General features: G+C 39.0%; 1 protein-coding gene across 3 annotated transcripts; it reads right to left on the bottom strand.

Annotated features, from left to right (window-relative positions):
• Window positions 1-10293: 10293 nt before the first annotated feature.
• SYT9 (synaptotagmin 9) lies at window positions 10294-82288 on the bottom strand. 3 transcript variants are annotated; one of them, XM_075048174.1, is made up of 8 exons: window positions 81626-82288; window positions 48861-49212; window positions 45394-45940; window positions 18709-18829; window positions 17866-18037; window positions 17091-17220; window positions 16364-16520; window positions 10294-15291 (listed from the first exon to the last, which is right to left on the bottom strand). In XM_075048174.1, exons 1-7 carry the CDS (start codon window positions 81771-81773, stop codon window positions 16413-16415), a joined length of 1578 nt encoding a protein of 525 aa, XP_074904275.1. In that variant the 5' UTR covers window positions 81774-82288; the 3' UTR covers window positions 10294-15291; window positions 16364-16412. The 3 variants fall into 3 exon arrangements, 2 of the variants coding, with proteins under 2 accessions (XP_074904275.1, XP_074904276.1); XM_075048175.1 differs by lacking the exon at window positions 16364-16520; XR_012653184.1 differs by lacking the exon at window positions 10294-15291 and having other exon boundaries at window positions 16506-16520; window positions 17091-17215.
• Between the last annotated feature and the right edge of the window lie 61891 nt (window positions 82289-144179).

A 144179-nucleotide genomic window follows, 5' to 3' on the forward strand; every position in this document is an offset into this window, starting at 1 on the left:
ATCCGGATAGAAGCAAAAGCATCTAATGAAATTCCAGCTGAAGTTGTGGACAGAGCTGTGAGGCAGTACTGGGTCTGACCTTAGTATAAATACCTAAGAACTTTTATGGATAGTCTTAAATCTGGAGCTAAACTTAGAGACATATCTAACATCCAGTTTCAGTGATAGGAAATACTAGAAAAAGACTCGCAGCTGTGCGTCTTGGAAATGATCTCTCATTGATCTTCATTTCCATGGTTATGTTTAAGGCTTAGAGCTTCAAACACATTCATATGAACTTGTATGAATGTTCACATTTGTATGAATGAGCCATGCAAAATTCATCCTATAAAGGTGTTATTCTCAGGGACCTTTTCTGATGCAGTAGGCAGGAACAAGGGCAACATTACTTCTTGCTGAGAAGATAAAGAAAACTGGTTGATCCTTTGAAATACATTTTGCTAGAGAAGACATGATTAGTGGGACAGATTTGGGATAAATTCTATGTGTCTGTAGGAGAAATACTCTTCTAATGGAAAATATGCATACCCAGGGAAAACCTAAGTATGTGCAGCCAAAGGAGTTACAGGGAGGCAGAGGAAGGAGGAAATTACTTGTAAAAGTATGAATGGAGTAAGATTATTTCGGAGGTGAGAAACAGACCTACACGGTACTTTTCTTACTACTTCCCAGGATATGTCCTGTGTTTTTTTAATTTTATTGGGTTAAAGGAAATTAATTTAGCTTTTATTTCCAGAATAGAAATCATGGCACAGAAAAGGAATGCCCAGAGTAGGTAGTGTCAGGGACTGAAGGCATAATACTCATATATCAGATTGCATTCATTTGTCTAAAGTCATGCTGGAATTCATTCATCCAGTTCAGCAAACCCCAAATCTTTGTCTTTCGGAGATGTAGTACAAGGCTTTTTCCAGAGACATGGTGAATAACATGAGGATGCATGATGGAAAAAGGTCACCTTCGTTGGTTTGATTTGTTCAGTATCCTCTACATAATCAGTAATGATGTCCATCACTCATGACACCAAGGACTTGAAAATGGATTTATGACTGATGTAATTAAAAAAGATAACATTAAAGAGAATTTGTTTATAGGATTCCCTAGCAAATAAAGGTTGTGATTAATAGTTAAAAATCGACCAAAGGAAGTACTGCAAAGCCCCAAGATGTCTGTATTTCTGGTACTTACTGGAAATGGGGCATTACTTTGTGTCCCTGCTGTTGTTGTGCCTAGTGAATTCTGCCAGAATGCTAGTCCCCTTCAGTGATGCCACATATATATATGTTGTGGGAGCACTCAGATGCTTCAGATTTGAAAGGCCAAAAATGTTACTGCTATTATTACTTTTATCATCAATAGCCAATCCTAGAAGAATTAATCACAGTTTGGAAAAAAAATGAGTGGAGAGGAAACCTGTTGATGTTCTGAGTGCCCAGCTTTGGACTCTTCACAGAGGGTTCCTAGTCAGTGATCTTTGTCTGAATGTGCAGGAGATCCTGAAGTAAACAGAACTGTAACAAGCTGAAACTTTCTATTTGTAGATCTAGAGGAAAAATAAAAGAAAAAGAAAACAAAACACCCATGCACAGCACAAGTGATGGATATAATTAAAAAAAAAAAAACAACCACAAAAAACCACAACCATAATCCCAGCCATTTTATCAGCTTTTGGGTGAGTATCTCAGAGTGACTCAAATTAAAAGGACTAGGCATCTCAGATCCATGGTTCATGAGTATTAATGGCCACTGATGGTGCAGGCCGATATGCAGACATTCTTGTCCCCTGAAAAATGATCCAGAGTTAGGTGGTTCTTGGCCATACCATAGAAGTTAAAATTGCAGTCTAAGTCCTTTCTCTGTGTGCATGTAAGTAGCCAGTGTCTCTTCCTATTTGTGTTATCCAAACCTCACTCTCTCACTCACTTTCCAGTTGTTTGGTGCATTGTTTCTTCAACTAGTGCTCTGAAAAGAAGTTAGGCATTTTTGTAATGCCTAACATGGTAGGCCTCTCAGAATTACCAGAACATAAGCACTGAATAATAATAATGATCATGTGAAGTTAGAAATAGTCCTGAAGCTTTTTGATCTCTTACTAAATGAGGACTCAGCTGTAAATGAAATTGTCAGTTCTTTTTAGCATGGGCCAGGCTACACATAGGAAGTGAGCGTTAGTTTACTGCTGCTTTTAGAAGTAAATCTATGACTGATTTCTGTTCACATTTCTGTTGTTGAGAGGTGTGTTTTTCAAGTATCTAGGCAGATCGCTGGAGAACATTTGATGTAAGTAGTAAAATGGATCAGATTAATATTTCTGCAAAGATAAATATGTAGTCCCTGGTTTCTGTTGATGTAGCTTTGTAACAATAAAGCAGTTTTGCCAGCTGACAGACAACAGAAATTTAGTGACTTCAACAATGCGATCTTTTATAATTATTCTTCTCCCTTAGTGGTACAATATAGGTTAGGTAGCTGAAAATCCAGACCAGTTGGCCGGCTGACTTTCCAGGCTCTCTTTCTCATGCTGTTAAAAAGTAAAGAAAGTAGCTAGATTTATCTTAAGTGAATTAATAAAATGTTGGCATAGTTGAAATTTTTTGACAGGTTTCTTGCTACAATCTAATTGCAGGAAAATTAGTCAGTAGAATGACACTATGGGAATTGGGATAATAGTTACCTTTCTAGATACCTTCCTTGGCCATCAGTAACGGGGTGAAGAATTCTTTACATTGGAGAGAAAGAAGTCTTTGTGTCAGAGATGATCTGTATTTAAGACATTGTGGCATAAGGGAAAAAATTGGGAAAAAAAGGTCTCACAGCTTTCCCAGCAGCTTCAAGGCAGTGAAAGTGGTGTGGAGGCTTTAAAGGCCCATCAGAGAACCATAAATGCCTCCTCCACCTGCTCTAGTCTTATGGTTCTTTCCACAAGTTCCCCAAAAGGGAACACTGAGTTCTCCGCTGACTCCCTGCAGAGCATTCCTGGCATTATGCTGGTTTTGAGCTCTCACATTTGGCATAGAAATTGTGGAAGTACGTGGAAGAAGATCAGCAAAAGACCAAGCATATTTTTTAGATTCTTCAGATATATACCAGTCCTTTGCATTTGTCTGACACACAGCCCTGGGCACCACAAAGATGATGTATGTTTCTGCTACAGTTCTGCTGTCCTGTTACTTTTGTAAGCATATCAGAATGAAGAAGTGGGCTCAAATATTTTATTGAGTGTCAGATGTGTGTGGCTAGTTGCAGGAAAAAAAGATTGACATTAGTGAAAGTAGAAACTGGGAAATCTGCACAAAATTCTGGAGTAAAAAAGCTATGCTGCCAGACAGATGCAGCTGGGATTTGTGTGGTACCCTACAAAACTCAGCACTGCCCATGAGTTTGAGCTGAATTGGCCTTTATCCCACCTAACTGCAGTGGATAAACAATACTTGATTTTACTCCTCAGTTAGCAACTTGGCAATTGTGTGTCCTTGCATTGAGAAAAGAGATAAAAGGCTCTGCTTACAGCCCTGATCTCCATAGAAGAAGTATGTTTTTCTTTAGTCACTCAATAAATGTGGTAATTTTTCACTTGGAAACAAATTTTTGTAGGTTCAGGAATTTGGGAATCTGTGAAATTTTATTTATGAGCAGGATTAGATGGTAATGATTTAATTGATGGTTGAGCATGCAGACTAACTATGCATACAAGATCTTTTTGATAATTATATCTTTTCACGGAGCTACAGGTTTTTGTAATTTAGGTCTCAGATAGTAATTACAAACCAGATGCTATTTTAGGCACAGTCTGCAGCACACCCATGGTACTTATTTTGAAATTCAAAATGAACACAAAACCACTGTTGGAGCACTTAAGGCAGAAAGATGAATTAAAGTCACTTAAGGTAATGTGGCATCATGCATAGATACATGAATTGGTATGAGAGTACTATATATATGATTATAATAATCTCTACCCGGGTTCACTGTCATGGAGCATGCAGTGGTTTTGGTGGAATTATTTCTTTTAAGTTTTGTGTTGAATCTTCTGGGTCAAACCCCTCAGGTTTCATTTGCAGACTGTGTTGCATAAAAATCACTGTGTGTCAGTATTTGGGGGCTTGGAAGAGTCAGGGTGAATTGTTTCCCGATAAAAATTGAGGCTTGTTAACACACTGTGAAAGCCATTCCTGTAATACTATGTTAGGAGAGTCTGTGTAAGAGACATAATGCAGTTTAGAAACAAGATAATGTCATACTCTACCTCTGCTCCCCATGCTCCTGCCATATTCAAAGCAGACTGCATTCCCTGGAATAACGAAGGGTAATCAGTTGTCTATTAGACTGTTTCCTCATTTGTTGAGGCAGCAGGAAGGCTATGGTATATCAGGCTGAAAATTCTCCAAAGAGAAAGGAGGGTTTCCTGGCTGAAGGCAGTAACTTGGGTGCTCTGTGCCTGCTTTTCCCAAAGAGTTCCTATACAATGCTAAGCAAGTCATTGATGTTGCAAATTTCATGATTTATCATGTCTTGTATTGTGTCTGTGTCCAGAGCGCTTTCCTTAGAGGGAGCATACGGAATTCTTAGCATAGTGTCTGGGCCTGTTCAGAACTCTATTTTGAGGAAATATCCTGCTCCAAGATGCTTATTATTACAAACCCGCACCCTTAAATTTTGAATTGGCACCTGAATGAATATGTTAATATTATTTTCTCTGTGCTCCTGCACTCTGTATATAAAATGGAGATGATATACCAAGGTACTTTCATCCTTCCTTTCTAGCAGCTTATTTATACCTAGTGCTTTGAGTGCAGGACAAGAAAAGTGAAATCTGTGTTCTGGAGAGCCATGTAGGAGAATTCTCTCAGAATGTGCTATAGAAAATTGTTATGAACTTAAAAGACAGGTAGTTTTTATGCTGTTGAGGCTGATCATAGAGTCAGCTCATGCGGGATTGGCTTTAAATTTCTTCCCTTCTATTGGCTTATTCTACATGGGAAAGAATTGAGGAGAAGCTAATCCAACATGCCAGCCACTAAGGAGATGATAGGAAGATTTTCTTCCACTCCTATATCCCGCTTGATTGTCATCTGCTGCTCTGAATGATGTAGAAAGAAACTACCAAGATGCATTTTTTCTTTATAGCAATATGTTTCTATCCGTAAAACAAAGGACTAAATGACAGGACATGTAAGCAAAGGTCTGAAACTATATTTATATTCCAACAGGAAACCTATTTAGGAGAGAAGGGCAATGGTGGTTGTAAGCTGGTTTGCTGTTTCTCATTAAATACAGGAGGTATAGTTTTGTCAGTCTTCCTGACTTGGGGCTCCCTGTTTCTGTTTTCCATGGCTTGCTATGTACCCGAATATTTCTCTGATGTACATATGGGGCGTTCTTTTTGTATGGCATATGGGCATGCATATTGCTGTTTCCATGCATGTTTTCAAGAAGTTATTCAGGATATACCTAAAATGATGTGTATTGCAGTCTTGACAGCAGAACAGAAAATGAGCTAATTCTTTTACTTCTATGAGTAACTACCAATCATTAGTACTAAATGCATGATGTTTTGCATTCCTTACACATTGAAGAGCTGCTGACTCATCTTACCCCCTGAAATGGGCTTTTTACTCAAGCATCCCAAACAAATAATGATTTAGAGATTTCAGGCTTTTTTTGCTTTGTCTCATGTTATTACCCTTTTTGAAACAGTTCATAGAAGGTGCAGGATGTGGCAAAGGAGAAAGGAAATTAATATAGAGCAGTAAATCCAAATCTCCTTTCTTTAGAGGTCCTTTCTCTTAAGGACAGTAACATTAGAAGTTTGCTATGCCTTTGGTTTAAATAAAACTTCTAGAAGGTGTTTCTCAATTAATTGTTATTTGGGCAGTTGGATAGCATAAGTATTATGTCAGTTCACCTGAATCCTGTGGTAACACCTTTTCTAAACAAAGCTCTCTCACCTGTCTGTTTGCTTTCTGTGCTCCTGAACATTACTTTGGACAAGTGTCAGAATGCTCTGACATTTCAGGCAATGTTTTGGCCTGAAATATTTTATTAATGTACTTTTTCAGACTTCACATGTATTGACAAATGTTTGATGTCTTTAGGAACAGACACGAGTAGCTATTGATTTTGTGATTTGCTGTCACCTTGGATTTTGCAACATTCATCAGAAGTGGTTCAGGCCTGGCTGTTACTATTAACTCATTACATTTCAATCTAGCAATTTATCCTACCACGTTCTGACATTCTATAGCAGCCCTTATGTCCCTACACTTTTGATCTGTTACCTGAAGACAAAATAGACACCTTTCTAATGAAAATGTTATTGCTGTGGGTAATAGCAGATGAAACATGAGTAAAGGTTGAAACACGTCATTACCAGCTTTGTCTGTTGGACGTGGCCTCACTCGGAAAACTGCGGGAGAAATCAACGTGCTCAGGAAAGTTTTCTTATATATGAAGAATGAGAATGATTGAAGCCATCTGTCTAGTAAAAATCACCAAGGAAAAGATGATGGGGGAAAGGTTTTGAGGAAAGAATAGGAGGAGAAGAAAAGGCAGATATCAGAAGTAAAAAAAAAATAATATTAAAAACAGTAGACAATTAAAATGAAAATCTATTCGGCAGATGCAGCTTAGATGTTATTCCTACTTGCAATGGAATTTCCAAGGCAAAGCATCTTAGATCTTGTCTGAAAAGCTCCAGACATTTTGAAGGTTTTGCTGAAATGTGCTGATCTGCCTGAACAGGGTGAGGCCGGAGAGGGGAGTGGGAGAGAATGGCACTCCAGTTCTCAGACAGATTGGAGGAAACGAAAACACGATTCAGCAGAGCCCCACACACAAACCTAAAGATGCTCCTGATGAAAGGAAGGAATTGTTTTTTTGAGTGAGCTCAACCTATTATTTGGCAGTGTTTGGAACAATGAATTTTCATTTAAAGTGGATTTAAAATAAGAGGAGGAAATAGTTTCCTGTCCTTTCTCACAGGGAGGAGATTCAGCTCCAATATAATACTAAGAATTACTCCTTCTGTTTCAATCCACTTTAACTTTCAAAGTCATTCAAGTAGTACAGAAAGAGAAGAAGTCTTGGGACATTTACAAACAACTGGGTAAAGGTGCAAGAAATTCATTTGGGAAAATACTACAGAAAACCTTAGCTCCTGCTACCAATAACAAGAAAACCATCCAGAGCAGTAAAATGTTTGTTCATGATTACTGCTGCTGGAACTGTGTGGTACTGAACAGCGTATAATCCTCATCCCAGGTGTATGGTAGGTTTCTGCAGTCTTTGATGCATAGTACCCCTTTAGGGAGTCTTTTACCATTTATGATGGCCTAAACTTATTTATTGACCAAAAATGTACTTATGTTTCTAACCGGTGCAGCCATAAGACTTACGGGTGTTTGCAGTTCCTGTAGCTCCCAAATTCCTTTTCCATTAGATTTAAAAGATTTATTTATTTGTAAGATTTTAGTAATGAAATTCAAAATGAAGCAGAATATCTTGAAAAAGTTATTTGAACTTCCCCGTTATGTATGTTGTTGCATGACCTGCCTAAGCTAGAAGCTGGTGAGATTCCTCAAGGGTAACTGAGGTGAGGGGACCAGGGCCAGACTTAGCAAAGACTTTTTGGATACCTCATGTTCTTTTCCTGAAATGTGGTATGTATTAAAACACTTTGAACTGAAAGTAAAATGCCATCATATTTGGACAGCTGCAGTTTTGAAGTGAGGAAATACCAGCAGTATTATCAAAAGATTGTTTTCTGGAAAAAGGAAGAGGTATTTCTACTAGAACAGTAAATATTTGGAATTGAGTTTCACTAAGATACAAGAGATGATTGATGAGTTTGGCAATGTTTTTTAAGCTAATTTATGTGATTATTCATCAAATATTATTTAGTGATTTATTTTTTGATTTTATGTAGTGAACTATCACTTTAAAAAAAAAAAAAAAAAAGCTAAGGTCATTCAAAAGGTCCAAAACTGTTGTGTTTTTAAAATTAGATTTCATTTTTTGGAGTCCTAATGTAGCCGAACGGTATTAATCTATTGTTTTAAGAATGCTTTTCTCTCAGTTACCAAGATATAAATGATATGGTTATAGTAACATTCTAGAAACAGAATTCTGGCTGCTAAACTGGCTTATTGACATTTCTCACACTTCTAAATGATTTTTTAATTTTAAAGCTGCTTTAGTTAGGCTCTTTGGACCAGACTGTCTGTTCAGGCACATCTAATGTTATGGAACATTTACAGATTTTCCTACTTGTGCTTGTATTGGAAATAGATTCACTGAATGTTATTTGCAAGTTATTAAGTGGTTTAAGGCCATGACCTTTTGGATGATGTGGTGGACCAGATTGAAGTGTGTGGTTAATTAACTTGGAAATGATAAATGCATAAGTATAGTCAGCGAATTATTTGATGCTGTTTAAATGGCAATATTAGAGTACTGATCAGGGTGATAAAAACAGTGGCCTGAAATAGACTTTGTTCTTGTCACTACTAAGGGACAATTTTGGCTCTCAATTCTGAGTGTTGGAACCTCCTATTTGCACAACCCATGCAAGGGAAATATTCAACCCCGATCATCTACTGATTTCTGTTTCAAGGCGGAGAGGTATTTTTTTATTTTGCTTAGAATTTACACCACAAGCCTTATAAAAACTTGCATGTTGCTTATATTTGAAATCTCTGTTAGGGCCCACCATGACAAATTTCAGTGACAATATTGTCAGACATGAATGGAATTAGTTTTAGGTACAAGACACTATGTGATTTCCTTCTCTGGAAAGGTTACTTTTGGAGTCACAAAGTTTGCCAACTTGATCATGTCTTTAGATGCAGAGGCTTGTCCCTGTTCTGCGTCTCTGCTACTTTCTGAGTTACTGATTTCTTAGACAGCCCATGTCTTCAGCTCTTCAGGGACATCACTTTGCACTCACGCTCCTGTTCCGTCACTTTAGGCGCTTTTTAGACTTTGTTGCATGTCCTGACCAGGATTCCCCCTGTGGAAAGTCATAGTCAGCTGCTAGTAAAGCTTGTTATTAATAAGGTATCTCCCTTAATTTTCATCTCACTGGATATTAGCTGTGCAGGATCACTAGGCTTTTCAGGTTTAACTTTATGTGGGATGTTTTATTTGCTATTGATTAGGCTTTTTCAGTGAGGATTCTCAACCTTTGGCTTCTCATTTTCAGTTCGTTAACAGGCTGTTGCAATCAGTCTTTCAGCTGTCCCAGTCTTAATGGAGTTTCATTTCAAGTCTGTAGGCTACTTATAAAGACTTAAAGGATGATTCTGCTGGAAAAGTGTCTTGAAAGGAGAGATGTGTGGGCCTGTTTTGACAGAGCAAAAGGCAGAGAGGGATAATTAGCACTACATTCTTTGCCAGGGACAAAATGCCTATACATGTGTCCTTTGTTAATCTTCCATCTCTCTTGTTGACCAGCTGTCTGAAGCACCATTTACAGGTACCTGTATGTAATGCAGAAAAACAGGAGTCTATGCAGGCCTAAAGGTGTTACCATTATTAAGGATAATATCAACTACAGGCCTGTTCTCATTTGTTTTCCATGTGTCCGTGATATCAAATAGTCCCAAGAAGAGAACAGAACTATATTCAATTCTTTCTTAGTTGAATGAAATTATTGTTTTCTGCCACATTTTGTACATCAGCGGCCCTTTATTAATGGAATATGTGCAAGTAGGCTAGATCTTCCAAATGAGAAGAGACTGAGCTTATCCCTAAAGAGACAGAGAAACTCTTACTTAATTAGATGTCATGCACAACCCTTGCTGATGGATATATAATTTCAGTTGATGTGAAAAAAAGACAAGAAAAAAGGACAAGAGTATCGCCTTCTTAGGTGTAGTTTGTGTGGTCATCCCAGATACATCTGTGCTCTTTTCTATTTGTTTCTGGGCTCCGTCAGGGGACCCCTGGGAATCTCCCTGAGCTACATGTCAGGTGTTGACAGGAGGATTGCTAATTTTGCTAGCTTGCCATGCTAAATACTAATTTTGATAATTTAACACATTGTCACTTGGTAGAAGCACTTCTGTAGCTTCTTTATTTTCTTCTTAAGTATAGATGATATTCACGTTTGATATCCCTCAAAATCTTTCTATAATGATGATTGCAGCCATGAGGTGAAACAAGAGGATGTTTCAGTACCCAAACCCCCAAATTATGTTTGAGTACTGTAAAGTAACTGTCATTTTAACAGCTTTGTCTCTCTGGTCTCATTTATTTTATCAAAACACAACATCTGTGGAGAAAAATTGAGTTAAAACATTTCCAAAGTGTTTGCTGGCTTTCTGAATAATGAATTGAACTTTAATGTATTAATACAAAATAGTAATAAATTACAATTGCACAGTTTCTTACAGAGTTTTTATTAAGATCAAAACTTATTTGTTCAGACTAGATTTATATAAATAAATCACAGTACATTTTTACTTGTGTTTAGAAGATTGTAATACGTATTATAAAATTAAGAAATTTTTTGTCCCTCAAACCATCACTGCAAAAGGAATCATGCATTATTTCTACTAAACAAACAAAATGCCCACCTAATTGAGAGAGCCTTGATACAGGTATGGCTCTACTCTCCAAAATTAGACATGAAACATAGAGATACCAGGACTATTTATTGAACAAGAAATAATAAAGTATAGTACAATGTTCATGTGTTATTAAAAACAAAAGAATACCAAAACAACACACCTCTCTTCACGCACCTTTGCAATGGGTATTAAAAATGACAGCTGGCCAGCATGCAACTGAATAAAACATTCCAGTTTTACAATGTCTACATTTGAGCAAAAGAAGGAGGAACTAAAAAACCCAGACAAAACAAACAAAGAAACAAACAGCTCTGATGCTTACACATCCTCATGTCATCTTCACCTCTGTGCCATGTGTGCTCTGTTCGGGCAGCAGTTGAGGTATGTCCTGATGATACCTTTTCCGAATAGTGCCCATCACTGCCATCTGGATTAGTGCTCTTTACGGACCTTCAAGGAGATGGAGGTCCTTTCAGAGAACTGCAGGACCCTGGAGAATTTCCAGCTGTAGTTCCTTGCCCAACCCACTGTATTAGAAATTAACTGTAAACGCAGCTCTTGAAACTACTCAGCCTTGAATGTGCAGTGCCCTTACAAGATAATTCACACCTTGCCTAGCTTGGTTCACATATTCTAAGGCTGTCACTTCAGAACAGAATTATGGTTGCAAGCAAGGCCTTGCACTAATTATAGCAAGATTCAAGGTGATGCTGTTACAAAGTCTGTCCTGCTGCCGTTTTTTCCAGCACAGAGGGCTTCTATTAAATTCTACATTATTGTGGATTACTTTCTCTACATGCTTTTTTCTTTCTAGATAAGAAAGCCATTGTTTTCTCACTTGATACTGAGATGTAATCATTTGACAATGCACTGTTCTAAAGGGAAGAAAGCTTATAATTGAAGACATTTCAGATTGAGTCGCCTAGTCTGTTTTTTTCACTTCTTTCTGTTCAAACAAAATGCATTAACAATAAAGTAATTTCAGATAAATTTCTAACTGGGTCAAACAGATTTTTCAGCTGCATTTCCAGTCCTCTTTCTCCCCTCCCTTGTTTGTTTCTCCTTTGTTTGTTACTTTTAAACTAAAAGAGAGTTTGCAGCTTTTTTTTCCAATGGCAAATAGGTCCCCTCAGTGCTTGAATGTTGCCAGGTGATAAACATGTAAATATGTCTCTTGTACCTCTAACTTTGCATGCTCATGTTAATATAGCCACATGCCGTGTTTGGTCTTTAAAAACACAGAAATGAAACCAAACCAAACAAAAAAACCAAAGAGCAAAACCAACAAACACCCCCCCCCCCAACAACAACTATCCCCTGAAGCCAAGAAGGGTGAACTAAAATAACCTCTTAATTTTTACTCTTTTGCATTGCCTTTTCCTGTTGTCTCACTTTGAATTGAACCAGCAGTTTCCCTACTGGTAGTTAAATTGGACCTCTATATAACAAGTTTCTCATATGTACTTCTTTGATGTTTTATGGATCTGCTGGCATAGAAAGCTGAAGTGTGCATCGACTGGTAGGAACAGTTTGAGCACTGGGGCTTTTATGCTCCATGTTTGCTTTCTGTTCTGATAGTGCCTGCTTCCCCACATTGAGATGCATGTGTGTTTGTCCACTGCCAGGATTATTTACAGGGAAAAAGGAAACAAAAGAGAACAGAAATGCTTTTAATATCTTGTGATTTCAGTGGAAACAGATAAAGAAATATTTGAGCGCTCAACTGCAGAAGGGTTGTGCTGTGAGTATTTTGGCATGGGAATATCACATAACTGCCCATTATACTCTGCCTCAGTGTCAGCAGCTTGGAAGGCTTTCCCATTGACACACTTCTTTTTCATAAAACAACATCTGAAATGGTGGCTTGTTATGGAATACTAAAAGTAACAGTTTAATAGCACATTGTTAATGAGTGAAGTGGGATTAAAATCTTGCTGAGATGCATTTCTAAGGGATTTCCTTTTCTATTTTAGAATTACGATACTTGTCATACAGCGTAATTATGTATTCTCAGGAAATAGAAAACAAATGAGGGTTGCAGCTTTGAAATTATTCCTGTGAGCCTTCTACTAATTTACCTCTGAGAATCATATTTCAGAAAAGAAAGGCTGAACAATATTGGGATCATAGTTTTCTCTGGGTCCTCAGGTGATTTTGTAGCAGGATATCCTCTGTTCCTTCCAATGTGCTGTTCTATTATTGTACTACAGTCCAAAGAGAGCAGCAGTCTACTGGCGCACCAGAACCATAACATGAAAATATTTCAGGTCTAGGGAATAGCATTGGTTAAGTGGAATACAAAGGTGATTCTGTATCCAAATACAGAAAATAGCTATCATTCCGTGTATGCTCTGCAGTGATAAGGCAGGTATTTGTAAAAGTCACATAGTAATGCCACAGCCTGAATAACCATTTGCAAGTCATGAGTCAGCAAGAATTAGGAGAATTTAATTAAAAATTAGCTTTTCTTCCTCATCCCTAAGCCTTTGAGGTGTGCTGGATTCCACTTTAAATGCTCACTGAATAGAGTTTTCTTTTCTTTTTTTTTTTTAATAGAGCCATGTTCAAAATCATACTCTTCATGCCAGACCCTTGAGCAATAAATAAACTGAGTATGGTAATAAAATAAAAAAAAACACCGGCAATTATAATGATACTACTTTTCAGTTGATGCCCCTTTGAGTTGCTAGAGACAAATCTTAGAAAGGCCTCTGCGCTCTTCCATGGACACAAAATGAGCCTTCTGCATAGGTGTTTTCCTGTTTACAGAAGTTACTGTTGCTAACATTGCAGTGGGAAAGCATGCAGCTGCCTGCTCTGCATTCCAGGCAGGGATGCATGTATAATGATTTGTCCAGGAAATCCAAGAACTCCATTCCAAAGGAAGAGGTCCTCCTTCTTTGCTTATGCCCATCTCCCCATGTGACTCATGGGAGATAAGCCTGGGTAAAGAGTGCAGGATTTTGCCTAAAGTGAGGATCATGCATGAACAGGTACGAACGTTGTATCCTATCACTGGTCTGCTGATATAAAATTTCAGTTGAAAGTGTAGTGAAATAGTTTTGACAGGGCAACCTTATATCCGTATTTTTCTTCTGGAAATGCCCAGTTACCCGTCTGGAATTTTGCTTGGGCAAGTTTTGAAGAGTTGTTTATTTTGCCAAGTGTATCCTTGTATGTGGTAGCTGTATTCTCCATAGCATGGCATGAGATTTTTGAAAACCACTGTACTCACAGGACTTCTGCTTTATAGCTGCAGCACACATTTACAACAGATCCAAGATTTCCTGCAAGTGCCAAGCTGTGCTTTACCCACTAACAATTCTGATTTTCTGGAATATCCTCAATTGATAGGTTATAAAACTAATTTTGCAGATTTTGGATCAAAATTTCAAATATTTTCTTCAATATTTGTGTCAGCAAAATTGCAAATCCAAAATGCTTGGTGAGCATTCAACACATACAAGACACGAAGCAATGTGTATGCACATAAACTTATCTGACGTATATATAAAGACCAGGGCTCCCTATCTGTAAGTACGTAGCAGGCAACTAGATTGTATAAAATACTCATACTTTGAATTTGCATTTTTTTAATAAAAATCCCCATGTAAAAGCTTGAATCAAATTATCTCTAGGAAAGTTTGAAGGAAGAGAGAACTCCATGCATGGCTAAGTAAGTGGAAAAAATTTATCCCAGGGGGTCTTTTTTGGGGGGCATAGATATAATGTGAAAGAGTTCAGTGTTTTGATTTTTTTTTTTTAATGGTCAGAATTTGACAGCATTTACAATATACCATGATGTAAAATAGCCCTGTTAATTCTACTACAAATAATAAAGAAAGTCTTCACAGGCACTATATATTTGGAACAGCATTTTAAAATGACATTGTGTGTGTATGTGCACATGCACGCACATGTGTGTGCTTGTTAGTATGATAGAGCATAGCCACCTGTGATATGCTTCCAACTTTTTGCAACAGCATGGACACTACTAAGAAACATTGACTGGAAAATCATCTACAAAGGTTGAGGACTAACAGCCTCCATGTTATACAGATGGTTATCTTCTTTCTAAAAGAACATACTGTCATTATAAATACCATATGTATCTTGTTCTCACCCAACAGAACTTTTTTTCAGTTTTTCAGATTTGAAGGATTTCTGCAAAGAACCATATTAATTTGTTTTCATGTAAGGTGAAAGGAGGCACCAACTGAGATGGAGGATGCAACTTGACATCAAAAAATAAATGTCTGATGACAATAATTCTTGAAAAAAAAAGACTTAGAAAGCTATTGATTCACAATACTGCACCTTTTTTACAAATACAAGTACCATATTTGTTGTTGCTTCCCATATTTGTTGGTTTTCATTGCTATCATGTTGCTTGTAAAACCTGGGTTTTTCTAATGAACAGAAATTATGACTTGAATTTGGGTAATGCTTACGACCATACAAATAATCTATCAGTAGCAATAGTGTCAGCTGGAGAATTAATGCTACAAGTGGATAACATTACACTACTTGAAACCAAAAGCTCTTCACATAGTAGAAGACTGAGGGTCCTATTCAGCAAATATTCAGGTTCCTATGGCTGTGGCCACAGAGGTTCCAGAAGCTCTCGCTGAGTCTAATCCTGATTCAGGAACCAAAATGATATGCTGTGTATATATTTCTCTGCACAGCCTGGATGCGCTGGACACCCTCCCCCACTTGATTCCTGGGAAGGAAAAAAATATGTCTCTGTTTAGCTCAGTGACATGAAAAGCAATCCACAGTAATGAAATCTAAAGAAGTTAGCCAGGCATGTATGAAAAGAACAGGATGCCTGTAGGAAGGGAAGAGCTGTCAAAACCTAATTGTGGGCTCTGGCTGCAATAAAATTTATCAGAGGGAAGACAGGTTGGATATAAGGATGTACACAACTTCTGCTAAGAGACCTTCTCGTATTCTGGGAAATAGTAACAATTACACTACTCCTTACGTGCTTTGTTAAGCCATTCCTATCACTGCTTGGCTCCAGCTGAGAGCTGGGCAATGTGTTTTCTAAACCCAGCTCCCAAATGCCCAGGTAGTCATTTCAAGTGTGGCACTTCAGCCAGTAGCTAGCTTGTCACTGAAGGCACAAAAATATAGGCAGAGCTCCCCTACTTTGCTTAATCTTCTTTCATAACATACTTGCATGTTGGCAGCACCCATGCTCTGAAAAGGCATGGTGCACTCCAACTGCAACAGAGCCTGTGAGCACTCAAAGGTCTCCCTGCTGAAACTTGTGCTGCTGTGGTCCCCACGCACTATTAAATGTAATCACTTATGGACACAGGGCAAGACTGTGGTATTTTTGCCATTCTGTAGCATGTTCCTATTGCCCAACAATTATTTATGGAAATGCCTAGGGTTAGTGCTTACAACCAAGTAGATGAACTCCTCAGTTGCATTCTAGTGACATGGCTGCACTCTGATGCATAAAGTATGCTCAGAGGCTGCGAACTGCCTGCCTCTGTATATTAGGCACTTATGGCATCGTTTGTGGCTTCATATGAATACTATGGTCTTTCCTGTCTTTCAGCATTGCGGGTAACATTGTGGCTGTTCATAAACATAGTAGTTTCTTTTGACTGGGATTACTGCCTGACTTTAGCCAGTGATAGCAATAATAAAAGTAAGTCATGGTAACTCTTAGGAAGCAATTTAGTTAGATCTTTGATGAATTTTTGTGTCTCATGAATCAGGGTTAGTATTCCCTGTATTGGGGAGAGGATTAGACAGAGGGATTAAAAGGACATCTTTACCCCACTGGACTCTGTGGAATAGCCCCTGAGGATATGGCTAAGAAAGAGTTCAACAGGAATGCCAAATTTCTGCTGAATAGGTTAAAAGGGTGAGGAAGCCTCTTCGGCAGCCATCCAAGCGCAGAAGACCTGCATAACATTTCTGCTGAATAGGGCCCTAAAGACAAAAAACAAAACAAAACAAAACAAAAAAACCATAGGAACCTTGAAAAGCTTTTCTGATTGTGTCGCTTCTTATCAGCGCCTCAGATCTCCAGAGACACTTAAACATTTTTTTTTTCAGTGCAGTTAGGCATCCCTTGAGATGTGCCAGTGACATGGATGTTATATTGTTACGAGAGAAGAAGTCAAATTAGGTTGTTATATATAAAAAAAATAGGTCTTGGTTGTTCTGTAAACAAGGTCCATTTCTTCATCTCAATTATCAGTGAAAGCTACCCAAGATCTTATTTAAAAAACAAAACCAAACCCTTAATCCAGTGTATAATGTTTGGTGTTTTCATGTATATATTAAAGACATGAATTACTTTCTGTCTCCTTAAAATTGAAAGGAGCAGACTTGCGTGTTATGCTTGACTTTAATATCAGAGTTTCCAAGCCCTTTGGTAGGATTTAGTGCATGCATGTGGATCTTGGTTTTGTTCATAAAATTTTATCCAACGTCTAATGCCATATGGAAGGATATTCACAGTTACAATAATAGAGAAGCAAGAAATAAAAGTCTTACCTCTGCAAGAGGGTGCCAGTGAGCAATGGGTTTCCGAGGGTATGAGAGCATTTCATTCCAGTGGTCACGACCTAGACTTTCTGCATCGTTGCCTACTTGACATACTCCAATGACCTCATTGTGACCTACACTGTGAAAATGTTCCATAATATTTTTTTCTTAAAATTTTACCTTTAGAACCATAGCATTTACATATTTCATTAGAAACATTAATCATGGATTTTTAGAATTAATTCTTGCCTGAAAAATATAATGAACTATAAAATATGTAGGTTAGCTCTTTGCATTTCCCACTAGTCAGAATAATTTAGTATTTTCCCCATTACAGCATACACTGTGTGTCTGTGTGCATTTGTTTTTTATTTTTGCATGAAGAATGTAAAAAGTTCTTTGCCTGTGTTCTGTAATTAGTTGCAAATACAAGTAAACTCTAAACCACAATTTTAGAAATGGAGGCATGTGTCTAAGGGGTTAGCATACTTGTGCACAAACAGAACATCAGTGTGTGGACTGACTACATGTTCAGTTATTTCAGTTCTGGCAAACATATATGCAGCTTAGTTATGTCAGTTATGGATGCAAATCTATATTTTAAAATTTAGAAAGGAAATTCTGCCTTATGATCCAAGAAATTTTAGTCTTCTACCAAACTCAACATGACATTAATTTCCCATTTATTGGGAAAGAATGACAACTTCGTTTCTGGATGCAAATCTACTGTGCAAGATTTTATAAGCCAATAGATGATGTTATTTTACAGCTACAGGTATCTCACCGGTCATAATCCATAACAGCTATCGACAAGTTAATTTGGTCAATGTTTTCTGGAGGGACGTCAAAGACTATGGCTTCATTGTAAACGGGATTAAGGGTATTCCTCTTGGTGGAAGTTTTTCTTTTCTTTAGTCGCCTTCCTTCACACATTAAAGAAACCTTCACGTAGGGATCTGTGTGAATCATAAGAACAATGTTGGTTTTCTTTTGTTGTTTTTAAGCAAACATAAATGGAAAGTGAAGGGTGCAGTCTTCTTGTATGCCCATACCTGCTTGCAGAATTAGTCACCTGGACCTGACTGGAATTTGAGCTTCTTTTTTTACCATGGAATGCCTGGGAGGCAGTGCAGCTTTGAAAGCTTTACCTGGTTGACTGCTTATAATGAACAGTTTAGGTTCAAGAAGCTCCTTGTTGTGTACCGACTTCTCAAAGGGTATTAAAATATCCACCGAACTGTGTTATACATGACTGTTTTATACAACAGCCTGTGTATCAGCCTATTTATAACAGCCTAATTACTTGTACAGATTTGTAGGATAGATAGAAGATGACAATATTCTACACAGTGGGATTTTCTGATGTATGGTTAAATATAATTCAAAGTGTAACAATTAGTGGCTTATATTTCTCAAGAGAATTATAATTATTTTAAACTCCTGAATGTAGTAAAGCCAGCTATTTCTTTGTAGCTCCTTTCTGGGAGCTCTGCAGCTCCCTGCTAGTATTTAAAGTCATCTATGAACTCTTATTTAAATTAGTTTCTGGGATTTGACAGTGCTGAATTCTGTGTCTTAGGAGGGAAATGGGACAGAAATCCACATTGAGCATTAAATTCATTCCTACCTGATGCTCCTGTGATATCCATTGCCTTTAAATTTCTTGCCTTTATTATTGTAATAGTTAGTCTACCAGCTGTTGGAAGGTAGCAGAGTGAAAACATCAGGTCACCAAGATCCACATTATCCTGTTCCAAGGAAAGAGAGATAATGTGAAGCAATAATAACAATTTTGCCTACCCACAACAGGAGCTAAAGATTAAAATATACCTTTGGGGATCTACAGTTATGTAAACAAAAGCTGAATTCTCATTCTGAAGCATATCTGAAAAAACAGATATCCATCTGCATACAAGGTTCAAGTCACTACATTTGTTGCTAGACCACCAAAGTTCTCAACTGTAAATGTGGTTATAGTTTCTAGCACTCAGTCCTTGGAAATGAAACACATTTAAGTGTTGAGGTACAGTGTGAGGCACTGGAATACCTGTGTTCTAATGCTTTGTAGTGATTTGCCTGTATCGTTGACAACCTGCAACAGATCTCTGTGCCTTTCCTTCTGGTCTGCAGAAGGGTACCCATAGAGAGGTTCACAGAAAAAAAACATTGGTTGCACAGGGCAAAGTTTTATGCAACTCTCAAGCTTGCATAAACTCAGGAGTGATTGACGTGAAGCCACTATGGTAATGGGGCAGTCTCCACCAGAAGTAAAGACATTACTTCCTGTGCCATGTGCAGACAAGCTCCCTCAAGTAAGCTTATCCACCTGTTTCATTGATAGAATGATTTGCAACCCTTTCCTGTGTCAATGGTATCAGGGTTTCAGAAAGGTAGTAGAAAATGAGCAAACCCTGTTTGCAGTTACAAAGCATATCTCTTTTTTTTTTTTAAAAGAAATCCAGCTCTTTTATAAAAGAACATAGCGAATAAAGGATTGTATTAAATGATTTCTGGGATTTGATTTGCATTTTTTGACTGAGCAGTGAACTGGTACTTTCATAGACCTATGTCCTGTAACCTAATATTTAATTCTTGACTGAAAAGTGTTATCCTGTCCAGTAAATTCAAAGCTATGTTCTAGGTTTTATAGGGAAGGGAAATACAGCTGCTGTAGAATATGTGTATTTTGCCCGCTTAGATTTGTGCAATAGCTACTCTCCTTTCCCAGGTTGGCTCCTTCGGTGTCAGTCACAAAAAATGAAGGGTGGTGGATGACTTAGAAGGTGAGTGAAAATACCTCAAAACAGCACCTAACAGGTTAGTGTTTGTCTCTGAACTAGCTGCTGTATAGACCAATGCCCAGAGCCTATGCAGTCACTTTATGTAGCTTCATAAGTTAGCAGGGGAGACATGCAGGACAGAAAGAATTGCTGTCACAGAGTTGTAGAAAAATGTTATGTCGGAAGGGATTTCTAGAGGTCATTTGATCCGAGCCCTTGCCCAAGAGAGGCATCTTCGCTTTAGTTCTCCACTCATGCAAAGAAAAAAAATAATCACGTACATTCATTCAAAAATAGGTCCTTTCCTTGTGCTGTTATTGGAGAGACATGCTGTCAAGAAGGAAAAAGCTGATATTATGGGCCCTTTGTCAGTAATAACTAGCTTTTAACCCTGGCTTGACTTCAACTATCATCGTTTCCATTCTAAAGATCAGTGTTTCATGGTAGCCGTAAAGCTGATAAAGGTGGTGACAATATCAAGATAGCTGATATGACTCACCCTGTTTAGTGTCTCTTGATGGCTCACACTTGGAAGCAGACCTGCTGCAACAAACTCTGGGCCACTGACTCACTTTGACTGTGGGAGGATCAAAGTGCTGTTTGAGAAGGTGATGCTGTAAGAAGTCCTACAGGCTAAAGTGATGTCAGCACATCCAGGAGACATTTCTCTTGGCTAACACCTGCACTTAACATTACAGGAGGAATAATTGATCTCTGAAATTTTCCCAGTGGTCAGCTGGAGCTTGATACCTATAACCTGGGGAACAGGAAGCAAAGATTTCACTTATCCTTCCCATTGTGAGGAAGAACAACTTCCAGCATTTAAGTGTACTTCCCCAGCACTGAGGTGCTGAGATTTGTAGCTGTGGAATTCTCTCCTGTGCTGCAACTCTGAGGGGAGCAGAATTTCATAAGCCATTTAAAGAAATTATTGAGTGAAGCCACCTTTTGGCAATTTGGGGAATTTGTCACTCTGGCAAATTTTGACTGAGAGTTTATTTTTCATGAATTGGTCACAAACTTTTAGGAGAAGATAGCATTGTTGAATCACTCAGGTTTTCCCTGACCATTAAGCAGCCCACCAGGCATCTGCTGTCTTAACTATGTATCTTGGTATTCTTAGATATTGTCAACCATGGCAAAGCCATTTGGTATTCAACTCCAGTGCTCCACATGGTCACTAGGTAATTCATTATGTGAGTACTTAAATGTTTTACTGTTACTACCAAATACAAGAGTTTCAATTCCAGACTTGATCATCCTGAATGATTATTTTAAAACCTTTTATCAATTCTTATCAAGAAGTTCATAGGTAAATTAATTACTATACAATTGTTTTAGATGCAAATTCCAAGAAAAATGTTAACCCTCTGCATAAATGAACTGGTTAGGAAAGAACAGATCACATGTGTTGAATGCAGTATTAGGAATTATGCCATAATATACTTATCCACAAGCTTTGCCTTATGTTTGAAAAATAATCGTCACCTACGCTGTGATGTATTTTTTAGCAAATGCTGCAATGACAATAATACTTTGTTAATGCTTTTTCAAAAATTGCACTGGGCATTATACAGGAAAAACATTGTTAAACTGGAAATAAAGCCTGTAATTTCTTCAGTCTTTTCCAGTTCTAGAGGTTGTAGGTGTTGTAGCAATAGGTCACAGATGATTTTGAGATTCAGTCTGTTCGTAAGCCAGTGCTAGTAATAATCTAACCATGGCAGTCTAAGAATGCAATTGAAAGAAAGCTTGCAGGCAGCAGCAGGCAGAGATGTACTTTTTGGCATGTAAATCCTTCTCTGAGTCTGAAAAAGAAGCCCTGTCTTCTCACATTTTCATTTTGATTTGTAGGGAATTAACTACTACTTCATAATACTTGTTATTTGTAAATGTTTTCTTAATTTTGGAAAGATAGATTTAGGAACAGAGTGAGCCTTTCCCTGTGCCCTGGTTATTCCACCCTGCTTACCTCTATTTTCTGTAACAGAAGGGCAACATTTTTAACTGTTCCAAACATTGTAAATTTTGCTGTTGGAGCTTCAAGGTTCAACTTAATGAGGGAATGTTTTTCAAAGAGTACCACAAACCGTGACTGCACCACAGAATTTGCATGCGTGTGTTCATCTGTCTGGGTAACTGCAGTGGAAAAGGCAACATGCTCTGACTGGAGATCAGTGGTGTCACAAGCATGAGCGTTACATCCAGCAAACACAGGTCCTTACTATAAATTCAGTTTCTTAACAGAACCAAGGTCTATGTAACAGAGCACAGAGAGGCTTTTTGCACATCTTCACTAGTTTAAAATCGCTGAGCCACATGGCTTAAGCTACGGATTGTCACTAAAGGTGTACTGTATTGTCAAGAAAGAGCTTTAGGGAACAGCACTAACAAGCATAGAGGGTAGGATCTTCTGCAAGGATTATGCTTCTGTTTGAATTGAGTATTTATATGTTACTATGTATGCTTGACAAAATGTGGTGATATAAATATTACACTGCCAGAGATATATACAAATTCCTGCTTAGGAAAAGATCTCATAATATTGTAGGTTACCAAGTCATGCATTTTGTACATTCCAAATTTGTGTCTAACTTTTTTTAGTGTGGTAGTAATACCATACTGTGCATGTTACAGTGCAAGCAGGACAGCCCTAATATAAACACACCAAAAGACTGGTTAATAATGTTAATAACTTAAAAGAAAATATTCAGAAGATAATTAATTTACAATAATAATTTCTTTATATGAGTATGGCCTATATTATTTTTCTTTTGGTCCTGATCAGCAGGGAACATATTGTAAGAACTGAATAAATATGCTATAATAAACATACCTAAGGTCCAAGCTCCTCTCCCATTGTCCTCAAAAACTGTCCATGTTCAGAGGGAGAAAGGACTGCCTCCATTTTTAATCTATAACCTGCTCATTCCTGTATTCTAAAAAAGGTAGAACAAGATTGACGTCTGCTTTGCTTTTCCAGTGCCCCAGGCTTCGGCTTCAGGCTTGGGGTGACAGCTGAGTGCCTTGATGTTAGCTGTGAGCCACACTACCTGTCTGTTTCTGATAATCCTGCCTAGATTTGCCCCTGAGCCCTTGTTCTTTTAATGCAGTCCTTTATTCAACAAGGCAAGAGCATGAAGTTTCTTCCTTAAAAAATTGCCCAGCGTTACCTGGGAGAGTTAGATGCATTCAATATTGGGTAAGCAGTCAGCTGGAGAGTTCAATGAGAGGTGTAAATCACAAGGTTTGCCTGAAAACTGTATCTTCACAAAGGGAACAAATCTCGTACTGGAACCTCAAGATAAATAAGACCCTTTCATTGCTGTTAGGAGGACAGAGATACAACCTCACTCACATTATGCTTCCTCCTTGTTCAATTTCTAGTGGAAATACTTGATATATCATAAAAGCCATATTATTTGAATCATTTTCAGTGGCTTCTACTGAAAGGTTTATTGTTCCTGCTTTTCCCAGAAAACATTTCTGGTTCCCCCCCTGTAAAATTAATGCAAAATTAATATATCTTTTAAAATGCTGAATTCCAATAGTAATGTGAATAGCTTGTTAGTCTAGTCACACGGTATTTATAGATTTTAAAATTATTAATTTCATTAGAGATTAGCCTGCAGGATAAATCACTCCCTAGTACTGTGTCAACAGCTCCATGCTGGTGCTTAGGTGAGTATAACTCAGCATATTAAACAGGGAGATGTTTAATCTTAAAGAGGACTGCAACAATGGGCCCTTTAATGGCTTCACCTTTGATTCCTTGGAGGCTGTGTTAAGAAGCTCAGGCTGGGTCAAACCTTCCCAGTGAAACCTGTAAGTTACCTGGTAGTTAGGCAGTTTCTGACAAATGGGGATGACATTTGGGATCAGATTTCTTCTCTCCCTTCTCATAAATACATTTGGGTACAGAGAATGGGTGTGTAAAACCATGCAAAACAGGCAGCAAGGGGTGGAAGGAAACAAGACAAATTATGGGTTACAGCTTTTGCCTCTGGTCTAGAAGAAGATATGCTGTCCTTGAGTTAGGCAATCATAAGTTTTGTGCCCATTTCTTCTGAAACTTGCATTTTTTATTTCTGCAGCAGACAAGCTGTGATAGGCCTGCTATCACACAGTGCCTGTGCCACTCTAATTAAAGCATATGTCTCAATTATACCAGGTTCCTCTGTTCCCCATCTATAAAAAGACAGACACTATTTTTTTACTTTTCTAGTATGTTGCAAAAATAATGCTAATTATGGATCGTGAGGTGCTCAGATGTATTTTTATGCATCTCACCAACTTACCATTAATGGGAGCACGTACAGGCAGTGATGCCCTTGCTTATTTCTTTTAAAGTTGCTAACTTTTGAAAGAGGTTTTCAAGGCACTAGTGATTTTAGAGATCTTATAAATTCTTATTGCTATGTCAGAGCTGTACAGCTCAGGCAATGGTAACTTTGCACACTACCTCCTTTAGCAGTTATACATGTATCTGCAAAGGTCACTGGAAAACAGAAAAATAGCAGAGGTTTCATGAAATGAGGTGATATCATTTGAGCTTTTGAAGCACAGAAAGGATTAATGACCAGTATTTAATTAAATTCTCTCTTTTATTTCCCTCCTAGCTGAGGAGTATTAGTTGTATTTTAAACAAACAAACAAAATCTTCCTACTTATTTCATAATCTTTCCTGGAATTAATGGAATTATACTTCTGTAATGCAAGACAAATGTTACTGTACATCATTCTAATATTTGATAATATGGGGTTTTGAATTTTGCAAGGATTTATTTTAGAGGAGGTTCACTCTGCTAAGATGAGGATCATTTATGTATACTAGGTATATGTGTTAAGTCTAAATTAATTAAAAATACTTTAAGAACTGCTATCTGCTTTTTGGGATATACATTTATTAAATTGTTCATCTGTGTTGAGAAGTCTGGGTTCAGATTTGAGTAAGCTATTAATTCAGTTCAGGTACATGTCCAGGACACAAATATTATGCAAATATCATACTAAACAAATTCGAGACTCTAATCTGTTTGGGAATGATACTAAATCTACAGTATCTAACATGATGAATTCATGAAGTTAGCTCTACAATTTTTATTATTTCATCATAGAATTATTTTGAGTTATATCTATGAGAAAATATATCAAGAAAAACTCCTTAGAAATGTTGGTTTTAATTGAATTTGCATGTGACTAGAAGAGTGCCAGCTGCTTTCTCATTACACATTTTAAGATGAATAGAGAAGATATGACTGGAAAATTCTATTTTCATAACATCTTAAATCAAAGAAATGAACTCTAGTAAAGTAGATATTTATTAATGCCTCAATCAAACTATATCTATAAGACATGATTAAGTAAAGTTTGTGGAAAATGGGAATGGCCTTTCACAATTATCTTTCAATACATCAATGTCAGGCTATATTTCATGTTTTAAGTTAATTTGCAAATTGTATTATTTTCTCAGTGTGATTCCATTTTTTGCATTTCATTGTCTTTATTTCTTTTATTCATGGTTTTCTTAAAAAATGAAAGCAAATAAGTAAAGAAGCTTTTAGAGGTAGGTATGTGAAAATGAGTCTGATTTCACTTACTAGGAAAGAACATTTAAAAACAGTTCTGAAGCTTGATTTCACTACAGTGAAGAAATATAAGAAAGCTGAAATGTTTGCATGTCATTCACTCCGGATTTTATGCTGCTTTGGGTACACAATATAATTTTCATGTCAAGTCACAGACTGGCTATCAGCTTTTATGCCTATACAACTGTACAGAGTGTATATATAGAAGCTAGTCTGATGGGATGCACAAAAAGGCAGGATAAGAAAGGGCACCTTTGAATCCCTAGTACTCTCTCCATGGGCTTGTCTGTGGCACAGCATTTGCTACTTAGCACACATTGATCTAAATGCTGGACCTGAGAGATTCTTGCATGACTAATACAGTAAAAGGTATCATCAGCTAAAGAATCTAAGCAAAAAACCCTTACAAGGGGGAAATAAAGCACTTAGGCCAGCCAGGCCTGAGTGTTGCGTGTTCTAATTTAAACAGAAGGTGTTGCGTGTTCTAATTTAAAAAAAATGTCCTCTGACAGCTAAGTTCAACTTCAGCTTTGCTGCTTAACTAAGTATGTAGCTTGAATTTTCTCTGTTAGGATTTATATCAGTAATGCCACAACAGAGTTACTGTTACCTTTTCTCGGAGGTATTCTGGAGCACCTTATAGTCAGACAGACATCTTGCCCAACAGACCAATTCTGAATACCACAACTTTGTGCTCTACTTTGTAGGGACTGAAAGAAGTAGGAATCCTTCCTGCAGACTGGGTCATAGAGAGCCACTATGATTATCAGCTTAGGGAGTTTATGTTCTTATTTTAACTTACTCATAGTTTTGCCTAGCATCTTGGCAACTTCTATATAAAGACAGTATCAAAAGTAAAGCATCCAGCAGACAGCATATCCTCCGTCTCCAATTCAGAGCCTGAAGATCTTTTGATATGGATTTTGGTGGTTTTTTTCCCCTCCTGTTTCCATCAGCCTTGTGTCATGACTACTTTTCTTTAAGGCAGATCACTGCAGTCCACATAAGAAGGATCCTCCAGACATGATTTTGTGTTATGCCAGTCAGTCAAGATATCTTAGAATATGGGTAGCTGGAGTCAAAGAATAAGCCTTTTGCCTTCATATACGTTTCAGAATAAACCCAGTTAATGCCTTTGAGAAGAACATACACGTAACTTGCTCTTTCCAGAATGTCCTTAGTAAGTCAAGGACAGAGGCCTTTTTCTGTAGGCAGTCAATGTACTTATCTCTCTAAAGACCCAACATCTCCATTGTCATAATTTATATCCTATAAATAGGATGGCAGTGATTTACTGAAACTGCCTTTCCAGTCAGTTAGCTGCATATTGTCCTCAGTTATCTGAATGCATTTACAGAATATGTTTGTTCTTACTGAGTCATTTAAGACTTTATTGGTAAATTATTCTGTAATAAGTTCCTTACTTTAAAAAAGCCTCCATTCAGTAAAGATAAACTTCATACACACACTTATTTTTAAACATACACGTAAATCCTATAGATTTTACTGGCTTTGAATCCCTTACATAGATTTTCAATTCCCAACAGCTAAAGTGCATTGCTGAATCTTGGCCTAGGACTGAATCTAATGAATTATCCTGTAGCTATTTAGGTAGAGATAATGTATTAATTTGTTCAAAACTAAATTGATGAACTGGGGAGATAGTCTGAATTGAGCTAATGAAAATTAGTAGAGACATGATTGGAAAAGCTGGAGTACTTGTCCTCCATGTTGATGTGTGTGTGTGGCCATGTCAGAAACTGATTTCACAGGAAAAACAGAAATGAGGCATTCTGAAGATGAAACTTCTGTAGAAAGTTAATATAAGTAATTTTTAACGTCCTCATCAGTTATTAAGAGGAGGAAAGAGTGTGTACAGAGTTGTTTCTGAAGGCTTGCTAGATGGCATTGCTGGTCAGAGAAAGAAGTTAATTAAAGTTTAAGTTTCTCCTTGCAAGTTAAACTGTTCCTCTGAAAACTGTTTTGTTTTCTTGAACTGTTACTGCTTTTTGCAGTTCTTCTATGACTTGTTGCTTTCTACAAAATACAAAGTTCAGTATAGATTCAATAATACAAAAATGTCTGCCCTGACTCTTCTTTTCCAGGCATTGCAGGCTGCTTTTTAACATTTTGATTGTTGCTGGGAGGCAGGGGGTCCGTGGTGGGGGCGGGAATAGGCAACGCTTGAGAGCTAGAGAAGATAATTGCATCTTCCTGATCTAATATTTAAAAATGAAGATGTCATAACCTGTAAGATGCAAGTTTACAAGTGAGATGCTGTGGACAGATTTGCTCCTGCCTTTCTTCCAGTATATCCCACTTCAGTGTATCCCACCTTGTCAGTGTTAACAGGTTGCCACCTTTGGTATTGTGCTTCAAAAGTCTTTTGAAAGGGAAGCCTCTTGAGGGTGGGTTTGATTTTGCAATGCAAAGCTTTAAAGAAGAGTAGCACAGAGCTGACTCAAACCTTTCCCTCTGCAGAGAAGGCACTGGTGCTTTAGAAATGTTGACAAGCTTGGGAACAGCAATGAAATGTAAATTGTTCTATATAGGAATAGATGTTTGGAGGGAAAGCGTTTTCTTGAAAGGAAATGTAAGCGAGAGCTTCAGCTGGGAAATGTAAGAGTTTTGATGTTATGTGAAGATGGTAAAAATGGAAGGACAGGTAGGTCAGGCAGACAGGGCAAGCATCACAGGGGGAAGTTTCACAAAACAATCTAACAGTGCAATCTGGAAAATGGGCAATAGTTTCCCAAAGTGAGGACCAAAGCTTTTCATGAATGTCCATCAGTATCTGTCATATCAATTCCAATAATTTTTCAACAGGCTGTAATTAATTTGGATTAGACCTCAAATTTTTGTGAAATACCGAGATTGAAAAAACAAAGAAAAACAGAGCTTAATGGCATTCCAGTGTGCAGTATCTTATCATACAAGCTAACCTGGGTGGGCCAACCTTGCTGACTTAAAAGAAAACTCTTGATGAACATCACACAGATGGAAAGAGACGAGAAAATAAACCCTCATGGTTTCAAGGCTAAATGGTAGCTTGTTGTAAGGAGGGGAGGCTAAATTACATGTTAAGTGTTCACTATCTCTAGGCAAACGTGATCTTGAAGAAAATGAAGCAGCAAATCCATTCTAAGGCATAAAATTATTTCTACCATGAATTATTTGCCAGTTACCTCTTGCTTCCATTCTGACATAAGTTGAAAATAATGTTTAATTATCTCTATATCCCAGTAATAATGAAAATCTCAAATACATCCAAGAAATACTGCAAGGGAGGAAGCTGGTTTTAAAAATCAGGTAACTAATCAAAATATTTTAATCCAAAATGTCTTGCCTGTTAATATTTTTTTTCCTGGAGCGTTAAAATGAAAATGTCAATTTAAACTAAATGTGTACGCAAATTAACAGATTGGCCTTTCGCTCCACCTTGAGCTACAATGGCGGCATGTGAACTTACAGCTCCACTGAGATATCAGAAGATGCTCTGCCTTCTAACCCCACTCAGTCATCCGTTCACGTACAGGGACGGAACACAAGCGGGAGGTCAGGGCCCCAAGGGCATCAACAGGCCTCGCTGGCCCTGACCGCCCCCCAAGGGCTTCCCCCCCCTGCCCACGGCCTGGTGCCCACATCGGCCCGGTCCCCACGTCGGCCCTGTCCCCACGTCAGCCCGGTCCCCACATCGGCCCGGTCCCCACGTCGGCCCTGTCCCCACATCAGCCCGGTCCCCACGTCGGCCCGGTCCCCACGTCGGCCCGGTCCCCACGTCGGCCTGGCCCGGGGCTGTCGGTCCCTGCCCCAGCGACGCCCCGGGGCGCTGCTCTCCAGCTCCCCACAGACCTGCCCTGCCCGGGCCCCGCTGACCCGGGCCCACGGCCTGGCCTGGCGTGGCCCATCCCCATGGAGCTGGCTGCTGCCAGGGGCTGCCCCCCAGCCCCCCCGGCCTGCCCTGCTCCCTGGGTGGGGTGGTGGGACGGGACCGGGCCGGCGAGGTCCTGCCCGGCAGCGCCAGCGTCCCCCACTGCCCATGGGGTCTCAGCCCCAGGGAGCAGCCAGCCCATGTGCCCTGCTCACGCAGCCTTAACTAAGGATAAAGTCTCGCGGAGCGGCCATTCTGCATAAAAAAGCTAGTGTAAACATGCTGCTGGAGAGAGATGATATTGAAGCTTTGGCCCTACTAGCAGTCCCTCACCTTCCCTTAGCACTGAAAGCTGCACTCAGTGCAGGCGTTTTGTGTTGCGTGAAGCAGCCGTCTTTCATATCGTGCATTCTGAGCACATCATTCTGAAAAGGAGAGAAACTAAGTACCTGGGTAGTGCTGAAAAAAGGTGGGGAGAGTCACAGTATCAGGAAAATAAAAAAGATGTTCTTTTCAGTCCGTGTAAGCACCCGTAGTGTTTTCTGGACCTATTCATTATCCTCACATTAGGTGTTCTGTGCTGACTTCCTTGCTACTCAGGCTTAGCACAGGTTGTGTGCAAAAAGGGTAATAAAGAAAGGCCATTTTTATAAATCTGAATCTACTTTTAGTCTAAGTAAAAGTTTGATCTACAATTTTGTTTTTGAAGAAGTTGATATGAAAAAGAGAATGGTCCAGATAATACAGTACACTTGAAAAATAGAAAGCTAATGTCAAACTATGTTGCAGTAGCATGTCTTTCTTGCCATTCCAGAGCTTTTCTCTGAGATATGTTTAATTTTTTATTCTTTTTTTAATCAGATATCTTTTGTTGGATTTTGCCATTTGCTGGGTAATTCCATCCCGGGTCCAGTTTCAGTAGAGAAGATATGGTGGCCCACTCTACCCTTTTCTGTGTACGTGCCCTGGAAAGGCCAGGAGAGGATCATTCTGCTCACGACTCTAGTGTAATGAATGCAGAAGCTGGAGAAGCACATGTGCATTGTTCATTGTAAATAGGCAGCGAAGAAGCGCTTTGCCCCTAGATTTCGACCACTTAAATATAATGGACTTCTTTCACAGACCACTAAAATAACTATTAGTGAACAGTGTATTGCCATTAATCCAAACTCTGCCTAATCCTTTAAAAATTCTTGTGATATCTGGAAATCAAATCCAAGCTCAATGAAATCCCTGGTGTGCCCTTCCTCTCTCTCCTTCTGATCCTTTTTGGCTTGTCATCCCACTAAAAAGTACTAAAAGAATTATGACCTCTGTTAATAAGGTATACCTAAGGCAGACTTTTCAAAAATAATATTTTCTATGTGCAGCTCCCCTTAATTTCAGCGCCCATTTAGCAGGTGGGGAAAGAAACATGGTTTTATGAATCGACTTCTCCTATTTTTTTTTCTATGAGTTACGCAGACATTTTCTTCATCATGATTTAGATTAAAGTTACTTTTTCTTTCAAATAGGTACCTTTCCCGGGTTTCCTTCTGATTTTAAAGCTAAGGATCAAGTATCTTTCTGTTGAAGTTTCTTCATGTGTTTTGTTTCTCTAGAGACAATTCTGTCGTGTCATGTCATACACCTCCTCAGTGTCAGGAACCACTGAAAATACTTCATGTTTTTTCTGGTAAAAAGTAGCTTTTTTTCTAGAGCTCCCTGATGTGGAAATCATGTTACCTTTGAAGTTGGCTTGATTACTATTAAGTAGTGCAACTAAATACAAAAAGTTGGCTTGTGATTTGTCACCTGTATAAACAATAACACTGATGCCCTGCAAGACTCAAATGCACCATCCGCAGAAAGTATCACTGTAAGAGAGAGGGTGAAAAGGGATCATTATGGCTTAAAAACATGTCTGAGAGCATTCCATGTAACCTTCCATTAGACTGAAAGCACAACTAAATTTCACAACAGGCATTTTACTAGTAACACTTCTTTATAAAATTACCCACTTTTAACAATAGAAAAGCAATTTCCGTAGAAGTTTCATTTACTTCTTAGTAATTTATTTAAATGGGTCATATAGAAAAGAAAATCACTGCAAATTTCAAAGCGAAGCAGCCAGGATAAAGAGACTACTTCACTGCTACCCATATTCTGTTAATGGATTGGATGAAAAGGTATGCAGTTGTACTGCTCTGATTGTCCTTGCACAGCAATTCCATTTTAATTGCAAGTTAAATGGAAGACTATAATCATGGACGCTAAGGTTAATCCTACAAAACACATGTATTAAATATGTCAAAATAGACAAAACCGCTAAATCTTCAAAATTGTCTCATTTTACACCTTAGAATCTCTCTGGTTTTCAAATACAAAAGGAATTAAAATAATAGAGGGAGGAAGGAAGAATGAGAATGACAATAAAATTAATGATAACAAGACAGTGTCATTCCAGAAGTGTGAAAAAGAGGACTGCTTTCAGCCTTTATTTCTTAAACCATGCTACAAAGAAAACTTCACATTGGAATCAGGAGAGAAGTTGGGATTTTGGTTGGATTTTTTTAAGGTTGGGGGTGAAACATGGGAGAGAAGGTTCTGTATCCCCCCAGAGATGCTACTGACAATTTCATAACAGACTGCTATGTAAAATTTGCTGACTGCCTAACATGCCAGTATGCTGTTGGTATATAACCCTCTAAGGGCAAACCTCCCTCCTGCATCTCCTGAATCAATGTCGTTGAAAATCTGTGGTGATCTAGCAACAAGGGGTTACCTTCCCCACTTCTCTTAGGCAATCCAGGAACATTTCAGTGTTTCTCAGTACCTTAATTGCTGATGCTGCCCCAAAGCTCATGCAAATCCAGCTACCCTCCTTTCTTCAGACACAGTCCTGGACTATTGCCATTAGGACACTTAGGCTATGTGGATGTGGTGAAGGAGAACTTACGCTGTTGCCATGTATCATTCACCTACCTTGCAAATAAATAGAATATTTTAATCTTGAAGCTGCTAGGCAGTTTACCAATCCAGTACTACATCTACTTGGGAGCTCTACAGAAAAACCAGCTTTAAAATAAAACTAAAGACTGTGAGGAAGCTGAAGGAAGGGGAAGGAAGAAGACAGAAATCCATTTTAGAAAATGCAGACTCTGAAATAAAGTGTATCATCCAGGTGTCTACAGTGTGAGCAGGGGAAGATGTGATTGTGTAGAGTGTGATAACAGTTCTTTTTCTGTAATACTTGTTCTCTATCAGATATGCTTCTGCCTCCCTATTATATTTAGATGTGTACTGTAGGCAATTTTAGGACCACTTTAGTGAGCATGTTTTCTCTCTTAAAGAATGCACAGAGGGTACTGTAAGATGTGAGATAAAGAGAGCACTAAATATAGAAGTGCTCTAGTGCTTTAAGTCCATAGAAGTGAGTCAAAAGAACTTCCTCCTCTTAGAAGACTTTTCTTCTAACTTGTTTTACTTTACACGTGCTACATGTGAAATGTACCTAGAGAGGAAAACTATTTTTTTCTGTGGCTTGCTTTACTCTCTTCCTCATGGCATGATATGCATTTGTGTGAGGTGAGTCTGGTGAGCTGCCCAGACTTTTACCTGGTTACGTTTATATTCAGAATAACTAGTGTAATCAAGTACATACCAGCCTATGGGTAGGAAAAAAAGTAGCAAAGTCTGTGAGTGACTTAGTGAACAGTATCTCGCAGTCACTTAGAGGCCTTCTCAGATTTTTGGTTTAGTTTCTTACAATTTAAATAATTTGATAGTTTTGAAATGAAATCAAAGTTGTGAGTTGACTTGTCCTAAGTGGCGAGTTCACTTTAGAACTCTTTGTTGCTTTGAGAATGATCAGTGATGCTGGGTACTCAATTTGACACCTTAAAAGGGTCTAACTTCAATTTTTTGGAAGGAAGTATGATTCTGAAAGAATTTAGTGTAGTTATCTCTGACCATCCTGACTCCTAATTTTGGAGCAAGAGTGATGCTGGGTACTCAATTTGACACCTTAAAAGGGTCTAACTTCAATTTTTTGGAAGGAAGTATGATTCTGAAAGAATTTAGTGTAGTTATCTCTGACCATCCTGACTCCTAATTTTGGAGCAAGACTGTCTGAAAAGAAGGATAGTATCCTTTTTTGTGTGTGCTGCTTTAGCACTGAAAGATTTCCTGAAATAAATGATTTTTGAGACAGACAAGAGAGTAGCTGGATGGGGGTGAGGAGAGTGAGCATCTACTACTATATCTACTGGTTTGTTTTTAAAAAAATATATATATTTTGATGAAAAAATTATTACAGTTATAGATAGGATGAAAAGCTTTTTATATGTTGTTTTACCATAAAGGCTTTGTGTTGAATGAAGTGTTTCTCACTGCTTTCCCAAGAATGCTGGCACACTATACACTGATTAAAGTGAAGAATTTGGAAAAGGAGCTGGCAAATGAGAAACACTGCTGAGCTACTGAAAAGAATGGGTCAGGGGTGCTCACTGCAGAAATCTTGAGAGAAAATAATCTATTCTGTTTTCATTCTATTAGGACTGCCGCAGCCACTCAAAAGTTGAAGATGTGGATGTAGAACTCAGGTCATTCCTGATGGAGAGATTTCTATCTGCTTTCTTCAGGACCAAATTTTATAGCTCACTCATATTTTAGCCATCAAATTTTGGGGGAGGGGGAGGAGGAGAAGATTCAAATCTTTGTTGAGCAGGTCATTGTCACATATTTATTTTGCAGAGAGGAATAAAAGGATGGTAATTTGTTTGTTCTGCTGTTCTAGTGAATTTTCTGATGTACATCTCAAGTCGTTTAGATTATTTCTTGTGGCTTTTTGTACTGTTTACAAGATACTATTCCCAAACTATAGCAAGAGGATATGCATGAAATCTGAGCTTCAGTGGGAATTCTTTCCCTGACTTTGCAGTAGAGTCAAGATCTCATCCTGAGTACTACTCATTTCTACTTGCATAAAATGTTGCGGTCCCAACAGAGTGAAGTTTATTGTTAGATTAGCATTTACTGTAAGATTCTGTGCTCAGTGGAGTATAGACATTGAAAGGTTTTCATTATTTTAAAGTGACTCTTTTCTTCCTGATGATCATAAATAACTCTCTAGGGGGCTTGAAACCAAAGTCTGCTGTTTTCTTCCTATCTTTTTTGTACACACTTTTGTTTCCCTTTACTGCATACATATTTATTTTATTGTTTGGGTTGTTTAGAAGAGTTATCGTAATGTAGATCAGATGGTTGATTAAACCACAGCTGGCTTTTAAAAATAATTATAAAACCCCAGCATGCTTTTAAAAAGAAAACACGTAAAGGGTTCTATGAATTCTGAAAACAAATATACAAAATAGAGTATGGGGAATTGTTCTTTTCCTCTTCTGTTTTAACTTTTATAGTGTTTGAGTAGCAGTTTCTATATGAATAGAAAATATTAAATATTGTGTGATATTGCTAATCTCCTATTCACTACTCCTTTTAAAATAATTTTACTGCAGGAAACGGAAGAGGGAATGCTAGGTAGGAGGAGCGGTGGATTTCAATGACTCGTACTGTGGCTGTTAGTAATTGGTTGCCTGGCAAACAAGGTTATGCTTTCTGATGTTGTGACAAACTGCTATTTTTAAGATGCCAGTTTTGGCCCAAGAATCTGTGTGGGGAATTTTATCCCAATAGTTTGTATAATCAGCTGTGAAAACCTCCATCAGTTGTTTTCTCTTACCTGCCTATCACAAGCAAGATGCCAAAACTAGTTGGAAATCTTCTTCCAGACATTGTATGTAGCTTTAATGTCGAGTTTGTCTCATGAAAGGAGTAGTGAATGATTAAGCACTCAGGAAGGTAAGCTGTAGCTTCTGACTACTGGTTTCTTGAGTAAATAGAGCAAGGTGTTTAATCAAGCAATGAAGTGCCAGAAATGTAGCTATACAAATCTCAAATGTCATGATACCACAGATGTTGCTAATGCAGCCTTGTCATTTGAGCCTGTCACTTCACCAAAGTACATGGTGTGAAATACTCATTCTAATTCTCTGTTAGGAAGCCATGGGAAGGCTCAGACACTGCAAAAGACTATAACCTTAATTTACCCATGTGAATACTTCCAGTGGTTTCAGTTGGACTAACTACAGAAGTTATTATATCTGTAATTCTACAATTTGAGTGTGCATTGCAAATTGCCTTTCAGTGTTTGTGAGGACGAGTGCAGAATTCAGAGGTTTGCATGTGTTTGTCATTTAATCCTACCCAGGCAAGCACAAAGTGATGTTGCAGTGGCCTGTTGTATTTTTTCAGGAAACACTATACTTTATATGTTGTTCCTCATACATGTATATCTTTCTGAATGTTTAGAGAAATGTATATGCATGAGGAGAATAAAATAGTGAGTTAAAATGAAGATCTCTGCTGTAAAAAGATCTCTGCTTGGGACTAATAAATCTTGATATAAAGCTTTTAGTCAGATTATAGGTCCCCCAGTTTTGCCATTGTTTCTTTAGCCCTGCTCTCAGAAAAATAGCTCAATTGCCGTGAAAGAATGACGTCTTTCTGTCCCTCTTCCCTTGGATAGTTTGGCTGCCAAGTAATCTATTTTTTACAAACTGACAGAGCGGAAGAGCATAGCTATGTATCTTTCTGCAATAATCTGGGCAAGGTTCTCTACAGAGCCTCAGAAGTGGCCTTCATGCTCTAAAGGGCTGGGGACTGAAGAGAGAAAAGCTGTCATGTACATCTCTGAGCCCTCCCAGGGACAATTAGGGCCCGCATAATATCTGGTATTGTACTTGTTGACCATATAACCAAATCTTAGCAAAATGTAGTGTGTGTGTGTCTTTTAAAGTTTCTACTCTGATTTATGTCAGTTCAGTAGTTTGATCCTTTATTTCTTTCAAACTACATTATCAGCTGCTAAAAGTCTCTTAGACTTTTAGGAGAAAAGCTAGAAGAGATATATATATATATATGATATATTGTTCCCACAATATGTCCTTCTCCACTAGTCAGCTCAAACCTCAGCTGCAACTCTGAATGCTTTCCCCCCACAAAGACAGTGGGGAGGTCTGAAGAAAGCCCTTGTGTGATTATTTAGCAAATGGTATCATCTTTTCTTAATTTCAGCAAGCTCTATAATTTAGCCTATAAGCATAAAAAACATGCCTCTGAAGCACTACAGTTATGGTCCAGTAATTCCTTCCTTCTGTACAGATGATGTTTTGTCCTCCGAAACAGGACTCTGGAAAGACCCTGGAATCCTGAATGGTTGAAGTGTGAGACGCATTACACATCCTGTAAAGTGAGTTTGAAAGGGGACAGACAAATCTTTTGGTGAGAAGAGCCTGTGTGTAGTGGCACTTTATTTTTCTACCTGTTTACCTGGGACACAGGTGTTCTAGAAAAGATGAAGTCAAGACTGTACTCCAGCAAGCCCACATTTTAGGTAATGTTAGGATGGCAGCCTGTCAGTTATGGTGTGCAGGAGGTGCTTCCCAAGTAGCTAGGCTATCCCCTGCACAAATACCCAGTATGTCTTGGTAAGAGGACAGAGCACAGTTATGGTTAATCCCTAAGTAAATAATACACAACAACAAAATAGTCCACTTACTGCTTAAATATAAGACCACGGGAAAATAACATGAGAACTGGATAAACAGACTATACGCAGAGGAAAACTGCAAAACTCTGAAATACCCTGTTTGGTGGAGAAAGATGCCTGATGGCTGTGGTATCTTGTGGGGATTAAAGACTAAAAATGGCTTGAGGCTTTTCACATAAGTACAGTATGTTCAGAGGGAAGAATACTTTCAAGTTTGGCTCCGAATATTGAAACTAAATTTAAAGAGTAGGACTTTTCAGAAATTTTGACGAGTCCACAAGCTATTGAAATGCTTTCTGTGACCTCTAGTAGAAAAAAAGACAAAGTAAGCACTCCCAAAACTGTTCAATAATTAAATGCATGTTTGAAGTGATTTTTTTCCCTGCCTGGCTAAACACATGTTTAAATTGAAAGTTATACAACCCTGTAGGAAAAAGGCTATGGCACAGTCTAATCTTGAATTACGTGCAGAATGGTTACAGCCAAGATCACCTTAATACAGCTATTTTAGCCTTAACGCTGTGCAGGTGCTCTTTGCTCATCTTGAAGAATTCCTGCCTATGAATTGTAAAATAGTAGAGCAATTTTTTCTGTGTTTGCTGCTCCCACTAACAATTTTGGATGGTATAATTGAAGGACAGGCTTGGCTGACCAGGATCACATTTTTGCTTTATGTGCAGTGTGTATGTTACTGTGAGCTGTTTCACTGAAGGCTATCTCTGAGAGCCTTCTTTAGAGAGAGATTTCTGGAAAAAAACGAATTGGTAGAGGATTGTGAGAAGAAAGGAGAAGGGGGATGTGTAGAACAGGGATAGTTACACACTCTTCCACTAATCTAGAAAAACAGGAATTTAGGATTGGGTCTAACCTTTCTTAGAATGCAGCTAGTGTGTGGAGGAAAATGTTCTTCATACACTATTGCTGTTCTGGGGCTGTTGCACCAGGGAAACATGTATGATATAAAGACAAAAGAGAGAGCTCAAGAATATGCAGCATTGATGGTCAGGGTAAGAACCAGTGTGGAAACCAGGGGTTTAATTTCATAAGGACTTTTGAGTTATTTCACTTTTGAAGCAGAATATCCCTCGCTTGAATTGAAACATTTTGTTTTGATAAAAACCAGGATTTTTTGTTCCTATTTCAACTTTCAAATTATCTGAAAATATTGCAGTAGAAGGGCATTCCAAATAAGAAATCAAAACATCTTATTCTGAAATGTCAGTCTTCTCAAAATATTGACTTTAAATTTTTTTTTTTTTCTTATAAATTCTTTAACTGAAATGGTCCCATTTCTGCTACATGGTTGTTTTGTTTTGGTTTGGTTTGGTTTTTTGTCTGCTTTAGTTTTCACGTTGTTTCTTTTGTTTGTGTGTTTGTTTGTGTGTATGTTTTTTTGTAGAGAAATATCCAGACTGAAAAAGCTCACTTGAAAACTCTGATGGCCATACTCCCGGTTTCTGTAAACTTCAAGTGGTATATACATATATGCACAATTCTCTGAACTATCATTTTCTTAAACTAGTCCCAAAACCCTAATAAATGTTAGCCTAGGCTTCAGTGATATTACAAGATTCATCCTGTTTCTGACCATGCCTGTGGAGCTACAAGGCTGTTAGATAATCACTTGCACTGAATAGTCATCATTACTTTTAGAGCCAAGCTTGGAGTGCTTGTACCACTGACTCGGGACCAGCCTAGCTACATCTCAAACCATTGCTCTTCGAGGCATTTGACTTTTTTTTTACTTCCAACCCTTCCCAAGCTTTATTGAATATTATTCTTACAGTTACCCAGTTGCTCCAAACAGAATTAGACATCTGCTGTCTTTAAGTTTTCTGACATGTCACTATTCTACCTCTACCCCATACAGTTGTATAAAACTGTATCTGTCCTTTGTTTAGCCATGTTGAGTGCTGCCTCCTTATCATTTAAACGTATGTAATTTCTGACAAATCTTCTTCTACCAAGTAATTAGCAAAATCATTAGATTAAAAAAGAAACACAAAAATACAAAAGGAAAAGCTCAGTTTTTAAAATGAACACATTTAAATATATGGTTATTAAAAAATGTAAAAACCATAGGAAAAACACTGGCTGCAGCCGTTCTCCACTGTACAGTGACTGCTATACCTGCTGTGCTGATGCTGAAGGCTAATTAATTTCTTTTTCATCCTTACTATGGGGATCCTTAGAAATCTGAAAGATTAAAGTTCTATGACTTTTCAGCATTTTTTTGCTATGAAATGATTCATTACACATGGACTTTTATTTTTTTCTGTTCATTTGATTACATAAGTAGTCAGAAAAAATCATGAAACAAAGAGTGACCTTTGTGACTTAGGAGAAGATGAACAACCACTGATCTGCCTCTTGAAGGTAATTACGCTTCCTGTATTCTTTTGAGTACCTCTGGGTTTGGATGTTTTTGGGGTTTTTTTAATAAATCTAAACTTTAAGTGAGGTGAATCTTACCTCTTGTGTTTACTGCCTTAATTTGTCTAGCCATTAAATAATTGCTGCTCCTTAAGCTTTTGGCATGCTTGAACATGGGCAAGCTATATAGGTATGTAAATCTCTCTTCTAGATAAACTTGCATTTGCAATTCAGTTAAATGGGTACGTGTCCACATCAACTGATTGCCTCCTGATGCCAAAGCCTATGCATTTTAAAGAAATGGAACATAGGGTTAATACCAGATATGTCTTCTGTACTACAAAAGAAATCAACATTTACTGCTACTGTCCTAAAAAGTAGGCATGGCACTTAACACTGATGGTTTGAATTTTAATTCATATGTAGAGCCAGAGATTTTATTTGTTTCTGTTTCCTTCTCAAACTGTTGAGTCCAAAAATTTTGTTAACCATTGTAAACATTTTAAATGTTTTTCTGAGATCTTGCTCAATGCCATCGCTTTTCTAAACCCAGCAACTTGCCAAAACAGGAATTTTATATACTGGCTAAAACATCTTGACAAGCTAAACATTTTTTAAAAGCGGAGTAGGTGGACTTAGTTGACTTACTGCCAGCTGCAGTATCTCTACACTGCCGAAGAAGATAAGCAGTGCTACATAGAATGGATTAAGGCTGGTGCCAGGAATCTGCAGATTCTGGACCTGGTCTCATTTCAGCTATTAAGTAGTGTCGTGTCTTGAGCAAGTCACATCCTTTTTTGTCTGTGTCTGTTCCCCTGTCCATGAATTAGGGACAGTATTTACCTACTTCTTTCAATGAAGGAATTTTATTTTCCTCAAGTTTTGAGGGTGTAAGCCCTAAGGATTATGACCTGCACCTATGCATGTGCATTTGGCACACACTAAATTGCTCACAGCCTCTTAGCAGGAGTGGTCCAGAGCAATGCAACCTTTGGGGAAGTTTTTTTCAGTTTGAGGACAGAATAGAGTTTTGAATTGCAGAAGATCTGGTAGGTTTGGTCAGTTTTCAAAGTTTTAGACTTTTATTATGCTTTCTATAAGGAACTGACTGAAATGCTTTAGTCTCTTTTTGTGTCTCTCCCACACATGCTGTGGTTGGCATTAACATCTCTGAAACAGGGAACTTGAAACTTCCTTCCGGTGATGTCACGATTCTAGTTGCACCTCAGTTATACAATATAAATGCCTAAAAATACAAATTCTCAAATCTTTCTTTCTTGGTCAAACTTGAGAACAGCAGCAGTGAACAATTAGCATTTCTAAAATACACAATTTCAAATACTGATAACCATCCTACTTTTTAACTCTCTCTTTGTCAAACCACTAGCATGTATACCAACATGCAACTTAGATTCATTAATTTTTTAAAATACAGGTTTGTTTACTGCTTCTGTGCAAAAGGAATTCAGCATTCTCTGACACAGTGTTTTATTCTTGACCACTGCATATAACCTAAAAGAGCTTGATGATTCTTAAAAGCTGATGCAATCATTTTCTTGGCTTTGCAACTTCTAGCATATGCTGGCTCTTTCTGGATGTCAAACAACTTGATATATAGCTCATGTTTCTTTACAGCTTTGAACTCTCCATGATTATCTTTTGGATTCTCAGCAAACCATCCACATTCTCTACAGTCTGTGACATGTTACTTCTCAAATTCTGTATGTATTACCCAGGGTTTTCTTTCTGTAATTTCTTCTCTCCTCTCTTTCTTTTGGAAATATTTTTCTTCTATATTTTCACTCTCCTTTTGTACCCTGATATATGGTTTTTTAAGTTTGGGGGCTGGATGCTACATTCATCAAGGCTTAGCTAGAAACAAAAGCAGAACTAGTTCAAAATAGCTATATTCAGAACAGAGTAACCTTCTGAATCCTTTCTAATACTCTGATTGTTTGCAGATAGAGAATAAACCATGGTTTGAATCTGACCAACTGCTTTCACCTTTATCAGAGTTTCAATTTACTTCACACCTTCACAGGAGGTGGATACAGCAAAGAGCCTCAAAGGAACCACAAGATAAGGACAAATGGTAGCAGTCAATATGGCAGCTATGATTTATAGACTATTAGGTGCATAATCATTGCAAATCTTGTAAATATCCTTTGAGAATATAATGTTATAGAAAGATTCATGAAAACAGGCTAGTCTGGGATGTTCAGCCTCAGGGTAAGATGAGAGAAAGTTGCCAATGGGGTGTTGTGAATAAGATTATTTTTTTTTAAAGTGTATGTATATAAGCTTAGCATTCAGAAAAAGAACAGTTTTCATTGTACCATGCCTAGATCTCAAGTATAACTATATTTGACAACAGAAAAGATAGCATCAATGTCAAAAGCTACATATACTATAAGACCAAAGTCACAAATATGCCTCCTAGTAGTCATTTTGGAAACTGCTGGCCCAGGTAAGAATGGAAATTTACATTGTTCTTTCTTACTCTGATTATCCCCCTGCTTTAAGTGGAGGCCACTTTTAAATACTCCTCTCGTCTAGAAAGATCACCTGCTTAGCAAGTGACAAAGGCCAAGCATTTTGAGAATGCAAACAGCCAGTATGAACCAGAGCTAGGTTTCCAGTTCCCAGAAATCCTTCTCTGTGCCCTATGGCTGCCTGGTGATGTTTAAGAAGCAATTCTTGAGAAAAGATTTTGATTTCTGGGTGCAAGTTATGCAAGTGGTTACATAGCATCTTCTGAAAGAGAAGGTTCTACTTTATCTGAAATGCACTGACAGCTTCCTGTCCTTCATAGTTGTTTATTTTATTTTGTGACAAAGCTATGTATTTTTGCCTGATCACATTTGAGTTTGAAGACAGCAACCAAGGAAATACTAGCAACTCTTTTCTCTTCAAAACATGCCACCAGTCTATGAACATTACAAAAACCAAACAAAAAACCCCACCCCAAACCCTGAATATGTTTGAGAGGCTACTAAACAAAACATACCAACTACTGAAACCCAGCCTAAAAATAAAGAGTATCATTTTTCTTGATGGGCCAGAAACCAGTGTAAACTGTCTGGTAGATATACAAACAGCTTATCTAGTTAATTTCATGTTCATCTAAAGTTGATCCACTTAATTATTTCTTACATTAAACAGCCCACTGCTGCTGTTTTCTGGTTAGAAAAAGTGTCAGTGTTACAGGAGAGGGATTTTATGCTCAGAGGACCTGGGATTAGAAGAACAATCATTTTGATATTGGAGATTTGTGTTTGGAGGCAGATTGCTTTTGAGTGTGTAGAAAATTTTTATGCTGACATGCATCTATGTTATGAAAATTTCAAACTCTGAGATGGTAGCAGATGTTATAGTCCAAAGAACCCAAACTGTTGGTTTTAGATAAAACTTCCAGTCTTATTAGAAAACGGAAGAAAGCACATGGCATAATAGGTCAATTTAATGGCATTGTTTGCAGTAAAGCTGACATTTCAGGCATAATCTGCAGTGCTCACTTGAAGTAGGCCATTTTGCTGGGCAGAGAAGGACTTGATACATTCTTTTACATTACTGTGTCAAATTGGATTAGAACATAATAAAATGGAGAATGTAAAATAAAGGCCTTTGGGATTGCTGGTTATGCAGTGTAATAAGATGCACAAGGAACTAAAATGAATGTACTGTTCAGAAGTACGACAAACTTGTCATGTAGTTGTGCGGACCTTCCCTTTTTCTAGTACGTTTGCTTGGCTTATCCCTCCTGAGTTGCACTCTTTGTTGATCTACACCGAGTGAATTTCCTTCAGTAAGCTTGCCTAGCATTTGTCTGTTTTGTAATTATTATTATTTGAAACAATAAGATAAAGTGATTGAAAACCTGCTGTAGTTGATAGTTTCTGTTTGTAACCATAAACTTCCCAACAGTGCTCAAAACTTTGCTAAAATTTATTTCAGAGATTCACTAATACTGCCTGCTGGTCTGGTTTGGAGTGCAGCCACAGGAGCATTCACTTCAGCAGCTTCACTGAGCAGCCTGTAGGATTCAGCTTCTGCTGTCAGTCTGGGAGATATCTAAGCTCCACAGACAAGAAAATGTGCTGAAACTTGGTTTCTTAAATGATGCTTGGAGGGTTTCTCATAACCTTATGGAGTAAGTTCTAACCTTTGAAATTTTGGAAATGTTAATTAGTAAGCTGAGTACTCCACACTTTCATTTATCTGATACTCTTATCTCAGAACTCACATTAGCCAAAATTGGATTGTGTCTCCTATGTATCATGAGTCATTTGCTTTGAAAAGGTCTCTGTTAGCTGAAAACCCAATGACAAGTCTAGATGGCAGGTCATGTGTTCTGTTTGGATAAACAGGGTTACACTTCATACAGGAATGAATCTTAGTAGGAATTAATAAATGACTCATATTTCGGTCCTGAATTTAATTTCAGAGATCACAGAAAATCTGAATACAAACTATATGCTGCATCGCTTTTGAAATTTGGAAGGGGAAGCGATTAAAAAGAAAATACCAGAGCCAATCTTTTGCCTAAGTTAAACCATGGGAGAAGGACTAGTACATATCAAAGTAACTCCAGTGTGCACGTGGATTCAACTTTCAGTTAATTGTAAAACTGAAAAGTTGAGCTTGGGACACTTAATGCTGTACAAAGACAGGCTTTTACTTGGAATGACTGTCATCTGCTCTGTCTTTCCCTTGTGGTTGAAAAGCAGCAACTTCTCAAAGAAAAGCCAGGTTCATCCTTCTCTGATACTGAGCATCCCTGCCCCTGCCTGTACCTTGAGTGAGGGAACTGCTAGTGCTGCTGCTGCAGTTCCATTCTAGTGTGGAAGAGGATTGTGCAGTGGGTGCACAGCATGTTCTACACATGAATATGGAACACTGACTAAGAACACTGAGAAATCACCTTAGAACAAGAACAACGTCAATTTTCAAAAAGAAATTCCTTCCCCCCCCCGCCCCCCAAAGGATTTAATCAATTTGGTCTGTAATATGGGCATGCTACCAGAGTAATATGGGCATGCTACCAGATCACAGCGGTATAAGGTGAGGGTCTGAATTCACGAAAGTATTTGTCTCAGAACATCCTTTGCTTTTCAATGGCTTCTTACACTGAGCTAAACATATGTTTAAATGCTTTCCTGAACTAAGGTCTCACAAACTTACACTTTGATCTTACTGTTAAAGATGTTTGGTTTATTTGGCTCTAAAATGTGCACTCTGTTTGAGTACGGTTTGACATAGCAAATGAAATAGTTACTGACTCTTGGCACTAGTACCTTCACCTTTGTGGATTTCTGTAATGTATCATTCTCACTGAAAGTCTGTTCTCCCCAAAGGATGCACGCGATTAATTTCTAATAGTATTACAAGGAGGTTGGCTCATGTTTTGAGAAGAAAGTTCTTTCTTTTCCAAAAGTATTCTTTGTGATTTTGTACCTAATCACTAATTGGATTCCTGCACAGAATTTGATACCAGAGACTTTGGGATAACAGAAATATAGACTTGCTTTATAAGTTTCCCATTTCACTATGTACCAAAGTGATGCCAAACAAAGAGTTAAACCAATTCAGTGTGTTTCATTGCTTTCATGGAACAGCATTGTCTGAACTCCATTTGCCTGGATTATAGATGTGGTGTTATCTCACTTTATGAGAATATAGTCTTTTGAAGGACTGAAGATCACTAGGTAAGAAACCTTGAATCTGCAGTTCTGGCTGATTAGTATGCTGTAATTTATGTGGCAAATTATACAATACACAGAAAGGCAGGCAAAATAAGAAAAGTAGTATTTCCTTAAGTAAATTTTAGATTAAGTAAGATTAAGAGAAAAACATTGTCTAGCTTTTCTAACCTATGAGTAGGGCAATGACTAAACCCACTATCTCCTGCATAAGACATTCTTTAATATATCCAAAGAATAAGAAATGAGGACTGAAAATGTACTGTCAATTTCCTTGGATTAAGGTCAAAACTTTGGAGAGAATAGAGTATTTTCCTTGATAAATTTATCAGACAATTTCAGTTACAATCAGATTAAGGAAATAAAATCAGAAACAAAAAAATTTCAAAAAGAAAAATTATAATACTTACATTGGTGACATATTCAATATCCTTCCAAATATTACATTCCCTGGGAAAATCTGCCAAATCTAAAAAATTATCCACTATCACTTGGCCAATCAAGTCATGCCTGGAGAATCTGTCAAAGTCATACACAGAGAAATGGAGTTTCCTTGTGTTCAGATCATTGTATGGGACAGTAAATAAAAAAACTTCATCAAATACTGGATTTAGGGTCTTTCTGTGCACTTTAGTCTGGTGTTTTGTTTTCCTGTCTGGAAGCAGATATATCTTCACATATGGGTCTGAAGTTCCAGAGAAGTCCTTTGCTGGCAGGTTGATGGCCTTGTGTATCTTCACTATCAGCTGCTCTAAATCACAATCATATTTCAGAATAAAGTTCAGTTTTCCACATGCCTTGCTATTACTCCTCCGGCTATCGTCTGTGTCCACTGATCTCTGTTTATATAGCTCTGGCTTAATGCGGCCAATGCCCGTCAGTTGCTCCTGTTTCTGAACCTGCTGGATGTTGAAGTCGGGGTTGGAGAGGTTGAGCTGTCTTCGGATTGAATTATGCCTTAAGTGAAAATGAAAGAATTGAAACAGATTGTGTTGAAGATGATAAGAATCTGTGCACACACACTAAAGATCCTGTTCTCATTTGATGTATTTTTGTAATGTATGGTGGGGTCAGATTTTTAGTCCCATAAAGTGATAAAGCATGATACCCAACAGTTGTGAGAGCTCACCTTCAGCATTAGACTGCTAATATCCCATAATTTTCTGTTGCTATGTCTCAAGCTAGTGGTATGCACTTTCCAAACCTGGCTGAAGAAAGTGACAAATGCAAATTCATGGCCACTGCAAATCCAAAGGATCTGCCTTATTGGCAAGGATAATGTGATATGGTAAGAACTGTCGCTGTTCTTATCAGTTACCATTTTCAACTGAATCCTTTGGATTAATGCCTATGAAACGAGTAACATTATGTAAGTGACAGCAGGATCTGGCCTATTATGCCAGCTGAGCTTGCTGATTTTTGGTTCTAAAGTAAAGCTGGACAAAGGAGGATAATTCCTGACATCTCTGCATTTTAATTACTTGTTGATCTCTACAACTACTTCACTTACAAGTGAGCTGTTCTGGTCTGAAATGCTTTGTTGAGCACCCCAACAATTGTTTTGTTTTTTCTCTCATACCTGGTGTAATAAGCTCTGTGGTACTTTGGCTGAAAAGCTCCTTTAGTTTCATTACTCCGAGGAGAGAAAGTTGCTTTTAGCTTCGGTCCAGTGAAATTTATTACCTGGAGTCACTCAGGTATTGTGATTGAAATTTCCACTTCATGAGATGGTAACAGAAATCAAATTTGCAAACCCTGTCAGGGTAGTGGGATGTGAAAGCTGGATTAGGTAAAATCCTAATCTTATATGAGTTGGATTCCACTTTGTTGTCCTATTCATATGCAGCAATCATTCAGTGTATTGGAGTACCATGAGTTGTGGTTGAACATAGAAAGAGCACGTGGAAAATGCTAGCACAGGATTAGTCCAAAGCTATTTATGTTGAATGTAATCAGTAATAACTCCTCTGCTATCATTGTTCATTCATTCCTTGTAAATATGTGTTTATGCATGCTTGAAACAGGAACAGCCTCTTAAATACTACCCTAATTTTTTTCTCTTGTTGCATAATAAATACATTTTATAGCTATACATTAGTAATTTTCACGATAAAATATTATCAAGTCACAAAAAAAGATTTTTATTGTTCAACTCTTAAGCTCCTCATCGCAGTGGGAGGTGCAGAGTACCCTGGGGAGGAATAAAAAGGAGAGTACTGGAGAGATGGCTCAGCGAGGATTGTAGCAGGGGCAGGTGCCTGGTCTCTGTGGCCACACAGCAAAGCCCCAGCTGGCTACCCAGTTATACCAGAAAGCAGCAGAGACAAAGGTAAACAAAGAAAGGATGCAGTACAGGAAGATGGGCCCCTCCTGCGCAGTGAAAGAGTCTTTTGGAGAAGACCTGGGCAAAAGTAAGGGGCAATGAAAGAGAGGAGTAAAGAGCAAAGCCTGTATCAGCAAATGGTATAGGGCAGGGGTGGGACCCGGACAAGTCATGCCCTTGTGGACAGAGAGCCAGGCTGGGAACAGCTGCCAGAAGAAAGACCTGCAGAGATTCACACGAGTGAAGATGTTGTCCATGCACTCAGGGTGCTGAGGCAGTTCTTTTACAGATTGGGATTGCTGCTGCTTCTTGTGAGATGACTATGCTGTGGTGATACTGTGCATTTGTCATTTGATTAAGTATCAGAATTGCTGCCCCGTTGTAGCAGAGAAAGCCTGTATCTGACTCAGTACTTTCACAATAGCAAAGACACACGAGAGCTCTTGCTGTTAGATGTTGGATATGAAATCTTTTGTTGTTGATGAATGTCATGACATGCTTATTTCCCAGCAGTTTGAAAACACAGAAGCACCAGCCCTGTACTGTACTGTACTTCTGCGCTATTACCCCTTAGCTGGAATTCAGCCTCGCGTGTGGTAGGGCGCAAGCTTCAGTATCCATAATTATAGCTTTGACTTCCCCATAGATTCCTACAACAATATAAGTCCAAGCCATTCTTATGCATAGCATTAATAATATTCTGGGGACTTCTCAAATTCTTTCTGAGACACGTTTTGGACAAGTGGCAATTACTGAACTGGCTGCTAGCTGCTGTCATCTTACCCATGTTCAGGTGTGCCTGCAGGCAAACCTTGGCTAAACTTGCTCTCCCAGATGGCCAGAAAGGAGCCTAGCAAGAGCAATTGGGCTAGTGCTGTACCTTCTCCAGCTGAAGTGCATCTGCTTTGACTCAGAAATTTACTGTCTCTTCACATGCTGATCCTTCTTCTTACTGTGTGAAATATAATCCTTTTATCACCTGCCCCTGCACGCACTCCCACCCTCCCTCTTTCCTCTTCCCTCCTGTACTGGTTCTCCAGTTCCCCGGAGACATCACTGATTCTTGTTCAGCCACTTTTCCCCCCATGGTTGTAATTGTGGCTAAAATCTATGATTTTTAATCCTATTTCTAACTCTTGCAAGTGCTTCATTAGCTTGCCCTACTTTTCTTCTTTGGCCGTTTTAAAAATCTTTGAGGAGATATTACCGAGTGTTCAGCATCAGCGCTAAGTGCAAATGAATATGCCTTACAAGCTAAATCTAGGCTGTTCTGGTGCTTTAAGGGACACACAGTGCTCTGTCTTGTCTAGCTTCTGGGGGAGAAGCACAAATGAGACACTATTTGATAGACGAGTGCAATAGCATTGTGATCCTGTCCCTTTAACCTAAGAGGTTTGTACACCTCGAAGAATAACTTTTGTGCATTTTTTTTTTTTAAAGAATGTGGTAAGTAAATTATGCATTTTTAATGGATTACTGTACTGGATAATCAAGCTGTGCTCTTTTGACTGTATCTGTATTCATTAATGTCAGAGAGAAATTGGAGTTACTGACCGAGCAGAAGAGGTTGGTTCAGTGATCTGACGATGCATTCGCACATTGTGTACGCAGTTCTCCTTCGTTCCTGCCTGAGCATCTAACGGAATATCAGGGGAGGTGTGGCTGATCTTCATGGAGGACTCCGGATAGGCTGTAGGCTGACCCAGATAATCCTCACTGTAGTCATGGTCATTGGTCTCTGTATCTGTGTAGTTCAGTGATTCTTGTTTGTTGTCTTTGTTCCCAAATGGCAGACCACGCTCTCGCCAAGGGATCCAACAAAGCTTCCAGGATACGAACAGAGAGACACCAAACAGAGCAAGACCACAGGCTGTGACAACTAAGGAGAGCAAGCTTATTGAGATATCTGCAAACAAGAAAAACACAGGCATGTCACATCTTTGTGCTCTTTGGAGCTCTGCATCTCCAAGGCATACAATATGTGAAGTAATCATCTCTGGATTGCAGATCTACAAAAATTAAATTCTGGTCTCTGCAACAGACATGTAATAGAAACACATTAAATGTTCTCTTCTCTCCCCTCCCCCCCCCCAAGAAAAAAAATTAACCTTGTTTGGAATTCATTATAAGGCTTATCTTGACAGAACTTAGTTTCTATTTTCCCTCCAAAAGCTGGGTGGGATGAAGGGTCATTCTAAGTAAGAAAAGGGCTGTTCATTTGTTCACCCAGCTTTCTACCCATGCAAGAGCAGTGCCTGCAGTACATTTTGTCTTTTATTTTCCTTTTATGTAGTGCACTTTCCTCCACCTCCTTTGCCAGCTCTTACTATCTTCTCTTCCAGAGGCTGTATTATACTTAAACACCATGAAAATATGCACACATGAAAATATCCACACAACATGGATTTTTTTTTAGTTATTCAAATGAAGTATCTTGTTTCATTATTTTAATTCCCTTCTAATCTTAGACTCATTCTTATGTTTGCAAATTATTTTGGACTATCAATACATGGCTTGCTATTCATAATTTAGTTTAGGTACCAATATCTCTTTAAGCTGAGATTTTTCTGGTTTTTAACTCTGAAGGCTTTTTTTTTCTATTTCCAAACTTCTGATATAAAAAGGAATGTGGAGATGAGTTTTCTGTTGTTTTTCCCCACATTCCTAGCATTATCCTACTCCATAAGCATATCAGCACAAATAAGTTACAACTGGGAGAGGCTTTTTCTCTGTTTTGCTTTGGTTTAAGTTGCACGTTGGGAAAATGACTCAGTGGAACAGCTGGTTTTATGGTTACAGTGTTTTTGAAATGAGTTTCTCTGTGGATTACATAACACATCATGCCCTAAACACAATTAGTAAGAATTCTATTTTATTGCCTCAAATTAGAAACACAACCTGATCAAAGCAATTTTTCACACTACGTGTAGGTTCAGAATGTCAGGCTGCATCTCTCTAGCTAACAGCTAGCCTGAATTTTCAAAGGATGGCATGAGGTTGAAATGTACTGCTCCTACTAGGACAATTATTTAAGAAGGACAATTCAGATGAAACAGCCTCAGCCAATTTGAGAAAAAAAAAAAAAAGAAAGAATATTTTTCAAAAAAGTGGAAAAGTCAATACCTTCTGCCCCTGCTGTGAGTCTCATTCTCACTAGCCAGACAGATTAAATTTCTGCAGAGGGGTGAGTGACACTACCATCAGTTTCACACAGGAGCTGTTCAGTTTGTTTTGCATGATGAAAACCAATTTTTAACAATTTTAGCCAGCGTGGCCCTTTCTGTCCTTCTTCCAATCATATGAAGACAAAGCTCATTAACAGTGGGGACAGCACAGCAGCTGTTTGGAACTATAGCAAAGAGTTTCAGAACGGAAATTAATTAAAGAAATTCCTCCCATGCATAAAAGGCAATTTGGGAGAAAGCAGAATGGTGGTTCTTGATATTTTTGAAATATTTACTGGTAAACAAGCCTGGCAGTGGAGGCAGAGCACAACCTCTCCATTTGATTAAAAAGCAGAGGAACTGGGATGCAGTAGTGAAAGAAGACCTTCAGAATAAAGCAATTTGTCTCGGATTCCCTGAAGAAGAAGGAAGATATACATCAGAGGTCTGCAAAAATGTCACTTTTTCAAAGAACTGAATCAAGTAAATGGTCCAGCATTGAAAGAAATGAGAAATTGGGAGTTGTCAGAACAAGCCAGAAGATTACAAGGTGAGAGAACTGGAGACTGTCTAATGCCAAAGATGTGTGAAGGTGAGGAACAATTGGAAAGGCAGACCAACATTCCCCTACCTTGAGGATGGCTTCAGTAGAGGACAGAGTCATCTAGAGAACTGACATCGTACGAAAAAATACATGAGTGCAATACAAACTACTTTTCACTTGGAGAGTTTGAAGGGCTTTAATAATGTACCTCTGTATTTAACAGCATAACATTGAGAACCCTTATCTCACAGCTTACTTTCAGAGAAGTGGGTAATAAACAGTTTAGGTAAGTTGCCAAGTTGCAGAATAAGAAGGGATTATTTTTCATTATCCTGGTTTTACTTCTTTCTCACTCCTTAGGAACCATTTTTGTGTGGAATTTTTGTTTCTGTGGGTGGAAAAGGGACAATCATGTATCTGTCTTACTTCTATGAAAGACAGTGGGGCTAAAGGGCAGTGCTCTAAACTGTTACCTTTTATTGGACAGTAATTTTCATATACTGCACACCTGGCTGGCAATTTTCAGCAACTGGGCAGGGCCAGTGTGAACAGCTGGGTTGAGTGCAGTCCCAAGTGAAGAGATTTTTGGCTGCATCCTGGAGCTGCTTTTATGTTAGCCATTTGCACTGTTACATACTGTATTTTCTGTACAGTTTTTACTCCCTCTTTCCAGATGTCTCAGTTTTCTAAGCCTATTTGTCTGTATTCCCATGTGGTAGCAGTACACATCTGATGCCAGTGATGTTCTCTGCTTTGTAATGAGAGCAGGGTCAGTCTTTACCTGTTTCTCCTTACAAAAATCAGAGATCTGCAGCACAGAAAGTGTTCCTCAAAAATGCAGCTGCTTCTCAATTCACTCTTTCACAATTAGAGCAATGTGTTTTCCAGAGCAGTATCTGATCTAAGCCTACACTGCAACTGTGAATCAAAGTGCAGGCAAGCACTATAGGCAAGGCTGAGCAGTTTACAGGCAGGCATGGGCTTTGGGAGCAGTGAGGAAAGGTGCTCGCTATTTCAGAAGGAAGTTTTTTCAGTAGCATTGCAACATATAAATTCAGCGTGCATGTTTTGCTGTGTTTTTGATGGTCATCTGTGCTCACTTTTAGCATTTGGCCAGTTCCATTAGTGGCTCACTGAAATACCCACTGTCTGTACCTACTCTGCATTGATACGAGCTCTTGATGCTGTGCAATGCAGAACCTCGTGAACAGAAGGCAGCCCCTGTGCCACAGGTACTTGCATTGATCTCTTTCCTGGTGCAACCACGAAGCCAGCCAAGTGTCTTGAGGTGTTGATGAATACAAGTCCAAATTTCGTAACTAGAGCTTCTTGATCATGGCTGCAGAGTGATCTGAGCTCCCAAATTCCAGCAGGTCAGAATACCTGGACAATATTATGTGTTGATAATGGGTAATTTGTTCCATCGAAAGTAAGCCCAAATGTTTTGTAAAAAACATGGTCTTTTAAAATGGGTTAAAGGAACCAATCAATGCAATTGCATATACAAACAGTTAATTTTTATAAGCACATCCTCTGCAATGTGCTTTCATATACCAGTAGAGGCAGCCTTTTTATAGACAGAAAATAAGAAGACAGATCTTACGGGTGGCTCCAGATTAAACACTCTTGAGATTAAAGAGCTTCCTCTAATTTTTTGCCTATTAAGACCGTAACTTCATTGTTAGACGACTTGGAAGACACTGCCATTATTTCCATGCAGTTGTAATAACTCAGGTACTCAGCTGTGGTTTGCAGTAAGGCCACAGACACATAGGTTCTCTGAATATCTTGCTCATGGTGTGTCTTAAAGATATTCTGATGTACTAATCAATTTTTGACCAGGTTTTCATGTTTGAATCCTTTTTAATCTACTGACTTTCAAATTCTTATTAATCTCCTATACTTATCAGCATAATTAGTGCATTTGTTCATTTTTTAGTAGCAATCACAAGGTTAAAAACAATGCAGAAATAGCAAGTCAAATAATAGAATTTTCTACCTATGGATCACATCATCAGTTATTATCACAGACTGGAGAGATGAGCATGGCCTTTGTCTCTGGGACAGATTTTATTACAATCAGTTTTATGACAGCTTTAGCAAAAAGACCTAGTTTGGTTATTGAGTCATTGTTGGATCTTTTTTAAGTTTTTTACATTTTAAAGTAGACCTGTTATACAAAAAAAGAAAAATGCCACTCTTTATGTCAAGAGAATTGATGATAGGAATATAAATTCTCTTGTCTTCAGATTACCCTATTAAACAGAATCACAGAATCATTGGGGAAGGGACCCTCCAGATCATCTAGTTCAACACCCTGCTCAAGCAAGATCACCTAAAGCAGGCTGCCCAGCACCATGCCCAGACAAAATCTCTCCAAAGATGGAAACTCCACAGCCTCTGTGGGCAACCTATTCCAAAGTTTGACGACCCTCAAACAGGCTAATGATGTAATTTTATTTTGGTAGGGATAAGATAGTAAGTGGGTAACATTTTTTTAGATCACAATACAAAAATATCAATGAAGGTCTAAGATATAGCTACACTTTGTAGATTATCTAGTAAAAAAAAAAAAAAAATTATGCCTCTATATTGTGCAGGTTTTTAGTACGGATCTACTGAACATAAGCTTTTCTATTGACTTTGAATGAAATCATAGATTGTTCCAAAAGAATTTTAGGTAGTGTTGAATGTATATATACATACTGCATGTTTCTGGTTCAGTATTGGAGGTTGTAAGACCAAAGGTAAATGTATAATGATTCCATTCAAATTCTGACAGTATAAAACTGCAGGCCTGTGCCTTGTTTTTTCTGGCACAAATGGTTGAGCCATACCCTCTAAAACTCTGATGTTGAAAAAACTTACGAAAAATTTAGACATGTGAAATACATAAATAATAGTGGTGGTTTTGACTGTTCATATGTGAAACAAGGAATGAAATAAATTTTTTTCCTTCTTGTGTTTATTAAGTTACCATTTGGATTGCCAAATATTATACAAAATCCAGTATCTAAGTTAGCCAACAACGGGAGAGATCAATACCAAACGCAGAAATCCTAACTGGGAGAGTTCTTTTATACAAGTTCTTATTGAAATAAAACAAGCTTTCTTCTCTATGCTTATTTACTTTTCTATTAAAATGAGTATTCAGATATTCCAGCATTATTGTAATACACACATTGGTTTATTAGGTGAAGTTTGGCTAGTAAGACGTGAAAAAAAATTTAGTAATTTAAAATCTTGCAATAGAAGCAATCTTTTCTGATTTAAAACCCAACAAATTTTGAAAGGCATTCCATTAAAATGGTAAAATTAACTTGTTCTGAATAATCATGTTACTAATCTTTAGGATATATTGGGACAGGTCACTCAATCTGTGAATATGATTCTGTCCAAATTCAATGGTAATTTCAAGCTGTTACTTCCTGAGAAAAAAAAATGTTCCTCCTTTCAATAAGTTTTTGTCGCTTAGGGGGAGATTTTAAGGAATGGGAAGTGGTTAGACATCTAACTTCTTGAAAAACAATGGAAACATCAGTGCCTATTGTTTAAATCCTAGCTGTGCTTTTGAAAAATCTAAATTGTCTTTCTTTCATGCAAATACATCTATGGAGGGTTAGCCATAATTCAGCTCAGTAATTGTGCTGTAAAAGCAACTTTTTTTTTTTTTAAAACCTAGAAGTCTAAGACCCTAACTTTTCCAGAGGAGATGTGTTGTTAGGATGAAGTATCTGAAGTACTTACTGAAGCAGTTTTAACCTAATATTGCAGTGTAGTTTCATTTGTGCCTCACAAGTTTTTCTTAATTAACATAGCTGGCGCTTGTTCAGGATGAAAGGTGTCTCTTTGCAAAGACTCCTGAGACAAAGGAATAATTCTCAGCTAATATATTCTTCTCTGAAATATTCCTGAACACAGTTAATTATCGTTAACACTGTGTTTAGAAACTTTCTGGAAAATTCTTTAAAGGCAGGCAGCTGAAAACCAAGGGGGTGAATCTCAGATTATATTAATTTTATTACACTTACATACTCCGTCTGACCCTGAAATTTATGAATGTGGACCAACAAAACAGGCTTAAGAGAGATCAGTGACAGGGTTTCACATAGTAATAACATTTTCCATGATCTAAAAATGTATTTGTAACTGGGCTTTACCGGTATTTGAGGCTGTCATTAGCTTTTAGATACTTTTTTTTTTCCAAGTTATGTGTTCTACATCTTATAGGTAGGCCTTAGGGCTCTTGTGTTGGTTAAGACACTGTTCTAATTCTCTGAGTGTCTTGCATATGTTTTTATTTATAAATTTCAGTTTATCAGTGTATGCTTTCTCTTCATCTGCTTTGCTTGTGTTACAGATTTGTGTAATGTTTTTTCCAGGTAATGCTTAAAATTAACTAAGTTTCATAAATGAACTAGATCAATGAAATATAATCCTAAGACTTCACCAAGGTAATTATTAATTAGTTTAAATGTACATAAATTCCACAGCACAATTTCAATATGAAATCAGAATTACTAAATGGCCATACAAAATACTCACAACAAAAAGTGCATGAGCAATAGAGGTTTGTTTACTCAGAATATTTTTCCAGTAGCAATTGCAGTGATATAATTCAAAACTGATACAAGATTGACATAATAGTTTATTGGTAAGACCACAAAATTAGAGCTTTAAGCAAAAAAAAAAATAAAAAAAAATTAAAGCAAATTGTTCATGGACATTCATAAACAGGAAAAAAGGACTCAAAAGATTGCAAAATAGTCTTTTATTTTGTATCAGAAGAAAGATTTTAGTTTTGCTTATTAAGAAGGAAGGTTATGTAAGCAAAATGTTTTGTTTGTAATACAGGTAAGGTGACTTCATATTGAGAGAGTTTATTAACTGCAATCAAAATTGTATGTAAGCACAACACTCGAAAGTATACTTGCTGAAGAAAACTGATCAGTCTCTATGATAAAGCTTAACATCTGTAACCCAGTAAGTTAAACTTGTTATAAGAATTTCCTCGTTTGCACATCTATTTTCTCTTAATATATTTAGTCTGCATTAATGCACATTTCCTGACAACTTAGCTGACGTAATATTCTGCTACAGTTTGTGACAAAAAATGTCTTTACTCATCAGAGAGCCGACTGAATGAGCTTTAAGTGATTCTTAAAGACACAGTTGAGAGGAGTCATATGTTCAAGGGCTTGCATTTTTCTTTCTGACATCTTGCAGTAGTATCTACTGACAAAGAAATATGTTGTTCCTCTTGTGAAAACTAAAGCTTCTGTTTCACAAGTAACATGGATACAAACAAAACACAGTAGAAAACAAAATTTGTCATGACTGCATATACACAACTTTAATAAGATTCATCCAGGTTCCCAGGCCGCAGACTTGGTTCTTTTTGGTTATCACCACATTCTCTTTGAATACAAACTTTGCACAACTGATAACATATGCAAAATTATTATATACATTTGGTCTTCTAATATCCAGTGAAAAATAGTATAATCTGGAAAAAAATGCATAAATAATAATATAACAGAAGAGAGGACACCAGTTTTAAAGACACCATGCCAGATTGTCAAGTACTCTCTGTGTAACATGACGTGGAGATGGCTTAAATGGCTCTATTTCATCCTGTTAGGCAGAATCAGTTAGGGTGCTACATTTGTAGGACAGGAAATGTAGCTGGAGCAAATGAATATGAATCTTCTAAAAGCATTTGGCATTGTTAGCTTGTTAGCTAAAGGGAGAAGCTGGCGATCTGCTGAGTGGGAAAGACATTTTTGGAGTATACGTTTATACTGCAAATTCATACGACCATCAGGCCTGTTAGGTCCTTCGTGCTGCAAAAACTGAGTAGCTGTGCTTTTTAAGAGTTACAGTTCCCATGACTGTAGTCAAGAGCTGTAATGCATATTTCCACCCACTCACTTTCTCTGCTACTTCTTGGGATATGTTAAATAGAATCAGATTAATTATTTGCTTGGAATAAATACTATGATATAGTTAGACTTTTCTTTTTCTTGTAGGATCATTCACAAGGTGAACTGAGTTGCTAATTAATAATTTGCAAATGTTTATCCTTTTTTTTTAGGGGATGAAAAATAGTAGTTCATAGGGTTATTGAAGAATTTAACTTCTCATCTAGTTGTAGAAAGTGACTAGTCACTTTTGGCAAATACCATATATGTTCCCTCATTGGCAGAATGAAAGGTTTTAATAGAGAAATGAATGATGAAGAATGAATAAAGAACAACCATGCTTTCTAGTAGAAATTTTTGGACAAATTGTGTGTGTTAACAAGTATGAAACTTTCAAGATTTGTGAACATTTTCATGAATAAGCCATCAGAGCACACATTAATCTTGAATGTTATGACCCTATGAATAATAATGAAGAGAAATTGCCATTTATTTCTTCAATATACAGCCAGTAGCAGGAAGTCCCCAGGTTATGAAGAGCAAACAGCTTATTTGAACCGTGCCAATAAGCTTTAAACTCCATTATAGTCCTTGAAAGCCCAGTAAGTTGCAATAAATAGTAAAGAAGCATTTGAGAGCACTAAAAGAAATGAGAAGCATTTCATTTCCCACTTGTATGTATCTGTACAATAATTCTTGTACCAAAGTGCTCAAAAGAATAGTTACAGAGATATGTTATAAAAAATAACAACAAAGTGGCAACATTTTCTGCAAATTTTTAACAAATTCATTTTAATTTTGATCCCCTTTAGGGCACAATCTTTCCTGGGGAAAAACAACAAAAAAAGTACTTACCCAAATGCTTCATTGAATGACTTTCTTTTGGTGGGAAAAATCTGTGGAATTAAATGACTTTAAAGGACCATGGGAGATGTGGACAGACCACTAAAGTGTTTAAAGGAGGTTTAGCAAAATTTAAGTTTCACATTAATATCTAAAGACATGTATATGTAAATATATATACAAACACATCTATAATGTGATGAATATGATGTAATATGATGAAAAAATATTTTCACAGAACTAGCCATAATGATTAATAGGAACTGCATCACTCATATAGTTCTAGAACAAATCTACCGAACATATTTTTCTTTCAATTTTCCATTTTCTTTTCTATTGGAAGCACCGAATTTCATCTACCAGTTGGCTACTTGTCCCTTTAATTTTCTTAAGCCCAGTAGAAACCATTAGCCTTTCTAATTTTGAATAACCTAAAAAAAATTACCTATTTTTGAACCTTACTTTCTTCATTTTGTTTTTTTTTAGGAAATAAGTATGTGAGAAATAAGAAGAGTATTACTCTTCTGGGCAATTTATGTGAAATAAAAGTTCTCTTTAAAGTCAGATTGCTTGGAATGGAAATGAGGTCAATTATTTCATTAGCTTGCTTTTCAGAATCAAATACTCTAAGCCTATATTATGGGAGTTTGGCACATCACAGTGGTTCAATATTTACCATCCTTCCTTTACATTTAAGGAAGAGCCAAAATTCATTTGCTTCCTGTATACTGGCAGATCATAAAAAGGTTGCTGCAAGTGTTGAAACCTCACAAGGGACTTCAGGAAAGTTGCCTGCATAGACTGATGTGGATAAAGAGGAAATTTATTACTTATCTTGACCTTCATGAAGCTAATGAGATCTTTATATCTGTTTTTCAGTTTGCCTGGTCTTTACTTTTTTTTCCTGAATGACTGCACTCTCAGCCCTACACAATATCTAGACTAGAAAGATAGTTTACAATATTCTTAAACTGCTCTGGTTAGGACTTCTTCATACTAACTGATCGTCCTGGACCTGTTACACATTATTCTTCCTGAAAAGTAAACTATCATAAACCACTAGCATCTTAAACTGATTAAATAGCCTCATTTTTCCTTTAGGAGTGAGCTGTTGGCATAAGGAGAAATAAAGGCAGCTTTGAAAGCATTTATCCTTCTCAGATGAGGAGCCAGATGCAGTTTAATGCTCACATTGACTTTTTTTTTAAAGTATTTCAGAAAATCAGCCATGGTGAATGGATTATCTATCTGCTCCCATTTTATAAAATGAAGCTTTTTGGTCTGATCCAGATGTATTAGGGTGTAATGGAAGTCTTACTGACAGGGACGTTTACTACTAGGAAAGATAATGAATTAGTAATTTACAATCAGATCAAGTTTACTATGAATTTACTGTTAGAAAAAAAATATGGACTGTACTTCTTTCCCATTCACACTCCTCTTCATCTCCAGAGAGCAAAAGAAATGAGTTCAAGGCTTCTACAGACTTAGGAGTGGGTGGGTAATTCTGGAAATCCTGTCTGTCTAAAATACTGTCTAAGAGAAAATTGTAGAACAGATACGAAAACTGAGACATTGGGAGCAGAAATTCAAGAGAAATCTAAAGTGAAACAGCTTAAAAATGTAACACCTAAAGAACAGAATTGAGAAACAGATTTGGTAAAAAATTATCGTTCAGACTGCTCTTCTGCTTTTTCATTCCTAGAAAATGTTTACTTTAAAGCTGAGATGCTCTTGGAAGCCCTCCTAATTTTGGCAAATGCAAACACAAAGGAAAACTTCAACTTTCTTTTTTTGCAAAGCGTATCCTAAATAATGTAAGCTTTGCATAAGAATTGAACATATCTGGATTTCTGCTTTCCTGGGTGTAATTGTACAGGCGTGCAAGACATTCCTTATATTAAAAGGAATCTGTAAAAAGAACTAGTAGCAACAACTCTTCGAAGTTTTCTTATGAACTACACAATTTCATGTTGTACTTAGTTGTGAATGTAAAATTGAAACTGGACAGCCTGAGTTTTTCTTCTTGTATTTAACTACCGTTATGGAGAGGAAAGCTGATATACTCTAATTATGACCAACAAAGAAAATACTAAACACCGTGTAGTAGTGACAGATGCCCACCCACCCTGGATTAACAGACCCACCCTGATCAATATTTGTTACCAAGAAGAAACCAGTAGAGTCTTATCCTGTTGTTGCAGTGAGTGTACCCAAATTGCACACTGGGTTACAGAAATGAATGCACTGAAGTTTGGATATTGAGAAGGATGGTAATAATCTTCATGCCCAACAGTTACTTTCTGAGGCCTGTCAGTATCCTTACTCCACATCATGCAGGAGGTATCCAAATATGTGGCTTTCTCACAGAGTAGCAAACTGGCAGGCAGCTTGCTGTCCTATAGTTGACCACAGGGACAAATTCAGGGGTTTACTCTCTACAGCTGCTGATCTAAGCACTTTTATTGAGCTACAACAGATTAAAAAAAGAAAAAATCAAGAAGATAATAAATCAGAACCATGCATTTTTAGCATCAGTGGAGTAACTGTGGGATTGCTACTCTCCAAAATCTAGATGTCAGGGTTTATAGATGTGATGCAAACTGTTGTCAGTGACTGGTGAAGATTAATGTATTAATGTGCCCTTAAATTCCTTGAGTAAAATTGGGCAGAGTTATACCTGGAGAAACGTGGCCCTACCACATGGTCAAAGGGGCACACTCAACAGACCAGTTACTGTGAAAGGTCAGGAGTTTCTGAGAACCTGGTGGATTCACAGGGAAAACAAATCTTAGAAGGAGAGAGGTGGGGGACAAGGCACAAAGATGAAGGCTTGATATAATCCTCTGTGCCGTTAACTTCTAAATTTGCCAATCCCTCTTGTACCTTTCTGTCAACAATACCCATAGCTGTGTACTATAGAAACAATCAGATTATAATAAAATATAAATGCCAAAGACCAGTATCAATAGCTAGTTCCTTAAGGCTAGAAATTCTGGCAACTGTCAAGATTAAGATGTTTCCGCTTTTATGGAAAACAGCTTATTTTTTGCCCTTACACCTATGTGTAAAAACAGAGATATTTTCTAACAAACACAATCCTTCAGAAAGGCCTGCTGAATCAGAAGTTAATTTGTTTTTCATTCATCTTAACATAGAGGTCAAGATACTAACACTTCAGCATTTCAGGGTTTTAAGGCTGATAGTAACTTAACTGAATACATTAGCTTTGCATCTGTCTGGAGGTTTCAAAAGCTGCAAGGGGCTTCATGGTGCATTTTGCACCTAAGAAGAGCAGGAAGTGTTTTTATTTTAGATGTTTAAGAAACACTGTGAGCCTTTTTGCACAAATAAGGCAACATCCACTCGTGAGCACCAGAGGCTCTAAGGTCAGTGGAAGGATCAGAAGCTCTTCATTCAAGAAGTCATTTATAGTCATGACTCCCTGTTGAACCCTATTTACCAGTGTCAACCACTGTGAAGAAGTGCGTTACTTCAATGCATCTAAAAATGTTCAGCAATTAAAAATTAACAGTTAATACTTCAAAAGTGTCCTGAAGATTTTGATCTACTTCCCTCAATGATCATGAACAGAAGCAGTTCATACACTCCGTTTTTGCAGGCTCAGGCAGATGGCTCCACACCGACTTACCTTGTTTTGTGTGTTCCAAGGTTTCTCCTTTGCTTTCTGTTCTTCTCCCTCACTCCATCCTTCCCCTCCGATACACACACTCACACACGTACATCCCAAGTCTAAGATATATCAGCGTGGGTGGAAAGCTAAGATCCTGAAGTATATATTAAATTCATAGAAAGTGACCACTGACATAAGCTTAATAAATGATGTTGCCTCTAGGGCTTTGGTGTTTTAAAAAATTAATAAGTTCTGATAAATAAAATAGATATTAAGGGGCACGACTCCTCCCAGATCTGTAAGGCTGGAGCCACAGTTTAGTGTAGGGACTTCGCTCCATTTTGACTGAGTTTTGATGAGTTGTATGAGAAAGCACTGCAAAATGCAAGCTTCCCTCCTTGATCACCCAGGTACTGAGTCACCATCCCTGGAGGTATTTAAAAGATGTGTAGACACGGCACTTAGGGACATGGTTTAGTGGTGGACTTGGCAGTGTGAGGTTTATGGTTGGACTTGATGATCTCGAAGGTCTTTTCCAACCTAAATGATTCTATGAAAAAGCCATCAGTTGATGACTTATCACAGTGACCTCAGAATTACAAAAATAAATCCTCTGTGCGCCTATGATACCCTGATTTTTACTACCAACTACATATAGGCTTAGTGTGTGCCCAGGAGTATAACTTTTCAGGAGTGATTAAGATAAGGGGTCATCTGACACCTTTCTTGTCAAAGTCTTCAGACTACCTCTCATGCATGATGTATTCATCATTACTGTCCATTGACTAACAGTATGCCTCCTGCCCTCTTGGATGATGACAAGAAGGTCATATGAATGGGGAAAAAAAATGCAAATCCAGATTTTTAAGAGAAAGATGTAATGTAAAAGATTTTTAAGAGAAATATGTAATGTAAAAGATTAAGAGAAATTTGCAAGCTACCTTTTTTCAGATTTTGTCTTTATTTAACAGCTTAGTGACCTCTGCTACATATCTGAGAAATAAATGACAGCCTTCTGTCCTTATTTAACTAATTGGTTATGTTGCCATTGTTGATAGGATGAGGGGTTTTTTTTTCTTTTTTTTAAATCAAGGTTTATTCAGGAAAGCCGCTAGAAAGTATTAAAATTTTGCATGTGTTCTCTCCGAGTGTCTGGACATACACAGTTAAAACCATTGGGAGTAAATCTGGATCTGACAACTGTTAATGGAATGTAAACAGGGCAACAAATGTGTTCAGAAACCCTAATGGATATTTGAAGAATTGTTTATGGTGTTTTTCTATCCACATTACCAAGTAGCTTTGGAACAAAGCTGTTAAATTATCACAAAGATTAACCTGTTTATCACTAAGTAGCTTTTCCCCTCCTTTTATACATGTCAAAGTTATTTAAATGCCTTTTTACAAATAGGCAACAGAAAGCAAGATGCAGCACAGTTGCTCAAGGTGAAATTGGGTAAATCAGTTGAAAAGTTAAAAAAGGAACCCGGATCTTCTCACTTCTAATTTTGAGTCTAGCAACTTTCCAGTTGCTTCTAGTGAAACAGCATCAACTAAATAGAAGGGATGCAGAGAGTTTAATAAGCATTGCTTAGCACACAAGCAAGACTTTGACCACTAAACAGATGGTATGGCTTTTTCAAATAATCTAGTTATAAATGAGTTAATTAAATAATTGAGTTCTGAGAAAGCTGTCATCTCTCCAAATGCACCTGCTTTCTGTGAGACAGTAGGCATATTGCCAACACATAAAGTACCAACTGATACAATGAACAGATATTTGCAGAAAGAAAGTGGAACAGACAACTGAAAAGTTATGTCACCATACTCTGCAGCATAAAGGGACTGCTAAGCATCAATTCTTAGGTTGTAAACTGAAAGAATTTGGTTTTTTTCAGAGTAGATCCCAGGAAGCCTGAAATACCACAAGAAGCAATTACAATCAACAGCTGTAATAAAAAAAATGAAACATAGGTTTTGATAAATGTAACAATGCTGGAAGATCTAAGCAGAAAATCCAAGCAATGGTATTTATGTACAATCCTAAACGATTCCTACAGTAAAGATTTGTAGTAGTCTTCTATACCCGATGTAATATAACACATCGTCTTTTGGTATATACATGTACATGTAATTGCCATCACAGTTAACAGCCTCTTTTAACTTGGAATTCTGCAGATTTCAGTCTTGCTATGCTTTCTTCTAAAGCAAACTCTGCAGTATTTCTTTTATAATCTTATATTATCAAACCACTATTTTACATATATAAGAACTTTAATCAGATAATTAATTGGAGAATAGCAAAATAATTAATTGGATTAAAAGTCAGCTCTAAAATAGTTTGAATGTGCTGGAAATCAGTCGATGACATTTAGGCTTGCCTTTCCACTTGCAGTAGGTAAAAAAATTCAAATCAAATAGTCTCTGTTTTCATCCTGCATTCTGATAGAAGGTATTTCTAATATTTTAGATGTACAATTATTATCATTATTTGTCACAGCCAGACTCTTGGAGATTTTGTGCTTGCAGCAAGTAGAATTTACAGTCTCATTCTACTGGATTTGCATTTTCTTTAATTAAGTTAATTTAGCTAGATCTGTATCTTATCTCCTGAAATTATTTTCTCCAGAAAAATTAGAACAGCTAGTTTCTTAATATGAGGAACTAAAGAGTATCTTCTGCTTTAACAAGGACAGCAAGGAAACTTATGACTAGCTGTTCCTTCAACAATCCACTATGAAATGAAAAGAGCTGGTGCTGTCAGCCTAAACTTGAAAAACAGACCTGTGCTCCAACATCCAAACCCTGGGTGGTATCAGCAGACAGTGTAGCTCTCCATTCCTGCAACGGAAAATTTGCAGATTCCTGCCCTTTATCTGTACGAAGCGCTTCACTATTTTTGCTGTCCTAGACTGCTTCTTGGCAAAGCTGTTTCTTTTATTGAGGTTTCTGGACAGTCCATGTGAATTCTGGAGCTTTGGCTGTTTAAATAGAAAATATTGCCAGGCTAAACTGGCAGATGAATTTGTGTGAGCAATTCAGTGCTTCTTCCACCTTGTAACCCAGACTACGTGGAGGAGATATATTCCTTTCAAGAATTACTGTACAGTTCCACGTGCAGAAAACAATTGCCCTGTCTTACAGGCAGCACAACAATTAGTTTCAGCTTCTTTAGCTGGAGTCTTCCTGAATAACAGAGGATGTGTCCACATTAGGGATTTAGCATCGGAGGAGGGAGAGGGAAGGATTCTTTTTGCTGCAGCTTTGCCTCGTATCTCTGCTTGGAGCCTGGCGGTACTCACCTGAGTGAGACACACCGCCGGTGGGTGTGCTTGAAGTCGTTTTCCTCCTGGAGGAGCCAAGGCTGAAGCCAGACTCCAGGGTTCGGCAATGTGGACGCAGGGTCCTCCTGCGGTTAGTGTTCTAGGCTTGCCTGATGTGTGCCTTGAACCGGCAACTGGCTCAAGTTTCACTGCTGGGAGCAGCACAACGGGGACATTCGGTCCTATAACCAGAATGGCACGCAGCAAATCAAACTCCTCTCGTTGTGCCACACGAGTTGGTAATGTACATCTACCTGTTGCGTCTTTATGCACCAGCTACTCCCCCTGAAGTCGGTGAGATTTCAAGTACAGGAGGGACTAGGAGTTTGGAACATGAACTACAGCAAAATCTTCGTATTTTTCTACTCTGAAAAAAAATCCCTCACCACAAAGATCCCCTTATTTTGAACTGTATTTTTGTAAGCAATTAACTCCCCAATTTTGAGATCCAAACAACAAAATAGTCATGTATTGTGCACTTTAGAATAAATACAGTATAGCAATTACAGTTAATTGCATATGAGATTCTCAATGAGTCCTAGGATGAAACAAAGGTGACAAGCAATTTACTAGACTGCACTTTCAGTGCCAAAATCAATTAGGACATTCCAAATCCTGTAAACATTAATAGTAATTAGTAAGCTATGTGTCAGTGTGCGTCTTTGACTGATGTCCAGCACGTACTGTCTTCTTGCATTTAGCTACAGGGAAGAGTTACTGACAAATCTAAGAGACAGTCTACAGCATACATTTATAGAGGGAGAACACAATATCCACAGGTATATATATTGCTGCTGCCAGTGGCTCGAGCATGTTTAGGCCAGCCTCTGGATGTCATTGATAGTATAAATACAGAATAATAATTAATTACTAGGCAATGCTAACTACAACAGAATGAGGCTGAATATGAAGCTGTGTTCATAGCGCTGAGCTTATTATTCAATTTGGCTCACTATTAGATGATGTTAGTGCCAGGGGATTACAAATCACTTCGGGGGTTATTCTGCAGTGAAATACCACCAGTTGCACAGTATCTTACTTCTTCTAAAACATAATTTCAAATGTATTAGGTTCACTCAAGCAATAAATAAGAAAAAGAGGATAAACAACCTTACCAGAGAGAGAAATTATAATCACGGTATACAGCATCAGGTTTTTTTAAGACTAGTTCAATTATAATCAGTAATACACCCTCCATGTTATACACTAGTCTCTCCAGGTGGGTGTACATGAACAAATGGGATGTAGAGAAGGGACCATCAACTTTGCAACGCCTTCTTGCGGACTCATGGCTGCTCTTCCTCAGGCCTGTTCCGAGGGGAGAACGACTGCTCTCCTTACCTCCCTCTCGGAATTACAAGGGGAGTGTAAAGCAGAAAATGTTGGCAGCAGCCCCTCACTCCCAGAAACCATAATACCACAAAAGTGGGACACTTAAGAAAACAGTGTGGAACACTGAGCCACAGCTTTTACGTCTTCTCTCCTCCCCCAAGAACTGCTCAGCTGGTTTGCTTTCAGATCTGGGGAATTCCTTGGATTTTGAAGAACTTCCAAGAATTCTGCTACTTCGAAGGGAAAACCAAACATACGTAACAGAGCAAACTAACAGTAAATTTCTAGCCACTGTTTTTTCATCTTCTCATCTCTACATTTTTTATTCTTGCCCCGGAAAAAAATGCAACTAAAAATAGTAATGGGGGTTTCTTCTCAGCTCCACAGAGACAGCTACAACCCACTTTCCTTGCTAACTGGAATGCGCTGGGGGGATTTGCTAATTTTTCAGCTATTTCAGCTGAATCATTTTAGGATAATTTTTTTGAACACTTGGTACTTTTTTCTTTGTCATCCAACATCCTTAGGTGAGTAAGGCACCCACCAATTTCTACTGCTTATCCTGGTCCCACATGGCCCCCAAAATAAATAAAGAAATTGAGATTAAAAGAAACAAAACAAAAATCACACTTCCAATAGTTTGACTATATTATGAAAAAAATATACCTCAAACTATATTACATGAACGTTATTTTAAATCTTCTCTTTAGAATCAGGTGCTTGTATACATCCTTCTCTCAGGAACTGCCTGTGATCCTATTTCCTTTAAATTAACACTATTCCCACTATTGGGTTGACATTTAACACCCTATATTTGCCTCACTAAGTTAACGAAGATTGCCTTTCACACTGTAAATTTCTAACCTTTGCTGACAGTGCATAGCATTGAGGGGAAAATTGATTACATTCTTATATTTTTAAGGAAGAAGTTGTTAATTCTTGTAATTATGCTTGTTATAGCATACATTTATTATTCAAGTAAGACAAAATGGAATAAATGAGATGAGATCATTCAAAATGGATCACTATAATGCTGGGTTAAGTATATTGAACAGAAGCAGTCATTTCTTATTTTATGCAACCACATACTATAAGGCTTGGATTTTAAAAAAAACGTGAAGGGCATATATATCAAATTTCCACTCAGTTTCAGTGGGGTACAAGTCGTTTCACTCATGTATGTTTCTTTGAAAATTTTACTCTTGGAGATTATTTTGAGTGAAACTATTTCTACAGAAATCATGAGGTCAGATTTAGTGGCTTTGGTTTAGCAGCTTTTGAAATCTGAATGACAGCAGGATTGAGTTTTGCCCCCAAATTATAGAAACTCAGATGAATGTAGTAAAAAGGAACAATTTTTTGCATGACTAAAATGTGAATGTTAAGAAAACATTCCACTTTCAAGGATAAGATTACATTCACTTAAGAAAAAAACCTGACAAAAAGGAAGAAAAAGGGAAGGGGGAAAGGAGGAAGAAGAAGGGAAAAGGACCATGCACTTCTAAGAACTGCATGTTCCAAACTTCCAGACTTGTGAAAGTCAGGCTGTTAGTGGGTTGTCGAGTAGAGTTATCTCACTGTTAAACAATTTCTATAGAGGACTTTCATGTAAGGGGTGAGTGACTCGTTTTATAAGTTTCCTAAACATGAGCAAAACATGCATGTTGAGGTATACTGAAATTAATAAACAAATATATCTCCTTAATAACAAGTAAATTGAGTCAGTAAACCCACACTGTTTAATCCCAAGTGTGTGTGTGTGGGGGGGCAAACTGGAGAAAGGGGGCACATTAAAAAGGCCTCTCCCTCCGAGAAACATACTTTGTATTGTGCATTTACACTACAATAACATGAACAAGATTACCATTACAGTAGTCCTTTTAGTGTCAGTCTCAACTGGTATCACGCTGAGATGTGCATTTGCAATCCAACACAGGCCATGAAAGGAATGTTTGAAACTTCTATGCTGAAAAAGGGGCAGTAAATGGCAAAATGCTGGGATATGCAAAAGATAACTAAAAGTTACCCTGTTAGTACTGTTGCACAGTCAGATGCAGGCTAGAGTGTGTGGTGGGATTTAGGTCTGAAAACATAAATCCAAGCTTGCAAACAGCTATCATGAATAAATTCCATAGCTAAACATTCAGATTAAGCCTAGTACAGAAATAGAGGTTTTGAAATCCTCCTTATGCTTTTATTTATTCCCATTTGAATGTGTATTCCATCAAATCTCTGCCTCTCAATTATGGCTTCCTTGCTGATAAAAGAGGCACATTTCCATTTGCTAACCTACACAGGAGGAAAATATATTCTGTTTATTATTTATAAGAGTAAAGCGCTGAGAGGCCCCAACAAAGCACAGGCTCTTGTTGCCTGTTCACTATGAAAACAGGGAGAGCCGTATTCGGGAAGACTACTTTCCACCTAAGTCCTTGGGCCCGCTGTTTTCTCTTGGCTGCTTTTCAGGCAGTTTTCTGCTCAGTGCTTTACTGACATCACACTTGAGACGTGCCCTGTTTTCTCCACTGATTATAGACAGGGGATTAGCTGCAATTTTAACTGCGTATCAGTACTGAAAAGGCAACTGAAAGGTCAGGGAAAAAGCAGCACTGAGAGATTTCTCCAAGATAACACCCCAAGTGACTGGCACAGTTAAGAGCCTTCGTTTTCACAGTCCCCAACTAGTAATCTATTCCAGCCAACTAAACCATACAGCTATCTCTGAACAACATCCCTGAATCAAAGAAGTTTGTATTAATGTATTGTAGAGTAATACTTCATTCACAGGATCTACAGCCTGACATCTCCTACACCATTTCGTATGTTCACAGTCCTCCTTAGCTGGGGCTAAGTCCTTCCATTACCTTGAACCAAGTGTGTCAGCACCATTCCTTTCAGTCAATTGCTGAGTCAGGAAATACTCTGTAAAAGCTTGCTTTTTTCCCCCTTCTTTTTTCCAAAGACTATTAGGTAAAAGAATAAACAACATTTGGGTTTTTAAACTCAACAATATTAATATTTATCTCAGAAGTACTTAAGGACTTAGCATCTATTTGCTGTCATTTACTGTGAACAGTACTGCCTGAAACATTGTAAAAGGGGTCCTCCCTTGTTAATGAAGGGCTAGTTATGCAAGACTTCTGTATCTAACATTTTTTCTGCTCCTGTTCTAAGCAAATGACTTTTATTTATTAGCAACATTTCCAGATTTAATAACCCTGCCATGTGCTATACTATTTACAATGAATCCAAGATCTTATGTGAATACCCACTTGGAGGTGATGTTTCTTTTAACATCATGGTGATATGATTGCAGTAATACACTGGGAAGGCTGCCAACCATGTTTCAAACTGCTGGGACTGCTACAGAAAAAGAAAGAATTGCTCCTCTTTTAGAGCTTTGGAGGTTTTATACTGTTGGAGTCCAAGGACTTGTGTATTTCTCTGATGCAGCTGGCTGTTCTTGCTGTCATGCATTCCACTACACTCCATTACTGATTGCTTTATCACATCTCGTTTGCTCATACATCTTTGAGATACCATTTTAAGGCACTAATTTTACAGCTTTCTGATCTGTTTTGCTTACTGAGAAAATAAAAAGGGATTTTTACATGGTAAACATACTAGGTCTTGATGCAGCAGTGATGATTTGAGAAAGGAAAGTAGCAGAGGATGGAGGGACTACACAGCTTCTGTGCTCCTCCATCTCCTATACGGCATACATCATACTAAATACTGTTATCAGGGTTGGGGAGAAGCAACAGAGGATGGAGAAAGAAAATCAAAGGGGACAGAGGGGGCTGAACTCCTCTCTGTACACTGTTAAATTTACCCTTGGCAAAAACATCTCACAAAGTCAGCAAGACTGTCCTGAGAGGAAATCCAGTGTGGGAGACAATGGGGGATGCTGCTCAAGAGAAAAAGGCCTGGTGAAATAAAAGGCAGTAGTGATTTGGGGCTTTGAATTCCCTAACTCCCCTCCCCTCCTCCCTGGCTCTCATGATTTTGAATGAAACATTAATACTGCTTCAGATGCTACTTCCCTCCAAGGCCAATCAGCTGCTCGGCAGGGCGTGAAGCGGTTGTTCATATGAACAGCTAACGAGGGAGTGGAAGGACAGAGCTAATTCGAAGGCTTTTCCAGCCCTGCTGAAGTTCGCATTTGCCTTGACACACAGGGAATGACCTGAAGAGCCTCTCTCCACTTTGGAATAAGGGAAGTGGTGCTGTATTAATTCTGCGTAAACAAGCCTGACTTGTCAGAAGAGATAATTTTTCACGATACGGCCATACACATAGTTTTAAGATTGGAGTAGACACCTTGTCCTGCTTAGTACCATGGCAACAACTATCACTGGAAATCTTCTTCATAAAGAGGGGTACAGAAAAAAAGTAGGTAAAACAGCCAAACCACTGAAAATGTCAAATCCCAAGACTTCCATTTTAACAAAATTTCTGTTCCTTCTTCTCTCGGTGCACAGAGCCTTTAGGATGAGAAGTGAATCCTGAGATTGAATTTTAGATGTTCTTGAAGGTGAAGAATTGCTCCCTCCCAATTTGGGAAGGAAAAAAAAAAAAAGTTGAGGTGGCTGAAGGTGTTGCTGGTTCTGCTGCTATTAAGGTCTGTTCTGGTTTCCAGCTCCCAAGAAAAACAGAAAAGAAGGAAGAAAAATACACCACAGGAAGAAAGAGCAGTTCTTGTTCACAGCGCTGGGCCTCACTTGTAACACTATACCACAGAAGGACAGATACAGTAATTACTATCAAATCGCTCTGGCAAACCTATACCTGTGCACTGCTATTTTGGGCACTGCTTTTAGCAATTTTATCGTCACTGGCTCATAGCAGCAGTATGAAAGAAATCATCTTGACTAGTCAAATCACTCTTTATAACATAACAACAACAGAACAAGAGACAGGTAGAGAATGAATAAGGTAGGCAGGAACAAGACATTAACTTGAGAATGAAAGCAGATATAAAAACGTTACACCTTCTGCACTTCACAGAAGCTGGCAGGAACAGTGATGCTGCTGCATAGGAAAGAGCCGAGGTGACAGGTTTCCCTGACGAGATGAAGCCACGATGGCCAAGCTTTCTCTTTCCTGCTTAGCCACAGCCCTAATGTCGGTGTCAAATCATGCATTCTCACGCATGCTTACCAAACTATGAACCCTCAAAAAAAACCCCCAACAAACAAACAAAAAAGCAATGAGCATCTGATGGGACCCCAAGACAGCCAAAGCATTTGGACAGATCTGCTTTTATCTTTTTCTACAGTGAACTCCCCAAAGAAGCTCAAAAGCCTTTTAAATCCAGAAAAAAAGGCAAATTTTAGTGTAATATAAAACAGAAATATAACTTCTTACAAGAGAGGTATAACAAGGTATATCCACAACTTTTCCTGTCTACTATGTCCCTGTAGGCAGGTCCTCAAAATCCCAGGCTTTGACTCAGTTAACTCCGAGCGACAGCAAATCTGCATGGTGCTCTCTGGTCCCTTAGGAACATGAGTGAGGTCTCCCTCTTCAGAGGCTTGGCCGCCTGTTCTGTTCCTCACGTCCATCTCCTTAGCAGCACAAGCAGCAGGCTTCACGCTCATGCCTGCTGCACCATGAGGTTTCACCCCTCTTTCTTTGTGGGACAGCTATAAGTTTAGAACAAACAAATCAAATGAAAAAAAATAGGTCAACCCCTCACCTTTCTATTTACCAGCTAAGCCCAATTTCTGGTCTCCAATTTTTTTTTTGACTCATTAATCATCATTAATATTTATCAATTTAAAAAAAAAAGAGGAAAAGTTAGACTTTCATTACCATGGATGCCTTAGTGGCACCTGCACAAACAGGAGCCTTTCCTGATGGCATGATCTACTGCAGAAGAGAGGACAATCATAGAATTAAACAAAATTGGAGCTATTAGTTTAGATTTGTGTCTTGTATTACCCCAAGCAAATTGGTAAAGCTTAAAAAATAGTACTGATAAGAGAATTTTCTCTGCAGAGCTTTCTGTATTTTTTTAAGCAATACCAGATCTGTTTTCTCTTGTATTTGGTTGCTAATGGACCTAAAAGCTCTTTTCAGCAGGTACGAATTGCCATAATGCCACTGCTACATATCCTACATCAGCCCTACTACTGGGAATAGAACGGCACTCAGCGAGAACCAACTCAGTACCTGCTTTACTTCCCTGTAGCCAGACTCAAGAAACACTCTCTTCCTTTATGCTGTGCAGAGAGACCTTAGCATAATGAATACTTGAGATCACCCTATTTATGGTAGGCTTCCCCCCAAAAGATAGAATAACTAGGTATTAATTTATCCATTTAACTTCTCGGGGGGGGGGGGGGAACCAACCCCTTTTAAATGGGTAAAACATCTGCTCCAAATGGAAAGAGAAGATCCTAAGAATGTTGGTCTCATTGATCATTTTCTAATTAGCATTCTACGTTCCTTTCTATATATTACAGTAGGATAATTCTTACTGATTTATATAACTTGATAGATGTGAGAAACACCTTTCATAATATCTTAATATTTATTAGCGAAACCATTAACTCCACAGGCATGAACCTCTTGCAAATTAAAAAGTAAGTAGAAAGTTTTAAAAGGGAGCTCTAAAGAGAACTCTATATGGATGTGGCCAGATGCCCAACGAGATAATCTGTGTATAAGATGGGTCAAACATTATATATTGATTGATTAAACAGCAATACAATTACTTTCTGAAATTACATTAAATGTGAGGAGAAAACAAACCATACTGTTGAGGTCAGAGAATTAAAACACAGATGAACTAAAAATATGAGAAATATGGGCAGTAAATAAAAGGAGATGCTGCTTGAGAAATGGACTGGGAACACCCAGATGAAAAAAACATCTGAAACACAGGAATATAACACACACAATCTAGAAAACGAATGGAGAAACCAGACACAAAGTAACCTGGGTGGGAATGATGAAGACTGGTTTACAAGAAGAAATTTTAAGAGATAAATATTTAGTGTTTTGTATACACAGAGAAAAGGCCCATCACATGGGGGAAGGAAACATTTGGGGAGTTTTGCAGACAGTAAGATAGAATTAAGACATTTTGAACAAACTTCCTGATGGAAATGTAGCAAACTGAGGAAACATATTTCCATGGGAAGTCAGCAAGGCTTTCTTTCTGTGTGCGTGTAAACTTGAAAAAAAAAAAAGTGAGAAAGTATACTGGAAGGAATGATCCTATTTCAAATCTGAATTCTTATTATTTTACATGCCCTTTGAAAGTTTTAACTCCAAAATCATTAGTGCCTGACTTTTTTTGTTAGTATGGTGGATTTACATCAATAATCTAAAAGCTTTTTCTGACAGATTATATATTCTTGGACTCTTCCAACATTTATCTTTGGCAGACACACGTCAACTGTAACTCGGCTCAAGACATACAGACACATATGCCAGTTTTGACTGCATCCACTGTATTTCTGAATTCCAACTAACCATAGGAAGTATACAAGATAAAATCCTGTAGCGTGCGTCTGCCAAAGGAAGCCAAACTAAAATCCCCCAAAAATGCAGCTGAACATATTGAGCAACTTAAAACACACAAGACTCAGTGTGATTACAATAGCTAATGTAACAAATGTGCAAACCTCCAGCTGTTACACATCACGTTTTCTTTATGTCACAGAATTTTTTCTCTACTCTCCAAATAAATGTATCAAGTACTCACTACTTAACAGTACTACAGAACATGCAAAAAAGATTTATCTTGTAAGATGATGAACTTTAGGAATTACAGATTTTACAAGTTGCAACTGACAGCATTTTTATGAAAAATCCTTCCATCTGTAATTAATTATTCTAAATTCTTATCCCTTGAACTAAAATTTTGTTAACAATATGAAAGGGACATAAAGCTTTAGACCAAAATAATCTCTCTTTATCTCTTTGGTCTAAATAAAGCCACAAAAGAGCTTAAATTAATGACAAAATATAGCAAAAGATGCACAATACAATGTTCTTAAGTACAGCTTTGCACTAAATCAACACTGATCATTATTTTCATTGGGGGAAGAACTAAAACCTAGAAATGTGGTTTTAAACATAAATACATAAATTGCAGTTTATATTCAACCTCTACTTATTACAGACCAAAGATGCTATAGTGCTGCACAGCCTCAAGACTGAATTTAACCAGATCTGCTGTTATGACAGCAATAATTTTGGACTTACATTTCTAGGTCTCTGAATTGTCAGTGTAATTAAACTCTCACAAATTAGCTTGGAAAGGAAATTTCCAGAAAGCTATCTGGGGGGACATGTGGCTGATCATTTGTACTTGGGTCACTAAATGTATGGATCACACAAAAATGTTAACAGTACAGTGTCTCCAAATATAAACTGTTGCCTGCGGAAAGCTTATGGATATTTCTTAGGAAATTATAATTAGCAAATTCTTTCCCCTTTTCCCCCTATCTGGGGGGAATGTGCAAATCCCATTGAAATAAGAATTACGACAAATGCAGTGATAAAGTTTTAGTGGCAAGTACAGTCATATGTACAAGGGCTAAATTTAGCCTACTATTTTTCATCAGCAAAACTGGCATTTAAGATGAGAATTCAGGTATAAGACAGACCGTATGCTATTTAGCCAACCTAATTTTTAAAAGGTTAATGTTTTTATCGTTACTCTTTAGGTTATTTTCAACGATACATGTTTGTGTTACAATTCAAAATAACCATTCGCTTTAACGTTCACTGCACATTTGGAAGAGACTTGCATAAACTGTGGGATGACTATAGAGATAACTGACTTCTGATTCAAATGGTATTTTATTCTAACTTTTAGGACTACTTCTCACATCTGCTTGCAATGACTTCAGTAAATAAATATTATTTTTTTATATATATACAATGAATATAGTATATGAGTAAACATACTTCTTTTTGTTAAATACAAAGGGGCGTAGTTGGCATCAGTCTATTTAACACAAGCATAACACAATGTTATGCTATAGTTTCAGTGCCTAAGTGCACTGTAAATGACAGATATTTGGTCTAAATCCCATATAAGTGACAAGTAAAACCAAAATGGAAATGGAAGCCCCAGAAAGCTCTTGCTTTCCACACCTATACTGAATATGGATGCAGAGGCCAAGAAGGGCTAGAAGCCACCTTCCTCTTGTCTTTTTCTCATACGGTTAAACCTGGTCTCCTCCGCACAACGCCCAAGAGCAGCCACAGCTCAGCAGTGGCCTGAGTCTGGGTCAGAGGGACTACAGAAAACCCACTCCTCATGTCTGTCTGCTCAAGTTCGAGGAAAGTACTACTACACAGAAGTTGCTCTGCACTGCTGAAAAACGTTAAGTGATTAGTAGTGCAAGGATCTGTCCTTTCATGTTGGAACAGTATTTCACATGACTATGCTCCAACCTATTCAAAGCTCAAGATCAGTTTTATTCTAAGAACGATCTTTGCGGTCTTCCCTTTTTCTGGTTCTGAAGTATAAATTGTAACTTAAACACCTATGCATCTTTAGATCACCTGTAAAAAGAAGAAAAATCTATTCTAGGAAAAAGTTATATGCAGTTATATTAAAGTAAAATCTTTAATTGACTTTCATTTAAATTAATTTACTTTAATGGCAGCTTCAAACCCTTATTAAGCACACAGGTAGTCTTTTTTTTTTTTTGACCATAATTTGCTCTTTTCTACACTTTGTTTCAAAGTTTAGTTATCTGTTTGAAACAGACTTCCCAGGAAAAAACAATACCAAACTCTTTCAGAATGACAGGAAGATCTCTGAGAGTCTATTTTTTTAAAGGGAATTAAACTAGCAGAGCATCTTAGAATACAAGCAACAGGAGATAATTATTTTTACCTCCTGCAAACTTGTTCCAGACTTTTCAAAAGAGAAAAAGAATACATATTTTTAGTCTAAAATACATAACATCACTGTATTATTTTTAAACTCTTGAAATAGCACTTTAGTTCTTGAAAAGCAAAGGAACTTGGGCTTCACACTTCTTCATTCATTTGACATCATGTCAGCGAACACGATTCATACTTGTCCTCTATCTTGCAAAGAGTTTTGCACTAGCATGACAAAGAGAATACTAGGAATTAGGAGTGGCAGCATTTTATATTCATTTTGCAGGAGGAAAAGAAAATTAAAAATATGGAAAGCAATGGCTCATAATGAGTAAAATAAAAATAAAAAACATATTGAAAGTTATTTCACCCACTCAAATCTTTTTCCAGTCTTTACAACTCGTAAATGCTTTCTACATTTATCTAGATAAATCTAGATGTACTTAGCATCTTGATGGAACTCTGCAGCTTGATATGTTCCTAGAAGTTTGGGGGGGCGGGGATAAATCAGTAAGTCATTTGAGTTACAAAAATTTAAAAATACCCTCTTAAGAAATTAAACTACTTTCTGAAGACAGGTTTTGTTTTTAAATTCAGTTCTGAATTAAAGGGAGGCTTGCTAGGATACTATTTAATTGCAAGTATTAGCTTCCTAGGGAATGACCAGTCTATCGGAATGATACTTTCTGCAGAAAACCTCGGCTCTCACATTCCACCGGTGGGCTGGGAGGCCACGTTGAAGCCACTTAGGCCTTTTTGTTTCTTTGTGCTTTTCCCTTTCCTGAAGTTGAAAGTATACATGAAAAAACAAATTAATAAGATTCTTAAATTCTACTGCAAGACCATAACTGCACGTTCTCATACACTGTGTCTTCAATGTTCATCACATTTCCATGCCCACATTTTTTAGTTTCTTGATTGTCAACTATCTTTACCTCCATCAAGTACTAAAATCTGACTCGTTATACTCACAATATTCAGAATGTATTTTGTTTTAGCCTCTATTAGTGAGTTTTAAAGCACATAATTAAGAACATTTTAAGACCTTACTCACTCATCCTTAAGACGTACAATCCAATGGAAAAGGAGAGCAAACTTTACTTTCTATTTCTATTCATTTTTCCGCTACAAAATTAATGAAAATTCATTACAATTAATGGACTAGGCTTTTTTTATATCCCTTACCTCCATATTTATCCAGTCCTCAGGTTCGTAACAGCTTTCTCTGACTTTTTAAAAACTTTTTATTCCAAGTTTTGCATACTTTTCAATTAAAGGAAAAAAATTCAATCTGTAGAATCTGCTAAGGAGATGAAGTTTTGTGTAAGGCAGTCTCAGTGTGCAACTCTTTTATACTCTTCTTTTATATAACTTAATTTTACTGATATTCAGCAAATGCCAGCAAACATGTAACTATGCATTAAGCACTTTGTTGCTATATCTAGCAGTCACTGGAAGGTATGCAGGCAGCACAAGTTGCTGCAAAGTTGTCAAAACACTACAACAACAGGCAGTGCAGAAATTCATCAGGTCTACAAAGAGCAATGGCAGCCTACCACTGCCATCTCTGGGATGTTTTTTTAAAAACAAAGATTCCCTACAGAACAACAACAAAAATCCCCCAAAGACCCAGAATCACCTACAACCAAGAACTACAACAACTAGTGGCAGAAGCTTTACAGTTGATTTCTGAACTGTAGCTCTAAAGCAGTCAAATCAGCTACAATGGAAACGTAATGCACAGTCACGTACCAGGTAGATTGAGAACAGGGCACTAGCTCCAGCCACCAAAAGACTTTCTTCCTCTCTTCTACGCCAAACTCTAAACTATCCTAAATCAAAACCATGTAACTCTTCCTCTTGATTCCCACTCCCCCCCAAAGTGTCCGTCCTTTAAAAAGTCCAGTCACATGTACAAAAACATATACACGCTTTCTGGCAGCCTTGATTCATGCCACACCAAGTTTTTCAATTAAGAAGCTGCAAGGTAAATCTATTACAGAAATGGTCCACAAGGACACGCAACTTTTTCTGGTCTTAATGCCTCTTTTATTGGTCAGTCTCTCCATTAGAGATTTTCTGCCTTCATGGGTTTTTGTGTTTGGGTTTTTTGGTGGTTTTCGTTTTCTTATGCATTACTATAATTTTTCTAGTCAAGCAACTTCCATTTCTCATCTACGATATTTGCTTTATCTGGTGTCATGGGGTGATACTACGTGATCTTGAGTGATTGTTTTCAAACGCCCATATGACTAACACGGTTTTCACCTGAATATCTCCAAGAGGTCCATATGACTCTCCCTTACAAATGTATTACATACTTGGTGTGCTCGGACTTAGCATTTTACCCTCATAAAACCCTTCTATGATAATATAAAATATTATCAACATTTTACAAATAGGGAATGGAGCAATGGAACAGAGAAAGACCCAGCTTATTAAGGTATCTAAATGCTTAAGGATGCCTGTTGGGATTTTCAAGGGTGCTCTGACATACAGCTCTTACTGAACTAATTGAAGATTTTTCACCAAATGCCTAATTTACATTTTTAGTTTCCTGAAAACCTTTAAAATCTGACTCACCCATGTCACCCTTTAAATCCAGCAGACCAGCGCGTTAAACCCAGAACTCATTAGCCCTTAAACTTATGCTCTGAGCACTGTACAGTACTCCCCCTAATAGGGCGAGTTACATGAAAAATAAAGATGCTGTGCATACCACAAGCATCCAGTCCCCTCCTGCCCTCCCGCTCTGAGTCACACACAAATACTCAGGCGGTGGGGAACCGCACGGCCACCTGCAGCAAATGTCAGGCACGAAAGAAGCGGATCTCCAGGGATCCGGCGGCTCGGTGCTGGGACTGAGGGGTGCCGGGAGGCTGAGCTTGTAGACAAACCCTGGTATCAGGCTCAGCAGCCCCTCAGCTCCCTCCCTCCCTCAATTAGGGTTTGATTTTTCCAATAACTACTGCACCTGTACAGCCCCCCCCCTCCTGTAACAGAGCCAACGTACACGAATGGCTCAAACCAAACGTGCTGTAAAATCATCCATATCCATTGGGTTTAGGCAAGCAGCCACTTTATTGCAAAACTTCTATAAGCACAGGGAAATGCTTTCATTCCTGTACAAAAGCTAATCACGTATGTTTTCTAGCTGCACTTTTCTCAGCTGTAACAAAGTTGTATGCGTTTTTAGACAGCTCTTTTGGCTGGTCTAAGAGGCAGTTGCTCGGTCTGGCTAATGCACATCACCTTCACAGAGGGGGAGAGGAAAAGAAGTTATAACAAAGATACCTACCTTCATCTTTTGCCTAATTCTGCTAAGGCTAAGAAGATGCTGCTGTCTTTCAGTATAGGTTTTCTTCACACCCCTATGTTTAGACCACTAGTGGCTGGAAAGTGAATGGATCAGCTGTTGGGGCTTTTTAATGCCATTTTGCCATTGCTAAGTCAATGAAACTCACTACGTAAATCAAGCTGGTTTTGGTCAAGCTATCACCCTCTGACTGTGAATCGCATTACTTCTTTTTGGAGGTCATGTACGCTGTCTTCTTACAGCCCATACCATCACATCCAAGGACCAGCTAGACAAACTACATGGGCAGCCAGTGTACTGGGACAATATATGTATTTTCATCAAAGAAATATAGGAAAAGGTAATTAATAAATTCCTGCCATTGCTACCCTACAGAAGTGGTTTCCAAGTCAGGGCTTACGGATAACATGTTGCCTGCTAGACCCTCTGAGACTGGCTGCAGCTGCGAAAAATAAAAATGTTAAAATTGAGGCAAATAGGAAGATGCTGCCTGCAGTATAATTGCTGACTGTTGCTGCACATTGGCTGGCGAAGGTTAGGGACTGCTGCTCTGTGTAATTGAGCAGGTTTGCAACAATACCGGAAGGCTGTTGTATAATAATGGTTTAAGCAAAACACGTAGAAATAAATATAGATTTTATTTTTTTTTATCTTTAGTTAGAGGTGATAAATTTTTACCGAGCACACCATATTTTAAAAATGCTCTCAAACAGACGCTAGGTACTCTTTTTGCCTGAGGCTGATGGAAAAAAAGCAGGTAGCTTCTGAAAGAAATCTGAAAAGCTGTTATCCAAGTAGCTGAGGCTAAAGTCTCCATATGCATTTCCAGTAAGTTAGTATTCAAAGTGAGCACTGATTTAAGTAGACATTTTTGGAATCATCACCTGATATACAAATATGTGATTGATCCCCTGGTAAATTGAAAATTACAGAAAATCACAGGTGTCTGTCACAAAAATTACTGCTTATATGAACAAAGCAATTAAATCTGCCTATATGAACAAAACAATTAAATTTGCCTAGCTTTAAAGAAACCTTATCAAACATTGCATGAATCACTTTAATTTGAATACTTTTAAGTGAGTGAAAAGCCAGAATGGATGCAAATATCTTTGGATACAAGTGAACTGAATGTCAGAAAATTCCTTATTCAATTATTGTGAGAGCAGATCCTTTTTTCCCCTGAAATTCTTCTCTCAGTTTTACCTGTTTCCTCCAGGTCTTTTAGCATATCCAAGTATTTGTCGGTAAGTTGCGTTCTGAGTGTTACTTCAGACTCACCAAATTACAGAAAAATATTTCAGAGTGTCATTAGACTGCCCTATGCTAAACAAACTGATTTATTTCAGAGAATATTAAAGGAATTAGTACTGTGCTGTGATGATCAGCTGCTATAACAGCAGGTCTTTCCAGTACTGCAAACGTTTATCAGCTTCTCTTTTAACTCTCTAAATTTCTCCTCTGACTGAGCAAACTCAACTCGATAGCGTAAAAATAAATATAATAAACTCCCACTTCAAATTGCAATTTGCCTTTCCCTTACGGCCAGAGATGTACCGAGCATCATCAATCTTTCAGCATTTTTGCGCAGCTGGAGCTCAGCTTCCTTATTAAAAAGCTCAAGTTAAAGTTTTAAAGTCAGAGTGTTATGCCGAGATACGGAAAGGCGACCATAATCCAGACACACACACACACACAAAACCACTCGGTGTGCACCTTGTCTGACCTACAAGCCCCACAACCTGCTACAGAAACGCAAGAAACAGCCTTCGTAGCTTGTGAAACGCAGATCCGGAAAGTTAGCTGAAATCCTGCTGCGTTGAAACTCAGCAAGGACCCCCTCCCTCGTCTTTACGATCAGACCCGGAGCGCCGGGGAGGCCCAGAGGAGAACGAGAACCGTCCCCCCGGGCTTGTGACACTGCAGCAGGCTACCGAGGAGACAGCGCCGGGCGGGGAAGCTCCGGTCCCGCTCCGGGGCCGGGAGGAGCCGAGGCGGAAAGTTCCCCGCCAGCCCGCCCGCGCTGCCGGCACTCGGGCAGCGGACACCCACCCACCCACCCACCCACCCGGCTCCGGGCCGGCAGCGAGGGTTGGGGGGGGAGACCTGCCAAACCCCGGGGGCAGCCCAGCCCGGACGAGCGTCCTCCCCCGGCCAGACCGGGGCAAATCTCCCCAGCCCCGGCCTACCTGGGGGCCGCCCCCCCCCCGCTTCTTCCCTCGCCCCCCACCCCGGGCAGCCCCCGGCGCCCCGGCAGGCCTCTCCCCGCGGCACCCGGCCTCTGAGGGACGCCCGGGGGTGCTCGCCCTTCTCCCGCAGCCCGGGGCCGGGGGAGGCCGCCGGTGCCCGCGCCCCAGCCCGCACACCTTAAGGGCGGTCGGCCGTACCTGAGTCCGTAAGGCGGGGCCGGGCTCTGTCCCGCAGGTAGTAGATGAAATCCCGGCAGTTCTCGTTCTCCACCGCCCCGACGGAGCACAGGTCGGCCAGCAGCTGCAGCGCTTTCTGGCAAATCTCGTCCTCCCTGTCGCCGGGCATCGCCCCCCCAGCATCCTCGGGAGCGGAGCGGAGCCCTGCGGTCAGGCGCCGCGCCGCTGCCCGCCGCCCGCCTGCAGCCGCCCGCGCCGCCGGGCCGCCGCCCGCATCCTCACAGCCAGCGGCGCCCGCCCCGCCGGGCCGGGCCGGGCCGGGCCGGGCCGAGCCGAGCCGAGCCGGGCCGGGCCGCCCGCCGCTCACCTCCCGCCCCCGCGGCCGGCTTCGTCCCGCCGCCTCCTGCGCGCCGCTGCCGGGGGCGGAGGAGGAGGAGGAAGGGGGGGTCCCACCAGTTGAACGCGAGGGCGGGCCGGGCCGGCGCCGCGACCGCCCAGCCGCGCTGGCGCAGCTCTCCCCCGCGGCGGGAGCGGGCGGGGGGCCGGGTCTGCCTCCGGCCGGCCGGGCCGGGCCGATCCGGACCGGACGGGGCCGGGCTGGGCGCCGTTCTCCGCCCCCGGGGGAAGGGCTGGCCCCGGCCCGCGGAGCCCCGGTTCCCCCCCCGCCCCGAGGCGAGACCCGCGGCCGTGTGTGAGAAGGGGCGCGGGTGAAAACTTGAGAAGCGGCGTGGGGGCTGGCGAAGGACGGTCCCGAACGCGGGTGCTGGGGGGCAGCTCCTCGTCCTCCTCCTCCTCCTCCTCCCTCCCCGGCCAGGCCCAGACCGCCTCTTGGCTGGTCCGCGTTTAATGTTAACAAACACTTCGTTAAATGCCGGGTGCCTTTTGCGTCTCGCCGCCTGCTCCTGTGCAGAAATTATTCCGTGCGCTCAGCTGATGGTCTTGAAATCACTCGCTATAAGCGATGCGCGCCCTCCCCGCCGGGAACCCAGCGGAGGGGAGAGGGTCAGGGCTGTCCGGGGGGCAGGAGGGCGTTCTTCAGCGGGCCCCCGTTTGGGGCGATGGGTCGGAGCTGCGGGAGCCGCGGTGGGACATCTCCGGCACCGGGGGACCGGCCACAGCTCGAGGGAGGGCAGGGGAGAGCCTTCCCCGGGGGTGCGGAGGCTGAGGAGCCGTCTGCCATTAAGCGTGTTTATCCTGACGAGTAGGAGACTTGTAAGGTGCCGCTTCGCTTTCTGGGTTTGTAGGCGGGGAGGCTGGTGGGTGTCAGGAGGGGAAAAGCTGAGAACGGGCTGCTCCATTTAACTTAATTTATTTTCTCTCTCTCCCTTTTTATAATAGCTTAAGCAAATATCAGAGGCCATGACGAGCTTGGAAAGTTCAGACCGGTGTGGATGTTCAGCCTACTGTTTAAAGACTGGGGATAACGGTTCTAGAAATAGCGTAGACGGCAACATCTTCTAGTGGGAGCTTTTTTCTTTTCTAAGGAAAAAAGTATGTCGTTGAAATAAGATGTATTCTGCAAATGGAGTGGATGTTGACAGCAAAAGTTGTTCACTAGTATAACTTCTTGTCTCCTAGTGCTTTGGCAGGCTTGCTTATGTCTCAAAGGTATCACTTCTTTTTCCTCACTTTTAATAGAAAAATTGTGTCTGTAAAACATAATCGTATAAGCCATCATATAAGGTATATATGGTATAATTCCATCAGTCAACAGGCAACTCTTTCACGCAGGCTTGTTGTTATTAGCGATTAATAACAGATAATAAAATGGTGTGTAGCTGTTATAGTTGTTGAGGTCGTATTTTTGAAGCCCAGAGATTTTTATGACATATGTTTTCACATCTAAGCATGGGGAAACTGCCTGCTAGTCTCAATAAATGCTGCACAGATATTTATCTTGGTGCTGGAAATACCAACACGATTGGCTTGTTTCTCCAAACATGCAGGGCCAGGGTGGGGGGGAAGAGAGACAATTCTGAAGAGGTCCTGTCAATCACAGCTCGCTCTCTGAAACTAAAGACCAGGCTTTAGCAGTGCTGCTGCTCTTCCTACTTCAGTGAAGAAGGGGTAAAATTTAAAGAACTTGGTAGAACCAGAGATACCAGAATCCCTTTTGGGGAAAACCAGCTTCAAGAGGGCTAGTGAATTATTTATACATACGTAAGCTCTCTAGAGGTAGAAACTTTTCCATTTGTAACACAAAATCAAGTCCTGGCCAATGTTGGCAATATGTAATAAAGAGGAGGAAAGACAGAGGAGCTGTCAAAGACCACTGACAGAGACATCAGTGAAGTACGGTCCAAGCAGTCCAGTGACCACGTGTGACCAAATTTTGAACTACTGTACAATTTGTGCATTGTGACTCATTTAGGCAGATTATTTAGCTATATTTTGGTAGTTTGGCCCTGACCTAGATGGCTGTGCTGTTCTATAGCTTGTAGTCTGTCCAGGACAGACAAATATATCAACGGCATAGTGATATTAATGCATTTACTAGAGTGTGGTTTTTTATCCTGTGAGACCACAAGCCCATCGCTAGCCTTGGATTCTAGCTTGCTGCAAAGTGAACTCTGGACAGCCTGGTGATGAAGGGGTAATTTCTTTATCTTTCTCCTATAACTAAAATATCTTGCTTCATTTTTTAAATAGCAGCAGTTTGAAGTTGCTGAGATATTTGTAATGCAGGTGGCGAGGGTTGGAAATTTTTCAGTCTGGTGAAGGAAAGACCATGAAATTGTTTGGACATCACTGCTAGTAAACAAAGGCATCTATTCTCAAAAGCTCTGAGCACGTACTAAGTGCACGGTGTAAGCAAATGCCCGTGTCTCTCTCTGGTGATAATGGCAGTAAATGTAATCTGCTGTGTCTCAAAGCAAATACGACTTTGCCTTCCTGTGGTTGTTTGCGAAAACTGGATTATATCTGCCATTTTGCTGTCATCGATTGCATGTTTCTGTTCTTGCAGGCACCCTTAGTTGTGATGAGGTTACTCTTGTGTCAGCTCCAGATTTTGCCCATTCAGGGGATCGTGTTATGTTTGAGATCCCGGGTGAATGCTGTGCTGATTAACTTTGGTCCTAGAAGGGCATTGCATGATGCAGTGGGACACTCCTGTTAACCTTATCTTGAGAGTTACAACTTGTACGCCGCCATAAGTATATTTTTTTTCTGTTTAGCTCAGCGCTGCCCTCGCACAATACAGTGTACTCAAAAAAAAAAATCCCCAAGCCTGCTACACATGGAGTCAGAGTAAGTTTAACTGTTTGACCTACAACAGTTCTGTCATCATCAATTGACACGTTCTTCTTTCTTTTCTTGAAATAAAGCTTTTCCCCAGTGTTCTGGCAGTAACACAAGGGTTGCTTGGCAATGAGATCATCTTCAAAGCTAAGTCATTCATGAAACGAATGCCTTTCTGGAAGAAAGTAAGGCAACTTGCATCAGAATTTTTATTATGGTTATGCTGCAACAAGAACTCATCAAGTATTTGTATCAAGTATTTATAATTGTTTGAATGACATTTGGCCACAAATAGGTGGATATAGCTTATCATGTCAATACTTTTTTCCTTAAGAAAAGGGAAGAAAGAAGCCATATGTATTTCAGGAAATCAAGGAAACATGAAGAGCAGTAAACTTACTACATGCAACATGACACACAAGGGTTTTTTGGTTGCTTTTCCCCCCCCCCCAAAAAAAAGTCAAAGTGGGTGAACTTCTGTGATTAAAGAGCAGGAAGAAAAGACAGAGATCAAAGAGGACATGGCTGTGGTTGAAGGATGCCATTGCACTAAAGGCAGTCACCTGAAGTCCAGACTGGAGAAGGGAAATGCCACTGTAGAATCAAAGATTGATACATCTATCAAATCTTTCTGCTACTGGCTGTGCCAGACTTTCTGCCTCACTCTCCCTCATATATGCATATACTCTTTACCTTTCGTTCTTAATGGATGTATCTTTTTATGCTACTGAGACATAGAAAATGCTTAGGTGAACATATAAGAAATAGGAACGTTGGTAACTACTGCTGAGTTTTTGTGAGGTGGTGCTTTTCTGAGCAGCTTCATTCTTGAGATGTTTAGTTATTCTTCACAGAAGGTTTTAGGAATGCTTTTAGGGGGAGGGTAGTTAGAAAATAGGTATGCCCCCATTTGGGCTTTTTACTCATCATTGAGTGCTAGAGGTCATACAGAAACAGGTCAGTGTTAACTAAAGAGAAGGTGATACCATCATTTTGAGAATGTCTTATAAAACTTTGATAGCTGTTCATGGGTACAGCTAATAATATGGAGACGTTTAAAGATTCTGAGATTGGTATTAAATACTGTGATGAAGGAACATGAGAAGGGATGGTGGTGTATTTTCATGATGGTATTTATAAAACCTTAAGGTTTTTTATGTGGAATCACATGTCATTTATTAACATCTGTTCAGATTTGTAAAACATAATGCACAAACCCAGTGTTAAACACGGGATAGTACAAAGCTTTGTTCTTTCTTCTGCAGGAGGCCTGTAAGCTGTTTCTATGTCAGAATTAGTAAAATGTCATTTTGGAGTCTTCTGAGTGATGGTAGGTAGGTAGGTTGCTTTCTCACAGCAGGTCCTGAAGGAAGAGCAAAATGTCTATCCTGCACTGAGTAGAAGAAAAGTATGTAAAATCTCTTAGATACTGTCAAGCATCTCTTGAAGCCATATTAGAGCTGACAGCCAATGTCCTGATACAACTGGGGCTCAGCTATGTTTTATGAAGTGAGTTGAAGGGGTCTAGATAATGAATTAGTTGTTTGAATGAAGGTTATGAGAAAAAGCAAGACAGCTACTTTAAGTCTACTGTAGGAGTGGGATCTGGGGGAGAATGTGTGTGTGTAGGGGTGTTTGTTTGTTTGTTTTCCCATGTTGTCATTGGACAAAGCTGTACTGCCTAGGGAAGGGACACAGATGCAAGCTCAGAGCAGAAGATACTGCCCAGAAGACTGTGAACAGTGTAACATTTCAAGATGATGAATCACTTTCATGACCTCTTTATAGCAGATAACCATTTTTTTTTCTTGATCTTCATACCCCCCATGTTGTTAATAGAGAGGATTCTTGGTGCCGTAGCTTGTCATCTGCTATTTTCATCTATCTTAAGAAAGTTTCCTCAAAACTAGAGAAAAAGGGAGGAAAACACATCTTCTCTTCTGACTTGACTTTAATTCTAATTTGACAATCTCTTCCTTGACAGCTTTTGCAAACACTACTGGGAAAAAAAAAAAGTTTACTGAATAATTCAGTCCTGAGAGTGAATTGAGCTTGAGGAGAATTGTTGAATTCCCAAGTCTGTGGGAATCTTTTGTTATTGACTGCTCACATGGATTTAAAGTCCTGTCTCTGTAGTCAGTGTTTTTTATCTCCCCTTTGGATGCCACAATTTTGTCTAGCTTTTCATACCTTAAAGACAGCTCTCTGATCTTGTGGATAAACATATGAAGAACTGTCAAAGGACCTTCCTGCAACCAAGGGGAGCCATAGCTATCATGCCACACCGAGCTCCTTTCTAGCTGAAGTTCTGCATATATCTATGCAACTGTAAGTCAGAATTTGACCATGGACCTGAATGTTGAAGAGAGTCCAAGGAAAATTGGTGGAGTCAGCATGCTGAGTATGAAGCCATCTTTTCTGACTTCTGAGGTCTGGCGAGTTTTTTCCTGTTCTGTGGGGTATTATTTATGACACTTTCCCTTAATGTTTGCCTGTTAGTTGACACTGTTTTTATTGTTCAAGTTTTAATCTCACAGATACACATGAAGGCGTGGTGTGAAAGAAGGAAATTGATGTCCCAGGCATAAAAAAATCAAATGAACACTTTAGTTTTACCTTGCAAGTAAAGGATGGTCCAATAACCAAATCATCACCTGTGATGTCTTTCTTTTACTGCTAAAGCGTGTTCCCTAAACTGCACTATAACTGTAGTTGGAGGCACAAAACCGCCTTGCTCTGTAATAGCTGGAGTTATTCTCGGATAAAGAGCAGAAGTGTTGACCTTTACATTCCTTGGTGGATTATTGTTTAGAAAAAGGGAATATGCCGAAAAGAGTGTTCCTACATTAACCTGGACAACCATTGCGCTGTTCTTTTCTGAGGCACTGTTCCTAGTATCCTCCCCTCATATGCTGAAGCATCCCAATCCTTAATGAAGATGAATGCTTGATATCAGAATAGAATCTCCTGAGGATGGGGTGTCTTACTCATTCCAGATACTTACTCATTCCAAGAAGTTTGTTATTTCTATTAACATGCTAATGGGAGCCAGACAAGTTAAGAGTTGGTCCTGTACTTTATGCACCTACAGTCAATAAGTAACAAAAAGAATAATCTTTATATCATTTGAGTATTTGTAAATGTGTAAACAATAGAGATCATTTTCTGCAAGGTGGAATGATGATGTGATAAATGTCACTGTAAGTAGCTTGTCCAGGAAACAAAAAAAATGATAAGAGTCTAGCTAATATTCAGGACTGTATATAAAACCTGAATCAGGCTTAACAAACCTTAAAGCCAGTGAAGAAAGTAAATCTTATTACCTCTAAAGCATTTTTTTACGTAGTTCAAGAAGCAGAATCATCAGCGACAAAAATGAGTCTGAAAAGTGGTATCATACTGTCTAGTAGAACCTTTATATAATTAACTCTTATTGATGGTCTCACTCAGTGCTACAGTTCATATGAGTAAATATATAAGAGCTCAATTATAATGTGAACTGTAGGAACGCTCTGCTAATGTATTTCCACTCAGCTGCTTACAGCTACATGTTACTATTTCCTAACCAAAAGAAGGAATAAAAATGTTTCATGGTTTTATGGCTTATAGCTTGATGAAATTTGTAAAAGGATGCTAAGAAAGTAGCCTTTGATGAGGAGGATGTAGTCCCTTTTCTTTGAACCTTAAAAGGTTACAGAACCTTCAACTAAACAAGAATTAAAAAACCCCAAACACCCGAAAGAAACCCCTTTTTTGATTTCTGGTAATTTAATGCTTTTTAAATTATGGATATGACTAGTGTTTCTGTAGTCATGGCCTTCTTTGAAAGGTAGTTAGATCTAGAAAACATTTTTAATTAAGTGATAGATCACATGGGATCTGCTTGCAAGTAAAATAAATCCACAAGTCCCCTTGTGGACTGATGAAAAATTTTATTCCTTTTAGATTTAGCTTTAGTTCTGGTTAACATATAATCAGATAAGCTAGAGTCCATTGAGAAGTCAGTATTGGTTAAAAATAGTCAATTAATTGCATCAAGAATATGCTTTCTGCTAGTTATTCTTGAAGTAGGAAGTGTAGACACAGTAACTGAAATAATAGAATAAATGAATTAATACTAGTGTGTTTTTGAGGATTCACTTGGACAGAAAGTTCAGCTTTTGTATTACAAGAATCTGAAAAGTCCAGGTACCCTCATTTGGCAGGTTCTGTTTCACATCCATGCTCTCTAGCTAATACACTCGATGAGCAGATGTGGACTGATGTAATCTCTGGTAAAGAAAACACAGGGATAGAGAGGGTGAGTGTTGATCCATTCCTCTTCAGGTCTGTTGAAGAGCAGCATTTTCTTACTCAAGTTGTTCTTGTGGCTTTATTTTAAACAGGAAAACTTGATGATGATTTATTTTCAGTCTCATTAGAGGTTTTTTTTTTTTGACATGCATTTGCCACTTTCTTTCTATATTTTATTTGACATATCTAAAAAGGGAAAATCTGGAAAAAGAAGAGAAGAGGAGAGGAAGTTATGAATTTGGGTTCTGGCAGTAAATACCTATGTAACACTTGTATCTATTATTTTTATATGCTAACTAAATTTTGGAGAATATGTGAATGCAGCATTAATGTTGCCGCAACTATGGTGTTCCAGCAGGCATGTTGGACCTTTGGGATCAGGCCCTTACACTGGAGGTCAGGGATAATTGACTGGTTTCTTGAAAAGGTTACTCAATATTCTTCTTTCATAATGAAAGACCAATATAAAGCAGAGCAGTAACATGGCTTTTGGCCACAATATAGATAGTATTGAATGCAAGCAAACATCTTATCTTCTCGAGAACCACTCTTAACTGTTCTAAGGGTAATGATGTTGGCCACAGCTTTCACAACACTGAGGACAGAAGTTGGTCTGTATGGGTGTTTCAGAAAGGGAGGTGTTCTGCACTGGGGTGAGGAGGAAGCAAGAGGGTGCAGGGCTCTTTCTGGATCTCAGTAAGAAAAGACCAACAACAAATGGCTTAATAAGATAACCACTTTAATAGGACAGAATAAGAAGAGGGTTATAGATAGTAAATCTTACATCCCTTTGTGCTGCAATGGAAGGAGCCTGGATGGATTTTCCTGCGGTGTGCTGCGCAGAGCAGAGCAGCTCCTGTCCATGGAGAGAAGCTCTCCCTTTTGGTCGTCTGAGCTATTATAGGATTTCCTTGCAAGGAAATAACTCTATTCCTAAAGGACGCTCCCATGAGAACTTGTCGCTGTGCTGGCAGACACAGGCAGGGCCAAGCGGGTGGCACGGTCGCCGGTGCTGAGCGGGAGCCTGTCCGAGCCCGAGGAGCTGTGAGCATTGAAAGCCTGATGGGCTGCTGTACGCGTGGCGTCGGGCTGCCCAGCGCTGCCTGGGCACGCTCCCGTTCACCGTGAAGTGCATCACTGACTCCTAAATGCGCAAAGGTCTCTCGGTCAGGAGGGGGACTGTACTACTGCTCTCCCCGTGTGTCTAACTTAAGCATGTGGATTAGTAAATTGCGACCGTCTCTAGTCGGGGACAGTATTTAGTTAAACTTTTCCTTTCTCCTGGGTATTCAAGGAATGTTTTCAAAGTGTGTGTGGCCCATGAGCTGATGGCGTGTGTGGAAGTGTAGGGACTGAAAGACCTCTTTTCACTTTTGATGCAACATTATGCTGGTTTTTAGGAAAGGTTTTGTCTTATATGTCCAGTTTTCTTCTTTTGGGAAGTTTCCTTGGCTTGACCTTTTTTTGTAATACCTCTGGAGCATGTGTCACGTCCTTCGCTGTTTAGGGCTCAAGGCAGAGTTTGGGTGTGTAATCCCTTTTCCCACAAGGGTGAATTCAAATCAGAGTTGAAGCACATCCATGTACATTGCTTCAAGCACCAGAATACCTCTGGTTTTAATTAAATGGGGCAATCCACGTCCCTAAAGTTAGCTGCTTCCCAACTATCACTCTGAATCAGGACTGCCTACGGTAATGCTCCCAGACTGTTTGTTTGAGTAAAGTTCGTAGGATCCTTTTCTCAAATCTCTGGCTAAAGATGAAAAACTTTATCCTGAAACTACCCAGCTTTTATAACAGCTAACTTGGTCAAAGCCTTGTTACTAAGCAAACAAATGACAGAAATAACATTGTTCAATTTCCTCTTCTCTTTTGCTTAACTCACTTGAAGAAGGAGATGAAGGAATCCCAGCTGAACATGACGTTTTGGCCACAGCGTAACTTGCGGTACCTCAATGCAATGGCTGCTGGCCGCCTGCTCTCGTGCAGTCACAGGACCCAGTGCTTGGCCTAGGTCTGACAGTGAGAGTTTTAGGAGTAGCTTGGACATCTCCCTTCCCAACAGACTAACAGACAACTTCTTTCTTCTATTGCAGTTGAAACATCGGGTAAATAAATGAGGTGTGCTGCTGTATGAGATACTTCTGAGGGCAAACCAGGTAAGCTGTGTCTTTGGCACCGGCATAACTTAAACTTATGGCTGAGGCCCCATGTGTAAATAAGTTTCTTTGAGACTTACTGGCAACACAGTGATAATCACTTTGATTAGAAGAGTAGTGGGTTTTTTTAATATATATCTCTTTGTGACGCTTAGGCAATAGACTCTACATTTTGCTTTATTGGTTGTAATAATTACAACCTATACCTTAGAACAGTTTTTCTTCCACTCGCTGATCATCTCCCCAAAGAGTTAAGAGCTATTTTTCCTTCTCTGAGGATGTTCTGATGAAGTTGATGCTATGTGGTAGGTCCTGGCCACCTGCTTTCCTTGCTCATGTGACTGCTTTCTTGAGTCATACTCCCAAAATATATTGTTGCCTAAATCTAGGGAAGACTGGCAATTGGTAGCAGCTGAACTTTCATATTACACCAGAGTTTATGTTAAAAATAAACTCTTACATATGATCAGTGTCTGGAAAACATATGGGTTGTTTGCTAAGAAACAAAGGGTGGTAAGCACCTAGTTTGCTGTGTGAGAAGGGTGTTCTCTTGCTATTAATTACTCCAGGAAGAAAAATCCACAGTAGACCACTACATAGGAAATTGAGATTCATTGTTCCATACTTTTCTTGTTAAATATTGAAGCTGTCACAGAAATGTTCCCCATCCTATGTCAGCTACTGTTAGCTTTAAGAGCCATGCTCATTCTTCTTCAGGCACTGTGCGTTTTCAGTTCTTTTCAACAGAGTAATATCTTTTCAGCCAGAAGGGTTAAGGTTGCTTTGCAAGGCGGAGAGCACAGGGTGTCTGTAAGTGCGCTGTTAAGTTGTTCTATGAGCCAGAACCCGTGGGCAAAAATCTCTTCTGCAAAGAATTGACTCCTGGTATTGCCTCTTTGGAATGTGATCCAAGTGAGATGCTGTTATACCAAGGTCCTGTCATTTTGTCTACTATGTCTTTTGATTTTAACCTCCTGGAAGAGTGTCTGTCTTTGGGAGAGGATTCTAAATGGTATTCCAGGTGGATGATGGGGACAGCCTTTCAGTTGGGAGGAAACAGAGGGAAAATGTAAAATATTGTGCTGGTCCCAGCATTCCCTTGGGCTGTCTCTGCAGTGGTACTTGGAGTGCACTGACTCCAGCAAGCTCCTTGGTCAGTAATGAGCTATTTTGAATTTTGTTGAGGCGTGCGCCTGTTCCCATGGATTGTGTGTGAAAGTAGACGGGCCCTTTCCCCCATGTTAGAAAGTGGAAGGTGAAGAATGCATTATCTACCCTGTACTTGTGCTGTTTAGAATAACTGACTAGAGCAGGACTTGGAAAACAAATTTAGGGTCATAGGGAAAAACAAACAGAGTGAGTCAACAATGTGAAGCTATTGTGAAAAGGGGCAAATGTGATTTTCAGTTTATGATCAGGAATATTACATGGAAGACAAGGGACATAATTATCCTGATTTGAAATTGCTGAGTCTTCATCTAATGCAAGTTTTGGATACTGCAATTTCAGATATAGACAAGCTGAAGAATCTTCAGAAAAGAGACACAGATAAAAGTCTTAGAAAACAATGTTTTGTAAACATGACCTGTGAGCAAATCCTAAAAGAAATAGTAGTTTTTATAAGCTTTTCTAAAAAAAGAGAATGATCTTTTGACTGTGGAAAAGTTTGTTATGTTTTCTGGCTTCTTTAAATAGAAGATAGGTATGATTACATAGAAGGGTGGGACAAAACATAATCGACTTTACAAACAGTAAAGAAAATGCAGTTTTCTGTGGAATAGAAGGCTATCTAACTGGATAAGGAAGAAATTCAAATGGGCAATGAATTTTTGTCTTTAATGCAAATCATGCAAAAGCATTTTTTGCTTGATACCTTAGAAGTGGTTTAGTTTAGCAAAAATTTACTTTGATTTAAAATATTTTTTCTTGAGTAAATAAGCATACCTTTGCAGTTGGTGTTGAATATATATTAAGCTTAGACAAAACATAAAAGCTTGTCTTAATTGTTTCAAAAGCAGTCCATCTCAGACCATTTAACATCCAGTGCAATTCCTACCAAATTCGTTGTGAAGACTATGGTGACTATCTTTCCACTGTATAACAGCCTTTACTCATCAGGTAAAAACAAAGTAATCTGTATGGGTGCCTGTATGTGATGTTATTTGGTGCAGTAGGAACATTTCAGTAGATTGCAGCAGTCGGTTCTGACATTTGTTTGTCTGTGTGTCGTCTGGTGATTTTAGTTCAAGGTGGATCTCATTTAGTCCTCTGGACCATGGGTTTCCATTTGTAAATGCAGTTCAAAGCTGACCAATGAACTGCTCATGGTTTCAGACTCCCACTGGGGGTGGAGAGCATTTAGTGAGTAGCTGGAGCATATTTCACTTCCCTCAGAAACAAATTTGTTTCATTCACATCAGCTTTGAACTGTCCTGGTGTACAGTAAGCATGGATAATTAGGAGATTCACTTCAGTACTGCACTGTTGCATTGAACCAAAGGATTAGGAGATGAAACCTTTACAGTTCCTCCTTCTGAATCACACAGTGGACATTCTTAACTTATAACACTTTCTCTTTTGTTTTTACTTCAAAAATACAAAATTATTAAACCAGACAGATATGCCTACTTTTCAGTGTAGTATGTGGTATGTAGCCACACAGCAAGTAGTGGTATGATTTTTTTATTGGTAGTTCTCCTCAGTGAACTGTCAAAGGTGACTTAAATTTCTCTACTTAACAAAGAGGTTATTGGTAATAACTTTGCTTTTTCTTCACAGACATGCCAAATATCAAAGGTACAGAAATTTAATCTCATTATTGATAACATCTAGACGTTTTTAAGATATTCATTAAAAGGATCTTTGAACTTTTTCTTTTATTGTACAACTTGATACTCATAAAACAAGGAGAAATTCTGATAAAATGTGAGCACCATCTTTTTTCCAAGTGCACATCTGTCTGTCACAGGAGTTCTTTAACATTTGATCAAAGTACCTAAAATCATATGGTAAAGACCTTAGTAATTAACGGGTCAAGATTTGCACTCAGTTATGTCTCTCAAAATAAGCTGTATTTGTGTGAATGTAGGAACAGAGTCTTCTGACTCAATTTGCTGCTTCTCATGTTGGGAACTAACATTGCTTAATAAATGTTAATTAACTTACTGTAGCCTTACATAATCGGAGTGTAACTTCTTAAGTTGGCAGTTTCTGACCTTAAAGTTGTATTTATAGGTTGTATTTGAATCCAGACTTTCCTTCTGTTCATTATGGTACAACCAGAGTTGGAAGAGAAATGTCTTTCCAATTTTTTGAAATTTTGAGGAATTTCCTGATAACTTGTGTTCCAGTGTGGGCAGAAAACATGCTTTTTTCAGAGTGTTTTGGCTTTTTTTGTTTTGCTAATAGAAATGGGACTGTCTTCATTTAGCCAAAGACTTTGGCGGGTGGAACACATCCTGGGAAGAGAGCGCCCTAAATCAAATGCCTAATACCGCCTTCTATGTGAGTTTCCTCACGGCTAGTATTGTTATATCAGCTGAGAGGAAGGAAGGAAGACTTACCTTCTAAATTTTTTTCTTCCTCACACTCTCAGAAAGTTTATTTTTCTTATTAACATTCCTACACCAGACTAACAGATTGACATACCCTTACAGAAACTCGTTCAGTTAAAGCATTCCTGGTGATTTGTGTTGCAGTCTCTCAAAGGCTTTGGCAGAGTAAGAGGTGAGTGGGGCTTCTCTACTCTAGTCCCAGCTGCTGGATTGGGGTTGACTAGCAAGATTCTTCTTCCTCCCTTGAGACTTAAGACAACGTCCCATTTCTCTATCTTTTTCGTTGTTGTTTTGTGTGGTTTTTTTCTCTTGTGCAGCTCATGAGGGTTGATTATCTGCTCTCCCCAGAAGTCTCAACTCTTCAGTCCTAGACTCCTTGTTGCCACTAGGTCTGCAGGGCTGATAGGAGCTCGCTTACTGCAGATTGGCTTCACCCAGTGCGTCCAGCTATTTTTCCCTCAAACCATGTGGAGAAGGAGAAATGATCCATAGCCAGCTATAGGCTTTGTTTTTTCCCTGCTGTTATGTTTCTGTTCATACACAGGCTTTTCAATTTCATGAAGCCAGCTTTACATGAAAGATGAAAAGTAATTGCATCCTCCTGAGTAAAATGGACAATTTCTGTGCCAACTGTGTTTTTAACTAAAAAGATTACAGCATTCACTCTGCTGCCTGCTTTCTCTGCCGACGAATCCCTTTGCTGATGTAAAGGGATTAAATAGTCGAAAACACCAGCCAGACCAATTCTTTATAATTCCATAAGTGCACAGAATAACACCTTCGTTATTTTTGTCAGGGGAAGAAGTAAAACATAACAGGTAGGCCTCTTCCAATACACCTTGTTTTACTTTACCAAATACTAGTGAGGATTCAGTTCAGTATGCGTCATGCTTACTGTTCCTCTCAGCTCTCTATGTTAACTTACTTTAATTTCCTTGTGGAATTTGTGGCTTTTTGATATTCCTTGTAGATCTAAGGCAACATAATAAATATTGTGCAGTTTGCAGGTTTTTTGTTTATTTGTTTGTTTTAAACTGAAGACCTTAAGTGTGACAATATTTGTTTATGTCACGGAAAAAAGTTTTTAATAAGGGTGCATGGTTGCACACAGAGCAGTTTCAAATATATTTTTCCTCCCTTTTTTATAGTTTGTAGCATTCTTTGTATCGTTCATAATACCTTTACACGGCCTCAGGAAATGGGTGGCTTTTTCAGAGTTGAATTTAGATACAGTATTTTGTTTTTCATTGATCGCATTTTGTAAGATTTCCAGGCTTACTCATGCATTTTATGCTTGCCTATGAACAGTCATAAAATAGTTTACTTATAGTTATGTTGTGAGCATAACAATGCCAATATACGTCACTTTCTTTGAATAGTGTACAGACTTCTCTTTTGTTGCAGACTTACCTGAAAGAATACTTGATAGCAAGATTATGCAGTGTAGTTCTTGTTCCCAAAAATGTGCTTCTCCATCTCAAGTCTGCGCAGTCCTTCCCTTAGCATTGGAATTTATTCTTTGAAAGCCATCTCTGATATCCCCCAGATTGGTCCAAACCAGCTCAATGAATAGATGTTAGGAAAAATCCTACTCTAGCTATTTTGAAAAAGGTTGTATTTGCAAAAGTGGGAGAGGTTCCTGAACTCAGGATGACCTGAACTCAAGAGGCTGGGCTATCTGGGATAAAATAGTTCTACTTTGGGCACAGCTAATTGGAAGTATAGTTAAACTGTTAAGACTTGTAGTCTCCTTCAGGAGGTGCTGAAGGGATAATTCCAATTAATGTCCAGTTCAGCAGATGTTCTGTATCACGGGATGAAGGGGGTGACAAGCTGCTTCTCCTTCAGTTATTGTCACAGCTACATCCATCCTAGCTACTGATTACAGCTCCTGCAGGAGACACTCAGTGGTGCCACGTCATTGAGTTTTTAGGCACTGTGTGTTCATCTCAACCAAGGAACACAGCAATAACCAGACAAGCCCTAAGGAAGTATTAGAGCCTATGTCTATAAAGTAAGATTATGTTCTGAAAGTTGTTGAGCATCGCTCTGAATATAATCAGTAAGAACAGAGGGTGTGCAGGGCAACACAAAGCAATGCAGAGGAAGTACTGTTAGTCTAAGAGCATTGGAAGTATGAAAGAAACTGTTATGAAATTAAAAACAGTGAGCTGTGTGTAACTACACTCCAGTAGACTGGATTATAAACCAATGTGAGCACTGGTACTTAGAGGCTTGGGAAAGGAAAAGGTGGGTAGATCAGAAGAGCTGTAAATGCCAAGAGAAAAGACTAAAACATCGTAATACTGTAATATCATCATGTGGGGTCAGATAAAAGAATGAAACTTTACAATGGGAATTGTCATCTGTGTATCTGCTTCTGTATGTGGAAATCTAATGGATTCTGAAAGACTCCTTAATGTGCGCTTTTTGAGGAGATTCTTTAGCTCCTATTTTTTCCCCATTAAGAATAATAGAAATTTACTTGCTGAGATGTCAGGTGCTACAAGTGCTGTGCTTTTTTTTTTTTTTTTTTCTCATTAGGAAGCACAAAAAAAGGTCTATAGTGCATTTTCAGAGAACAGCTGGGTCTTTATAGTATGTTTTCTTACTGTTAACTTTACCAAATCATGAGGGATGTAACCATAACCACTAACCTGATTTTAGCCGAATTAAAGCTAACTTACTCTTCAGCCTCTGTCTGAACAAAAGCATTCATCAGTTGTCTTCATGAGTTCACAGAATCCTAAGATTACAGGCAATTCTCATGTATTGTATAACCATTTGCAGATCTCAATGTCAGTCATCTTTTGGCAGTGTCTTCTGCCCAAAAGGAAAAATGGTTCAAAGCTGTTGTGGGAGAGGATGGAGTTTTTTCTCCCTTCTAAGGCAAAACTTGCCATTCTCCCTTCTTAGCACAAGTCTGTAACTATTTCAACCTCAAAAAGTCTGCCTTTCAAGAGATGCTTACAAATTATAGAGAGGTAGTACTTGAAATCTGAAGCCAATGTTTTTTCTACCATCTACACTACTTAAGATGTATTAAGTCATCTGTGAAATGGTAAAAGCGAGAGCACTTTATTGAAAGCTATTGATGATTACTTGCTTTTTGAAGCACTGATTTTTTTTGTGATATTCATGTACAGCATTACTTGAGTCTAAAGTTTCAGACTTTTATGGCAGATGTTTCTGCCAGGCCTTTAGACCTTTCCCAGTCTAGTTGAACTTTGAGAAGGCAGAGCCTATGCTGTTGGACAAATGCTACCGAACCAGCCCTGCGCCTTGCTTAGCCCCTGAGGAACAATATCAACGCTCTGTGGGCTCTTATTTCCCAAGATTGAATACTACTCTAAATCCAGTCTTATCCCTGGCATAAACTGGTATCTGTCTTATAAAGAGCAGTAGCTTAATTCCCTCTGCTTCCTCCAGCCCTCGTTTTATCGCTGTGAGGTTTTAAAGAGTCACCATTAATTTCAGCTTTCCAGCTATCCAGGCTCTGTGCCTGCTTTAGCAGGAGTAGTAACTCCTTTACGTTTTTTTCCATGTGTCTTCATTTTAAATTATTCACAATCCATGACTAGTTTCACCTCTAGCATTTCTCTTTTCCTGACCAGTCACAGCCTAGGCTGTACCCATGAGTCTCATACCTGCTATAGGAGTGACGTTACATTTCTTCCTGTTTCTTCAAGCTCTTATTTTAGCTGTGTGAGCATGTCAAGATCTATCACTCAACTTCATATGCTCTTTTTTTCCAAGCTCTATCCTTAACCTAAATCCCATCTTTCAGCAATGCAATGGGACTTGACCTACCTTACAGCCAGCGGCAGCATGTTTACACCGCTGTCCCCCAGTCGCCACATCACCCTGAAGGCCCTCAACCTGCAGCATTCATCTCGCTCCTGCTTCTCTACTTTCCTGAAATCTAACTCTAAATGTAGTCTTAGGGCTGGTTAGTACTTGCCTTAACTGGAGTGCCACTCATTTAGCCCTGCTTCCTCCAACTCTCATTTTGGGAGCATCTGCCTAACTGAAGGTAGTGCTGAATCTTGAAGGGCTCGTAGGGCTGAAGTGGACAGGAGAGGAAGATACAGTCCAGTTTGCAGGATTCAGGAGAGGGTGAAATGCATGCTGGATTTTTCAAGACCTACAGGGCTAAAATGGGGTAGGTGTAAGTTGTATGTCTGGTATAGCTTCTAACCTTATTAATACATTTTTATCATTTTTTTACCTGTGGTCTTGCTTGTCTTTAGTGATCTAACGCCACTTCAGCTTCATAGGCTCTCCTTTCTTAAGCACTCCCTAACTACAGTCTAAGCCATGACTATCGGGCTGTTATTTGTTTTCCCATGCTAGGAACTCTTTTCAAGATCTAGTGCTAAAGATTTTTTTCCCCTCATCCCTGAATATATCCCTGGCCATATGACTTGTGCTTCCCATTTAAATTATAAATCATTAACTTGTGCTTTCACCGTAAGTGTTTCAAATGGAAGAAAGCTATCTCTCTTACTCAGGTTGGAAGTGGAATTAGAGTTACATATTGTAATATTGTTCTCTGGAAGATGTCCAGCTGCAGCAGTGACCCTAGATTAAACATACACACCAAATTCCTATACAAAGATAGCTTTTTTCTCATTTATCATTGATAGCATCAATCATCATCTTGGCTCTTTAGTCCTTGCCTTCCTGATCCCTGTTCATAGTTTGGTCTGAGCCTTATTCCAAGTAATAAACCTAGTCCAGTGATACCAACCTGATTCTCTAGGTAGCCAGCCAAGTAATTTTTGTCCAAAATAGAGGACTAATCCAATAATAATTCTAGGTTTACAGCCCCTCCTATGCTGATCCGTAACCTTGGTACTCATTAGTCCAGCTGCTCCAGTCCTCTTCCTAACTTTGAGGCAGTTGTGTACAGAGTACTGAATTTCATTATTTATTATGTTTTCTGGAACTCAAACCTTCTCCTTGACTTTCTAGCCTAGCAATATATAACTGTTACTTTCTACACTGTGTTTACTTTGGTAAACAAATAAATTGAGCTTATAACTAAGGAGTACAAATCATAACTAAAATTTTAATTGAAAAGCATGCAGAAATAATGTATTTACATAAACTCAATATACATATACACATTTTTACACTTAGAGATGACTATCTCTTTTACAGAAAGCTATCATATATACTAATAGGACTAACAAAAAGAAATATTTGTTTGTAGCCTATCCCTGTGCAATTACATTACATTTTCAGAGCACAAGGAAAAGGCTCAAACCCTCCACACCCTCCCTTCCCTTAGGGCTAGATTTTTCCAAGAAGCTCCTCTCTTTAGGAGGAACACTGGGAGTACTTTGTGTGCTGTGCTCTCTTGAAAAATATGTCAGCCTGCTATGATCTCTACATGGCAGCTGATCTTTTCGAAAATCTGGCTTTCATCCAAGTGAACCAGCATATATGTATGTAGTACAGCCTTCCTCAGTGGACACATGATGAGCTTATTAAAAAAAGCTGTCTGCATACTGTGATTCTTCATATAGATTGAATTCAGTCTAAGCACATTTTCACTGATGCATTCAAAAATACTTCTCAAGAAGGGATGTTTCCAGGCAGCTGCTCAAGTATGTTTTTTCAACTATTTGAATTGTAGATTTTTTTAAATATTTAACCCTTTTGATGATGAAGTGTATTTATAAAATATATTCCATCTTGCAAAAACTAAGATTACTAATTTTGTGAAGGACTTGCTGTGAATTAAGTGCAGTATCCTAGCTGTAAATAGTAGAATTTAGCTGGGAGGGTTAATGCTCTCAGAATAGATTAGGAGCAGAAAACCCAGATTGGAATTAATCTATAAACACAGTTTGTTAATACAAATTCTGTAACGGGAAATCAGTTTTCAGATCTTGAGTTTTCAGACTGAATGAGATGTTAGCACACATTAATGACCTACTGTTAGATTAGATTCGTTTTATGAAGAGATTTCAGTAAATGATCTAAATCAAGTGAGCATACATGAGGCTAACTGCATACACATGGTTATTGTCAATTTTCAACTCTTTTCTAAAGGGGATGATGAGAAGCATAAAAGAAGACTGGCAATACCTAAGTTTCCTGGAGTGCTACAGATGTTCTGATTGCTAAGGTCTTGCCAGCATCCTGCTGTCTTTAAAGATCATGAGACTGGTGGCCGAAGACGATGATGTTCAGTGGTGTTAAGCTAAGGAGTTGCACCCAGCAACTGTGAATCCCTGGAAGACTGTATTGGCTTTGTGTGGCAAGGTTTTGGTAGCAGGGGGGCTTGCAGGGGGGGTTACAGGGGTGGGTTCTGTGAGAAGCTGCTGGAAGCTTCCCCCATGTCCAACAGAGCCAATGCCAGCCGGCTCCGAGACGGACCCGCCGCTGGCCAAGGCCGAGCCCATCAGCGACGGTGGTGGTGCCTCTGGGAGAAAGTATTTAAGAAGGTAAAAAGTTGCAGCAGACACAGAAATGGCAGCTGGAGAGAGGAGTGAGAACATGTAAGAGAAACAGCCCTGCAGACCCCCAGGTCAGTGCAGAAGGAGGGCAGGAGATGCTCCAGGCGCCGGAGCAGAGATTCCCCTGCAGCCCATGGTGGGGAAGACCCTGGTGAGGCAGGCTGTCCCCCTGCAGCCCAGGGAGGTCCATGGGGGAGCAGATCTCCACCTGCAGCCTGGGGAGGACCCTGTGCCTGAGCAGGCGGATGCCCGAAGGAGGCTGTGACCCCGTGGGAAGCCCGCGCTGGAGCAGGCTCCTGGCAGGACCTAAAGACCCGTGGAGAGAGGAGCCCAGGCTGGAGCAGGTTTGCTGGCAGGACTTGTGACCCCGCGGGGGACCCACGCTGGAGCAGGCTGTGCCTGAAGGACTGCAGCCCAGGGAAGGGACCCACACTGGAGCAGTTTGTGAAGGACTGTCTCCTGTGGGAGGGACCCCACGCTGGAGCAGGGGAAGAGTGTGAGGAGTCCTGCCCCTGAAGAGGAAAGTGCGGCAGAGATAGTGTGTGATGAATGGATCTCAACCCCCATTCTCCCTGTGCTGCTCAGGGGTAAGGAGGTAGAGAAAATAAGGAGTAAATTTAAACCCAGGAAGAAGGAAGGGGTGAAAGGAAGGTGTTTTGAGATTTGATTTTAATTCTCACTACCCTACTCTGGTTGATTGGCAATAAATTAATTTTCCCCAAGTCAAGTCTGTTTTGCCCATGACAGTAATTGCTGAGTGATCTCTCCTGTCCTTATCTTGACCCACAAGCCCTTTGTTCTATTTTCTCTCCCCTGTCCAGCTGAGGGGGGGAAGTGATAGAGCAGCTTTGGTGGGGACCTGGTGTTCAGCCAGGGTTAACCCACCACAAAGACTTTCTGCTACAGGAATCCTGTACTATCCTGGGATAAAGTAGAGATAACAGAGCAAATTCCATAATACAGTTTACTGCAGGCAAAGAAGGTCTTTACTTCCCTTGGATTGAGATTGACATGTGGCTGCAAACATACCTCACCTGTTTATTGGTAAATCATAAAGGGCATGGACCTAAAGAGCTTTGATTATAGTGAAGAAAAAACCTCCCTCTTAGCCAAATTATACTGCAGCTTTTTGATTTATAGTACTGTGCTTTTAGTTTGAGGACTTTTGAACACAGACAGATGCTTTGTTGCTTGCCAGTAGGAAAGAGAAGAGCCTTTTGTAAAAGCAGCAGTTTTAGCGAGAATTCCATGGCTAAGGTTCATACTGGTCTGACCTTTCTTTAAACTGTATGCAGCAGTCTTCTTTTTATTTTTTATGAGATGAAAAGGATTGATAACCTTGCTTAGCCTTGCTCCATGCTATGTGAGTCACCTTAATAAAACACCATTTTGCCTTGGGCTTTCTGCTGACTGTGCTGTAAGACTTGTACCCCCAAATGTATTTGTCAGTATGTGTCACATCTCTTCTTATCTAGCTTGGCCTATCTGCCTATTTATGTAACCTTCTGTACCATCAAACGCTTATCAACACAGGAATTCTGGAAAATGCCCTGTCACAGAGATAGCAGTGCAAGAATCCTGTGTTTCTCATCTTGTTTCTGTAATGATGCCGCACACCTGTGTCAGGTTGTACCATTCAGCTGTGGGTGCTAAGGATCTCGTAATTAGGTGAGGTTGTGCGTCTAAGGAGAATTAAGAGTGAGCACAGGACTATAAACACCCAACATTTGATTTCTGATTTGTTTCATTTTCCTTTCTATCTGTGTAATGAGAGAGCTCACAGTAGCAGGGAGATGCTATATGAATGAGCTATATAAATTTCTTAGGAAGCCTTGAGGATAAGGAAAAACAACAGTGGTAACTTCAGCACTTTTTCTCTAAAAATAAATTTCTGTGAGTAGTGACTATTTGTCTGTCCTATACAAAGTGAAAGAGTATCCTTTATGCAAAAAATTGGAAAGGAGAGAATTACAAACCAAGTAAGAGTGTAAGGTATGCTTGACTGGTCAAGAGATAGAATCGGGTACAGCAGTATGTATATGTCAACAAAAGGGTGTAAAAATGTGGAATTCTGTAGTGGAAAAAAAGTCTGATTACAGCTGGCTGTCTGTAAAACTTGTCATGAATAGCAGGAAGTATATGATACAAGTAGGTGGTGAGTAAAAGAACCTAAGTGGTAATTCTGCTGTTGAGTTTGTAGTGGATCAAAGCCCTGCTTGATGGTAAAGGCACTGTAAGCATTTGCTAGGCCACTTCAGTGTGTTGTGGTTTTTTTCCTGTTACTTTCTCTTGTGTTTGTTTTGTCAGCTGTGGGATCAAAGGGAATAGAATAACTAGGTATCTTTTTCAGTAAGATATCTTCATGACTGTCTATGTTGGGGTTTTGTGTGGTGTTGGTTTTTTGTGATTTTTTTTTTAAAGTCTTTATTCTGTTTCATCACCAATTGTGCTTAATATCTGATCGTTAGTCTTTGCAGATTAAACAAAACAGGTATTGAATGTGTTTAGGGTTTTTGCATTTTTTATTTCCCTTATTGGGGAAATCCTGGACTTGCATTTTTCTAGGTCTTTTTTTTAATGTTTCTTATTGCTGTTTTTGTCTCTTCTGTAATCCCTTTTGCACTGCAACCCCTGGTTCTGGAATTACATGCTGATGTTTTTCTCCTGTGTTTGTTAGCATTGCACTTCATTTAAGGCATCTGTGAGCTTGACCTATAGCTCTCTTGTTGCTGTTGAGCTTCTCTCACTTCTTATTTTCCTCAGAATCATGGGCTCTGCCTCTCATGATCTCATTCATAACACCTTCACACATTATATTCTCAAATGCTTTATTAGTCAGGTCCAAAATAACTGTCTCTTCCAGCTTTATTTTCTGTCTCCTGAAACAAAACTTTCTCAGCATATTTCATGAATTTTCTGCTTAGCCTGTGGCCAGATATACGTTTAGGATGCAGGAATTATCATCAACAGTTGTGAATCTTTTAAAACTACTTTCCCCATCCTACCACACAGGTAGTACAGGGCTCTAAAGCTAATCTTGGAAACACCACAAAGAACCTCTTCATCTACTACACAATAACAAAGTAGAACTGGTATCTAGGGCTTTCATGTGTTTTGATGATCTCTTGGTTTCCTTTTATTACTGTCAGCTGTGAGAGATTAGGACAGGCTGAAATTAGTCCTAACCTAGCCCAGGCTTGCTGTTTGCATGCTGTTTTCTCACAGTGGTACACCAGAGTCCTGCAGCTAAACCCTCTCCGTCTCTGTGTTACTGTAGCGTTCTGCCTGAAGTGAATAGGTGGAAGAAAGACAGCAGGAAAATGAGGGTAAGGGACACAAGGAGGTTAAAATGCGTGCAGATGCCTGGGAATGGATGGTAAACTTTAAGTGGAGAAACTTGAAGCAGTTTCTCCAAGAAAAAGCTAGGTCACTTTTTACCTATTTTGTGAATGTGTGAGTGATACTTGATAGGGAAGTGGGGGAAGACAGAGAATCTCTTTAACTGTATGCTTTGCCAAAATAAATCTGCTTTTTGTAGATTAGAAGGGTATTGAAAATATGATTATATGTCCTGTGGGCTCCAGTAAGTTTCCTGAGCTTGGCTGAGGAAGAAAGCAGAATGCTCCTGAGATTCTGGAAGACTAAAATAGAGAATTGCTGATACAACGTAAATGTTTGCTTCAAAGACTTGCTGATGGACTGAGAATGGATGGATTCCAGATCACAGGAAGTTTTGTCCCATGTGTGCTAAAGTTAGATTACTGCCCGGATCATTTGTTAGTTTTAGTATACTATCTGTGCTTCCATGTTGGAGCCTTTCTTTCCTGTGTTTTCCTATCTTTAAAACAAAGATTGGCAATATCTATTACAATGAATGCTCTGTTAAAAGGAAGCTTGTGAACTGACACCAGTAGTGAAGCTGTATTGGTAAACACACTACCCAAGCTGTTATGCTTCAGACTAACTTCAGTTTTGAGGAGGTGATTGCCTCTGTAGCATTGAGCTTCTTTCCTATGGTTTTTATGGCTTTACTTGCTATGATATGACTTTGATACGCTTGTTAGGAGAAGCATATAGAGGTCACTTGTCTCCCTGGAAACCAGAAGATAAAATTACTCTAGTTGTATCTGTTGCCTGTAATTTGATATAAATAATTTTTTGTTTCCCAAAGGATAGCTGCCTAGACACTGAGGCATTAACCATTTTGTAATGACTTTTTGTCTTTTGCAAAGGCAAGGGTGTCTTACAGTGGAAGAACAGTAACAGCACTCTTAATTGACCAGCTCAGATACGCTATTTGCCTCAAGCAGCTTGCATTCTAATTAGAAATCAAAGCATTACAAGGTGTTCCCTTCACCTCCTGACAGTTTGTGGAGTGTCTCTGCCTTTCGTCCAGGCTTCTCTTCAGTGCAAGGTTGTTTCTGTGCAAATATTTTAAATAAAAGCCTCGTAGAATATGTTCTTTCTATAAAACTTAGACTGCTAATGGTAAAGAGCTCATTTATAATATATGTCACTGAGGTAGTTGTTATTCCCATGGAGATACTAATGCTGCACTGCAAGGAGAATGAACATGGGAAGGTGCAAAGAGTCTGATAACTGTGGGTCAGAAACACTTTAGCAGGTGTAAAAGAAGAGCTCTGTTCTCTTTAAAAGATAGATACAGTGTGACAATGGATGTTTACTAATAGTGCTGTGGTAACAAGCAGCAACTAGACAGATGTGGTCTTGGGTGTTTTTTGTCTCTAAGCATCTTTATTTACTAGAATATTTCTTGTACATTGCAATGTTTAACACAGGGAAAAATGACCACCTGCAGTGGGGCTGTTTGGGTTTGAACTGTATCATAACCACTGACCTTATGACTTGTTTTTAGGCATTAGAAAGATGATGGTGTACTAGGCATGTTCTCCAGTATAATATGTATGTATACATACAGTGTAATACATGTAGTCTAAGATAATAAAATTGTTCCTGCAATACAGAAAAATTCATTATTTCATCCTTTGTTCTATCTTTGATTCCTCTCCAGATGCTACCTATGATGTGTTACGTAAGTAACAGCAAAGACGTGAGCTTCTTAACTCTTAAAGTCCTTTATATCATCCTTTGCTTACAAAGGGAAACCACAAGGTTTGCTTCAGTGCTAGACTTTTAAGAGAACTGGAACAAATCCATTTCCAAGGCTGAACGAAGCAGTGTGTTGATACAGGTTTTGACTTGTGAAAATTCCAGGTGAACAAAAATCTAATTTAAGTTGGTCAGAAGAATCGCATGCTAAGACAGTCTGAAAATGCTCTGGCTGAACAAACTAGCACAGAATCTGTGTATCTCTGTGGAGGAGGATTTTGGTTTTTTCTTCAAACAAATTGCTAAACATTTTCTATAGAAATAGCTGGTTTCATTGCCAGGAGTGCATTGCACCATTCTAGAACAGCAGCTATGTTTATGCTGTCCTGTGTGCCTCTAGAGCTGACTTCATTTCACACGTTGCATTTTATTGTGGGCTAAGGCTGTCCAACTGGCAGATCATTCCTCTAGCACTAGTAACAATTTTGTAATTAGTATAGCATGACAATCCATATTGTTTCTTGTGGAACATGCAGTCTCCAAGGCTGCTATATTCTGTTAAATTTCCAAGCTACTAAAAAATTAGGAAGGATTGCCCTGATGGCAAAATGGGCATTTCCTCTCCGCTCCTTGTTGTGTGCCCTAGTTTTTATTGGGTTCTTGGCGGCTGTTGGTGATGATGGAGTCGGAGCACACCGCTTCCTTCTGACTTTCTTTCAGGATTTTTCCTGGTCAGCAGGCTTTCTCCTATCACCATGCCAAACAACTGCAGTTCATCACCAAAGATCCTGTGACTGTGTCCACTGAATGATGATTTTGGAAGTTCAGATTTTGCATTGTTGGGTTCTGCTTTGGGCAGGTTGCTGTAGAGCTAGAAGTGGTTTGACTGAACACAGTCAGTGGATCTAAAAATGAAGTCGAGTGTTTGGGTGAGTTGTGTGGCAGATGTTAGGTGGCAAGAAATTGCAATGGCATTGGAATAGTTTGCATACATGTTGTTTCTGTGACTTTCCAGCTCAGGACCTGATTTTTGGTTACTTTCGTGTTCATATGTCCTGATAAACAATGTCTGGAGCCTAGCTTTCAGTGCCGTGTTGATACTCCTGAAGGGAAGCTTATTGTAATCTGAAACAAAAACATGAAGTAAACTACTTGGTGTCAGTGCAAAGTTTGTTAAGGGGGTCAAATTAAGTTACCCATGGAGAAATGGACACCAGTCCCTATTAGCATTTAACATTTTGCAGTACTTTTCTGTGGTTAACCATTAGTAACTTTGAAAGTGACAGCAATGTGCATGATGACTAAGTTGTGCACAGTGGTGGTCTTTTATCACTTATAAGAAAAAGTTACTACTGTTTCTTTTTCCTGACTGCTAATATAACAAGGAATAACAAATTGCGTAGCACTAAATGTAGAAAAAGATATTCCTGTCTAAACTATTTCTTAATTTTTATTCATTTAGCCTCATATGACTAGGATTTTTTTTAGGGGGCTCTGACATTAAAACCTGCCTGTTCGTACTCTTTGATGTTTTCCTGGGTTTCGTACTAGGAATCTTGGAAACTTATTTTATTAAAACATGTCTGCTGGAAACACAACCACAGGGGAACCGTAGGTGTAAGGATGCAGTCCTGGTAATAGTGTCAGTGTTTAGCTTAGTTTCTTTAGCTTAAAAAAAAAAAATAAATCCTTAAGAGTCTAAGGGAGTCTGGAGGTATCAATGTTTTGGAGTAATTTGACAGTTTTAGTATGACAGAGAACCTTCTCAAAGTAAAATGATCCTGCATTATGAATGATTGCAGAAGATATCTACAAACATTACTCATTGTCTATATTGCACTTCCCATTCATTTAAAGTTTTTCTGACTTTATCACAAGCTTGTAACACTCACCAAAACAAAAAACAGTTTAATGAGAAAAGCAGTTAATCTCTGTTTGAGGGCTAACACAGCTTAATGTTTGTAATAGAAATTACAAACTTATTATATCATAATGCAGCTAGCCAGCAGTAACTAAAAAATGCAAAACAATTCACCATGTCAGAGAATTAGGTTCTGATAAATGTAAGGTTGATATGGCTGCTGTGGTACAAAGAAAATCTCAAATCACTATGTAAATTTCTGTTTGAAACACATGGTTCTGATTTTCGGTGAATTAATGACAAGTATAGTAGTATATTAGACAAAACTGAAATAATGAACAGAATTATCCAGATCAAAATTCTTTCATTACTGGGTAACTAATCATAGTGTATATTTCTGATGAAGCTTTGATAAGCATCTTCTGTTGGCTAATTTGTTTAATGTGGTAATGAAAGGCCCAGTTATATATGGGTAAACTTGGATGAAAATTAATAGGTAGACTGTCATTGGACCTTAGCTTATTCCATACCTTGTTAGTACCATCTGTGAGCTATTTTTTTTTCTGTTCTGTAAGCTAGTCTGTATTTAGCTACTGTAAGTATTTTTTTGGAAAACCACTAAAATTTCAACATACAGCTGTCCTGGTTTTGGCTGGGATAGAGTTAATTTTCTTCCTAGTAGCTGGTACAGTGCTGTGTTTTGGATTTAGTGTGAGAATGATGTTGGTAACACACTGATGTTTTAGTTGTTGCTAAGTAGCACTTATCCTAAGTCAAGGATTTTTCAGTTTCCCATGCTCTGCCAGCAAGCAGGTGTACAAGAAGCTGGGAGGGAGCACAGCCAGGACGGCTGACCCGACCTAGCCAAGGGGATATCCCATACCATAGAATGTCAAGCTCAGTATGTAAACTGGGGGAGTTGACTGGGAGGTGCGGATTGCTGTTCGGGCATCGGTCAGCAGGTGGTGAGCAATTGCATTGTGCATCACTTGTCTTTTCTTGGGTTCTATTTCTCTCTCTTTTTGCTATATTCCATTTTAGTACAATTATTGTTGTTGTTATATTTCTATTATTATTACTACTATATTTTATTTTAGTTATTTAACTGTTCTTATCTCAACTCATGAGTTTTACTTTTTTTCTCCAATTCTCCTCCCCATCCCATTTGGAGGGGTGAGAAGTGAGAGAGCAGGTGGCTGTGTGGTGCTTAGTTGCTGGCCGGGGTTAAACCATGACAACAGTACAACACTCTAAAAAGCATATGAAATTATCTAGAAGCAGAAAAATAGAACATATATTTGAAAGTCAAAGCTGCTTTCCAAAAGACACCTGAATTCAAACCAGAAAAGAGATTGTCATGTCTTTGGATGAAAACTAACAAAATTTGAGAAGCTTAATTTTATTAACTTCTTATTTATTATTAATTAATAAATTATTAATATTATTTATTAACTTATTAAATTTTATTATTCCATCAGTAAATGAAAAATGTTTGGAGCAAGTCTAGAGATGCTTACTTTTGTGTCCTTGTAGCCAATGCAGTGTTAAGGGTCTATATAGCTTGCTGAATGATGCCAGGGATTACCCCCTGTGGGTTTTTGCTGGTCTCATAAACTAGCCTTTGAATTTGATCAAGTGACTCACCAGGCAAATATGTCCATATTACCTGCATACATGACAGAACTTAAGAGTCTCTTGATGCTTATTTTATTCCCAGAAGAGTAATAGAATGGAAACCCTTAATTTGGATATATAGTGTCGGTGGCAATGATATTGAAACCTAGCAGAACTAGTTTATAGTGGGGACTGTTTAATTTGTATCTTCTAGCTCTTAGGGAACCATTGGTATTTGTAAAATGATAGATCATATTTTGGCACTCATCTCTGAGGAAATGTCATGGAGACATTTGCGAAAGTACCAAAGGCAGCCAATTGCACAGCTGAAGAAAAAGGCTACGGAAGCTTATGAAGACAATGCAATAATAAGCAAAAGTCTGCATGTAAATAGTGTATGGTCCAAATAAAGATGAAGTCTTATGTGCAGAACTTACAGGGTCCAGGGTAGGGTCTTATCTTTTTAAGCCTATCTGGAAAGGAAGATCAAAAGCCCGCAACATTTGGGGTTTGGGTTTGTTGTGGGGGTTTTTTGGTGTTTGGGTTTTTTTTTTCTTTTGGCAAGTATTTTGTGAAAAATAGGAGTTTCTCTACAAACTACTATAAAGGCACTTACATGCCTGTATCAATTCGTGGCGGTGTGCTCCTCACTGTGTTGTTCCCCTCCCCGACCTTTATTTCCCATAACTCTGCTCAAGTGGATTCGACTGGTCTTGTGGATTCAGGGAAGACGGATAACGACACAATAGCCAAGGGCTAATTTGAGCAATTTGCCCACCTAACCACAGTGCTGCTCAGTGTCTGACTTGAGCCAGATTTGGAAGAAACTAACTTCTGTAGTCGGTATGTAAATATGACTATAAGTCAATTATCTTACTCCATAACTAGTGGACAGCCCAGGGCCCATCGAGCTCTCCTGCGTGGCAGTGGGCTGCATGCCAGGATCTCCCCTCGAGTAGGGATGCTTCTGAAGGTTACCCCTTGAGGCTGAGAGGATCCTTATCATGTTATATACTTGGTAAGTGAGTTGGGAATAAGCGCGGTGAAACTTTGAAATCTTAGCTAAGTGATATAAAGGATTGATTGCACACACGTAACCTTTAGACAGAAACCGTTGACCAAGTCTGGGACTAAGTCTGGATCCAGCCGCACCTAAACTCCCCTCTGAGAAGGGGTTTAGAATGTAAGGGGGTCCTTTCTGTACCTCATGGCTTGACAGGAGGGTCTCCCTGACAGTTTTGTCTGACCCTGTCCTCTGTGCAGTAAATACTCAAGTGTACCTTGCCATCGAATCTTGTCAAACCACTGTCGCATTTACTGTCAAACTTTGTTAAGTCGCTATCTTATATCAATAAAATATAGTGTCGCTTCTCTCTTGTGAGTGAAGTGCATGACTCCATCACGTGACACAATTAGATTTTTTCCTCTGTGGAATTTGGAGAGGACTGTTGTAGGAAGTGGAGATGAGAGAATTTTTTTTTCTTTAAAAAGCACACAGCATTGACTTGTTGCCCTTTCAGAATCAGATATATAACTCCATGTAATTTAATTAGGCTTCCATGGAAATAAATTGTGAATTGTCTCACCCTTTCCCAGTGACTACTAAAGCATTTTAATGGTTCAGGATTAATCTAACGAGCTGTCTCTGGAAAAACTAGTATCAAAGTAGTTTGGTAAAGACTAATTTAATTTTTCTGACTAATACTGTCAGGTTTTTAGACCTATTAGAAGTAATTGTCAAAGCCGAATGGGTGTACTAAGGGGAGCTGAGGTTGCATAAAAAGGCCTTGCTGGCTATGGGTGGTATGATGTTCCTTCATTTCCAGCTTAAACCCTACTTTACCTGCATGCATCTAAGATTTTTACCCACTTTCACTTTGTGTCTATGACACTGGTATGAGTATTTAACAGCAGAAAGCAAGCAGAATTAATAATAGAATTTAAAAACATTACATAATAGAAATGTATTGAAATGAGAGTTTGAATTTCAGTTGCAGATAAAGTTTGTGTAATGCAGCTCTACTTTCATTAAGGTAATTATATGAAGTTAGCATTTTATTACTTGTGATAGATCTCTGCTTTGTGGAAGATCTCTACAGCTAGATGTATTTTAATGAATATGTTTTTCTTTGGTATGCATAGTCATATTAGTAACTAACTGCAGCTTGGCTTAGAATATTTTTATCCCACCCAGAGGGAGCTGGGAAAAGAAGCTGGAAAATAAAAGCAAAAGCAAATGTTTTGTTCTAATAACAATGCTTAGTTTTCTTAAGAGTTTATAAACCCCCTGGAACTTTTAAACTGTTTACTGCATGCTAGTGTGAATTATTTACATAAGTCAAGGTTATATGAAGCTACTTATCAGCAAGGTGGCATTTTCAATATAATTTTTTTTTTTTTAAATTGAGGGGCTTTGGATGTTTTATTAGATTAGCTTAACACCTAGGTTTTGAGAGCTTTTGCAAATATTATCTCAAAAAAAGCTTTTCCAGGAGACTGCAAGTGAGCTCTTTTTCCAAAATGCTCGAGGTGAATACAGCTGAAGTTAATTAAAATTTGATGCAGAACTTCCTGTGTTTCTTGTGTAATAGATATAAAAGTGTAGGAACGGCAAATTGGGAAGCCCTTGTTCTGTAGAAAGGTTTTTATTCTGTATAAAACTTGGTGACTTTGATAAAGTATTCATAGATTAAAGGGCTCCTGAGCATATGGGTATTTTTAATCTGGTCCTAAGGGATATGTATGAAGTTTTAATAGTGTCTGAAAGATACACATTTGTATTATTTCAGCCATCACCTGTTATTTAGTTTGCATCACTTGGTGCTGTACTGTCTGTTAAATTCTAAACTGACCAGTTCTGAAACTCTTATTTTTTAAAAATGTGTTTATATAAATAATATATTGTTAGGTCACTGGAAAAGCAGAAGTCTATTGGGGTGCTTTTTCAAAGAAAGCAACTAATTTCATAATTCTTGTAGTTTATTTGTTGTTGCTGTTATAGTGCCAGGAGAAGATAATTTACCAACTGTTATATATCCTATTGACCTATCCTGGTTTTATAGAAACTAAAGCAGAGACAATTTGTCAAGCATACTCAGTGCAGTGCACTAAGGCTAAGGAATTGCAATTTCTTGGAAACATTAGATTGACCTTGCTTGTTGGTTTAAAAAGAAAATTAAGGATGGTATGTTTGCTGTGTTAGGATATTGAGGCTGTTTGCTAGAATCCATTTTGGGGCAATAACAAAAGTGCTAGATTAAGTTGCAATGTAAGAAGAAATGGAAGTGCTGATTCTACTTGTAGAAGTATTTTTGCAGGGAAAAGATACAACAGATGTGTTCAAGAGGATGTTGGGAAACAGACAGTGTGTTAACATATCATACAGCTTCTTCTTTTGCCTTGCTACATGGAAATAAACATGGTAACAGTTGCTATTATTTTTGCCATGGAACTCCAATCTCCTGGAGTAAGTATGCTTGTGACTTCCTATAACTTATCATGACTAGTCAGAAATCATTAGATAAGAAATGTTAACTGGATTTTACTTAGACCAAATCTAAGTAGTGCATTCCTGGAATATGATAGAAGACATCTAGTAATGCTCCTATATGCATATAAACCAACATCCGATAAACATAAATATGAAAAGTAATCAAATATTAGAGCCGTTGCTGAAGAGTCAGGGAAAAGATCTTAAAGACTTGGATAATTTCCTGTAATTATTTTTTTTTGATGGATAAAAATGGACCTTCATTACTTTAAGGTATGCTGTATATCTAAATGAAACCTTCCTATGCAGGCTGTTGGATGCAATAGGCAGTAAATTGGTAGTAAGAGCTGATAGTCATCAGATTAAAGTGCTGCTCTCCATTACAAGGAAATTAGTCTCTTTTTTTTTTTTTTTCTTTAAGGCAATTTCTGAGCCAAACAGAAGTGGCTGCTGTCAGACATTCAGAAAGCAGGATTTAAGAAGTAGCATACGATAGCTATGTTGGCTTCAAAGTACAGGAAGTTTTTGGAAAAATTCCTTCTTACCTAATTCCCTTTGTAGCTGTTGGCAGCAGCTGTGTGGGATACAAGTTGTAAAACTCTACTGGGAGATAAGTACTCAGATGCTAGAGCTTTTGTTAACTTGAGTTTTCTGTTTCTTTATGTTGCCATCAATTCTATCCTTTGCAATCAGTACTGTGACATATTGCATCACAGAATGAGAAGGAAGGTGAAGGTTCTTAACATTTTCTAAGTGTGTCAGTTTTTTGAATAAAGCAGTGCTGTGCTGGGCACTACTGTTATGTATTTTAAGAGCAGACGTAATTTGAGTGCATGTGAGCAAGAAATTGCATTGACATAAAAATTTAAAAAGAGCAGAACTTTTGGGCCCTAGCTACAAAATTTCTATCTCTGTATAAAGTAATTTATTAAGGGATGGATGGAGCCTTTTGACTTCATTGCAATTTGGAATGCTTTTCCCCTCCAAGAGGTCTGAGAGGAGGTTGCTCCTCCAGGACACAAACTCTTCTTTCCTCTTTGTCCTCTAGACCTCCTGTGTTAAGAGTGTCCTTGATGTGAGATAAAAGGGGTAACTTCTAGAGTGCTGCAAAATTTATCCTGCATGCTTAGCTGTGTTTTCTCCTATTCCTCACCACCTCCTCAGCAAACCTAGTCATGTAGACCCTGCTCTCCACATGCATACTCGGAGCCAAGCAAGTCCTGAGTGGGAACAGCCAATATGTTATATTTCTCCAAATGCTCATCTTGAGGTGTGGCATGGTGAAAAGTTCTCTCTGCATGCTTTTTCTTTCTTCAAGATAGTCAGATCCAGCACAAGTCAGAATAACAGTACTGAAAAGATGATGCTACTAGTAATTGAACTGGAGGCTTTAAATTGGGGAGTAAGTAGCACAAATGATCTGGTTTTGATGTTGTGACTAAGACCATCTGGGAGAGGAGTTCTGTTAAGCTGTAGAAGTAGAAAAGTGCAGCTCAACAGGTATCAACTGTGCCCAGAGCAGAGGTGACAAAGATTGCTCTTCCCTTGCACCTGCATGGCAGGAGTGGCTATGACTTTCATGTTTGGGTCTCTGTAGACTGGGGAAAGCTTGTTTGGGAGCAGGCTGGTTTAGAAACTGAATTTTTCTTCTGGTAGCTGGTTTGACAAGGCTTAATACTTCCAGTGTTGTCTGCTGCATGAGGCTATGAAAAAGTTGAACTATATAGATGTGCAGTGTTATTGTGGAACATAACCAAGCCTGTCAGAGTTCAAGGAGCCTCTGGGTGATCATTTTAGTCATACGGTTTAGTTTTAGGGAGTTCTGTGAGGAGCAGGGAGTTGGACTTTATGATCCTTTTAGGTCCCTTCCAACTTCAGATATTCTATAATTGTATGATAACTTCCATTTTTAATCTTTTTTTCTGTTTGGCAATGCTGCTTTTCCTGGGACTTTGATAGGAAGTTCCTGGGCAATACTGTTACAACAAAAGTTTGGAGCTTTTGAGGTTGTTCTGTTTTGGTTTGCCTTTAAAATAGTTAATTAAATTGTGGGATTTACTGTTGCAGGATGCAATAGAGGGCTAAACTAAGAGTTCAGAATGTAATTTGATATGCTTGCGGAGAGAAAAAAAAAAACCAAAAAAAAAACCCCAAAAAAACCCCCAAAACAAACAAACCAAAAAAAGAGCCAGAGTGTCCAGTAGCGTGGTCATCTGAGGTTCAGGAGGCTTCCAAACAGCCGATTTCCAGAAGCAAGTAGGGTATACAAGACGACCTGCCTTATTTCCTTATTTCTTGTACTTCCCCCCTCAGAGATGCCCTTGGTCTTTGTCAGAGAGTAGCTGATGAAAACAGCTATACGTCTGTGCTGAGGCATTTATCTGTTCCTCTGTCCAGTCTCAGCTGGGCTGCCAGGCTAGGTCTGAACATCCTCTTTCCAGCAGCAAGCTTCAGACCTGAATCTACTGGATTTGGATGTGGAAGGTATAAACAGAAAAGGATGGCAGGGGAGAGGAAATAATGGTCATCGGCATCCTTAGTGCCACGCCTTCCAAGGCTGTCCTCTCTAGATGAAGCCATCTATCTGGCAGGCTCCAGACATTCTGCATCCTGCCATCTGCCACAACTTGTAAAGTTAGAACAGTTTGTCCACTGATATGTCTTATTTTGAAACATACTGATGTGTTTATGAGATAATTTGCATAAAATGACATCCATGTACAAAACTCGGTAGCTCTGAGCCAGATGCTTTTCAAAGTTATTTACATAATATTTGCTGAATAATTTTGGCAAGGGAATTTCCGTACGACCTCCTTGTAAATAACTCATGACGGTACTTCTCATTGAAAATTTGAACTATTTGGGTTAGAAAGAATTAAAATCATGTATTGTTCCTCCTTGATAGGATAATGCATAACAATAATTGCAAACATGAGGTAGTGTTGCTTGATTGCTACCATTTTAAGACTGTTGCTTGCAAATATGCACAGCATTTCCATATTTTCGGTGGTTAAGTCATGACTTCGCACCCCCTGCCTTCAAAAATACAGTAATACTGATGTTAATAATTCATCTTATGAAAGAACACTGAAATAGCTATGGAAACATTTCTTGCAATGTGTACTGCCTTTGTAATTTTATTATCACCCTGAATATAAATACCTATATTATTTCTGAGCAAATATAATTAGAAGTATGTAATGGAGTCTTGTTAGAAAAAAACAACAACCCTGCTGCTTTTCTTCTCCTATTCTACATTGTCAGCTTCTTTCTCTTCTTACACCACACTTCTGAAACTACTTTCTCTTCCTATGGTGCACGTGCAAGAGATATTTAGGAAATCTTTGCCTTTGAGGCTGACTTGCACAGGAATCTTCAGTGTCCATCTTTAGAGTTCAGAGGTGACTACCTGCTTAGACCATTAAAAGCCATCAAAACATGCTTCCAGGTGAGCAATGCTATGTCACCTGGCTAGGAATAATTTAGTAACCCATATTTTCTGTACATCTTTCCTTGGCTTGTATGCAGCTGACTTTTATTAACACTGGAACTGGTGAGGATGCTGGGCCTGTGTGTCTCTAAAATGTCAGTTTGTGGAAAAAGGAAAGTTGTTATGGTCAGCAAATATTAAGTGGTGTTAAGCTTCTGTGTTCTAAGGTGTTCTGAGCTGCTTCTGTCTTAACGTAGTAAAACATCCTCTGAGGCATGTGTGAATTCCCCCTTAGGTTGGACAACTATTGTGGAAACTAATTATCTTTCAAACCACTTTGAATCAGTGATGCTAATAAGAACATAAAAGCTTCTACCAACGTTAACACAGGCAGGAATTTCAACAAGGGAGATGAGAGAATAATGCACAGAGCATCTTGTTCTAGTCCTTGATTCTGGTTCTCTCAAAACTTAAAGGCATCTGTTAAATGCTGGATAGAGTGATGAATTCTTTGGAAATGCTCTTTTCTTTGTTTTCAAGACACTATCATCCTAAATTTCCTGGACATATGTTCTGTTTGTCCTGATGGCAGAACTTCAGAGAATGATTGACTGAATCTGTTACTAAAGACTATACCCAAGGGGAAAACGCTGCTCAATCTTTTGTCTGTTGGATTTTATTAATTTCCTTCTATATATTAATATTAATTGCTAATATTAATTACAACCTGTAGCTGTATTTCAAATAATGCATTTTTGAAGGTTTAGCAACAATTTGTCTGTCTGTAGTGTTGTACAACTGTAGGATCCTAACTATATGTTGTAGTTTCTTTCTGTTGTGCAACTGCATCCTGGGCTATATTAATGACAGTGAAGCTGACACTCTTTCCACCCTGCCCCTCTGTTCAGTGCTTGTAAGATGTGTGGAGTACTGTATCCAGTTTTGGGCTCAGGAGGAGGCTGGAGCCCAGGCACATGAGGGGAGGTGGAGGGCAGCACCTGTGCCCAAGGGGCAGCAGAAGGGCACAGGGGAGAGATCCCCAGAAAAGGGTCCCTCAGCCCCCCGACCCTCCTCCTTCTCCCATTTGAGGCCATCTTTCAGGCCACAGGCCCCCCAGCTCCCAGAACAGCCCTATTTGGCCACATGTTGACACCACAGTGCCCTCCTGATGTCATGAGCTACCTCATTGTTCTGGACCCTATAAATACGGGGATTCCGGCAGCTGGCCCCCCGTTCGCTGAGCTTCGAGGTACTCGGATTCCGACGATGATTGGAAGAAAGAGGACTCACAGCAGCGAGGCGAGTGGCTGTCCCCTGCGCAGGAAGGCGAAGAGGTGGCTGCAGGAGGGGTGGAGGAAGAGGAGGAAGCGTTGGAGGGGGGGCACCATCAGCCGCAGGGTAGCGGTGGCCGTTGCCCATGTGGCTGATGGTGTGGAGCCCATGGAGGTGGATCCACCGGAAGACCGAGAAGAACCGATGGAGGTGGATCCACCAGAAGATGAAGAAGAGCCGATGGAGGTGGATCCACCTCCAGCGTCGCTCCCCTGGCACCACTACACCGTGCCAGGGCTCCCCTCCATGACGCCGTGGCAGCGGCGGCGCAGGAACACCCGGCCAGCGCCCTACCATCGGCCCAGCCACCGCACCCGCCGTTAGCCGGGAGGCCCAGCCTCCTCGCCTGGCCGTCCTGCGGGCTCACCCCGTCCATCTCCGGGCATCAGCACTTCTGGTGCTGATTGCCATGGGTAGTGTGAGCCCGTCTTTCCCATTCCACCCCTCACCCGCGCCCCTCCTGAAGGGGTGCCATCCATCTCCTCTGCTCTGAGCCCCACGAAAGGGGATGAGATGACCTGGCTTCCACCAGGCTGCTGTGCCGGGGCGACAGGAGTTGTCCCTCAGAGGACCACCGAGATCCCTGTGGCCTGGAGGTGGGCTTTCTTCAGTCTGAAGACAAGAAGGTTGCCTGATGGGTGGCTGAAGGTGAAGCCAGACCCTCTGTGGTGGTGCACGAAGAATAGCAACAGATCAAGCAGAGGAGTTAGGCAAGTGCTCCTTTGGAGAAGCAGGAGACTGCAGCCCTGCCAGGAAGAAGTGCTGGCCTTCAGCATGAAGGTCCCTTCTAGGTGCTTCAAGAGGAGCTCCTTTCAAGGTTGGGCAGTAAACAATTTTAAACAAACCCGAAACAATAAACCGAGAAAACAACAGTAAAAATGCTTTCCTCCTCTCTTGTTTGGTACTTTGGCGACTGCATCTGGACTCCTCTGTCCCCTCCTGGTCTCCCCAGACCAGGAAAGACACTGATGTGTGGGGTGTGGGCCCAGCCCAGGGCCTTTGAGATGGTGAGGGGCCGGGGCACATGGCACATGAGGGCAGGCTGAGGGTGGTGAGACACTGGAACAGGTTGCCCGGAGAGGTAGTGGATGCCCCATCCCTGGAAGTGTTCAAGGCCAGGCTGGCTGGGGCTTTAGGCAACCTGATCTAGTGAAAGATACCTGGTCAGCCTCACCTCTGTGCCTGGGAAGATCATAGGACAGATCCTCCTAGGAGGTATGTTAAGGCACATGGAGGACAGGGAGGTGATTTGAGACAGCCAGCACAGCTTCACCAAGGGCAAGTCTTGCCTGACCAACCTAGTGGTGGCCTTCTATGATGGAGTGACTACATCAGTGGACAAGGGAAGAGCTGCAGATGTCATCTATGTGGACTTCTGTAAGGCCTTTGACGTGGTCCCCCTCAACATCCTTCTCTCTCAATTGGAGAGATATGGATTTGATGGATGGACTGTTTGGTGGATAAGGAATTGGCTGGATGGTTGCACTGAGAGCAGTGGTCAACAGCTCAGTTTCTGGATGGAGATCAGTGATGAGTGGTGTCCCTCAGGGGTCTGTATTGGGACAAGTACTGTTTAATACCTTCATCAGTGACATAGACAGTGGGATCGAGCGCACCTACAGCAAGTCTGCAGAGGACTCCAAGCTGAGTGGTGCAGTTGACACACCTGAGAGACAGGATGCTATTCAGAGGGACCTGGACAAGCTGGAGAAGTGGGCCCATGTGGACCCATGTGAGCCTTGTGAGGTTCAACAAGGGCAGGTGCAAGGCCCTGCACCTGGGTCGGGGCAACCCTTGGTATCAATACAGGCTGGGGGATGAAGGGATTGAGAGCAGCCCAGTGGAGAAGGACTTGAGGGTACTGGTGGATGCAAAACTGGACATGAGGTGGCAATGTGCGCGCGCAGCCCAGAAAGCCAACAGTATCCTGGGTTGCATCAAAAGAAGCGTGGCCAATGGGTTGAGGGAGGTGATTCTGCCCCTCTACTCTGTTCTGATGAGACCCCACCTGCAGTACTGTGTCCAGCTCTGGAGTCCTCGGTACAGGACAGACATGAACCTGTTGGAGCAGGTACAGAGCAGGGCCACAAAAATGAGCAGAGGGCTGGAACACCTTTCCTATGAGTGCAGGCTGATAGGGTTGGGGTTGTTCAGCCTGGAGAAGAGAAGGCTCTGGGGAGACCTTATTGTGGCCTTTCAATACTTAAAGGGGGCTTATAAGAAAGATGGGGACAGACTTTTTAGTAGGGTCTGTAGAAATAGGACAAGGGGTAATGGTTTTAATCTAAAAGAGGGTGGATTCAGACTAGATAAAAAGAAGAAATTTTTTATGAGGTGGGTGGTGAAACACTGGAACAGGTTGCCCAGGGAGGTTGTAGATGCCCCATCCCTGGAAACATTCAAGGTCAGGTTGGATGGGGCTCTGAGTAACCTAATCTAGCTGAAGATGTCCCTGTTCATTGCAGGGGGGGTTGGACTAGGTGATCTTTAAAGGTTCCTTCCAACCCAAGCCATTCTATGATAAATGATGGTTCTGTGAGACTATGATTCTAAAAACTGGCTAGAAATGTTTTAGCTCTAAGACTTAAATACAACCCAAAACTCTGCTAACAAGGATTGTTGGGATTTGTTGCCATTCTTGGATGGCGTGAAGCAGGACAGCTGATAGTGGTTTCTAGCTGAGTGTTATCCTGAACTTGGGGCATCTTGGAGTGCTTTGAGTCATAGGAGAATGGTCAGGATCATGCTAAGTGTACACTGTAGCCTGGTAAACTCAACACCTTTGGGACTTTGATCAGCTGAGTTGGGTCAGACAAGGCCTCATGGGTAGTCCAAATCATTTGGAAGAAATCACAACCCCATTGCAAACCTCTGCTGTGTTGTGTTTTGGTTTTTTACTCTTCCATTTACCTAATTAACTGAGGTCACTACTTTGAAAGCAGAATGTGTTATTAGAATGAATTAATAATACAGTTGCTTTTTGCTATGTTTAAAAGAGTCTGATTTATAGTAACAGAAGGATCATTTGATTCTAAACCTGGATAGCTTAAAAATAGACCTGGGTGATCGATTCTGTTGTAGCAATATAACATCAAAACATATTAGCTGAAGAAAGGACAAACTAAAATGTTGACTGCATCTTGTAAAACTGTCTTGGTGGAACTCTGATGGCTTTTTCAGTGCAAGCTTAGTTCAGCTTAATGTTCTGTGCTTTAAAAAGCAAAGATGTTCAAGATGACATACTTATTTAAAAGCATGTAATGTTGTGCTCTGCCAGGGAAGAGTCAAACATGGCAAAAATGTTCACCAGCAGTCTTTCAAAAGAAGTTTTGTAAACTGGGTGTATGGTCAATGTCTAAAGTCTCCCGGAAAGATTATCCACAACAAAACTAATCTCACTACATTGCTAAGAGCTACTGCTGGAAGACAGGCTTTAGGACTTTGAAGAGTGTCCGTTGTATTTTGATGGGTGGCTTAAAAAGGCAACCAAAAGAAATCAGAATAAAACTGAAATACCATATCAAAGTTTCATAAACCAAAATGAGTATATAAAGGAGACCTTTGAAATATCCTAATTCTTCCAAACCTTCATTTAAGTCCTTGCTAGCTTCTTTGAAAATTCTGGAGTTAGCAAAGGAGACATAGCCATTAAGCTAGGAACAAAGCTGTGTTATTTCAATTCATGTTTTTGTAAGTAGCATACCCACACTACAGTATATGGAAAGGGTTAGTACTTAAATGACTCACAAAATATTAGTAAATTTACCTTGAGTTGTACTTTTTCAAAACTTCTATATAGTATTATACAGATACAATAGGAGTGGTTTATAAGGCAATCTCCGCTCTCCTGAGACCCCACCTGCAGTACTGTGTTCAGCTCTGGGACCCCCAACATAAGAAGGACATAGACCTGTTGGAGTGAGTCCAGGGGAGGGCTGTGAAGATGATCAGAGGGATGGAGCACCTCCCTTATGAAGACAGGCTGAGAGAGTTGGGGTTGTTCAGCCTGGAGAAGAGAAGGCTCCGGGGAGACCTTATAGGGGCCTTCTAGTACCTAAAGGGGGCCTACGGGAAACACGGGGAGGGACTCTTTAACTGGGATTGTAGTGATAGGATGAGGGGTAATGGTTTTAAACTGAAAGAGGGTAGATTTAGATTAGATATTAGGAAAAAATTCTTTACGGTGAGGGTGGTGAGGCACTGAAACAGGTTGCCCAGAGAAGTTGTGGCTGCCCCATCCCTGGCAGCGTTCAAGACCAGGTTGGATGGGGCTTTGAGCAACCTGGTCGAGGGGAAGGTGTCCTTGCCTGTGGCAGAAGGGTTGGAACTAGAGGGTATTTGAGGTCCCTTCCAACCCAAACCATTCTATGATTCTATATGTTTGCTGTTTAGTTACTAAACAAACACAACAGTTTTGGGGAAAATACTCTCCAATACTGAGCCAGAACTTTTAGAACATAAATATTCATCTCTTACTGTTGTGTTGGTTTTTTTTTTTTTAAACTCAAGACATCTACTAAATGCATGATATGTGTAGAGGCTCAAAGGAAAGTTAAAAGGCTGTGGAAAACTACCCAACTGATGAGAGGTAAATGAAAACAACGTTTTGGAGAATGGGCTGTGTTTGGTGGAGAGACAACTGACCTGGGAGAAACTGGAAATTAGTTGTATTAAAATTTCCTGCACATAGCATCTGCTTAAGCACAAAAATTTTCCTTTGCTTCAATTTTGCAAGAATTTCTTTAGCTACCCTAGCTCTTGCTCTTAATAGCCAGCAGTGTTATGTTATCAGAGATTGGGACTGTTACATTAATATCCTGTGACAGTGTGTATATTTAAAAGATGGAGCACATTGTTAGCTGGAAATGTTGCTTAGCAGTTTCTCTCAAAGGACAGATTTTGCTTCAAGTTATTGTACAGTTGTAAGAAAGTTAACTGCAAGTTAAGAACTAGCAAGGAGAGTAAATTTTCTACCTACACTCTAGTGGCTTTCATGCTTTCTTTATTATTTATACTCCATGAATATTCCAATGCAAGTAAAGCCTGCTTACGAGGATATGGGTGGGAAAGATAGATGTTAGAATAAAGAAGATTTTATACACTGTCTCATGCATATAATTTTTCAAAGGACAATGGTTTTGCATAGAAGAGGTTTTAATGAGGACTTTAAAAGTAAGCCAAATAATAAGCAAATATTAAGGTGGAGGTAATAATCAAATGGCAAACAAATACTGTCAGCTTCTCTTTTTGCAAAAAATAATACAAAGAAGTTTGAAAATATAATCAAGATGTCTGGCCCAACCTTTTTCAACAGTGCTGTTGACAGTGTCCATCAAGAGCGTTTGTTTACTGTGGAAATCCTTTGCAAAAATAAATCACCAAAAAATCCAGATGATGTTTTTGCTGAATATGCCACAAGTTCACTGTAGCCGTCTTGGTATTTAACTTGGGACAGACACAGTTTATCTTATCAGCCACTTCTTTCTTTCTGGGTCAGAGCCCATCGTCTGATGCGCAGCCATGCAATTCCTGTAGCGCGTGACGTGCTCATTGAGGGAGAATGAACTGTGGGAAACGTCACCCCTCCGAGGTGGCTGAGGAAAAGGGAAGCCTAGGGGAACTGAACCCTTGCTGCCATAAGGTACTGTTGAGGCATTTCAAACTAGTGGTATTCTAGATTTTTAGAACTCCCAAATGATATATTCTGTGTGAGTAAAATAGCATTTGTTTTCTATGTCCCATTTTGCAATGGTTGTAAGGGCTAGAATTGCTGTGACTAATGTCATATAAAATGAACCTATTTTTGGCTTTAAAAATCTCATTACTTTAAACCCGTGTTTGAGACCTGACTTATGCACATCATTGTTTTCAGTCCTGCAAGAGATAAAATTGGACTGACAATACTGCTGTCTGGTGCTACGGTCCTGACTGACAAATCTTTGTTTGAATCCCTTTGTTTTACCCGTGTGGTGCAGATTGCAACACAGATGTTTAAAATCAAGGATGCTTCAAGTTGCTGGGGTTTTTTTGTTATTTTTTTCTGTGGTAAGAAAACCCATTGCAGTATTTCTGAAATCTCTATTTAGTTTTGCACCTCCACAGGATCTTTGTTCTGTCTTCCTGCTGGCCCTGTGGAGCATGGTGCCTTCTGGGGGGGTTGGTTAGTACTTCCATGATAGAAGGAAGCCACTGGCTTGGACAAAAATGAGGAATGTACATTAAGCTAATTTTTCTAAGGAGTAAACAAAATGCAGTAAAAAAACTCCAGTAAAGTTTGTCACAGTAGAAGTTGACTTTTGTCACCTGTTAAGTTCTTCAGCCCTTGCTAGGCACTTGTGCACTCGTACCAGCACCGTTTAATGGACTGAATATTTTCTTGTTATATGCTGAGTAAAGAAAAAGAAGAAAATGTGTGAAATTTAACCTTGCTTAAAGTAAGGCATTGGATTAGATGAACTCCAAAGGTCCCTTTCAACCTTAAAATTATTCTGTGATTTTTGGTGTTGGTTGGATACATTAACCGAAAGAAATGCCAGCTGTAATAATCTGCGTGTCCATAGGCTTTCCGTAGCATTTTGGGGATTTATATGCTTTCTGAGAGGCATCTAACATCTATCAGCAAGCAAAAGTTACTTACCAGGGCCTTTTACCCCCTAATGCAAAACACTTCTTTGAGAATTCAAAAGCCAGTTCAAAATAAAATCGAACCAGTTCTGCCACAGATCATCATCTCAGATCATTAGCTTGCTTAATCATAGGCTTCTACACAGGACTCTGCAGCTCCGTCTCTAATGTCTTTGCACTACTTGTGAGCATCAAGATGAAGCGACTCCTGAATGATCATCCATCCAACTGCCCGATAGGTTTGGAAAAGGCTTTTTAAAAATGATTGTGTTCTTTGTTTAGGGATAGAAACAGGCATGCACCTTTTTGCATTAGTCTGCACTGCATGGTTTTAATTTCTCTGTCAGTTGAGTCCAGGAGGGCTGTTGTCTGCAGCTGCATCGTGCAAGATAGTCCTCTTTTTATTAGCTGCTCTGTGATGCAAAGGCACTGCTTAGTGAGATTCACTGGTAAGAAATACGCTGTGAAGCTAGTTCCCTTTCCATGCTGTGCAGAAAGAAGCGTGTGCGTTTCGTCTAATGCCTCATCCTAACGACTGCCTGAGCGAGGCTGCTGTGGTCAGCCCTTCGGGAATCCTTCAGGAGGAATGTCTGCTCATGATTTCCAGAGCTGGGGCTACTATATGGTGCTGCAGCGGTGCAAAGTAATTGGTAATGTTTACACAGTGCTACAAGCGCTCTGAAAGTAGTATTCCTTGGGGTAAGAACGAGAAATAACCAACAGAGAGAGAAGAACAGGTAATCATCTGCTAAGCTGTCATTTGGCAGTTGGAAAGCACACTAAACCTTCAAAATATTTAAGAGACACTGTAAAAACAGTTAATGCTATAAAATACTTTGGTTAGATGAAGTGAAAGTAGTACCACATGTTTGAAATCTGTCGGCACTCCCAACGGTAGCAAGCTCTCCTTTCTATATTTAAGATAGTACAAAGACCGTACTCTTATGGTTTTTTATTTAACTTATGCTTCTCTCTTTGGGAGATTGATATGCACAAATAGAAAAAAATATTCTAAGCCACATAATGGTTTTGTAATAGATAAGCAGTTTAGTGCTACAGGCAAGAAAGAAGACAGGTAAAATAATTTATGTTTTAATGGTTAGTTATTTCCTGTCACTTCTGCCAGGCTGCACTGAGAGTCAAGGAAAACCCTTCGGGTATAAACTTTGGGAAGCAGCTCCTGTCTCAGAGAAAGAGACCTAATTGGTATCTGACATTGTTCGGAAAGGGAGAAAGAAATTAGCACTGGTAAAATGCTGATTGCATATATCCTCACCACGTGGCAGTGTGGGATGTGCAGCCTTTCATAAATGTTATCCATATACGTGATCAAATTAGAAAAAGGTGTGTTTCATTTCTGAATGTGTGTACAGTGATTCTGGAAAAAGAAAGAATTTGTGAATTAAGTTTAGCATTACGTGATGACATATTTCTGGTTGTGAAATCCCTGTGCCTTACACTACAAAAAGCAATGGCTGGTTGTAGACTCAAATAACAGCTTTTTTTGACTGTAAATGACAAATATTTTTTAATTTTTCAGCATCTAATTTTTGTTAAACTTGAAATCTACAGAAAGGGAACTTTCAAGGAAAATTACATTTATTTTGGAATCCCTAGTTTTTAGTTTACTTTTGCTCCTCTCCATATTTTGAGAACCATTATAAAAAAGAACAGAGTGTACCAAAATCAACTGGATATGCAGTCCTTTCCAGATGTATAAACCTAGGTACCTTCTTATCTGATACAGTCAGTCAAACTCACTTTCTCCTTTTGGCAAGCATCCCTGTTTTCAGGGGTATATTTTTGGTGCAGGAGGACACCTGCTTGTTTCCCAGCAGGCAGTACCCACCACAAGTGTCATTTCCCGGAGCAGCGTTGAGCCCTCATCCCACGGGAAAGGAGCAAAATGGATTTGCTGTATGGGATTGCTGAACGTGCCTCTTCTTCAGCAGAACTGTTGCCTGTAGTTTAGAGGTGAAAACAACCAACAACATACTTCTTATCCCTCCATTTCACCCATGTCAACAGGTGGAGCTTGGTCTGTGGGAACCCTATGTTTGCACCATAGCTTGTATTTCTTTCTGTTACAGCTGGTTGCCGAATTAGCCGTTGGTGCAGGCGTGAGAGCCACTGGCTCCTTCCCATGCTTGCCGTGGTTCCTCTTGCTCAAGCAAAGGGCGCTTGCTCTCTTCTTCGCTAAGTAACTGTGGCTGCTCCTCTGCCTCAGCCAGGTCCTTTCCTGGCTGCATTGCTTGCCTTAAATCCCAGAAGCCATCTATTTAGCAGTTTGGTTGGATGTCGTTTGAGTTCTTTACGAAAGGACTCTTCATTTGGTCTGGTATCTTCATTTTCATGGTTGTGCAGCTTACATTTCGTCTTATGTTTGTTCCCTCTCTTCTGATGTCTTTATACTGTAAGTTTTGACACCAGTATAGACTAACATTTTGAATTTTATGTCAAGAATCTGATATTTTGTTCTAAATTGAAGAACCTAGCCTGTGAGCAGTTTGGCCTTCGATAAACTAGTTAAAAAAGAGTTAACAAGTGGGTTGAGCTTCCCTCTTGTGGCTATGCTATGTAACTAAACACTTTCTATAAAACATCTGAGCTTAATCCTGAGAATTTTTTTCACGGAGAAAAACTCCTCTGTGACTTCCCTTAAGATTGCTTGGCATTTGCTGGTTTTGAGGGCCCTAGTTGTTGTTCTCTTACAGGCATGTCCTATAAGTTATAGTTAGTGTTCAGTTACAGTTAACCTGTACTTTGCATGAAATGAAAAAAACCTAAGAAAATTAAGGGTGACAAGGAGCAACAAGTAGTGATAAGTAGCAAACTTTATTTTCTCCTTCTGACACTTGGCAAAAAATCCCACTTACATTGCTGAGGGATTTGGTCTCAGGGCTCCTCTCTGCCAATTCTCGTCACTCAAGGAGGCAATTTGGTATGAATGAATAAACTGTTGATCATTTCTATATTGATTAATAGCATTTACCCTTAATTTTTCCAGTTTCATATTTGATGTAGCAGAAAGATGTTGGGGTTTTTAAATTATGTTTTTTAAATGCTGCACCCTAAATGACCTCTGTTAACTGTTTATAACAGTCATCACAATGTTATTTTTGGACATATTCCTCCAGGAGGGAGGTCTGCCGTTAGGTGTGTTGTATGCACAACTGGGATGCTTCCTGCCAGTGCAGGAGTCTGCAGTTACTTGGTAGGGAGTAAAGTGCTGACAGTGGAATGATTGGCACCCTAAGCAGTTCATAACTAGAAACTACTTCTCAAATCTTGTGCACGTGGAGATTAGGTGGTATTATAGAAGCTAATGCAATGATGAGATTATATTTATTCCTCCTATCTTTGGTATTGTGGTGTTAACTTTGCAAGACCATGTGTAACTTCTTCCTTTTGTCGCTTTGTTGTTGTCTAGGGTAGCTTAAGCCCTTTGCAGTAGCAACAGATCCTATTCCTCCAGCTGAAAGGGAATCTTTATTAATTTTCAGGAGATAGTACAGTGATTAGAAAGCTTTACATGGAGTTTTTGCAGTCCTTTCTGCTATGTCGTATCTGGTCATTTGGTCAGGACCATGCTGCATGCATTTGGAGGATGTAATAATGCATACAGTAAATAGAATATTTTGAGAGAATTGAAAAATTCAACTGACAGTGCTAACAATGAACCCCAACTGAAGGTTAAAAGCCTCTTGAAAACATGAAACTTAATGGAGTTTGAATGTAAACAGAAAAAAAGTGTGATTTTCCTCTTATTGATCATTAAGTTTCAAGGAAATTTTTTACCTTAATAACCACTTTCCTGATTTAGCTGTAATACAGATGGTAAAATAGAAGTCCACATTAAAAGTGATGCTGAGCTGAAAGCATGCTAAGATTCTTTGCACAGTGGGGAAATTGTCTCAAGATGTCACAAGATATTTTGTCTTAATACCTAATAAACTTATAGATGAAAGTTAAAGGATTGTAATTGCTCACCTGGAAGAAATTTTTGTAGAAAAATAGCTACAGTATGTAGAATATTTTTATAAGTAAATTAACGTCTTCATTTTTTTCTTTTAATTTATACTGTGGAGATAGTATGTTTTTCTCCACATTGTTCTACTTCATTCTCTAACCCAACACTTTACTATATTAATTCAGTTAACCAATTGGAAAATCGACGTATGATCTTAATATTAGTAAGGAGATGTAATTTGTTGGTTAGTATGCAAGACTTGACCCCTTGAGAGTATTGTGGATGATTATTCATGGGTCAAAAATTGTCTTATAACATGAACTATTTTTATCTTTTTGAAAGCACATTCAAGGAAAAGCATTTCTCTCTATTCACAGAATATTAAAAAATGCACTGCAGCCTGAAAGGAGAGAGAAAATCAGAATCATGGTGTGGATCCTGGGGACAGAAGTTACTGCAACAAGTTCTGAAAAAAGCCTTGTTTTTTCTTGGTAAGATTTTGATCCCATATCCTAAAATACTCCTCATTATGTTAGCTTGGAATTACATGTTTTCATTTTCTGAAACACTTGATTCTAAAATGTCTATTTAAAGTAAGTATTTAGCATATATTATTAAATCTATGCATTTTCTCATTTAATAATTAATATGTTTATGACCAGCAGCGTAATATCAGTAGTCAGTATTTAACATTGACAACTTTATTATGTTAACATAATATGGTGTGTATGGTTTTCCTTATTCCATTGCGATATAACCTGAAAGGTCTATGTCAGTCTTTGAAGGATGAAGAGACTAAGGATGATGTTTATAGGATAAAGGAAGTATTAGTAATTGTTTATCTTCATAAGTGGATTAGAAAAAGCAGTTTTAATGGTGCTTTATTTTAGGGCTGTTTAATATGGTGAAGAAGAGGTGCATGTGTGTGTGAGCATCATTAAAATTCATGCTCTTTCTATTGCTTTCGGGGTAGACTTGATGTGTTTCTGACTGTGGAACCGTAAGTGGTACTGAATCTGAGGAATTGGTTTTTTTCTTTCTGAGTATCAGAGTGCATAATGTAAAACCAAGGGCAAGGTTATACTGGTAAGGTCCTCTATTACATCCTTTTGCTTTGGTGGGAGGTAAACAGGTTTCCTGGTAAGCTGTGGCTTTGGGGCACACCGAAAGAGCCCTGTTCTCTCCCAGCATGTGTCAGCTAGTAGTGGCAGGATGAACATTTTATTCTATTTTTAGTATTTTTAGGTTACTTGGTTTTATAAAAGGTGACAATGGTATCTAATTTTTGGCAAGTGTTCATGATGCCCAAGATCAGTCTGCTTCTCTCTTTCTGAAGTAGAAAATAGCCCAGTGGTATTTTGGGTCATGTAATAAATGTTATCTTGGTACCTCTAGTTTAGTATGGGTGACTTTTTAAAAGATTACTGTTGCATGTAGATTATACAATGAATGGCCAGGTGATAAAATGAAAGGCTTTGATTCTTAGCTATTATATGCCATGAAGTAGGGGGCGAGGAAAGCGAACTAACAAGTGCAGTCATGTTTAGAGCTCAAGTGGGGATATTTAAACCATCAGATCTCTGATCAGCTATGTGTTTGACTATGGTTTTCCCCCCCCTTTTGTTACTTCAGCCTTTTATATAGAGAAATATATGTCACAACACTGTGATTAACAGCTGAGTTATTGAAGCTATAGCAAGGATTAAGGGTGATTTTGTTCTCAGTGTTGAAAAGTAACGTCTCTTCAGAATTGCAGCACTGATTTGATGGATATTAAATGTATTTTCTGAAAATATTCATTGACATCTGTAGATTTATAATTTAATGTGTATCTTAAGTCATCACAGGAGATTCTCTTCATACTTTGGACATAGCCATAACTAACTGCAATCTCAAATATATCCCATATTTAAAGGTACTTCTGAGGCTTATTATTGAACTTCGGCTTTATTATAGCCAGAAATACATTTCACATGACCATACACTGAAATTCCATCCTCTGGTAAATTTATAAAAATCTTCATACCAAGTTGACTGGCAGGCTTTCATATGTTCATATAGTCTGGTTTTTGAGGACTGGTAGACAAGCATTGTTTCTTTTAGTTGTTCCTCATTCTTCCAGGCTCCTGTGATTCTCTTTTGTGCTGTGAGAGGCTAATAATTCACTTCTCATCATTCAGTTACTTAGATTTTCAAGTCACAAAGGATTTTTAAAGTCCCGAGATTCCCCGAAAGAATATCAAATGCAACTACAACTACAGAGTACTCTGGTGGTACTGTAAAATTTCTGGTTCTGTAAAAGTGAAGAGCCTTGAAACAGGATCTTTTTAGATGTCAAGAACTGTAATTTCTCTCCTCCAGACACTGATGATCTTCAGGGGATCTCTGCTTCAGTTCTGCAGAGTCTCTCAGGAGTCATTTTGGAGAGAGAAGAAAGACAGAAAAGTGATGGGGTAGCTGATAAAAGGGTCAGGCTGCATCACAGAAAGCAAAAAGGAATTAGACTGGAGAGCAAATCAGTAGATTTAAGGATGAAAAGCTAAATTCTGTGATAGAGGAGATAATGTAGGCATCTGGGAGAAGAGTAAATACAGCGATGTGATATTAGGGTGAAAATGAAGAGAATATAAACCACAAATGAAATCAAACAAAATGAAGGATATTTAAAGAAATCACCTGAAAACTGGGAGAAGGAAACTAAAGGAAGGTGGCACCGTGTTAGGCATCAAGATGAGCTGTAGGAATCAGGGCGCATAAATTTATCCTTTAAAGTAAAGGAATCAAGACCATTAAAAAACTGGTTGTGGTGTGTATAACACTCTGAAAAGTGGATAGCTTACAGTTCAGTCTGCATGTTTTCCTGAACTAGTGACCTCATTGCTTATACTTTCCTGTAAGCTCTTTGCTTAAAGCCATCATGTTTAGAATTCATTCCAATAAGGATGACCTCTTTTGTTACATATTGCATATATTCTTATAAGTCCTGTGTAGCTGCAGTTTTTCCCCTTGTCAGTTTGTTCTTTTTGTCCTCTAAATATAGCTTTTATTCCCTTGAACATACATTACTGGCCTGACATGCTGTCAATAGTAAGAAATATATTGGTACATAAAGAAACCATCAAGACTCAGAAAACCACTAATGTTTCCCAGGTTAATTGTGTGAGAGAGAGTGAACAAAATATAGTGGCTAGTCTAAAGGAATGTTTTTAGGAATCCATTTTTATTTTGTATTCTGAATAACCCTGCAGTAAATGTTCTTGTCTTCAGATACAGTGGTCATTTATTTTTCCATATTAAACCACTGATGAGCATTTTTGTGTTATTAAATAAGTCCTCTTTGTAGAAGTCATGGGATTTCTTTGAATTTAATCAATTCATATTAAATGTTAGTGCAGATATATTTAATTGGTTTTCTCATTTGTAGTCCTTTTTTAGAGGTGATCCTTAAGTTTAATTAATTAAATACTGGTTAGCTATTAGAACTGCTGCTTGCACAGGCAAACCTCTTGTGTTTGTAGTTAATGCCTCAGTCTTTCTCTATTGCAATGCTAGACTACTTAAGTACACAGACTAGTTTAGGCAACTTTACCCCAGCATGCAGTTTGCAGCAGAGGCATGTCTGCTCAATGTAGGGCTGAATATACCTTAACCAAAACCTGCAGATGAAGAGGTGGCATTGCAGGTGCTCTTTGGCAACTAATAGAAGTCAGCAGATGTTTCTGAACATTATTAATCATTTGAAATTGATATTGATAGGTCTAGAAGGCAGCTCTGAAGTGAGGTAGAGGTCTTCTGAAACTAAGTGGTAATACAATTTTAGTCTGTTAGAATATAAGACATTCTATGGGAATGTTATAAAAAGTGTGATTCTTACAGCCCTAATTATGCTCACAGCTAGAACTGTTTTCTCTGAAGTCAATTCTTTACTGATTGAAATGGAAACAATGCTTTGAAAATCTCAGTAAGGATGTTAATAAATTCAGTTTCCAAAGACATTTCAGCTTGGGACAACCTTTTCTTTTGTGAAAAAGGACCATGCTGGATGTCACTTTGCTGCCTTCTTTGAATTAAGGCTGCTGTCTACAGCAGAGGAGGTTTGATAAGAGGTATCAGAATTAGAAGCATCACATTTAGACTCAGATATCCAGATCCTGAGAGGCTAATGTGAACTGTGCATCTTGTCTAGTAATATCCATGAATCAGCATGCACTCCAATTAAAATAAACTTAAGCTGCTTCCATCAGTTCTGATGAAGTTTTGGCTTCATTTTCCCATTGTGTTGATGGTGTGTGCCTGTATGTGAGGGTGTGTTTCTGACTTTTGAGGGTTTGAGGATAAACTGGACAGATTTTTGTTCGTATTAGTCTGTGACAGAAGTTGTTCACTCAAAGAGAAATTTGGAGGAAACCCATTCTTCCAGTTTGTTGTTTTTTTTTTTAAATAGCAAAGAAATTCTTTGGTGAAGAGCATATCCAGCTGTTTATGAAATACACTGGCATTTTTTCTCCAGGGATGACTCTGGAATTTGGTAGGTCCCTGGATGCCTCGTTGAACTAAGCATGTATTTTCTTCCATGTGGTGAAATTACATCACGTGTCAGTGCTACTATTTTGTTCAAGTATTAGCTAGGGCTGTTTGCAAAGATGCAGGGGTGAGCCTTCCTCTGAAACAGCATTGAAACACATTTAGTGCTTGTGGATGGGGTTGGATAAGGAGCTTTGGAGGCAGAAATCCTCTGCTTATCCAGAGAGCACGTGGTGGAAGCAGTCTAAGCTCCTGATGGTCCATGTAAAATTTTGATCTGGAAAGCTTAGTAAAAGTGATAGTTCATTTGGGTTCACCTTTGCACTCAGTCAGCATGTAGCCTTTATAAGGAAATTTTTGACAGTTCACATTCAATTAGGACCAGAAATCCGACAGCTAAGAACAGAACTGAAAACATGAGTGCTGCTCAGATAGCCAGCCAGAATGCTTTCAGATAATGGCTTTCAGGTAATCCCTGGAGTTAGTAATGAAGGCTGTATTTCAGTTGCTGGCTAAGCAGTAAAAGAGGGGACGCCACTTAAGCGTGATGCCACTTAAGCACTCATCTGATGATGAAAACTTTAAAAAAAATTTAGAAACACAAGTCACTCCTTAATAGGTAGAACTTATATCTGAAAACTAAACTCATTCTGCAGCCTTCCTTGCCATCAGTGGGGACTGCAAGGGCCTCTCTCCCTGAACATGTTATGAAGTTTATAAGCATTTTCAATACCTTGGGATTTTTACTTCCCCATTGCATTTAACTGAAATTTGCAAGTGGATTTACAAGTCATTGAAGTTATGGAGATTCAGTGCATAAATCTCATTTCCTTAGGAGATCTGGCTAAGAAATAAATTTGCCTACACCTTAAGAGGAAAAAGTTAAATGGGAAAAAGATTCCCTTTTATAACAGTTTAATAGAAAGTACCAACTGAGCCTGATTAATTTAGATGACAGTAGAAATTATTGTTACTGCAACAAATACTGTTGCTCATGTAGAGCCTCATTTGTTTAAAGCTATCCAAAGGTTTGTACAAATTCAGAAGTGCAAATTGCTTTATTCAGAAATATAAAACCAGCCACCATGTTAGTCAATGTGTTCTGAAGGTACAAACAGGGGAATATGCCAAAGAACAATTGGAAAGAGCTGTATTGTTCTCTGTTGAGGTACTGGGCTTTACCCTAATCCAAGAAATGACACCTTATTTATTGCTCTTTATATATTTGGTAATAGTGGTCATTGGGAAAATATATTTTTCAGGCAGTTCAGGAATTCTTTTAGGAATATTAGTAAGGGTTATTTTGTGAATTTTAATTTTAAATATGATTAAGAATTAATTCTTCCTAAGACAATTTTCGCTCTAGTAATGACACCCCAAATGGAAAGTTAAAGTGAAATATGGTTATTCCAATTCTGTACCCGTAAAGACTGTAACTAAATTAGCTAAATTATCTCTTTTCTTAAAACAATTCCTGCAGATTTCTGATGGAAGTGCTGTATGGCTTTGTGATCCTTAAAATGCTAGGTTTGTAGAGGGCTGTTGTGACTCTCCATATGACTTCTTTTCTTTAATGGTAGTAGGCAGCATAATTCTGTTGATGAAAGACCATTACAACAGAAGAAACCTGTCTCTTAACGTGGTCCCAGCCTCTGACAGAAGAGACAAAACCATCTGAGGACAGCACATTTCTGTCGAATCACGTACAGAAGTCCAGTTAGCTTTGATAACTGGAGACAGGCATCTAGAGCAGTTGGGAAATGTTAGTAAAGGACCACTAACAGTGCTGCTTTGAACTCCACCTCTCAGGCTGTGAACGCAGAGCAGGACCCAGGCCAGGTGGAAAGTGCCTGTATAGTTTTGCTAGAGGACGGATGCATGCTCTGTTATTAGATTACTGAAGCTCTGGCTGTTTGCATTGATTTTTCAAAGCAAAGACCGGTCTCTAAACTTAGTATAATTGAATGGGCTCTGAATCTGAAAACTGCTGACTGCTTCTCTTTCATAAACAACATATCTTTTCTTTTGGCTTTTTAAAAATCCCCTTAGTTTAGCCTGTATGTTATCTGAATCTCCCTAAAACGCAAAGAGCTTTGCATGCTTGTCTCTTTTGCTTCTGCAGTGACATTTTTGGCCTGGGATTGAGCTTTTAAAGAATACTCTTTTGAAGGACTAAGCCTTGGTGTCTTGCCAAGACTTTTTAATAGAAACTCTCTTCATCAGATATATGTATTTCCTTAAAAAAAAAAAAAATATGGTAGAGCAATGACTACATCATGGTATTGGTGGAATATGCTTTAAATGTATGATTAGTTTGTATGCACTTGAAATTTAATTTTACAGTTTTCTCTTTCCCCATAAGTTTCCTACTGTGGCTTAATTGTTACTGGCAGGGAATATCTGTAATAATCTCAAAGACATTTGGTTCCTTCAGTTTTATTAACTTGAAGCAGATAGGAGCAGATATATTATAGCATAGTTATGTCCCAGATATTAGCAATCTTCAAAAATATTAGTTATGTCTTATAGAAATGGTTCAATCTTTTGTTCACAGGCTGCTTAGCTTTCTTAATGTTTGGGGGAAAAGATTTAAACCTGTGTTTCTGGTATAAACTGTGAAAATAACCTAATATTAAAATCATATGGAGTTGGAGAGCTAAACTGGGAGAAGGTCTTTATGTAAGATAGAAAGAGAAGAGAAACCTCATCAGTTTCTTCTGGGAGAAGTAGCTGGACTCCAGCAGAGACACTATGAATGTGGCAAAAAAATGTTGCAAGGGTATTTGAATATTGTGTACAACACAGATAGGCATTCTTTTTATTGTGGCATTCTATTATAATTTTAAGGATCTCTAAAGGACTTGTGCTTTTGTGAGTGTTTCAGGTGGGGGATGTTCTAACCCTGTGATTGCTTATAGTTATCTCCTTGAATGAAGCACCAACTTGCATGATAGTCCCAAACTTGGGGAAAGGTCAGGCCAGCCAAATACATGTTCTGTGTGTAAGGATTAACTGCCAAAATAAAAGAAGAGTGTGAATGCATGGCAGATAGTTCGTTTGCCAATCCTTGCAAACTTGAGTTTAGGCTCCAAAAATGACATTGGGATTTTTCCACTGCAGACCCAGCAATAAATGAAAATCAGGCTATCAAGTAGCCCTGCACTAAACCACTTGCCTTCACTTAGCTTGGCATATGTGTAACAGAGGCTGCTCTTTCCTTTGCATCATCCTTAGAACTATTTTGTAAAATCCATCTAATCTCACCCTCCTGTACCTGCGTTTTGTCTGGAATGCCACTAGGTATTGATGTTTTCTATAAATAAATAAATGAAATACATGCAGATATGACTGAATAGCCAATGGAAACCATTATGGTGAGTAAGAGGCACCATTTCTTAACCATCTTTTCAGCATAACATAGGTATATATCGTCATATTACCATGCTTTGGTTTTGTGAGTTATTAGTAATAATCATGGGCTTCTGTTGCTAGAAGAATGAATTAAGGACCAATATTAGCATTGTTAAATACACATAACTACTTAAAGGTGCATCATATTTTTATATTTAAAAATAAAAACCTCTGATTTTTTTTCCTAAGTGCATAGTAAAGCTCTTAAGAGTAATAAAGCATTTTAAAGTTCTTCAACATTTGGTAAGCTATATTCATTATTCATAGAGTTAAAATGAATAAGTAATATTGAATGGCAGCAGATAGGTGTATTTTGGTTGTAAAAGACTACATTAATGGGGACTGCTGTTAGCGCACATCATGAAAACAAGCCTGTTTACTTGAGATGCGAATTAAAAATTAGGCAAACAATATTCTGAATTAAAGAAGACTCAAAAGTCTTTGACTGACTTACTGTGAGGATGGGACTTTTTAACTTTCTTGATTTTTTTTTTTTTCCCCCCTGAAGACTTGTCATCAAGGCAACTGGGTTAATAGATTAAAGATTACTGTTTCTAATCTGTTATGTGATATCAGTTTCCTTATTTCTGTCTCTGTAGTACACTTTGCTGTACAGGAAGGATCCCCTAATCTTTGCTTTTCCAGTATTTTAATTTGTATTTAGTGCAGAATCCCAGAAAACAATACAACATAAGCTGTGGAGTAGCTCTTTGACTCTGTCAAAGGATCTACTTGTGCTTCCATTATATCATTTTAACTTGATTTGACAGCTGTCTAAGCAGAGCTTAGAAAGTAAAATTTCTTTGAACAATGAAGAAGTTCTGAGTTCAAAATGCTTTAAATGATTTCTGCATTATTGGCATTATTCTAGACAATATCCTTAAAACAAAGTCAGAAAGGGGAGAAATTCATCTGACTAAAAATAGGCAGTTTTAGATGACTACCAGGTGTCTGGCTGCCAGCCTTGGCAGGAGAGGACCCCATAGATTCCCAGTCATGTCTTCTAGGCCACTGAGGTATCTACAGTGGGAGTGAGGGTGGCTGGTAGCATCTGTGTTTGAAAAAATAGTGTAAATCAATTGATAATAGAAAAAAGCTCTGTTGTGAAACCAGTAAGAGGATGGAGGGAAAGGCACTATGGTGCACAGACTCAGCATAATTTAATAATGCTTTAGAAGTCTGGACCCCCAACTATAATAATTTGTTCATGTTTGACAGGACTAAAACTTACATAGGAACTGTTACTGTCATTGCTGTTACTGGTATTCACAAGCCCTGAACTTTAAAAAACAGTAAAATAAATAAAATATACAATAGGCTAAAAGTAAAAAAGCACAGTTCTGTCTATTCAGCTACTTATAGCTGTAATAAAGCAGATGGGGAGGAGAACATTTTGAATTACTTTATGTGTGTACAGACACTAATGTAGTTTCCCCCATTTTTTCCTTTGTGTGTTTTTTATGTTCTGATAGTACTACCTAACAAATGCCATTTCAGTATCTATCAAATGTCACATTTAGTTGGGAGAATTTACTCCCTTCTAATCCAAACACTGCTCTTGAATTCAAAGCATCATGACAGATTTTTTAGCACATTAAATCAAAATAAATGAGAGTTTGAACTTTTATTCCTTCCTTTGCTCAGTTTGAAGTTGTAATGATTGTTTAGGGAAAGCACATTTGAAACGAGTGTGGAAAATAGCTCAGTTCAAAGCAGCAGGACGAATTTGGGTCAGCTTCTTGTTTAGGAGCACTTGAATCAGCACACAGTGTTGATAAAGTTGTCTAAAATTCGGAAGGGTAGCGGTGGGAAAGTGCCTGTATTCTTCAAATCCTTCCTGTAGTACTATATACTTCTTATAGCTTTTAACAAATACATAGCAATATTTTTAGTAATAATTTGGTTCTATGAAAGTGGTGGGAAAACCCACTGTTTTAAAACAAATGAAGGATTGCTGAATGTTTATGTTAGGATAATTTAATGCTGGGAATTGATTTTACCCTCATTTGCCATTGTGTTCCCTGCTGATTAAGCTACTGCATGGGCTTTAGTTCAGAGTGTGGTTTGTTTCTAATAAGCATCAAACTACTCTTTGCTTTTGCACACCTATGTTTTATCTCCTTTTTTTCCCATACAGCAGTAGGTTGAGTTGTCAGTAGTGTCATACTTAGCTGACTACAACTCATTAGCAATCCTTCGATATAAATCTTCAGAGGATATTGTGGTTTGGTGGTTGGAAAAGGATTAAGATTTGCTTCTAAATAAATCAAAAGGCAGACAAAAATTAGCACAAACACAGCAAATTTCTTGGTGTCATGGCTTGGACATTTCTTTGCATTGCAAATGGAAATAGGTCCTAACTCTGTAGTTGTCAACTCATATTATGACATTTCCGTGGCCACTGTTTGGTTCTGCTCCTCAAAGTAGCAATGACGGCAATTGTGCTCTCTGAATTGAAGTCAGCAAGTGCAAAACCATTGCTAACATTGTATTTCTTGCTCTCTGTAGTCAATCTGCTGCACTTCCTCGATCAGCCCATTGAGTATTTCACTTAGCAGAGCAAGTGCTCAACTGGAACAGTGTATGCCAGGTAATAACATACTTTATTAACAATTTCACCAAGTTATGCTGATTCTGCACACTGGTAGTTAATCTAGGGTAATGGCAATATCCAGTACAATCGCAGGCCACTTGAGGGTTGAAATGAGAGATTCTTACTGTACTTGGCTCTTTTCTGCCGTCTCCAGCCCCAGGTTCCACTTGCAAGCTAGCACAGGCAAGGAGATAGAGAGGTTAAATCTCATGTGCAGCTGGGAGTATGGGAGAGAGAGCCCACAAGGACAAGGGGAACAGTTTCTTCACGGTTAGGCAAGTGTCTGGAGTAGTGGAAGCCTGTGCAGGAAGGGCAGGCTTATCTGAACAAAAAAGTAATAATTAAAATGCTCGCACTTAACATTTAAAAGGATATAGAATTATTTTTAAACCAAAGTAAATCTCTTGCGGGGTGGTGACTATCTAGGGGCACCATATGACAAAACCAGAACTAACATACTTATCAAAATGTTTTGGAAAACAAAACCTGAAAGAAAGTGGCATAGTTAAAGAGCAAAATAAGGGGAGTGTAAGAAGCAAGAAAACATCCTGCCATGGCTGATGGACTCTGGCAGGGTAAATGTAAAAGCACAAGACAGGGAAGAAAAAAAAAAAAAGGGACACCTTGCAGACAGAATAAAGATGAACAATAAAGCATTTTTTTTTTTCAATACATCAGAATCAGGAAGCTAGAGAGTAAGGCTGATAGATGGTCAATGTGTAGAAGGAGCACTCAGAGAAAATAAGCCCACAGCAGAAACTTAATCTTCATTTTTACTTCTGTGTTCTTCAGCCAATGTAATCAGGCTGTGGAAGCCTTTGCAATAAGATGACATAAATTCTGAAGGCTTACACAGCTTTCAAGAGCAGATCAAAGAAATTAATGGAAGAGGAACTTACCGAGGGCTAAATACAAAGGTGTTCTCTGCCTCAAAAGTTGCCTGAGCTACACATCACAGGATGCTGAGAGAGTGCATCGCGGTACATTACATACTCTTCTTACATATTTCCCTGAGCATCCTCTTACTGCCTTGTTCTCCTCTCCCTTTCCCGAGAGCACTGCAAAGTTTTACTAAGTGACTTGGCTATGGCAGGATCTCAGATGACTGGAGCAGGGTCAGGATTTGAAGTGTCAGTGATAATCAGCATGAAACAGTATACAAATTGCATTATGGCAGTGCTGTATATGGCCTAATGGAGCTAGAAAAAGTGACATTAGCCTAGCTTATTGATAAATTAGTGGAAAAGTCTGGTATAAAACTTGAGATTCTCCTTTTCCTACAGTATTTCACATTGTCTATTAGGCTGCAAAGAAGTTCACACGCTTCACTCTTTTTAGGACAGATTGCATATCAACTATCTGATTGCTGTTTCCTAGAATTTACCTACATGTTAGTCATTTTAGGCTGCTGTAGAAGAAGTTACAGAGACTAAGTAAGCTGCTTTTATTCATGACTAAAATAATACTGCCTTTATTTCTAAATAAATGTTGTACTACTCAACACTAGGATTATTCTGCTTAGAAAGTTTGTGTACAGTTAATCTAAACTAAAATCTGATACCTATTCCCTTACTCTCTGTCACTCATTACATTTGCTTATTGTGTATCTTGTATCTTAGATTACAAGGTTTGTAGAAGGCAGGGACGAGAGCATGTCAGAGATGGTGGACCCTTTTCTGCTTGTTACATACTGTACAGCAAAATAGTTAGTTTTCCTGTTTGTATCTTGGTAATGTACAGTACAGAAGTGAAGAGAGTATCGAACTCTTACTATCACCTTCTGCTCTCAGTTATAAACAGGCCAGGTGGTTGCTTGTCTCTTTTCATGGTCCTGTAGCATGACTTGGGCTGTTCTGGGATCTAATCTGGATATTGCTTATCAGTGTGAGAGATACTGTAAGCACCATCCTTGGGATGAGGAGCCTTCAGCTTCATGATTACACAGGTGTAGATGACACCAGTATAGACAGATATTGTGCCTGGGTGGCAGAGGTGCCACTTTTCAGCAGTGGACTGGCAGCAATCTCTTATAAGGAGGAGGTGAACACCACAAGTAATTGGGCCAGGGGTTCAGAAGATCTTTCCTTGTCTTTAGGGAGGGAAACCTCTCAGGGCAAGGATCTGAAAGAACTGCATGGGCAGTTGTCTTGTGACTGGGGCTGAGTTAACCTGGATTTTAGTTTAAGGAATAGAAACTATTTCTCTATTGGATGTTATCTGCTTGGAAGATGGATAGGATGTGAAGGTTGGCCTGAAAGAGATGTACAATGCTCAGGCCAAAATCTATGGGCCAGAAGTTCAGATTTGTCATGTTTCAGAGAGGGCTGAATAGGAATTAAGTGAATGTGTTCAGACACTTTCAAAATTAGCTTTAGGGGAAAAAAACGTAATATACAATTTTTGAAAGAAATTTTTTTTTTTGTCATCTTGTGTATTCATTTGCATTTTTCAGCTAGTTTACTGTTAATTATGGATATACTTAATTATTGTCTCAATCCAGTGTTCATGGAAATCTTTTATAGGTAGAAATAAAAGAAGAAAGAAAGATTGATATTATTGGTGGTTGTCCAATTTCAACATGCAGAAAGTGACTCTTAAATCACCAGCAAATCTTGCCAACCCTAGGCCACTGATTTGATGTGGATGCTACTGGGATTTTCTATGAAGGTTTAAGCTAAGAACAAATGATTAATTTTCTTTGATTATTAATTCTGAAGCAAGCAGGTTATTGAATTGAACTGTTCGGCTTCTTGGGCATGAGGTGTTTGTAGCTGACCATTTGCCCCTTGTCACAGTATTTTTAGAATTTTGAAAAATGGGAATGAAAAAGGTTTAAGGTAATACTTGATATTTCCTAAACAGGGCATGCCCTCTTGCTAACTTTTGCCCATTGCTATTGTGATTGTTCCCCAACTTTGTGCCAGTCCAACTTAATTGATTTTAGTGGCACTGCATCAATCTTATGTCAGTGTAACTGCTTACAAATTCTAAAACACATTTGCAAAGATACTCTCAATTGCCTTTTATAATTGCCTTACAATTAGGAGATGGCAATATTTGAAATGTTAATACTAAATAATTTATTATTAGGCAGGCCTTTTTTGTAGTTTGTTATGTGTCCACAGTATCACAGGTTGAAGGCTGAGAATTGTAAATGAAACTCTGCTGTTGGGCTTTTTCCTAGTGTTTTACTTATTGTTGAAGGAAAGGGACTAAATGAGGAAATTATACAATTTTAATCTGTTCATTTGATAGTTGCCCTCTGGTATTTGAGCTGCGTAAGCAGGAGACAACAGTTACAAGTGAATGTCGGGGAATGTTTTTTTGGTTATATGCTTATGTGTATCCAAGACTGATGATGAGATTTTAATACCTATTTAATTTGTTCAGGGTATCTTACCCTATAAAATGTACAGTGGAAAATCTTAATTCACAGTGACTTCAATGCTTAATCCAATATGAGTGTCCTACATCACCTGCTAATGTAAGGAAATTGTATTATTCTCCATGTCACAAATAGTGTGTTGAAGTGCAGAAGGACTTAGGGCACAAACCCTCAAAGGTATTTAGATATCTGTGCAGGGCAGGGAATTTTCTGCATTATACAAATTGTGTTGGCCAGGTAGGTTTGAGCCCAGGTCACTGGCCAAGGAGCCTATGGATATTTTTCTTGCTTTGTTCAAGTTAATACTAGTGGAGGTTCACTGATGCATGTCTGCAGTTCAATAAGTGCCTTTACTCCAGTCAAGTCTTACGTATTCACCTACTGGTAATTTCTTTCTAAAATCCGTGTCCCATATTGTCTTCTACACCTCAGTAACTGTAAATTGATAAGAAAAAACTGTCTCGACTAAAGCTATTCTTTCAACTCAGCTGTTAGTTACTGTTTTATTTGAGCTCTGGTTACTGTCTGAGTGATCATTGAAAGTCCATTTCGATGCAGTGCCAAATAGATTAATATAAATCACTGCCAAAGGTGGTTCAGCCTAGCCTGTCGCAGCACAGAAATAGACTAGGGGCATTCATGAAATCAGTTCTGGTTAATGCAGTTATAGAAACTGTTCTTATCTCCTCTCAGCCATGAATTTCTACAGGTCTTTCTATTGCTCTATTCAGTCTCCAAAGATGTAAATGGGAGGGAGCCTAAGGATGTAGGAGGCTGGCTTCCCTCTGCCCTGGGCTCTTGGCGGCTTCCAGGCGTGGTCAGAAGGGCACCCTATTGATTACTGATGTAGGTGGATGCCAAATAAGTTGGCAAATTTGGGTGTAATGAAGAATTATAAAATTAAACCTTCACTTGACTAAGTATGAATGGTGATAAGTGCTCAAGCTGGAGGTCATGAGTGACAGAACTATTCACGTATGCTAACCATGGGTATAAATTATGCATCTTCAAATCAATATTTAATAAATGCCACTATTAAATATGAAATTCAAAACGGTAGCTAAGAAAACAGTAATTTCGTCATCTTCAGGCCCATTTGAAGGAAGCACTTTATGAATGTTTGCTATGGAGTGAAATTTAAAAAAAATAAATTTTTCAGCAGCCATAACCTTGGTACTGAATTTAAGTAGATCTAAATATCTTAGGAAGCAGGCCTCCTGTCCAGAGTAATTTATAATTCTGAAGTTCCCTGCTTAGAAGTGAGATGGAGTACCTGGAGGTACTGTGTTCAGCTCTGGGGCCCCCAACATAAGAAGGACATGGACTTGCTCAAGCAGGTCCAGAGGAGGACCATGAAGACAGTCAGAGGGCTGGAGCACCTCTCTTATGAAGACAGGCTGAGAGAGTTGGGGCTGTTCAGCCTGGAGAAGAGAAGGCTCCGGGGAGACCTTATAGGGGCCTTCTAGTACCTAAAGGGGGCCTACGGGAAACACGGGGAGGGACTCTTTAACTGGGATTGTAGTGATAGGATGAGGGGTAATGGTTTTAAACTGAAAGA

This window comes from Buteo buteo, chromosome 16 (genome assembly GCF_964188355.1).
Source record: "Buteo buteo chromosome 16, bButBut1.hap1.1, whole genome shotgun sequence".
In the NCBI taxonomy this organism is placed as follows: domain Eukaryota; kingdom Metazoa; phylum Chordata; class Aves; order Accipitriformes; family Accipitridae; genus Buteo; species Buteo buteo.

What these genes read in the sequence shown, in the direction of transcription:
- SYT9 (XM_075048174.1), bottom strand. Translation starts at nt 81,773, where the DNA reads ATGCCCGGCGACAGGGAGGACGAGATTTGCCAGAAAGCGCTGCAGCTG. An exon ending in GGATATCACAGGAGCATCAG is followed by an intron (nt 18,038 to 18,708) that starts GTAGGAATGAAT and finishes TGATTCACACAG; the next exon opens with ATCCCTACGTGAAGGTTTCT. An exon ending in GCTGTTATGGATTATGACCG is followed by an intron (nt 17,221 to 17,865) that starts GTGAGATACCTG and finishes ACATTTTCACAG; the next exon opens with TGTAGGTCACAATGAGGTCA.